Raw genomic sequence first — 141,722 nt, 5'->3', positions numbered from 1 at the left:
GTGGTTCTGGTTTCGTGTTGCCATGCATATTTGTGGCCCCGCATATTTTTAAATGGATGGCACAACGTTGCGCTGAAGGTGAGCCAGTGGATGAGATATATGTCTGTGCTACATTGGTTGCCGTTTTGGCTGCTGGATTTGTCACAGTTACCATTGGAATTGTCAGAGTCCGTGCTATTAATTGATATTTAATTACCACACAACAAGGATTTAATGGTGTAAACAGCGAAAACGAGTTTAAAACGTTCATTAGGGCCTACAGAAATTTCGACATGACCTCCCCATAAGTAGGATATCCCAAAAAATTTCGAAACACAACAATAACAATATACGCTCGAAAATAATACCAAGTTCACAATCAACCACACCAACATCCTACAGCCGCACTGGCCAGAACTAGACACAAGATACCACAAATAAAATCCAAACAACATTAAAACATAACCATACAACTACACATGGCATCTCCCTGGCAAATGTATCAAACCAGAATAATATATATAAATATCTGGGAACTCTGACACAAACCAACTGACTACTGGGTACCACTCCCTGACGCTCCACCAGACGCGTCAAAACCCCTGGAATGACCTGCTATGGCATCAAAAACAACCACAACATCAAAAGAAAACAGGGGTCGGACCCCAGTACGACAAACCAGTAAAATCACGACGCATATAAAAGACATGCAATAATATCAAGTAAATGCAATGCTATGCGATGCATGAATGGTAACAATGGAATAACGGATACCAAATGGAGTCCAAACGAATAGCATCATCGACAGTAACAGTGGCCACCCGTGCCAGGAATGCAGCATCAAATCGCCGCTCGTCCATGCATGTAGCATCGGGAATGCGAGTAGCTAAGTCACTCGTCCCTAGCTGTCATCTGAGAATGTGGCTAATCCTAACACACTCGTCCCTCTGATGACTCAATATCTCAACAGAATCAACATAAATAGCCGTCAAAGGAGTCAATGCTCAATATGTTATGCCAACATAATTAATGCATGAATGCATCAAAATAAACATTCAATGCACATAATAGCAAACAACATTCACTGAATATTCTTACACGCCAATATAAGCGTCATAATGATATAGGTTTGAACGTACCTCAATTGCAACTTACAATACCACGGCAAATTCTTAAGGATTATCGACTGAACTCGCCCAACAATAAAACCTACAATATAAATTCGCTATACACTTCAATACAATGCATACCAAACTGACTAAAACAATTTAAATCGGCTCGGTTAAAAAATCGAATTCCGGACAGCCTATTAAACCCATACAAATTCTGAAATTCCAAGCTTAATACCTCAAGAAACGAAGCTTAAACACACAATGGTGATCTCGCGAAAATGGCTCGTCGAAAAAGTCACCGGAAAATACTGTTCACGCCGGAAACCTAGCTGGAAATTAGGGGAAAAACTCAATTCTTCACTTTTGCAAACTAACACACCAAGAAAAACCAAAATCGAAGCTAAAACCTTACCTAAATCCGAATCGAAGCTACGCGCACTGCTGCTGGAAATCAAGCCAAATCGAGCTCGCCACCTATCGATTCATGGCAGGAAAGTAGCTAATAGGTTGAAGGAAGAAGATGGCTAGGTGATGCACTTCAACTCCAGCCTCTAACGGAGCAACGCGGCTGAGGCAGAAAGTCACGAAGAAGGGCCGAAAGCTACTTGAATGGAAGATAACTCTAATCTGCTGTACGCTATCTCATAGAAATGGTTTGGGTAATTATAATAAAAATGGGAAATGGCATGGGCTTATTTTAAGTATTGGGCCTCACATTCTCCCCTACTAATAAAAGATTTCGTCCTCGAAATCTAACAAACACAACACTGATATCCACAACATTACATCTGATAATACATAGGAAATTCAGAATACATCGCGTAATTCATTATATTCTCAAACAAATGAGGCCATTCTTGTCGCATCTTTGCCTCTAATTCCCATGTAGATTCTTCTCTTCCATGCCTACTCCATTGTACCAAAACCAATGGAATCGTCTTGTTCCTGAGCTGTCTTTCCTTACGGTCCAAAATTTGCATAGGATGTTCAACATAGCTAAGAGAACTGTCCAACTCCACATCCTCGACATTCAAGATATGAGACGGATCTGGCTCATACTTCCGCAACATAGATACATGAAACACATTATGTATCAAATACAAACTCGGCGGCAAGTCCAAACGATAAGCCAATGTGCCAATCCTCTCAACAATCATATACGGACCAATATAACGCGGAGCTAACTTCCCTTTATGTCCAAATCTCATGGTACCCCGGAATGGTGATACTTTCAAGAAAACATAATCGCCCACTTGGAACTCTAAAGGTCTACGCCTTTTATTAGCATAACTGGCTTGACGATCTTGGGCTGTTTTCATCCTTTTCCTGATCAATTCAACTTTATCTTTCATCTCTTGAATAAATTCTGGTCTTGACATCTGTCTTTCTCCTACATCTTCCCAACATATCGGCGATCTGCACTTTCTTCCATACAAAGCTTTAAATGGTGCCATACCGATTGTTGCCTGAAAACTATTATTGTAAGAGAATTCAACCAAAGACAATGATTCTTGCCAACCACCTTTGAAATCCATCACTACTGCTCGTAACATATACTCTAGAGTCTGGATGGTTCTTTCTGACTGACCATCTGTCTGCGGGTGATAGGCGGTGCTCATAGTCAACTTTGAACCCAAAGCTGATTGCAAACTTCCCCAAAACTTCGAAGCAAACCTTGGATCACGATCAGATACTTTGGTTACTGGCACACCATGCAATCTCACTATATGATCAATGTACAGCTTCGCCATTTTCATGTAAGTACAAGTACGATCATACGGGATAAAATGAGCTGATTTAGACAATCTATCAACAATCACCCAAATCGCATCACAACCACGATTAGAATGAGGTAGATGAGTCACAAAATCCATAGCAATGTGCTCCCAGTTCCACTGTGGCACTTCAAGACTATGTAACATTCCACCAGGTCTCATTCTCTCGGCTTTAACTTGCTGACACGTTAAACATTTAGCCACAAAATGAGAAATATCTTTCTTCATACCTTCCCACCAATAATGAGCTCTCAAGGTATGATACATCTTTCGAATTCCTGGGTGAATACTGTGTCGACTACAATGTGCTTCCTTTAGTATGACTTCTTTCAAATCTATCAAATTTGGAACCACAAGTCTACCATTAAAGCGCAGACTACCATCTGAAGCAACACTAAACTTTTCTGTCTGACCTGTTCGAGATAATTCTTTCAATCTATGAATGTGCGGATCGGTCTTCTGTGTTGCTTTGATTTTGGACAAAATCTGTGGCTCGACTTGAATAGATGACACTATAAAGTAGTCTCTACTGATCTGATAAGTCCATCCTGAAGTTCCCAAGTGCTCGTGAACTTTAGTGATAGTCAGAGATGTCAGCATAGCATTCTGAACTTTCCTGCTGAGAGCATCTGCAACAAGATTCATTCGCCCTGGTTGATACTGAATCTCACAATCAAAGTCTTTAAGTAACTCCATCCATAGACGTTGTCTCATGTTCAAGTCAGGCTGTGAGAAAAGATATTTAAGACTCTTGTGATCCGAATAAATCACAAACTGCTCACCGTACAGATAATGACGCCATAACTTCAATGCAAACACAATAGCAGCCAACTCTAAGTCATGAACTGGATATCGGGTCTCATGCGGCTTCAACTGACGAGAAGCATATGCAATCACTCGCCCATTTTGCATTAGAACACATCCAAGTCCATTTAGGGATGCATCTGAACAAACAACATATCCACCTGAGCCTAATGGCAAAGCTAGCACTGGAGCTGTTGTCAACTTTTCCTTCAAAGTCTGAAAACTTGACTCACATTCATCAGTCCACACAAAACGTCGATCTTTTTGCGTTAATTGAGTCATACGCCTTGCTATAATCGAAAATCCTTCAATGAAATGCCTATAATATCCTGCCAATCCCAAGAAACTGCGAATATCGGAAATATTCGTCGGTGTTGGCCAATTGATAACAGCTTCCACTTTACTAGGATCCACTGATACTCCTTGAGCTGGTATAACATGACCCAGAAATACAACTCTGTCCAGCCAGAATTCACATTTAGAAAATTTTGCATACAATTGCGCTGCTCTGAGTGTCTGGAGGACCAACCTTAAATGTTCTCGATGCTCCTTCTTTGTTTTTGAATAAATCAAAATGTCATCTATGAAGACAATAACAAATCTGTCTATAAATTCTCGAAAAACACGATTCATCAAATCCATAAAAACCGCAGGAGCATTAGTCAATCCAAAAGGCATAACTAGAAATTCATAATGCCCATAACGTGTTCGAAATGCTGTCATCGGAACATCTTCCTCTCGAACTCGAAGCTGATGGTAGCCAGAACGAAGATCTATCTTTGAATACACTGATGTACCTTGCAACTGATCAAACAAGTCATCGATACGCGGCAGATGATACTTATTCTTCACAGTAGCTTTGTTCAACTGCCTGTAATCAATGCACATTCTCATCTTTCCGTCTTTCTTCTTGACAAACAATACCGGAGCTCCCCAAGGTGACATACTTGGTCTAATATAGCCTTTTTCCAGTAAGTCCTGTAATTGCTCTTTGAGTTCTTTCAATTCCGCCGGAGCCAAACGATATGGTGCTCTAGAAATAGGATTTGTCCCGGACACCAACTCAATGCTAAAATCGATTTCCCTCTGGGGTGGAAATCCAGGAATTTCACCGGGAAATACATCAGGGAATTCCTTGACAACAGGAATATCAGAAACTTAAAATATTTTTCCCTGTGTCGCATCAACTGCATAGATCATGAATCCTTCATTTCCTGTCGACAAGATTCTAAACATTTCCATTGCTGACACTAATGGAATACGTGATTGCGAATCACTACCGTAAAAATTCCATTTACTGCCATAATACGGTCTGAATCTGACGACTCCATGGAAACAATCAACGGTAGCTCGATAATTAGACAGAGTATCCATTCCCAGAATACAGTCGAAGTTAGACATATCCAGCTTGATGAGATTAGTTATCATAATATTATCATCGAATCTAATAACACAATTCAGAATTATCTCATGAGACATCAAATATACACCAGCAGGTGTAGAGACTGACACAGTATCTATCAACGGAGTAGCAGCAATCTCATGCTCATTAACAAATACAACAGATACAAATGAATGAGATGCTCCTGTGTCTATCAATATACGAGCGGGATGATTAAAAATAAGACAGATACCTGCGATAACTCCGCCCGGTGCGTCTTGAACCTGATCCTGAGTTAGAGCATGAACTCTAGCCTGCTGTGGCCCGGGAAAACGCTGCTGTGCAGAACCTCTAGGCTGAGGATAGCTAGACTGCTGAAAAGACTGAGTCGGAACAAAAGGTCTAGTTGCTTGTCCTCTAAAACCCTGACCAAACTGAGGTTGCTGAAATTGTTGTCTCGCTGCATTCGAACATACTCTAGCATAATGTCCAACTTGCCCACAGATATTACAAGATCCCTGAACTCCCGTACACTGAGTGCTGAAATGCTTACCACCACAACGATCACAAAATACTCCACCTGGTGACCCAACTGAACTTCCACGCTGACTGCCGGAACTAGAAGAACTGCTACGAGTCTATTTCTTGAATTGTTTTCCTTTGGCCTTAAAATTTTGCTGCTTTGGTTGCTGATAAGACTGCGTAGGATGGTACGGCAGTAAAGGACGGTATAATGGTGCACTCACTGGCATCGGCACATTACCTCCGAAACTCTGAGGAAAACCTGGTTGAACTGACTGTGGTTCTGCCAAAAGTAGACTTGCCTCCACATTCTTGGCTTTCTCAACGGCATCGGCATAATTAACAGGCGCTCCAGCTACCACTAAAGTACAAATTGTTCGATTCAATCCTTGCATAAAATGAGATAGCTTGTTCCGATCACTGCTAGCAACATGAGGAACATAGGCAAGAAGCGCTGAAAATTGAGAAGCGTACTCCACTACAGTCATGTTACCCGGAGTCAATCTATTGAATTCAGCTTCCTTGGCCGAATAATATGAAGGCGGTGAATACTCTCGAGCAAACTGAGCGCAAAATACATCCCAAGTAACTCTTTCACCTGATTCTTTCAAAGCTTCCTCAGTAGTTTCCCACCATAACTGAGCTCGGTCTTTTAATTGACAAATAACCAACTTAAGCTGCAAGTCAGGAGTGTACTCCAACATATTGAACAAACGCTTCATACTATTTAGCCATGCTATAGATTTCTCACCATCTTCATTCCCAAAGAATCGAGGAGGACGCATGTTCTAAAATCGGGATATCACAAGTTCCATTTTACCCATTCCTCTAGTCAACTGATCCACTTCATGCTCAACGTTAGCATTTCGTGCTTCACCACGAGGACGACGACCTCGTCTTCCCCAATCAGTCTCGTTAAGTCCTCTAACATTAGGAGCTTCAGATTCCTGAACAACTTCCTTTCCTTTTCTGCCCTTACGACCAGGTGCCATCTACAAGACACAAATATTTAATCCACAGGCAGAAACAAAATAATCGGTTGATTACAAGAGCATAAACTTAAACTAATAGGAAATTCTAAATTAAATGACAACTTAATCAACTATACGTTCTATTCATGCTGATACAATTAAGTCAAAACATAGAAACAAGTAAGAACAAATAATCAAACACATGCACAATCATTTTATTTGTGTCTAAACTCGAGTGTCCTAGACTCTAATTCGAGCGTATCCCAGTTACGCTCTGATACCAAACTGTCAGGGCCCGTGCTCTTAATTGATATTTAATTACCACACAACAAGGATTTAATGGTGTAAACAGCGAAAACGAGTTTAAAACGTTCATTAGGGCCTACATAAATTTCGACATGACCTCCCCATAAGTAGGACATCCCAAAAAATTTCGAAACACAACAATAACAATATACGCTCGAAAATAATACCAAGTTCACAATCAACCACACCAACATCCTACAGCCGCACTGGCCAGAACTAGACACAACATACCACAAATAAAATCCAAACAACATTAAAACATAACCATACAACTACACAGGGCATCTCCCTGGCAAATGTATCAAACCAGAATAATATATATAAATATCAGGGAACTCTGACACAAACCAACTGACTACTGGGTACCACTCCCTGACGCTCCACCAGACGCGTCAAAACCCCTGGAATGACCTGCTATGGCATCAAAAACAACCACAACATCAAAAGAAAACAGGGGTCGGACCCCAGTACGACAAACCAGTAAAATCACGACGCATATAAAAGACATGCAATAATATCAAGTAAATGCAATGCTATGCGATGCATGAATGGTAACAATGGAATAACGGATACCAAATGGAGTCCAAACGAATAGCATCATCGACAGTAACAGTGGCCACCCGTGCCAGGAATGCAGCATCAAATCGCCGCTCGTCCATGCATGTAGCATCGAGAATGCGAGTAGCTAAGTCGCTCGTCCCTAGCTGTCATCTGGGAATGTGGCTAATCCTAACCCACTCGTCCCTCTAATGACTCAATATCTCAACAGAATCAACATAAATAGCCGTCAAAGGAGTCAAGACTCAATATGTTATGCCAACATAATTAATGCATGAATGCATCAAAATAAACATTCAATGCACATAATAGCAAACAACATTCACCGAATATTCTTACACGCCAATATAAGCGTCATAATGATATAGGTTTGAACGTACCTCAATTGCAACTTACAATACCACGGCAAATTCTTAAGGATTATCGACTGAACTCGCCCAACAATAAAACCTACAATATAAATTCGCTATACACTTCAATACAATGCATACCAAACGACTAAAACAATTTAAATCGGCTCGGTTAAAAAATCGAATTCCGGACAGCCTATTAAACCCATACAAATTCTGAAATTCCAAGCTTAATACCTCAAGAAACGAAGCTTAAACACACAATGGTGATCTCGCGAAAATGGTTCGTCGGAAAAGTCGCCGGAAAATACTGTTCACGCCGGAAACCTAGCTGGAAATTAGGGGAAAAACTCAATTCTTCACTTTTGCAAACTAACACACCAAGAACAACCAAAATCGAAGCTAAAACCTTACCTAAATCCGAATCGAAGCTACGCGCACTGCTGCTGGATATCAAGCCAAATCGAGCTCGCCACCTACCGATTCATGGCAGGAAAGTAACTAATAGGTTGAAGGAAGAAGATGGCTAGGTGCTGCACTTCAACTCCAGCCTCTAACAGAGCAACGCGGCTGAGGCAGAAAGTCACGAAGAAGGGCCGAAAGCTACTGGAATGGAAGAGAACTCTAATCTGCTGTACGCTATCTCATAGAAATGGTTTGGGTAATTATAATAAAAATGGGAAATGGGCTGGGCTTATTTGAAGTATTGGGCCTCACAGGAATTCACGCTCTTTTCGGTGCTTTTGTGCTCGGAGTTCTCGTTCCAAAAGAGGCGCCTTTTGCCTTATCCCTCGTGGAAAAACTCGAGGACCTAGTTTCTGGTCTTTTTCTTCCTCTGTACTTTGTGTCGAGTGGGCTCAAGACAAACGTAGCCACCATTCAAGGAGCTCAGTCTTGGGGCCTTCTTGTTTTGGTCATATCAACAGCCTGTTTTGGGAAGGTTGTAGGCACGGTTTGCGTTTCGCTCTGCTGCAAAATCCCATTTAGAGAGGCATTAACGCTTGGTTTCCTGATGAACACTAAAGGTTTAGTCGAGCTCATTGTTCTTAACATCGGTAAAGACCGAGGGGTAAATTGCCATTCCATCACGATTAGCTGCTCTCTTTTCTAGTTTCTTGATTTGTTGGTCATATAAATTTGTCCTTTTTGACTGTGTAGGTCTTGAACGATTAAACATTTGCCATCATGGTTTTAATGGCCCTATTCACGACGTTTATAACAACTCCTCTTGTAACAATTTACAAGCCAGCCAATATTACTAAATCAGAATACAAGCACAGAACAATTCAGAGGAAGGAATCCAGCACTCAACTTCGAATGTTGGCCTGTTTCCACAGTACAAGAAACATTCCCACGTTCATCAATCTCATGGAAATCTCACGGGGTACAGGAAAAAGAGGGGGCCTTCACGTTTACGTGATGCACCTAATGGAGCTTTCTGAAAGATCGTCTGCCATGTTAATGGCGCATAAGGTACGAAATAATGGAATGCCCTTTTGGAGAAAGGGTCACGTTTCTGATAAGAATCAAATTGTCGTTGCCTTTGAGGCATTCCAGCATCTTAGCCAAGTCTCTGTTCGACCAACAGCTGCTATCTCTGCAATGTCTACTATGCACGTGGACATATGCAAGAGCGCTCAAAGGAAAAGGCTGGCAATAATCATCCTTCCATTCCATAAGCACCCAAGAGTAGATGGACATTTGGAGACGACACGAGGTGATTTAAGATATGTAAACAAAAGGGTTCTTGAAAATGCCCCTTGTTCCGTTGCCATTCTAGTTGATCGTGAGCTCGGTGGCTTATCCCACGTATCGGCAAGCAATGTTGCTTATGTCGTCACAGTCTTGTTCTTTGGCGGACCAGATGATCGCGAATCTCTTTCATATGGTGCACTTATGGCCGAGCACCCTGGGATTACTCTAAATGTCGTTCGGTTCATCGTAGACGCCAATAGTCAGAGATAGCATCCAACTTGATATGAACAGTGATCATCATGTCAAAGAAACTGAACCAGATGAACAATTTCTTAAACAACTGAAGGAAAAAGTATCGAACAACGATTCCATCAAGTTCAAAGATAATGTGGTAAGGGATTATGCAGAAATGGTTAATTCGATTCGAACGTACAGTCGTTGTAACCTGTTTCTTGTTGGAAGAATACCCGAGGGTAAACTTGTGGAAGCTCTTAACAAGAAATGGGAATGCCCGGAACTCGGTCCTGTCGGGAATTTGTTGATTTCTGATGATCTTTCGACCTCAGCATCTGTTCTTGTTGTGCAGCAGTATCGTAGCAAGTTAACTGGAGATTCATTGAGTTCACTCGTGGCAGAGAATACGGGGGAATACGCTCACAAAAGTTTTGATGACAAGAAGATGTGTATGGATGTTTAAGTCATATTGTTGTTTAAGCCATACTAAATTGAAAAGAAAAACAATTAGAAGGTATTTTTATTTTTATGGGTAATTTATGTTCTTGTGAAAGAGTTTATGATGTCAAATCTAGTTTAATTTAATTTATTTAATGGTATATGGATTTTAGATTTTGAAATAATGAGTCGAATTAAAACATCATACAATAATATTATGTAAAAATAAAATATGTTTGGGAAAATTGAGAAGTCAAATGCCTGTTTTCATATTGTGTTTATGGCAAAAACTTGTGTGAGACGGTCTCACAGGTCGTATTTTATGAGACGGATCTCTTATTTGAGTCATCTATGAAAAAATACTAATTTTTATGCTAAAAGTGTTACTTTTTATTGTGAATATCGGTAGAGTCGACCCGTCTCACAGATAAAAATTTGTGAAATCGTTTCATAAAAGACCTACTCTGTGTTTATTTTTTTTTTTGAACGAAAAATGCAACCATATTTAATACAATATTTCGTTCTCAAGCCAAAATATAAGAATTTTCATACAGTAATTATTGAAAATAAAAGCAATCAAATATTTTTTTTTGGAAAAGCATGGTTTGATTTCAAATGCTTATGAGAAATATTTAGAACATTTAAATACACAAAAAGCATAATTTGATATCAAATGCTAACTATATTCTATATATTTGAACTTCATAATAATATGAATTACTGATAAAATAAAATAACCCAATGAAAATTATATGAATCCAAGCACACCCCATGCAATATGAGTTCGTAGTTTTACATGATCTATCAAACCATGGGAACACTGTGTGAGTGTGTGTGTTGGTTTAGCTCCTCTTCTTTCAAAGATTTCAGAGAAAGCTTACTCCGATACTGCTGCACCACCAGGACCGACGCTGTCCCAGATGAAATCAACAAGTTGCCGATCGGGCCTAGCTCGGAGCATTCGCTTCTTTTGTTAAGAGCTGTAGCAAGATGACCCTCAGGCATCCTCCCGACGATAAACAGGTTGCAACGGCTGTGTGCACGCATCGCCTCTACTGTTTCAGCATCGTCCCTTACCACGATCTCTTCGAGCTTGATCGGGCCGTCTTTCGAAGCTCTTTTCTTGAAATCTTCAAGAAATTCTTGGTCATCTGACCTTGACTCGGGGCCGTTGCGGTCGTTTATGTCCAGGTGGATTCTTCCTCCGACAACCTTGGGGTCGACAATGAAATGAACGACGTTGAAATTGATGCCTGGGTGCTCGGCCATGAGGGCACCGTAGGAGAGAGCTTCACGATCATCATGCCCACCGAAGTAGAAAGACGTGATGGTGTAGTCCACGTTGCTTGCGGAGACGTGGGATGTCCCGCCCAGCCCGCGATCGATGAATATGCCGACTGAGCATGGGGCATGTTCGAGGACCTTCAGGTTAACATGCCTCAGATCAGCTCGTGTCGTCTCCAGCTGTCCATCCAGTCTTTGATGCTTGTGGAACGGGAGGATGATCATGGCTATCCTCTTCCTTGCGGCGCTAGAACATATATCCTCGTGCATTGTTGACATTCGAGAAATCGCAGTTGTTGGTGTCACGGAGACTTGGCTGAGGTTCTGGAAAGTCTCGAAAGCAACAACAATCTGATTTGAATCAGAATCACCCCCCTTGTTCCAGAACGGCAAACCGTTCATTCTGGCCTTGTGGACCATACGTATCGCAGATGACCTTTCGGAAAGCTCCATCAAATGCATCGCATAGATGCGTAATCCTCCCTTTTTTCCAGTGCCTCGTGAAGCTTCCATGAGATTGATCAAGGAGGGGACGTTTCGACTGCTGTGGAAACAGGCCAGCATTCTGAGTTGGGTACTTGCTTCTTTCCTCCAAATGGTTCTGTGCTTGAAGTCTGATATAGCCATTTGTGCTGGCTTGTATATAGCTATGACTATAGGCGTTGTTATGAAAGTCGTGAATAAAGCCATTAAAACCATGATGGCGAATGTTTGGTCGTTCAAAACCTACAAATTCAAAACAAGACATGTATCAGATGAAGAACCAAGATGCCAGAAAATGGAGGATTTATCGTTTAGAATGAATTTTACCCCTCGATCTTTTCCGATGTTAAGGACAATGAGCTCAACCAAACCTTTTGTGTTCATCAGGAAACCGAGGGTTAACGCATCTTTGAAGGGAACCTTGCAGCAGAGTGAGACGACAAGAGTGCCAACAATCTTTCCAAAACAAGCCGTGAATATTACCAAAACGAGAAGACCCCATGACTGAGGCCCCTGAATGGTAGCTATGTTCGTCTTGAGTCCGCTCGATACAAAGTACAGAGGAAGAAACAGGCTGGACACGAGATCCTCGATTTTTTCCACCAGGGCTCCAGCAAACGGTCCCTCTTTTGGAACAAGAACTCCAAGCACAAACGCCCCGAAAAGAGCATGAATTCCAATTGTATCGGTCACAAATCCAGCAGCCAAAACAGCAGCCAGTGTAGCACATATATATACTTCGTCCGCCGGCTCGCCTTCAGGACATCGTCGTACCATCCATTTGAAAACAGGAGGTACAACAATTATGCAGAACAATATAAAACCACACCCACACAAGAAAACCCACAAGGCCACAACTGGTGAATGGCCCGTGCTAGATAAAGCGATAGCCAGAGCAAGTAGAATCCATGCTGCCACATCATTAACGGCTGCAGCAGACATGGCCATTTGGCCAACATCAGTAGTTAAGAGCTTCAGTTCAGCAAGAATACGAGCCAACACAGGAAACGCGGTAATTGAGAGGGCCACTCCCATGAATACGAGAAACGGGGCTTGGCTTACGCCTTTGGAAACTGTTGCTCGAAGTGCAAAGGAGGTCCCGATTCCTATAAGGAAGGGGACGCTGATTCCTGTCAGTGCAATGGCTAGTGCCTTCTTCCCAGTTTTTTTGAGAGCTCTTGGATCCAACTCAAGCCCTACCAAGAATAGAAAGAATATAAGACCAAGATTGGCAAGAGTGTCAAGAACAGTCAGGCTCCTTGCAGGAAAAATAGCCTGAAGGTATTTCTGGTTGCGGCCCAAAGCAGATGGACCAAGTAGAATCCCTCCCTGCCAAAATCGTAAAATTTGTTAATTCCTTTCCAGAACTTCATGGTAATTGATCACACATCCAGAGAGGACTTATTGTGAGAGTAGAGAAGTAAATATTGTTCAGTGATGTCAAAGATCAGTAATAGCTCACAAAGGAAGTTCAAGAGAAGCTCAAAATACATGAAAGCGTAACATGTAATTTTCCATTAGAAGTGTAGTTTTTATTCGTGAGGAAGATCATCGAAAATCACATAGCTGCAAGCTTTGCAAGAGCCTTTTAAGTCTCACTGACAAATAAAGACTTAACAGAATTTTATCACATGAGTCTACTCACAATAACTTCGGCAATGACACGCGGCTGTCTTAGTGGCCTGAGAAGATAAGCAAGTCCTCGTGTCAGAACAACAACAAGGCATATCTGTACAATCACAAGAGGAAGTGCAAAATTGAGAGGATCATCTCCTTGGAAGACACCGTTAGATGTAGGCTTCATGGGTGATGGACATTTGACGACTGTTGCATTCGAAGCCATTTTGCAGCAAAACAACCCTTAACCAGAAGCTGCTGATCTCAATTCAACGCCTGCGAGTTATGATAATCAAAAACAACAAATTCCTCTAACATAAAAAGTGATCTTTCATATTATCTACTGTGTACACTCCAAAGTCGAAATAAAAGAAAAATTCAATTAAAGTTCCTTGGCTTGTTGGATTTGGATGCAGAAACAGCAGATATTCAGTAAAGGGTACAAACAAATGCTCTCAAGATATGTTTCTTGCACTATCACAAAAAGTTGTTTCTTGCACCTCACATTTTTTGGTCGTATGGATTCCAAGAATAAAATTTTGGATCGTATTCATCGGCACCCTTTGCAGAATAAGTTAACCAAAGGTGAAATGGGAGGACTTTCGTCATCCGAAAACAACATGACCACAAATGAACTAAAACGCCTAAAGTTCTTATTCAAAAAAAACAAAATGTATTTTTTCAGGATGAGCAAACACCAATACCTGACCTAATATTCTTAATCAGAGGTCTAAAATAAATATAAGTAACACCTTTTGAAGTCTAACCTACCTTTCTCAACCAGGAATCCACAACTTGCTGCTTTATGTTTTCTCAATATTTAAGCATTGAAAACCATGTGGCTGGCTGTCATAGATTGCACCCAGCAACAAGAATAAAAAACCAAGTCCATCGAAACTTTTATTTCCCTCAAAAAGGTCAACTAAAGGTAATCAAATGGCCTATTCTCACATATATTACTCCAAGATTATGCACAATTGATAATTATATCAAGCATCCATTGGAATATATTTAGAATATTACATACATCATTTTCAAGATTGTGTACAAGAACTTGAAATATTCATTTTCAAGATTGTGTACAAGAACTTGAAATATTCAAAGATTAATGCTCAATCATCAAAGAAAAAAACCTCACATCAATTCATCGAAGGTTTGAAAATTGGGAAACTAATATCCACAGTAAAACTCATACACGTATATAACAATAACAAAAAAAAAATATACTCGGAACATTAAGAATTGGTGCACCGAATCTAAAATCTGGGAAACCCTATTCATCCCATTCGAGAATTTCTTCACGTGCATGCATTGATGTGTGTATACATACGTGGGTTGCATTCAAATTTGCTTCAAATCATCACCATCCTTATGATATTATATGCATAAAACGTAAACATGAAAAAAAAATTACTCGAATTTCTGGAAATTTGAGAAAAGCGGGCAGCCAGAAACCCGAAACGTCGCAAAAGATGAGACGAGATCTTTTTAAAATGAAAGGATTTGTACTCGCATTAATGGATGAAGAATCGTAGGGGATACGAAGAATGGATTATGGAGAAATATATCGAGCGAGAGAGAAGGTGGTGGCTGAAGCAACACGGATGTCGATCGAGGATTTTTAAGATAATTTAAATATTAAGAGTCCGTTTGATGTGTGTGATGGGATAACTAAATGATTAATAATTTGATTGATACGTAGTTGATAAGGAATGATGTGTAATATTGTTTGATTAATTATTTCATGTGTGGTACATTTTTTGTTAGTTGGATAATATTTTGTTTGACTAACATGCCCTCTACTACCTCAATGTAATTCCAAAATTACCCTTGAAAACACAAACCATATTCCACAATCGAAGTTTTTGACAAAATTAAATACCCTACTTTGAAAAGATTTTTTTTCAACTCTCCCCTTGAAGATGTTGTGGACGACGTTATTTCTTCTTCACCTGCAGTGCTTCTTAGGAAATGAATGGTGAAAGGACGAAGCACGATTCATCGATGACTTGCGATTCTGCTTGTTAAAAGTATTTTCATATCTGCAAATACTGGTAACTTATTTTTTTCCGTTTTACACAAACCACACAACTTATAGATCTGAAGATGGCAGGTTTCAATCTGTGGGAGATGGATGGTTGTTGTAAGTAATATCTTCGTTGCAAACTTCTGATTTAATATTTTTTTTTACGGAGACGAAATTATAAATCTGTTCGGAAGCTGTCGTGCAAAGCCCGGCGAAGGAAAAATTGGAAGTTAGGAATACCTATTTCTGAGTAAGCTTTGATTTTCAGTAATTTCCGTATTTTTATTTGTTCTAACAATTTTGTTGTGTAAATTTTAATTTAGATTTTTTAGTGGTTGACTATGAACTCATTCCATGTTGATACAGTAGTTACATTTTGTTTGAGAAAAGTGGTAATCGTGACTTTTTTTAAACTGGAGAAAATTTTATTGAAGTAATAATATTAATTACTTTTGTATACAGAACAAGTGTTAGTTTCGTTTTGAACTTGTTGACTTGCCGTGAAAATCCATTTGAAGAACACATATGAAGATAAATAAGGGATTTTGTGAGTAGATGTCCTGTGCATAATTCTTATCAGTGTACTTTTATTAGAATACAATGTGGAAACTTTAATCTTAAACGATAATAATGTATTTGCATTTTGCTTTTGATATTCATGCAGTAGTTAATTGTGGGTGGAGAAATTTGGTTGACAAAAATTATATTGTTTGTGAAATGTACTTTAACTTAACATACCTTAAATTTTAAGATGATTCTCATATATCAATGTTTCTAATATTGTTGTAAGACAACAATTGAACTACTCGGTTTCTAATTTATGAGTACTTACAATTTCAAACACCGTTCTTTGTTCTTGCGTAGGTATCATGGAATTGAAGATGCCACTACAATGTGAGTGTGGGAACGGGGCTATGGTTTTAAGGACAGTTGGTAACTACTCAACCCGTCCTGGTGAACAATACTACATATGTCCTGTGGGACTAAAACATCGAAAGAGATTCTTCTGGTACAATGAGTACCATTCCAGAAATGCAACATCCACCGCTGAACAATCGTTTAACAACGAAAGCGACTCAACTGCTTTTGAAGATCATTCATGTTATAGTAGTAATAGAAGGTGTTGTATGAACAACACAATGAATTCATCCTGTACCCCATATGATTATCCTTCGAACCAAGGTCAGCCTTATTCTAAGAATAAATATGACGAAACAGTATGTGACATGTCCTCTGCAACACAAGAGTTACCCGTTGAGACCATGAAGAGCACATCTTATGGACGTGAACAAGCTTGTTGCTGTTTTGGATTTTTGTCCCCATAATGATTTGAGAATATATTATTTGTATTTGTTACAGCACGTTTTTGCTTCTTCTTTTTTTTGTATTTTTTCCTCATGAGTTTTCATAATTACACTAGGTGTTGACCTATATTGGTATATCACATCATTATTATGCATTTTCCCTTTGGAATGACCTGCATTTATAGTTGGGTTGGTAACTACATTTAATAGTAAGTTAACTTTTCCTATCCTTAAATACCATGTTCCTTTCCTTTTTACGGTTCAAGTCACGTGAGTGGTTTTCTGAAGTTATTTTCAACAGGCATACAATGTCAGTGATATACAAAGCAGCTTCCGAGGAAAGTGTAACAACGAAGTACAAAGTCGAAGTTGTTACCCTCTCGGATGACGAACATGAGATGCAAAAAGACATAGTTGTCTGTCAACAGACGAAGACAGAAGCTGCTGCAAACAAAAGTCCAACTGTTGAGTTGAAGCCCACGACAAATAAGGAGAAGACAAATTGCATGTGGATGGCGGAGCACAATAAAGTTATGCAGCTGGCTATTAAAACCTCAAGAAAACGTTGTGTCAATACTCCCGAAACTAACTCTGCGAAGCGGCTTCTGATCAGGAATGACACAACTCCGTATATAGTACTTGATAGCTCCGACGACGAGAAAGATGCACAATGAGACTTCATCTGCAGATCCCATCAGTGTAGTTCGTTTTATTGGATGTGTTTGTTGCTGCAGTTTGTTGTTGTAGTTACTTTCGTTGTGTGGCTTCTACCCTTTTGCTTCATTTTCCTAGTCGTGTCCTAACTTCAGTGTATTGTACTAGTGTTGGTACGTACTGAATATTTGGTTTTGGTGTCTACCAACGTACTGAAAATGCATCCTAGGTCTGTTTAATATTGTGTGTGTTTGTGTAAATAGTTGTTCCCAACTAATGCAATTATGTGTGTTTGTGTAAATAGTTGTTCCCAACTAATGCAATCCGTTTCATTATGTCAATCATCATTAGTTGAGCGCTATTTCGGTAGTTTATTTTCTTTCACAACATGTTTGAACTTGTTTCAGATATTTGTAACTATATCGGAAAATATTCTGTACTGCTTTCAGACTTCATACTCAATCTGGATAATAAGGTTTCGCATATGAAAATGTAGCAAAAAATGTGCAGTAAGAGGCAGTTGGTCAGATTACTTTGTAACAATTAATTTCTGATTCTGGTTTCTAGTGTCTGTGTAAGAATGTTGTTGTAATTGCAGAAGAAAAATTGGTACAGAAGACTCGGTGATCTTATATTCTTACGACTCATGTGAATTGTAAACATACTCAGACCAAAATTAAATATAGGTTTGCAACAAAGGGACCAATATTATTATACAAATTTCAATTACATAAGCATATGTGATATTAGTATGTCAACAAACTTAAAAAAACATAATAGAACATTATGAGCAAAACATACGATAGTTACTAGACAAACACACTTCACTTGTACACAAGTTACACACCGAAATCAAACAAAATTAACAAACCCAGCCTAGTCGTATTCGATCCCATACCACAACGTTATCCCATCAAAAAATTCAAAACAGAAACCAGCAAGACTTAGGGATTCAACAGCCTTTTGCTTAAGCTAAGCCTACCGTCATGATCGAGCTTCAAGAACAGACTTATTTTGTTCGGGTTATCCACCAACACCTCCGCAACACAGACTTTCTCATCAGAAGTTAACTCAATAATGGTTTGTAATGTCTCTAGCACACTGTCCATAGCAGTTGTCATCTGTGATTCAGCTAACTTCTTTTCAGCAGCCATTTCTTTTATGAGATTTGTCATGCTCTCTTTCGTGATATCTGCTAGGTTGTTGATTGCAACAACAATCTTATCATCTCCTTCACTTATTTTTTTCCGTTTCTTGGACTTCACCTTGCTACCTACACTCGGGATCGATGGTGATGTATGTTTTACGGACATTGATTCTCCATCTCATTCCACGGGCCGATAAATATCTTCCATCTCCACTTCGACATCATTACTACTTGTTCTGTCAAATTTAACACACCATGGACAGCAGCTACAAAATTCTCCGCTTGGCTACCCGTTGCCCTATCATTACCAAAAATTTCACACCAGTCTTCATAGTATGGCCACCGCTTGTATCACATAACACGTACACTATTGTCCACCTACAAAATGTTTTGGCAAGGACATCACATAATGCTAACAAAAGCGAATGTAAACAGTTTCACGGAAACAAAGTACCTTCAATTGTGCTTCCCACGCATCATTTGTAGCATCAAGCATGTTTTCCGTATGATTCCAACCAATTCCACTTTACGCTAACATAGACGACAAAGAACTGTAGTTTTTCTTCCACACATGGATTTTGGAAGTCATATGTGGATGGCCGCGTATATCAGTATCCAAAAACGCACTTTTCATGGCCGATTCCAATAAAGGTAAATAGCCGTTACGAAATCCATTTTCACTTTTATATCCTTTGCTTATTACATCTTTCAAAGCTACAATTAGCACATCTTCCTCAGGTGTTGTCTAACAACGACGCGACTTATCCGCCTTTTTACCTTGGCAATTAATGCTCTCGTTTGTTGCTAAGCTATCCATCGCTTCAGATATTCCTTTGACGTTTTCCTGGAAAAAAAAAAGACCAGAGTTATATGAACAAAAATTGAGTTATAAAATGGTATACAGAAGAGCACATGTTAACAACAAATTATGTACGAAATGTTTTGGAATTTCATAACAAATACTTGATACACAACATTTGTGCATCCAGAGTTCCAAACATAAGCAAACAACATCAGTATATTAATTGCAAAGGAAAGTAAGTTTACAAACACAATACAAAATCAGCCACAACTTTTTATTAGTTGTCGTGGTACATCGACATTGCAAAGTTATCTCTCCACGTATCCCACGCATTTGAGGAATTGAAATTGTCAACGAAATCATCATCTGTCTCGGAAGGTGGGTTGAGGGTGTCATCTTCCATGTCCTTGAGAAGATTGTCCGGCATCTGAGATCGAATGAAATTGTGTAGCAAAATGCAAGCCATAATGATTCGATTCTGAGTTTTCAGAGGGTAAAAACAAGGACTCCGCATGATAGCCCATCTTTTCTTAAGCAAACCAAAAGCTCTTTCTATCACGTTTCTCGCTTTGCTGTGTCTCCAATTGAAGAGCTCTTTAAAATTCTGTGGGTAACATGTGCGATTGCCCCAAGCATCCCTATGGTATGGTACTCGTCTATATGGGGACAAAAATCCATGTACGTTTGCGTATCCGTTGTCACACAAGTAATAACAACCTACAATTAAAGGCATATATTCATTTCAATACGTAATGTTGATTTTAATTCATGATAACATGAATACTACATATTGAATTGATACCACAATTTAAAAAAATAATATTTTAACCTCTTTGAACTTTTAGTCCATCCTCCCGAGTTAATGCATCACGAAGAACTCTTGCATCTGCGGCCGATCTTTCCCATCCACATAGTGCGTAAATGAAGTTCATATCCCGGTTGCACACACCCAAGACATTAACGGCAATGGTTCCTTTTCTAGTTCTATACTTTCCCTTTTCAGAAATTGGTACATGAACGTTTACGTAGGTACCATCCAATGCACCAACACAGCCCTGCAAACAAAAAATGCGCTTTAAACAATTATGTGTCAATGTCGGTATTGCACATCATTATGCTTGACAATTAAGTATTACCTTGAACCACTTCCATGTCTCATCGGTGCAGGTATCATCAATTGCAGAAGGCCTCACAAGCAATATAGTATGTAACTTGAGGACCGAGCCTAGAACTTCATGGAAATGAGCGCTAATTTTTTGACCGCTTCGTACATAATCATGACCAATTATTCGATTCTTCTTATGATGTGCCAAAATAGACAAAAACATTGCCACTTTTTCTTCAATCCTAACATATCTAGAATCTCCAAGCCCCCCGACATGAGTTAGCAAGTAACATAAATGGGCAAATGCATTTCTATTCATCCTCAAATTGACAACACATTGAACATCTCCAATTTCGATAATCCTATGCAAATGGTTTATTTGTGCAGTCAGTCGTTGTGTCATGGAGTAGGAAGATGATGTTCTACGTACTTGACTTCGTCTTCTTCCGAGTAATCTCGTACGATGTCGTATTAACAGATATACCATAAAAAAAACGTACGAATCATCATGTGTTACAGCATCACAAACAATATAGCGTAACGACGTCTACTGTCCATTCCCAACGTTACTTCGAGAGAGAGAAAATCTTTTAAAAAAAATATCTTAAACTGCAACAAAATTGATTAATAAAAATTTGAAGTGTAGTAAATCACTCTAATTTGCTTCATTACAACAACGAAATCATGTTACGTGAACAATATATCTGCGTCATTGGGATTTCATCACGAAAAGAGCCATGTCACATAAACAGAATATCAGAAAGTATGATGGGACCAAAAATTCAACTCACAAATATGAGATATTTAAAGTTTCGTCACTAAAGCCGGAAAACAAAATATTACGTTCATACAAATTTAGAAAATTAATATATGCTACTGGAAATGTTGACCAAATAAAAATTGCTAATACCTTATTTACCGAGCTTTCCTGCACCGTCATGCTCTAACGAGATGCGTAATTCCAGCAAATGTTTATGACATATATATTATCGAATCTAAAACACTTTTCATAACAAATTCACAAAACTTTCGGAATCGATTTATTCGTGGTAAGCAAATAAAGAGCGACAAGCTTCGAAATTTCACCTACGAAACAGGTGGATCTGTCTTCAGATCTGTTCTCCGATGTTCTTGGTTGTCTTCAATCCTTCCATTTGAAAGCTACTGTTTCAGATGTGGGTTAGCTAAGAAAGATCCGCCGGCAATGAGATTGTGAGAGAAGATATGATTAAGAATTGTCAAATTTGGTTGATTTAATAATGCAGGGACAATTTCGTATTTTCCCAACAATTTTCTTTTGTACTTGAGAAGGATTGATGTAATACCTGGCAAATGGGTGGACCGATTTTCCCACACAAACAGTAAAGTAATCTGTGATATTGACAGTCAATATATTTAAAATCGAGTCAAACATTGGATATAAAATCTATCAACATTTAGTCCATCCTACCAAACGGGCCCTAATTTGATTTGTTTAGATTGGGATAAAAATTAAATCAAATCACCATTTATATTTATTTTTATTATTATTTTTCGGATGAAAATTATAATAAATGAAAGAAAATTCTTATAAATAACTGTTGTGAGACGGTATCACGAATCTTTATCTATGAGATGGTATCACGAATTTTTATATGTGAGACGGGTCAACCTACCGATATTCACAATAAAAAGTAATACTCTTAGTATAAAAAATAATATTTTTTCATGGATGACCCAAATAAGATATTCATCTCACAAAATACGATCCGTGACACCGTCTCACACAAGTTTGTACCTTTTCCAATAGTATAAATTGTAGCAAATAAAAATCTCAATTTTTACTTTAAAGTTCAAATTATCCAATTTTGAGATCGACAAATTCAATTTTTTTAAATAAAAAAAAAATATCAATCATGATCGAAGCTTGCCATGATAATAGCTAATGCCCATCAATCGATATGAACTAGTAGTAGTCACATGATCATAAAATCTCAAAAACGTGTTTGCCAACTAGATCGAATATAAATAGAGACGATATTCGGGTTATCTTAAATTAAATCAAAACCTCCTAACACCCTAGCTATTTGCCTAGTTATCCAAGATCATGAAAAATGTTACTTGAATTCTGGAAAATTTGGAGTAGAGTTGAAAGGGAACCAACTCTTTGTTTCTGCCACTGTTGTTAAATAGTATGCCACTCTTTTTTTATCATGAATTTTAATATGAGTAATATGAGTTTTATTTTCGTTACATGTGCCATGTAGGAGATAATCAGTACCAAATAAATCATATTCGATGAATTTAGTAGTTTTGAGAAGAAAAACTTTTATATATATATATATATATAAAGTTATTATATGAAAACCAAATTTTGACAAGGTACATTGATATAACTCAAAACAAATCAACTTAAAAGAATAAAACTATAATTTTTCCTTATATTATATTTACTTTATACTATTATATATATGATAATAATAATAATATAATAATAATAATAATAACAACAACAATATTCATTGATGTATATTAACTAGAGTAACTCTTTGTGAGACGATCTCACAAATCTTTATCTGTGAGACGAGTCAACCCTACCGATATTCATAATAAAAAATAATACTCTTAGCATAAAAGTAATACTTTTTCGTGGATGACCCAAATAAGATATCTGTCTCACAAAATACGACCTGTGAGACCGTCTCACACAAGTTTTTGCCTATAACTATTGATATATTGACAAATTAGTGTACATGAACTATTGTAAACGACTTAATTTATAGTAGATTATTTATAAATTGACACATTTGTGCATTAACTAATGTAAATTGTTTAATTGGTAGATGATAAAGCTAAAAAATCAATTTATCTAACTTAAATAGTTTTTAATTCCAATTACAATTAATAAATTCAATTAGATACACATTTTTATTTGCAAGATTATTTAATTTATTTTAATGATTAATTTTTTAAAAAACATTATATTTATTTAAAAAAATATGACGATAAATAATTATCAACTCCGATATACAATTAATTTTTTTCTCATACTGATAAAAATATAATAAATAAGTATCTCTCAAGAGGGACCCGAGGTACTTTTTCAGACTAAAGAAGCAAAAATAATCATCATTTTATTTTTTCAAAATCTGATATTAATATGTTGGAATAAGGAAAATGTTCAAAGAAAGTTATAAATCATGAAAAAGAGAAATCTCTTGAAAAAAATGATATTGGTGTTTGGCCATCGAACCACCGATAGGACAACACATGAAAAATCTCACTCATTTCTCGTTTACGTAACTCCAATGGCAGTAAGTTTTTGCACTTGATATTGGAATTTCTGGTAAGTTTCGTGGTTTTTCGACAATTGTATTTTAAAATAAATATAAACAAAAAATATTTATTTTGTTATATTTTTATCGGTATATTAAAATATATTTTAGATGTATATATAATTTGTTTACTAATTAGGCCGTGTTTGATGAATGAGATAAAATCAAGATGGTTGACTAATCAGCACTTATCTCACGTTCGGTTGGTTGTTATCCAGACCAAACACCATATACTTTATCACACAAAATTAATTATCTATGCACCTCAATTATTTATCAATTTTACAATTATTCTATCTCAAATGATACCTAAGTTATAATTTTAGAAATATATAATTATAAAATTATAATATAGATAGAGAATAAAATATCATTTATTATATATTTGTAACATTTGAAAATATATTATATTCAGTATATAATTTATGAATTGATATATATTTGTGTTAATTAATAATTTACCATTTTATATCAAGATACTTATATATTATAATATAATTTTTAAATAAATATAAATATTTACAATTTTAATCATAAAATAGATTTTAAAAATAAAATATGTATTTAGTTAAATTAAGGATAAAATTGATTTTTTAGTTGGATTATATATCAAGTAATTTACAATATCTCATGCATCAATTTGTCAATGTATCAAGAGTATGTGTATCAATTAAATTTGTGGTGGTCAACATAGAAAATATATTTGAACAACACTGTTTTAGAGAATGAATTTTGCATTTTAATTATGGATTGGGTCAACCGTCTCATAGATAAAAATCGGTGAGATTGTCTCACAAGATACATACTCTTATGATAATAATAATTTTTAACATTGCCGATATCTTTGGTGCGCTTTGGATAAATCTCAATTATCAACGTAATAATATGCAAATTATACTGATCGGGTAAGCCACATGCCCAATATAACATGCTCAAAGATGGGATGACTGAGAAAAGGAGATATTGAACATTGACCTCTTGGTAAGAGGGCATCATACCTACCATTCGAGCTACCTCTAATTATTGAAATGATTGAAGGTTGTGCTTGGAATATTGATAAATTTGATATGATTAATGAATTTCAAATTTATTGATGTCAAATTATTTGATTTGCTAATGGACGTTTGCATTGATAAATTTGATATGATCCTTTATGATTTGCTTTGATGGAAACAATTCAAATGGATTTTCAAATCGAATTTATATTAAGATAAACAATTTCAATGATAATTGTGATGTATTTTAAATACAAATAAGATATGTGTTATTCGAAATACATCATTCAAATTCTTCCACAACCAAATGCATCAATTCAAGAGTAATCGAAATGATTTTCCAATTCACTCTGAATTATATTATATAATTTCAAGAATAATTATATGGGTGAATTTCAAATATAATCTATATGAGTGCCATTTAAAATATATTCATCAAATTAAATAAAATCATTTTCTCCAAAATCAAATTCATTTATTTAAATACAATCAAAAAGAAAATTCATAACCTACCCTTTTTTTGGGTCATATTCGAATAAAAATAATTATTAACAATACATTTATAATAAAATGCCATTTTTAATTTAAAATGATAAAGAAAAAAGGTAAAAGGATTGTGAAATTAATAAAATAAAGTAAAATTTGGTGAAAATTTTATAAAACACCAAGGCTTCCGTTGCGTCTCTCTCTTTTTCCATGTTTTCTTCTGCCCAAATCGTCAGCTTCTCGAAAAATCTGGGAAAATCCGTACTCATTTGTGTTGATACAGTCACATACGACTGAATAAGTGTGCAGATCCTTGCAATTTTGGGCGAATTAAAGTGGGTTTTTTTTTTTTATCCGAATATATTTGTTATGGAATCGGGCAGTTCGTTTGGAAGTGGGTTGCCGGAAAAGTTGTCGGACTTTGCGTTCGCGTTCAATGACGTCAATTTCTCTGATAGGGTTCTTCGGATTGAGGTATTACTCGATGTGCCCGAATCCAAACCCGGCCCCGATGATAGCCTCGCTGTTTGGGCGTGTAACCGGAAGAGGCGTCGCGATGATCAGCTCAATGGTATAACTTTGTAATTTCTCTTTTATGTTGTGGCTAATTTGAATAAATTTGGATTTTATTTGTGGTTGCGATGTATTTGTTTAAATGCATTTCGTTATAATTGCTATTTGGTACATTTTGTTTTTCTATGGATGTTTCTAGCTTGCAATGAGGTAAACTCTGAAGTTTTGTGGGGCTTTAGGATTCGGTCAGAGGTCTTGTTATTGTGCATGTGTTTAATTTTAATTTTTTCTTTTTTTATGGCTTTTTTTGGTCTCTGGGATTTATTTTTGGAGAGTTATTTTAGTAATTTATGTCAAATATTTAATATTTTGGGGAATCATTGACGATTGCTGAATGTGAATTAATGGGTTTTCTTGGTGTTTGTAGAGTCGAATGTTGCGTGTGAAACTGGACATAGAAATAAAATCCTTTTATTTAAGGAGTGTGATTCATGTCTGTGTGATTTTTTAAATCAAGTTGTAGAATCATGTTTTGTTCATTCAAGACTGCAAAGAAGCTTTACCATTTTTGTGAAGTTTGCTGAGTTCGTTTCTGATCAAGGATGGACCACTGGGGCACAGGGTCGATGCTGGGGCTATTCAGCCGAAAGTAACAGTTTTTGATATGTGTTCCCTGTATCAGTTTAACCTTTGGCTCCTGCTGTTTCAATAATATGTGTTCCACTTCCAAAATTTTATGTTTAGAAATGTAATTTTCATGTTTTAATACTCGTTTATGAAGACTTAGCCGTGTAATCTTTGAGGTTACCAAGTTCTTTTTATTAATTGTGATCCATTGACCTCAGCTTTAGAGTTGACGGTGCAACGTGAAGAACAGATCATGACTGGCAATATCCCAGATATGGAAGATGGTGTTACTTATGAAAATGTAGAGGAAGCTGTCGCAATGATTGAGGAGCCACCTGTAAATGTAGCACCGGCTATGAATCTCCTGCCTGACATGACGAGTATTTCCTCATTTGAAGTTCCTCTTTTTTGTTCCCATCTCATGTTGCCCTTTAAAATTCTTCATAGATTTTCAAAAGTTCCTTTAACAATTTGTCACGAATCTTACAAAATGGTTTTACTCCTCTGCCAACTTTTTTCTGATCTATTATTTTGGGTTTACAATATTACATTAACATTGGAATTATGGAGATTACGATTCCAACTATTTGACACATCTATCTGACACTTGTAGGTAATGAAGCTACACAGGTCGATGAAATATCTTCTGGAATGGACTACTCAGCTATCATAGTGAAGACCGTTCACATTAGCTCTCCTATTTTGGCAGCAAAGAGTCCATTCTTTTACAAGGTAGGTCGTCCAGAATGCATTCTATTGTTTTCTTGTTTATTCTTTATTTTTTATTTATATTTATTTTTTCGTTGTTCATTTCTTTCTAGTTATTCTCAAACGGTATGAGAGAGTCAGAGCAGCGACATGTAACTCTACGCGTCCATGCCTCTGGTAAACATAGATACACATCAAGTGTTTATTGCTGCTTATTTTTGGTAATTAGATTGACTTGGACCTTTTATTAAAATTCTTTGAATCTTCAAGTGTTGGATATATCTGGTACTTTGGTTGTATTCTATTCCACAATCCACATAGGGCTTTGTGAAATTGTGTGCCTTTTGAAACTGGATGTCCATTTGTATATTCTTGCATTTTTTTCGTAATCTTTTGAACATAAGGCAACAGTAAATTGATATAGTCGCGACATTATATTCCAATTCAAAAACTGGTATTTTATTGTCCTTGAAGTTCATTAGTGTGACATCATTGCTTTCTCGTTATGTATGATTCCAATGTACATGCTGAACTTTCCTGTTGTTTGGGTCCCCTCTTTGGTGAGCAGAGGAAGCTGCCCTCATGGATTTGCTAAATTTTATGTATAGCAATTCTTTAACAAGAACAACACCATCTGCTTTGTTGGATGTGTTAATGGCTGCTGACAAATACGAGGTTGCATCATGCATGAGGTATTGCAGCCGTCTATTACGGAACATGCCGATGACTTGTGAATCAGCATTGCTTTATTTGGATCTTCCTTCGACTGTTTTGATGGCTGATACAGTTCAGCCACTTACAGATGCTGCCAAGCAATTTCTTGCTGAGCGCTTCAAGGACATGAGCAAGTAAGCTCCTGGCTATTGTGTTAAAGATATGCATTTTTCAATTTGTGGTTGACTATTTACTTTCTTTATATTTGTATTTTGCAATTTGCGTCTGCTAATTAAAGTAGTGATTTTGTTTCTCTCTAACTTACAATCCAATCGATTTCTCTTCAACAATACAATCTGATTAGATTAGATTGCCTTGCCAGGAAACGAAGAATGTCTCTGACTATTAATTAGTTTACCTTGGATTGTTCAGTGCAATTTTTTAAAGGTTTTACTGCCTGAAGAGGCTATTTTGTACAATTACCAGGTTTCAGGAAGAAGTTCTCAACCTGCCTTTATCTGGTATTGAGGCAATTCTGGCCAGTGATGATCTTCAGGTAGCTTCAGAGGATGCTATCTTAGATTTTGTGCTGAAATGGGCTCGAATACATTACCCAAAGCTGGAGGAACGCCGTGAAATATTGAGCACACGTCTCATTCGCCTGATTCGTTTTCCATGCATGAGTTGCCGAAAGCTGAAAAAGGTCCTAACTTGCAGTGACTTTGACCCTGAACTTACTTCCAAGGTTATACTGGATGCCCTTTTTTTCAAGGCAGAAGCTCCATACCGGCAACGCTCTCTGGTGGTAGAGGGCAATGCTTCATTCCGCCGTTTTGCAGAGCGTGCATATAAATACCGACCCGTCAAGATTGTTGAATTTGAGTTACCTCGTCAACAGTGTACAGTGTATCTGGATCTAAAGCGAGAGGAGTGTACAGACCTCTTTCCTTCTGGTCGAGTCTACTCGCAAGCTTTTCACTTGAGAGGGCAAGGATTTTTCTTGTCGGCCCATTGCAATATGGACCAACAGAGTTCTTTCCATTGTTTCGGGCTGTTTTTAGGTATGCAAGAGAAGGGATCGGACACCTTCACAGTTGACTACGAGTTCGCGTCTAGGACAAAACCCTCCGAGGAGTTTGTGAGCAAGTATAAAGGAAATTACAACTTTACTGGAGGAAAGGCTGTTGGATACAGAAACTTATTTGGTGTTCCATGGACCGCTTTCATAGCAGAAGACAGCCCTTTTTTCATCAATAGGATTCTCCATCTAAGGGCAGAACTAACTATCAAACCACGAGTTTTTCTTGATAATATGTGAGGAAAGCTTTGTTTACCGATTCGATCGACTGTGTTTTTAGAGTCGAGAGATCGGGTTGTGATTTTTGTATGCCTCATTCTGCCTGGGATGGTTGAGATAACTTTTGTTGGAACTTGTGCATATATCCCATGAAGGTAGTTTTGCCCTAGTCTTTCATTTTACTTACGCGGTCGGGCGTGAGTTGTGCACATCTGTAGATAATTCGTCTACCATGTATACAATACAATGCCAGAAGCATGATGTTGAGTAATCCATCCTCTAAATTTTTAAATTTTCTATTTAAGAATATCTTTTGTGCAAGTATAGAGTAAAATATAATTTAGGCCCTCTAATATGGGAAACTTTTTTTTTAAAGGGTTTTGCCTCCTAAAATGAATGGATCATTGCATGTGCTATATATAGTTATGTACCATATATTATGAGTTAGTTAATGTTCGTTTCTCTTGTGAGACGATCTCACGAATCTTTATATGTGAGACGAGTTAACTGTATCGATATTCACGATAAAAAGTAATATTCTTAGTATAAAAATGTAATATTTTTTCATGGATGATCAGTCTCACAAAATAAAATACGACATTGAGATAGTATCACACAAGTTTTTGATTAGGGATATTTGATTTTTTATCTGTTTTTTTTTTTCTCTAAATATAATAAAAATGTTATTTAAAGATTTCTTTGGAGCATTATGGGTTATTAAGAAAATTAATATTTTTATTGATAAATTATTATGTGATGGGTAATTACAAAGATAAATATGGAAAATAAATTTAATGCACTGATTTATTATCCTTTTTTTTAATAAGTAAAATTACAATATTTTACATACAAGGTGAATCACATACAACAACACACATGCATGTTCAAAGTGCCGGTTTCAGTCATCTTCACTTAGCTCGTGCAATTATTAACATGGTGAAAAGAAGACAAATGTGGAATTCTTTAAGATGAAACTTTAAGGACAATAATCAAATATTTAGTTGTAATTATTATTTATCCATTAACTAATTTATTTGTCATTCATCAATTAAATCAGTGCATAAAAAACACATTATTATCCATAATATATAACTTTTATTTATATTCATTAATGAACGAAAACGTAAATTTAAATTTACAAACTTATCATAAATTTAATGGGTCAAATCTAAATTTGTTTTTGAGTTCACTACATAAAGTCAACATTTTGACTTTAATAACGAATATGGGTCCCAACCCTAAATGAATTATTGATTTCACTACACAAGTCAACATTTTGACTTTAATTTTTTTTCTCTTTTTTCTTTTGGTATATAAAAGATCAAATTGTATGATGAAGCCATCTCCAACCCATAAATCTATTTTGGTGCAGTTTTTACACCAAAATAGTGCAGTTTCTACACCAAATATAACATTCATCTCCAACTCATTTACTTCAAATCTTACACTAAAAAATATATTCCTAGAATATTCTTTATGTTTACTATTTATTTATAAATTTAACAATATAATTATAATTAATGTTAACATTAGTATTGTAATTATAATTTTATTTTTATTAATAGTTAAATTTATTTATTTGATTCTTATATATATTAACTCTAATATTTATAATACGAATTAATACAAATGCTTCATTATTAAAATTGACATAATTTTAATACAGATAATTTATTTTTAGAACTTAATATGAATTCAAATTCAAACATCTGAACAACTATATTCCTCCCACAAATGATCAATTAAAGCATTCCGTAGTGCATAGTGAGCATCTTTGTCTTTTATCCTTTTATATCGAGCGATAAATTCTTGAAATCTGATATTCTCATCGACAACCATTTCTACATCCGAAGTTGTTGCTTCTCTCATATCTTCAATGGGTGCGCTAAGGTCACGTTCATCTTCGATAATCATATTGTGCATTATAATACATGCTGCCATTATATCATGTAAATGATGTTTCTTCCAAGCACGTGCTGGAGATGCCACAATTGCAAATCGAGATTGGAGAACACCAACTGCACGCTCCACGTCTTTTCTACAGGACTCTTGTTTCATTGCAAAATATTTCTTTTTTGGACCGTGTGGATCGTGGATAGATTGTTCAATAGTTGACCATTTAGGATAAATACCATCAGCCAAGTAATATCCTGTATCATATTCTTTTCCTCCAATTGTATAATGAGCTCGAGGGGCAATACCTTGTGCGATGTTGGAAAATAGATTGGACGATCCCAAAACATTTATGTCATTATTGGATCCGGGCATACCAAAATATGCATGTCATATCCAAAGGTCGTAGTCAGCTACTGCTTCTAAAATTATTGTTGGAGAACCACTACGACCTACATATTGACCCGCCCAAGCCGTTGGACAATTTTTCCACTTCCAAAGCATGCAATCAAGACTTCCCAACATTCCAGGGAATCCGCGTTCTTTACCAATATAAAGTAACCTGGCAACATCATTGGCAGTAGGAGATCTCAAGTATCGCTCAGCAAAAATTTCCATCACGACTCGAAAAAAGCGTTGCATGCATTGAATTGCAGTTGACTCTCCAATTTTGATATATTCATCCGTAGCATCCGCGGGTAATGCATAAGCTAAAATTCGCAAAGCAGCAGTTGTTTTTTGAATAGTCGATAGCCCGAGACGCCCCACACTATCACTTCTTTGTGTGAAGTAAATATCATGATTCTTTACTTCATCAACTATACGAAGAAAAAGATTTCGAGACATTCGAAATCTCCGTCGGAACATTGCTTCGTTATATCTTGGGTTATCGGCAAAGTAATCGTTGAACAGATTACAGTCGGCAATTTCCCGATCACGGTGAATTACTATATGATCTGGTATTGAACCTCCGTGTGTGACTTCTTGCTCTTGGTGGATAATGTAGGTAGCAACCAACTGTTGATCTTGTGCCTAAAATATTCAATATTGCATTTCGTGCATTATCCAAATTCTCAAAATCATCCATCCAATTAATAGGTGTTTCATCTTCATTATCAGACAATGAAGATGAACTAGATGATGATGCGTGAAATTGGAAATGAGAATTCATTTTCAAGTTTGTGAGAGCGTAGAATGTGGTGTGAGAATCTAGGATATTTCGTCGCATTATATAATAATTTATCAAAAAATATGATCGTTGGATGAGATTGCCTTATCTACAATCTGTCCGTTGAATTAGATTGTGTTATCTACAACCTCATCAGTATTATGTCTTTTGGATGAGATTACAATCTTATCATCATCTTGACCGTTGGATGAGATTGCCTTATCTAGAATATGGCCGTGAGATTGAATTGTGCTATCTACAACCTTATCAGTATTATGACCGTTGGATGAGATTACATATGATTTTGCCCGCTGGATGAGATTACAATCTTATCTTCTTTCTACTATAAGTAAAACATATCTGATTCATGAGATCATCACAGCTTTAATTTTCATTCCAATCAAATCTTTATTCCAAGCAATTCAATGGCTTCAAATTCTAGAACTGCTTCTTACAATGTCGAAGAAGACATAGTCTTATGTCATATGTATCTTGATATATCCCAAAATCCTATAATAGGTATCAATCAATCCAAAGATCAGTTTTGGACTCGTATCGAAGAAGCTTACAACATCAGCAAACCAAACACTCTACAAGTACGTAACAAAAGATCATTGCAGTGTCGCATGAGAAATATACTCCGTGAAGTTGGAAAACTAAGGGGATGCATTCGTCAAATTGAAACTCTCCGCCCAAGTGGCGCATCAGAAGAGGATATTGTAAGTATTTCTTATTCAACTATTTATTAAATTACAAGTTTAATTTCTTATAAGATAATAGTTGGATATTTTCGTACAGTTAAATCGAGCAAAAGATTTGTTCATGCAAGATGCTGATTTTAGTAAAGGCTTCAAATATGATCATGTGTGGTATATTATGAAAGATATGGAGAAATTCTCGAGTGACATCAATCCAATTAGCGCACCAGCAAGAATGCATGTCACAAGTTTGGACTCGTCACAGTCAGATAGCCAGACACCAAATACTCCAATATCAGGTTCTCCTGGATTACCTCCGTTTTCAATTAATTTATGTAGTGATGAAAATGCAGGCAGCACTTCATCCCAGCGACCTCTTGGTGTTAAAAAATCTAATCTAAAGAAAAAAAAAGGACGACAATGTGTTGGAATTGATATCTACAATGAAAGAAGGGCATCGCGATCTTATAAATGTATTACAAAAAGGATCCACTGAACTTCAACAAAGTTATGAGATGAAACTCCTAGCATTGCAAAATGAGCAGCTCAAATTAGCAAATCAACAAAAAAAATTGAAACTAGACAACAACAAATAGCATTAGCAACCCTTCAAGAGTAGAATAAAGTTTTGTACATGGATTTAAGCACGATAGGTGATCCTGAAATGCGCGAAATTGTGCGAAAGGAACGAGCCAAAATTTTGAAAAAAAAAAGAAATGAAGAACATGGACAACACGAAAATGACGCATTTCGGAAATATTTTGGTGATTTTGGAGGATCGGGATCTAATTTAGGAGATTATTGATCATCTATCTTGTTTGTCATTTTTATGTTTTTATTCGCATTGTTATCTTTGTAATTTTCAATTATGTATTATCTTCGAATTTGTATTCCAATTATGTATTATCTTTGTATTTGTATTTCAATTTGGGTATTGTAATTTTAATTTCAAAATTTTTCTGTTGGTTTTTCTGATATTTTATCAATTATATATTTACGAGAGTTAAAAATATCAAAAATAAAATAAAAAACTAGAAATATTTTTAAAAATTTTCTAATATAATTATAATTAATTTATTTGTGTTTTAATTTTTATTATGAATTATATTTTATATCAACACGATTTAATTTTACTCATCAATTATATAATATTATTATTAAAAATATTTAATACATATTTATATTAATTAAAAACATTAAAAAAATTAAAAAAAATAAAACAAAGCCCAAACCCAACGCCAAAATGGCGCTGGGTTTCTCCTCTGCGCCAGAGGAGGGAGGCTGCGCCATTTTGGAGAAATGGCGCAGCCTTCAGCCTTCGTTGGAGTGCAAAACCCTGCGCTATCATAGCGTTTGATAGCGCAGGGTTGGAGATGGCCTGATGATGATAAGTTTCAGATTTTTTGTAAATATTTTTTTTATCTTCGGAAATATATCCAAATATGATTATCTTATTTTCAAATGTTTTAAGAAAATACTTTTGAATGTGCATATTTAAATATATCTAATGCAAATCGATATAAATTTCATAAAATAGAGATTTTTTTCTTTCTAAAAGTTACATTTTCAATGAACTTTTGTTGGGCATTTCCTACTTCATCTTTCTTTTTCTCTCAAATTTTCTCACTTGCCTTCAATGATACCTTAGAATCAGTTCTTCGTGATCATGCCTTAAAAATTCTGATTCATCACTGCCCGCATACCCATGCCCTACACAATGCTCATCTCCCTCCAAGTCTATCAGGAATCAAGGTTTCAGTTGTAAGCGGTAGGCCTAAGAAGCAGAACCCTTTGGAGGAAAGGTGCCAAGTTCAGTGACTTCATAAACCCCCCTAAGACCTTGCCGGTACAGTATTCGAAAAGGGTTCTAATAGTTTACCATAATCTTGGCAACTGGTCTTCTTTCTACTACACTTTACCAGGCTACACAGTGATAAGCCCCGTCATTTGTTTTCTTGTGTATGATTCATCTTTCTCAAGCAGGAAAAAACCATCGAAACTATCAAAACCTGAGCTCGACACAAAGGGAAAGCCTATAATGATTCAATTCAAGAACTGGACGTTTTCCAGGGAAGGGTGGCAATCGCGACAAGAGATGTGCTGCATTTGATGAAAATGGGAACGTGAGTATAAGTGATATAAGCATGACTAGCGAGTGTCAAAGTAGAATCCAAGGCCATTTCTCAGTAGTTATTCCTGTCAAGAAACAAAAGCAAGCGTGGCCCTTTTGGATTGTAGGATTTTTGGGTGGATTTGTGGGATTGATTTTGGTGGGATTTGTTGGAAATCTGGCTGTGAGATGTTTAGTCGGGAAAAGGAGTCAAGACACGATGGAAAAAGAAGCAGACAATGGAGAGTTTCTGCAGACATTGGATTCATAGCAGCAAAATGCCTAGAGCAAAAGTGACAATAACTCAGCCTGTTCTTGAGAGTGCAACTCTCCCAAAAATCCAAAACTTTCATGGTTCGACTGCTCGAACAGAAACCAAAGTTGGTGATACCCCCATTAGAATCCGGGTAAGCATTAACCCGGTTTGTTACTTGGATAGCCGAGATTATGACCCATATGCGTGATATGTTTCCTAAAGACCCGGGCAAGTCTTCTCTTCCCGGGTATTTTGGTTTTACCCGAGCTCTTCGCAAAGCCATCCGGGCGCTTCTCGCCTTCCCGGGCAGAGTTCCCGGGTACATCACCACTTGGGCAACCTCGAGAACTGCATTATCTCGAGAAATGAACCATACTCAAGTGTGATTGATACAAGCAATCCGATCTGTCAGAGCAACTTGGGTGTGGAGTGTCCGAGAAGTCATCAGAAGGTAGTTTGGTAAACCGACTTAGTAGATGTCCCGGAAATCGAGGTAACTACTTATTCTTCTACTATAAATAGCAGGTAGTAATGTCACTTAAAGGATCCGAAAATCTTTGAACTCTAAGCACCATAAATATTTTCTCTCAAATATCACTTGTGTTCATCTTCAACCTGCTGACTTTAGCATCGGAGTGGCTACGTCGGACACCCCTCCGGCGCCCATTCACGAGTTACTTTCTTGTTTGCAGGTGCTAATCCAAGCCATTATCTTCTCTCAAAATTCCCAAACATTACAAATTGTTGATTTGATCCGTTGGAGCTCCCTACCCGGCTCACCCATTTCAGCGGGATCACATCATTGACGCCGTCTGTGGGAAATACTGAGTTCGAGACGTTGATATGGCCCGTACAAGAAGAACCAACCAGGATAATTCTCACGCCCAGGGTGATGGAGGACAGACTTCAAGACAAGCTGGTGCTAATAACACCGGACCAAACCTCATTACCCTGACCCCTGAAGAGTTAAAGAAAATGATGGCCGATGCCATCGTGCAAGCTATGGCCAGGAAGGAGGTCTCTCATCCTGTTACTCCACCCGGAGATAAACAGGGACATGAACAGGGATTTGAGCAGGATCAGGAGCAGGGAGGAGGGAGAATGAGATGGCAGGAGAAGACGAGGAATCCAGCGCCGGGTCCAAATCTCCTACCATGGCAGAGGAATTGTTGGAATTGAGGCAGAAGATGAAGGTCCTGGAAGGACAGTTGGAAAGACGGAGCGTTGCCTGGGCAGTCCCGAGAGGATGCCCGTTTACTGATATCATTGTCCGGGAGCCTCTTCCTGGAAATTTCAAATCTGCGAAGGTGAAAGACTATGATGGCAATGCAGACCCGGAGGAACACCTGGCCAGGTTTGAAAATATGGCCATGTTGCACTGTTACACTGATCGAATCAAGTGCAAGGTGTTCCTAACAACACTGGTGGATTCAGCTCAGAGGTGGTTCGAGGGCTTGACTTCCCAAAGTATCAGCTCCTTTGGAAACTTCCAGAAGGTGTTTTTACACCATTTCAGCAGCAGTAAAAAGTACAAAAAGACTGCTTTTAGTCTTTTTGAAGTTAAGCAGTGCCCAGAAGAGAGTTTAAGAGCCTATATCAGAAGGTTCAACAGAGTGGCCCTAGACGTCCCCACACTTGCCACTGAAACAAAGACTACTGTATTCACCCAGGGTTTGAGAGAGGGTGAATTCTTCAAGTCACTGACTAAGAAGGTGCCGGGGGATTTCGAGGATCTATTGTCACGAGCAGAAAAATACATCAATATGGAGGAGGCACAGAAACAGAAGAGGGAAGCTGTGAGAAAGGAAAGAGGAGACCGGGTGTCTAAACCTGAGGAGAGGGTACAGAAGAGAGGCAATACAGGGCACTTTTCTCATAACGTGCCTCTGAAAATTGCTCGGGAGAGGGAAGTGCAGGAGTGCAGCAGAGATTTGGCCCCGGATCATCAGTTATCCCGGCCAGAGAAGAGTGGATTTTGCTCTTTTCACAAAGTGTGCCACCATAACACTGAAAACTGCAAGGCACTGAAGGGGAATTATGTCTCACCTTCCATCCCGGACCCAGCAACAATAGCCAGAGGCCGAGAATACCACCTTGGACGTCTCGGCAACCAGGATCCGGCGCCCGAGGAGAAAGTGTGAGGAATATCCCGAGGATTGAACCCAATAGAAGAAGGGAGCCTGAGCCCGAGAGAAAAAAGAATTCGCCCCCTGCCACGGGAATGATTAAAATGATATTAGGAGGCTCCACTGATGGAGACTCCAACCAGGCAAGGAAGTTGAGAAGTATGAGGGAGTGTTTGGAGGTGGAGGGAGCAAGAAGGAATGAGGCGGTCATCAGTTTTGGCCCGGAAGATTTGAGAGTCTGCCCCACAACGATGCCCTGGTGATCCAAGCCCGAGTGGCAAATTATGATATTCTACGAGTCTTCGTGGACTCGGGCAGTTCTGTAAATATAATTTTTAAGGATGCTTTTTTGCAGATGGATTTGCAGGGCTATCACCTGGAGACTGTGGAAACTGCCCTCTTTGGTTTCGCTGGCCATGTGGTTTACCTAGAAGGGGAGATTGTTCTGCCATTAACCTTGGGTTCTCAAGATCTTAAAAGGACGGTGATGACTTCATTTACCGTAGTGGACTCCCCATCATCGTATAATATCATTCTTGGTAGACCGGCTATGAACGAGTTGAGAGCCGTAGCATCCACCTACCACCAGAAGATAAAGTTTCCAGTGGGAGCCCGGATGGGAGAAGTCCAGGGAGATCAGCCATCTTCTCGGAAATGCTACGTGGAGGCAGTCCGGGCTGATCAGAGCAAGACGAGGAGGGAAGAGGGAAGAGGGCAAGGGTGGATGGAGTAGAAGGAGGAGGAGAGGTGCACTTTGTAGCAGAGGAGGAGCAGGAAGTAGTAGAAGTCGGACCAGGCCAACAAATCCGGGTGGCTAGGGATCTCAGTGCATCTACCCGAGTTAGTTTAATTAACTATTTAAAAGCTAATATCCATATGTTTGCTTGGTCCCAGCAGGAATTGACAGGGATTTCTCCCCTGATAGCGGAGCATCAATTAAACATTCTCCCGGGGTCTCACCCGGTGAAGCAAAAAAAGAGACACTTTGGTCCTGAGAAGGACAAAGTTATTGATGAACAAGTAAAGGAGCTCCTGAAGGCTGGCCACATTCGAGAAATTCAATTCCCTTCGTGGCTCTCGAATGTGGTCTTGGTGCCCAAGTCTACCGGAAAGTGGCGCATGTGCGTAGAATTCCGCGATCTTAATAAAGCCTGTCCCAAGGATCATTATCCTCTGCCTCGCATTGATCAACTGGTGGATTCCACATCAGGCTTCGAGTTGATAAGCTTCATGGACGCGTACCAGGGGTATCATCAAATCCCCCTGGCCAAGAGTGACCAAGATAAAGCCAGCTTCATCACCTCGGGAGGTACATTCTGTTATATTGTAATGACTTTCGGGTTGAAGAATGCAGGGGCAACATACCAGCGTCTGATGAACAAAGTCTTCGAAAAGCAATTGGGGAGGAATGTGGAAGTCTATGTGGATGATATTCTCGGCAAAACCCGGGAGTTGGCAAGCTTTATTAGTGATCTGGAAGAAACTTTTGCCACTCTCATGCAGTACGGGATCAAGCTCAACCCTGCCAAGTGTATTTTCGGCGTAAAGAGTGGCAAATTCCTGGGATTCATAGTGACGGATCGGGGGATCGAGGTAAATCAGGAAAAATTCAAGTCTGTGCTATGCATGCCATCTCCCCGATCTGTCAAGGAAGTGCAGAAGTTGACCTGGAGAATTGCTTCCCTGTCTCGATTTATTTCCCGGTCAGCACATCGGAGTTATCCTTTCTTTCAAGTCTTGAGGAAGGCCCAGCAATTTGGATGGGATGATAAATGTGAACATGCCTTCCAAGACTTGAAAATTCACCTTGCAGAACTTCCTGTTTTGGTGAAGCCGGAGCCCGGGGAGAAATTGTATGTCTATTTGTCTACTACAGAGTATGCTGTCAGCTCGGTTTTAATAAAAGAAGAAGGCTCCAATCAAAAGCCTGTTTATTATGTCAGTCATGCTCTAAGAGGACCCGAGCTCCGGTACAGTGAAGTAGAGAAGATCGCTCTCGCCTTGATCATGACTGCCCGGAAGCTAAGACCTTACTTCCTGTCACATCAAATAATTGTTCTTTCCAACAATCCTCTTGGCAGGATCATGACTCACTCTGAGGTATCCAGGCGTATGGTCAAGTGGACAGTAGAGTTGGGGGAGTATGACATTGAATACAAACCTCGGGTGGCCATCAAAGCACAAGCTCTTTCAGATTTTTTATCCGAGATGGTCCAGCCCAATGAAGAGGAAGTGTGGAGAGTATTCGTGGATGGGGCGTCTAGCCTTGCTGGATGCGGAGTAGGGCTAGTGATAATATCTCCCCCGGGAGAAAAGATTAAGCTGGCACTTAGAATTGACTCCCGGGTAACGAACAATGAGGCTGAGTATGAGGCTGTCCTGGCTGGTATCCAAGCCGCTCGGGAAGTCGGGGCTTCCCGGATCATTCTATATTCCGATTCACAACTCATTACTCAGCAAATAAAGGGCGTGTATGAGGCTAAGGACGACAGGATGCTAAAATATTTACAGCTCATCAAAGCCCGAGCAGAGGTTTTTATAGATTGGGGTATTGAACAAATACCCCGGGAAGAAAATAATGAGGCAGATACTCTGGCAAAAATGGCTGCTTCTTTGTCAAAAGTTAATACCCGAGAGGTCTTGCGTGTTTCCCGTTTGATTATTTCTACTGAGGAAGAAATATTACCAGAATCAAAGGACTGCTGGATGACGCCTCTGATCAAGTTCATAATAAATAATGAGTTGCCTGAAGATAGAGCTCGAGCTCAGAAAACTAAGAGACAAGCTCCCAGGTTTGTTCTCTTAAATAACGTTTTGTACAGAAGATCATTCCAGGGACCTCTTTTGAAATGCTTATCTGAGAAAGAGGTGGATTATGTCCTCCGAGAAATTCATGAGGGTTGTTGTGCCGAGCACCTCGGAGGAATATCTTTGGCACGAAAAACAATGCTTCCCGGTTTCTGGTGGCCAACTTTAAGTCAAGATGCTGCTAGGGTGGTTCAAACTTGTGAAGGCTGTCAACATCATTCGAATTTCAAACACAGCCCTGCTACCCTCATGAAGCCTATTTGGGCATCTTGCCCCTTTGATCAATGGGGACATGGATATTGTGGGTCCTTTCCCCATTGCCCGGGCTCAGAAAAAATTCTTGTTAGTTGCCGTTGACTACTTCTCCAAGTGGGTAGAAGCTGAGCCCTTGGCAAGAATAACCGAGCAGGAAGTATTGAAGTTTTTATGGAAAAGCATCGTATGCCGATTTGGAGTGCCCAGGAAACTAATCTCAGATAATGGGAGGCAATTTCAGGGCAAAGAAATCACGTCATGGTGCCGGGAGATGAAGATCACTCAGTCTTTTACCTCTGTTGCCTACCCTCAAGCCAATGACCAAACAGAGGTAGTCAACAGAATCATTGTACAAGCATTAAAAACCCGGCTTCAAGGCAAAGGAAGGGACTGGGTGGACGAATTACCCAGTGTTCTCTGGGCTTACAGAACTACTCCTCGGGCACCAACTCAAGAAACTCCTTTCAACTTGGTGTACGGTTCCGAAGCAGTCCTTCCCGTAGAAATCGGGCAGACTTCTTCCCGGGTAGAATCTTACCCGGATAATAATGACCAAAGCAGGGCCATGGAATTGGATTTAGTAGAGGAAAAAAGAGACCGGGCATGCATTCGAATGGAGGCATACAGGAGCCGGATTATGAAATCATATAACAAAAGGTCCGCTTCCGAGACTTCCAGGTGGGGGATTTAGTCATGAAGAAAGTCAACCCTGCGGGGGAAGTTGGGAAGTTGGAAGCTCGGTGGGAAGGACCTTACAAAATCACTCGAAGAGTCAGCTCGGGATCTTTTTATCTAGAAGATGCGCAAGGACACTCTCTTAAAAGACCCTGGAATGTATTTAATTTAAAGCAGTACTATGTATGACGGATGTAATTATTTGATGGAAGAAATAAATGAAAGATATATTTTTTAGAGCGTGTTCTGAATACTCCTATTATTAAGTCCCGGGACATGCTCCCTGGCCCAAGGCTCCGCACCTTGGTTCTTAAAAAGCCCAGGGCACTACACTCTGGCTCGGGGCTCCGTACCTCGACCATTCACAAGTCCCGGGACATGGTCCCCGGCCCAAGGCTCCGCACTTTGTATCTTAAAAAGCCCAGGGCACTACACCCTGGCTCGGGGCTCCGTACCTCGACCATTCACAAGTCCCAGGACATGCTCCCCGGCCCAAGGCTCCGCACCTTGGTTCTTAAAAAGCCTAGGGCACTACACTCTGGCTCGGGGCTCCGTACCTCGACCATTCACAAGTCACGGGACATGCTCCTCGGCTCAAGGCTCCGCACCTTGGTTCTTAAAAAGCCCAGGGCACTACACCCTGGCTCGGGGCTCCGTACCTCGACCATTCACAACTCCCGGGACATGCTCCCCGGCCCAAGGCTCCACACCTTGGTTCTTAAAAAGCCCAGGGCACTACACCCTGGCTCGGGGCTCCGTACCTCGACCATTCACAACTCCCGGGACATGCTCCCCGGCCCAAGGCTCCGCACCTTGGTCCTTAAAAAGCCCAGGGCACTACACCCTGGCTCGGGGCTCCGTATCTTGACCATTCACAACTCCCGAGACATGCTCCCCGGCCCGAGGCTCCGCACATTGGTTCTTAAAAAGCCCAGGGCACTACACCCTAGCTCAGGGCTCTGTACCTCGACCATTCACAAGTCCCGGGACATGCTCCCCGGCCCAAGGCTCCGCACCTTGGTTCTTAAAAAGCCCAGGGCACTACACCCTGGCTCGGGGCTCCGTACCTCGACCATTCACAAGTCCCGCGACATGCTTCCCCGGCCCAAGACTCCGCACCTTGGTTCTTAAAAAGCTCAGGGCACTAGACCCTGGCTCGGGGCTCCGTACCTCGACCATTCACAAGTCCCGGGACATGCTCCCCAGCCCAAGGCTCCGCACCTTGGTTCTTAAAAAGCCCAGGGCACTACACCCTGGCTCCCGGAAACGCATCTCGATCACTCTGAATTCCGGGATTATTCTCCTTAAAATCGTGACATCTCGTTTGCCTGATAAGATATAAGTATCCTGATATCTTATATTACTCACGAGAAATTACCAATCAAGTCCTTAACGCTTATAAATTTCTGGTGACCTGTCAAATATCTCAGTTATTGTAAAGACAGAACACTGAGCACTTGTCAGATAAATACAAGGGTGTTAGAAGAAAAGGAAGATTGCATTAATAAAAGCCTGAAGGCCTGAAAGTTACAGACAAGAGCAAATAAAAAGAGAAAAGTAAAAATGCAACCCTAATCTATATCTACATGTTCAGGCCCGGGTTGCTCCTCTTGGTCCGCCTCCTTCTCCTCCTCGCCTTCCTTGGGAAGGGACGCGAATAGCCTAGGCCAAAATCAGGAAAGTTTTCCCTATCTGGGGGCAGGAGTCCGGCCTCCTCAAATTGTTCCCGACATTTCTCAAAACCGGTCTGAAAAAGAGGATAAGCCTTATCTACCACGGCCTTTTTAAATTCTGGCGACTTAAGAAAGGAGGCTTGCCATTGATTTTTGTGGTACTCGACCAGGGCCAGAGCATTCTCAGCTTTCTCTGCCTGAAGCTGCTGCACTTCTACTTGCTCGGAGAGAGCATGGTTGCTCGCCTCCGAAGCATTTAGAGCACCTCGAAGATTTTCTTCTCGGATAGCAGCCTCGTTAAGATCTTCTCGAGTCTTCTCCAGGGCCATTTGAGCCGACTCCAGGGAAGCAGTGAGGACGACGATTTCCTCTTCATGAAGACCCTTAGCCCGGTCAAGCTCCTTGAGCAGTTGGTCTTGGTTTTCCTGAGCAGCCCGAGCTTGTTGGCTTTTCCAGGTAGCCATCCCCACTACCTCCTCGAAGGCCGAAATCATCATTTGGGCAGCCTGCACAAAGCGAAATAAGAAAAGGAGGAAAAAAGTGAAGAAAAGAATAATAAGAAGAAACTTACAGATAGGAATCGATTGGATCCCTCAAGAAACTGGGCACCCGGCCCATGATTCTTCAGAAAGGCCTCTTCATCCTGAGTGAGCATGTGTTTAAGGCGTCGAACGCCTGTTGAAGTGGCTCCCTCCAGGAAGATGATGGGCCTAGGTGGGTTGATCAATCAGAAGAGGCTCTTGAATAAGCTCCTCTGGGGATGGTTGCCGAGGAGGGGTGGCTGATCGAGTAACCTGAGAGGAGCCCTGCCCCACTTCTTGGTTATCCTCAAGCAAAACCAACTCCGGGCTTGTAACAACCTTTCGCTTCCTATTGATGAGGGGGACGTGATCTTCAGGATATTCTTGGGAGTACTCCCGAATCACCTCCTCTTGCTAGGGTCTCAACCCCATCTGCCCCAAGTTGCCGGGCTGCCATCTCCTCAGCCCATTTTTTATCAAGGGCAGCCTTCCGGGCTGCCGCCTCCGCAGCTAGTTTCTCCTCAAGAGCAGCTTTCCGGGCTGCCATTTTCTTCTCTTTGGCCGCCTTTTCAGCTGCCCACTTCTTGGCGAAGGCCTCTTGCATTTTCGAGTTATCTGCACGTAAATAAGAGGAAGGTTCAACACAAGTAATGAATATGAAATTTGAAAAAACAAAGACTAAGGATGTCAAGAATTACCGGGTTGAGCGCCTGAGACAGCAACTTCGTCAATCACCCTGTCCAAAGGGTCCTCAGCACGGGCACTCAACCCATAGGTAGTGAGGTTCTCATCAGCGATGAGAACAGAAGAAGAGTATTTTCGCCCCTCCACCAAGGTTTGACTCATGAGGAAAGGCTCCTCGAATTTGTAAGATTGTGGCAAGGAAGGTTGTTGGGGAAGGGAAGAGACAAAGCCGGTTAGACAAGGTAAAGGACCCGGGAGTCGAATGTAGAAAAATTTTCCTTTCCAGTCCTTCTGGGAGGAACGGATATCATCAAGAAATTGGGCATTAAGTCGGGCGGTCAGGGAAAAGGCATTATCCCCAAGCCGGCACGAGAAGTAATAGTGAAGGATAAGGGGGGTGATGAGAAGATTGTTCATTTTGAAAAGGACATATGCCGAGGCCATAATCCTAAAGGAGTTGGGATGAAGTTGGTTAACCGGTACGCCGAAAAACTTGACAACCGCAATATAGAAAGGGTGGACAGGGAATCGGAGACCATTTCTAACCTGATCCCGAAAGAAAGTAGTATACTCGGGAGGAGGGTTGTTGGCTCTAGTAAGAAGGCCCGGGTATCAAAATGGAAAAAGAGGGAGGAATATTGCCTAGGGCCTGGAGTTCCTCATCGGCCCCCAAGCGTAATGTACTACTCAGGGAAGAAAACCAAGGAACTCCCGGAATCTCAGTAGGAGGAGGGCTCGAAGCCCGGGCCTTACCCTTACCCTTACCCTTGCTCTTGGCAAGAGCTCGGGAGTGGACAGAAGTAGAAGGTTTTAAGAAGGTTGGTTTAATTTGGATAGATGAGGGTTGTCTAGAAGGCTGGGTGATAGAGCGGCGAGGGGGAGACGGAGTGGAGTCAGAACGCAGGGCGATAGACTCGTCGCTGGGCGAGCCCCGCGCATTTGCCCCTGATGTAGAAGTGGTAGAATTAGACATATTTTTGAAATCAAGAGAGGAAAAGACTTACGTTTCTTGAAGAAAAGCGGGTGGTTACAGCAACGGAGATTCACCGAAATGGGGAAGTTTGCGCGAAAAGAGTTTCGAGAAAAATTTTTGCAAGGGCTTCACCGGAATTTCGAATTTAAAAGTGATTTCTGGAATTGGGGCGCCCAAAATTTATAGAAAGGGAAAGTTGACCTACACCGTTTATTTGAATCAAATCGAACGGTCGAGCTGAACCTAGGAAATTGTGCGGATATACGAAGGGACACGCGCAATAATTAAAGTGTCAGACTTATCGACTCCTCGAAATGCGAAAAGTTCCTGATTATTGAGTAAAAAGGTACGCGTTATCATGACACCCCTGGTGTTACCCGGCATCTTATTTTATGGACCGGGAGGTTCGAGGCCCCGGCATCTTATTTTATGGACCGGGAGTTTCGAGGCCCCGATATCTTATTTTATGGATCGGGAGATTTGAGGTCCCGGTTTTTTGTTCTAAAAAGTTCGGGGGAATATTAAGTCGGGGCATTTTGGTTGAACATCTATCAGTTATTCAGTTCGTGATATATATATCAACTGATGAAATTAATTCTGACAACAGATAAGAAGACAGAAATAAACCAAATGACTTTTTTATTTTAAGAGATTAGCAAATGGCGTATTACATCTGGGCCATCCTTGAAGCTACATAGTCTTTCCACTCAGTTATCCATTCAGTCACTTCCCAAATGTGAAGGTTGGAGAAGGACTCGGAGGTTGATATCTTGTTCAGATGATGTCATTCCTTCCACAGCATCGCTTGCAACATAACTTGGTACGTAGCCAGGTCTGCAACCCGAGTTACTCCAAGCACTCGCCTGTATTTCCTTGCCACTGCCCTTTGGGCACGGTTGAGAGCCAAGCCATTCTGATGCGCGTTGTTAATATCTTGGATCTTGTACCAAGTAGACATAACCTTTACCTCAATGTACTCTTCGACCGTCCTTTTCAGATTCTCCACATAAGGACGTAACTCAACTGGTATTCAGCTATGAGCACCAATGGAAGAAACCGTGCTGCTACAGTCACTGAAGTCACTTGAACTCGACATATTGAATTAATGATCACTTGCATCTCTACCGTCTTATTTATAGGCAAGTGACATTCAATATGGAAGAAGTTGGAAGGTCACAAATCAGGTGAAACGTTTCACCATTTATTCAAAAGAGGAGTTAATCACAAACTAGTGATTTGGACACACGTGGACGGTCAGGATGTACCTCGTAAATTGTACAAGGTAGACGAAAGGACGTGCACGGTTATCGAATCGTCAATCTTATCCATCTCGAAATATGAAACTGTTTTTCGAAGGGAAGTTAAGGCTGATTCGTGCATCATTGTGGTACCGTATCATAGCCCGGGAGGTTTTAGGCCCCGGCATCCTATTTTGTAGCCGGGAGGTTTGAGGCCCCGGTACATGATTTAATAACTCGGGAGATTGGAGTTCACAGTATTTTATCTTTAAGCTCGGGGACCGTTAAATCATGGCACTTCGGTTGGTTCGTCATTGGTTATTTATCTTCAAAAAGATTTCATTGGGTCACTTATCAAGAATTAAAAAGACATAAACCAAAGCAACTTTTTATTCATTTGAGGGAATTTTTGGGAATTACATTTAAGTATTTTTCCTCTACAGAAGCCCTCCACTTCACCATCAAGCTCTTTACAGAGCTGCCAGTGAACGCCTTCATAAAGCTATCAGAATCGGCAATGTTCTGCAGTATCTTCTTCTCCTTGTAAAGCATTAACTGGAGGACATAGTCGTCCTCAAAGAGATTTACGGTATCGAAAATGAGCAAACGTTCCCGATATTTCTCAAGCTTTGCCACCAGCCGAGGAGTGGTAGCTTCTCCACATTCATAGAGGAACTGCAATCCTTGCAACTCCTCCCAGAAATTGAGGATCTTTTGGAAGACTTCATCTTCCAGTTCAGCTTTTCCCTTCTCAAAAGATGCATTCATGAACTCTGGTTCCATATCGGGAGCCTTCGAATTACTTGAACCTGCCATTATCCTTCTCAGGTTTTAATTTGCTGGTATGGTGGGGAAATATGGGACCTATTATATATAGGAGGAGAGAGCCAATCGCAGCCGTTAATCTATGAGCGCATGAACGATTAGGATGAGTTTTGGAAGTTGTATTGGACAGATGAAAAGACATGTACGGATATCGAGGAGGCAGGCTCATTATTACCTCCGAATACGGACAGTTTTCGGCTGTACCAATAATCATGCATGCGTCATAAAGACACCTCTTGGACTTCTTGAGAGTACTAAACGACAAATATGACTGATCGGGACAGCGAGTCAAGCTCTAGCCCGACTATTTTAGGGATGGGTGGTGATACCCCCATTAGAATCCGGGTAAGCATTAACCCGGTTTGTTACTTGGATAGCCGAGATTATGACCCATATGCGTGATAGGTTTCCTAAAGACCCGGGCAAGTCTTCTCTTCCCGGGCATTTTGGTTTTACCCGAGCTCTTCGCAAAGCCATCCGGGCGCTTCTCGCCTTCTCGGGCAGTGTTCCCGGGTACATCACCACTTGGGCAATCTCGAGAACTGCATTATCTCGAGAAATGAACCATACTCAAGTGTGATTGATACAGGCAATCCAATCTGTCAGAGCAACTTGGGTGTGGAGTGTCCGAGAAGTCATCAGAAGCTAGTTTGGTAAACCGACTTAGTAGATGTCCCGGAAATCGAGGTAACTACCAATTCCTCTACTATAAATAGCAGGTAGTAATGTCACTTAAAGGATCCGAAAATCTTTGAACTCTAAGCACCATACATATTTTCTCTAAATATCACTTGTGTTCATCTTCAACCTGCTAACTTTAGCATCGGAGTGGCTACGTCGGACACCCCTCCGGCGCTCATTCACGAGTTGCTTTCTTGTTTGCAGGTGCTTAATCCAAGCCATTATCTTCACTCAAAATTCCCAAACATTACAAATTGTTGATTTGATCCGTTGGAGCTCCCTACCCTGGCTCACCCATTTCAGCGGGATCACATCAGTCAGAAATAGTGATTCCGGGAGACACGGATCAAAAGGCAAGTTCCGGACAAGAGGAAGGTGACTCAAGAAGATTTTTTCTTTTGGTTTGGTGTTTTTCTTTATGCCGGGGATCTGTATTCAATATGTGCGAATGTTCTGACATATTTAAACTTGAATTTTAAGTAAAGAGAATGGAGTTCTTAACCAGTTTTAGCTGGTACAGTCACTGGATTTCAAAAGAATATTTGTGCACTAGTCTTTTAAATAATGGTAATTTAATTTCATTATTTGTTCAGAATGCAAACTATGCTCTATTTTTTTTTTAAACATAAAACTATGCTCTATTTGGTGACACATTTCCCTATAATTTAAACCAAGAATTTCGCACATGTTAGTTAATCCCTTTTATAAAACAACTAATCTATGTCAATTGTGATATCTCAAATAAATGTTTTTTTTTTGGAGTTGGAGAGGAAATTATTACAATTGAATTTAGAATCTGAGAACACCTCCCAAACTTGGACATTGGTGCCATATACAGCACAAGTAGAGCAACGAAAGCTGCATTGGCAGAGGTTTAATACATAAATTACCACAAATTACACAACATAAGAATCTGTAATAGTTACTGCAGTGATTGATAAACTAAGGAAAAAGTAAATGAACAATTCGGGCTAAGGCACGTTATAACATATCAAAAATGACCATGAGGTGCGCTACAAGGGATATAATGCTCAAATAGGTATTGCCCCATTATTAACTGTAAAAGTAACATTGAGAAAACAAGAAAATTAACGATGATATAACTCAAATTGAAATAAATCGCTCGAGGAAATCCACTGTATAACAACTTCAATGGCCAGATTATAACAACAGACCAGACCTCTACATGGCCACTCTGGTCTTTCGAGCAAGCTTGGACCACTCGGTGTGGTACGATCCAGGGCGATCGATCCTCTCGTATGTATGCGCCCCAAAATAATCCCTCTGAGCCTGCACAAGGTTCGCGGGCAGCCTACTACGTCTATAAGTATCAAAATATTGCAAACTCGCGGACATCCCGGGGACACTAATTCCCTTCTGAATAGCCAACCCCACGACTCTCCTCCATGCTGCCTGTCTCTGCACCATTTCCCTTGCAAACTCAGGGTCCACCAGTAAATTGGCCAGCCCCGGATTCCTCTGATAAGCTTGCTTAATCCTATCCAAGAAAACTGCCCTGATGATGCACCCACCTTTCCAAATCCTCGCCAACTCCCCCAAGTTCAAACCCCATCCTTTCTCCACACTCTTTGACCTCAACAAATTCATCCCTTGGGCGTAACTACAAATCTTGGATGCGTAGAGAGCCTGACGAACATCGTCAATCAACTTTTTCTTATCCACTGCGGCCACATTATTAATCAACTCCTCCTTCAACCCTTCTTTCTCGAAAATCTCTGCAGCCGCCTCCCTCTCCTCCTTTAAACCACTCATGTACCTACTATCCAATGAAGCGGCGATCGTGGGAGCTGCGATGGACAGCTCAGCCGCCTGCTGCACCGTCCATTTCCCGGTTCCTTTCATCCCGGTCTTATCCAAAATCTTATCCACCAAATACCCACCGCCAGTGTCCTCATCCTCCACCTTAAAGATATCTGCGGTAATCTCAACCAAGAAACTCTCCAACTCCCCCCTATTCCAGTCATAAAATATCGCCGCTAACTCGTCATTCCCCAGTTCCCCAACGTTCTTCAGCACATCATAAGCTTCTGAAATCAGCTGCATATCACCATACTCAATTCCATTATGCACCATCTTCACAAAATTCCCCGACCCTCCTTCGCCAATGTAAGTAACACAAGGGCCATCATCCACCTGCGCAGCGACCTTATCAAGAATGTGATGAATATTCAAATAGGCCCGGTGGGACCCTCCTGGCATCAAAGAAGGCCCATTTCGTGCCCCGTCTTCACCCCCGGAAACTCCCATCCCAAGATAAAGTAAACCCTTCCCAGAAACCTCCGAAATACGGCGTTCAGTGTTCTCGTACCACTCATTACCCCCATCGATGATCGTATCACCGGGCTCCATGTACGCAGACAGAGCATCGATGGTCTGGTCAACAGGGGCCCCAGCTTTCACAAGAATGATCACAGATCTGGGCTTTTTAATAGAAAGGACGAAATCTTTGGGGTTGTACTGGCCGAAGAGAGGCAGATTTCCTTCCCGGTGAGCTCGATCTTTAGTTTCATCAACTTTGGAAGTCGTCCGATTGTAGACGGAAATCGGGAAGCCTTTCTCCGCGATGTTCAGGGCCAAGTTCTGACCCATCACTGCGAGGCCCGCAAGCCCGATTTGGGACAGCGTCGCTGCTGATTCCATTGGTTGTTCGATTGTCAATTTCTCGAGATATCAGCTGTGGCGGGGAAGAAGAAAAAGTTGGCTTCTCGAAAATGGAGAAACGGAAGTCACACAACAATGCCGGGAGCCCGATGCTTACGATGGCCGAGTAGAAGATATAAGACCAGCCGGATTACGTAGTTAAATGACTATTATAACCTCCGCATTACCTCATTTCACACCTAGCCACTACAAAAATGCAGGAAAAAAAATATTATTTTTTATTTATTATAAATTATAATTAATGTAACATAGATTTTTTTCCCTTTTAAAAAAGAAAAAATAAATAATATATATTCCGTGAAAATTAATGAAAAAATTTATATTTGTTAGTCTTCTAAAGTGATGGGGGGTGGCGGAATGGTCGAGGCTAATGTTTCGATGACTTCAAGGATGCTCCAAACGGTGTCGTTTCGCGGGCACCAACACGGGTCTGGGACATGTTTGGTTGGTCAGCCAAAGGAATATATCTTTTGGTGTGCGACGAGGGACACTATTCGAGTCAAAAAAGGCTCAATGCATATAAATATATAAGGTGGATTCAGTGGAAAGTCACAAGTTTGCTTCATCTACGTCCCCTTTGGTATATTTTTCCAGGTATCTGTTTAGTTTGGAAAATATGATGATAAGAGCATGATATATAGAAATATATGTCCAATTATTATAAAAATCGAACAAAATGTTAGTTGAAACAAGAATACAACATCAATAAGTGATCTATCATACAGATGTAAAGTTCATATTACTCAAATTAAAATTAACTTGATAAAAAAACATGGAAAAATAAAGTATTAGAACGTTTAGTTTCGATGTTTTATATAAAGATAACATGACTGATCACTAACCAAGCAGAAACTGAAATCAGATAACTTACCGGTCACTAGCCAAGCAGAAAATGAAATCAGTAACCTAACTGATCGCTAGCCCAAACTTACCAAACTGATTAAAGGACTTCTGATTTAATTCAAACCGACATGCTATCACTTTTTACAAAATAGATTCAAAGACCTTTTCGATCAGTGATTAAAATCAGAATCTAAAAGTTATACAACTTTTTGTTTATATCGATCAGTGTTAAGGGTCAGAGTGACAATCTCTGTCAGAAGTCACCTGATACCATAAAAGACGATGAATTGGCAACAAGTACATTTGCAATCATGAACATATATATTTTGTACAAGTTATTCAATTGAACCATCCAAAAGACAATCCTATACTGAAAATAAAAGCCAAATATTTTAGCTGAATATTATAGTCAAATTAGAGAAGAAGCACAAACCGATTTGTTATTTATCCGGTCATTTCAAAGATCATATTGTTGCACAAAATTCTTCTGTGTAAATCAGGTAAGCTTTGAGCAAGGAATTCTAGTGCTCTAAGTCCTCATTTTCAGTTTCACTAAGAGTTTCAATTACACAGTGTTAAGTCCTAACTGAAGTGAGTAATTTCAAATCACTTGTAGTTACAAAAGTCTTTTTTAGTACAACTGGTCTTTTTTCTACCACACTTTACCAGGGTACACTTTACTGAAGCCCTAGCAAACAACGACGTAAATATAAAAATCCCAAGGTAGTGAAATTCCTTATCGGGTAAATTCCGACCAACACGAAATTTGCGTGCTCGTACAGTTCGTTTTTTAAAAAGAAAATAAAAAATTTCATAAACAAATAGTTACCAAAACCCAAATAGATACATCGATTTTATTATTTTTACAAAGACGAGTGATATTTTCCTAAATTTTAAAACACTAAATGACACAAACTTAATGTTATTTTGATAAATAAGAAAAATATCCAATAGCTAAAATAAGAGGTCATATAAAATGACTAATTTGTCTATTAATTTTAGTTTTGTTGGAAATTTCAACTGTAACGTCTCGCTCATTTTTAAAAATGCGAAAATATTTTTTTTTTAAGAAGCTCGCATTTTCAAATATCATTTAAAATAATCGTCTTTATTTTACAATAAAAATAGCACAGTTTAAAATAACCCAACTAGTCTAAAATCATACGTAAACATAAACGTATGGTCCTCGGGTCGTGTCACCTTACCAAGTCTGCCTACACAGAGTTCGGCACCTCCAGTCTCCTCATCATTAAGCTCACCTGCATCACACACGCCTAGTGAGTCTAAAGACTCAACACACATGTACCGTTAATAACAAGTACATATAAATAGCACACAGCAGTGAAAAATATCATACTCAACATATCTTTCGTGAACTTAAAAGCATAACGTAAACGTGTCGTATAAAATCATGTCGTGTCAACTCATGTCATCTCATATTATCATATACGTGTCAAAACAGCTCATCGTGTCATCATAAACTTAAACATTTTCTTTTACTTGAATTCAGTTCATTAGTTGTGACTTTCGTATCAGCTCTATCGATGGATCCATCTATAAAACCGTGGTATCCGGCGGCGGGGGACATCAGCGACAGCATTACCCGCCCACTGAGCCCGGGCCTCAGCTCATCATATCTCATGTCAATGGAAATACGATCGTCGGGCTCCCTCTGGGGCTTTCTCCCGTAAACGGGCTTTCTCTGGGGCCTTTTCCCTCACGATATCTCCAATCATATCATCGTATAAATATACATCGTCAGTCACAACCAATTCACATCCTTCAAAAATATCATCATTTTCATCACTTAATAAAATATGCATACGTGTAACTTTCTTTTAAACCAAGCATGCACCGTATTTATCATAATTGCGTAAAAATCGTAAACATGATGCATGAAAATTTAAAATATCATGAATTTGTGCTCAGGGCGCTGCCAGGACCAAAATCTCACCCCGGGTGCTAAATGACCATTTTGCCCCTGGAAACCCAAAAATTATCGTTTAAACCCTAGACCTCTAAAATCGACCCGAAGCTTACCAAACTCCTTAAAATATCCCAAAACATTTTTAGAAGTATTCCTAGACGTAAACTCGAGCCAAATTCACAACTTAACCGATTCGTTTTAAAACTTGGACCGGAGTCCCGGTTTTAACCCGAATCGAACCAAAGCTCAACCAAATTTCTCCCAACTTATTGTCCTATCTTAAACACTTTAAAGGTCCTAATTCAATGTCATTTGATCCTCTCACTCACGGATGAAATTTCCAGAATATGCCCAAAACACTCGGTCCTATCCTATCTAGCCACCTCATGCAAGCCTTTCTTCCCAAAACTCACGTCTCCTCCTTAAACCCGACGCACCAGCCCCGAACCAACCTACTAGGGACCAAGACAAGACTTCAATGGACCTATCAACCCCACGCCACAAGCATCATGCAGGCCGTTCACCTCTAAAAATCGAGAACCCATAAAGAGCACCTACCGCGTCTACTTTTCCTCAACATGTCCCGATCGTTCAAACTGTCACTCCAGCGTGGTTCGAGCCCTTCCAAGCCCCATCTCAGACTCACCAGGGTCTGGTCCAGGTCTGGAGAAGGCCCTCACATAGCTGGATGGACAGAACTCTCTATTATGCCCCCTCACACAAGCTCCAACCCGCATAGCCTTCAACCCGACAATAAAACTCGACCAACCCTCAATCCCAGCAGCGAAACCTCAATGATTTTGGTCTGTACAGCTCCCTTACAACAACGTTACAACATTCCCTTTCACAGATTCAGACACACGTGAGAGTTGGGCAAGAAAACACCAAGATCACAAGTAAACCGAGAATTACTCATGCATAAGTCTAGATCGAAAATTTCATGCACAAAAGCAAATCACCAGCATAATAATCGTGTATGATGCAGAAAAAAAATACAAAGCGTGCCTTAGAAAGTTTGGAGAGCAAGGTTGATGAGAGGAGTCTCGGATGAATTTTCTTCTTTGCAAGGACAAGAGGAGACCTATGCTTTCAGTTGTTTAGGTGATGAAACCGATGGGGAGGGAATGTGAATGGGGTGAGTATCGGCTGATAACGTTTAGTTTAGGATAAATATTACTTAATTGCTTAATCATTACATTAAAGATTTGTTAATGGCCACAATTCATTTAAAAGTTTTTAAAAAAGGTTTTAAGCTCAATAAGTTTAAAAATGAGCCCATTAAATCCAAACGCACTCCCAAAAATATTTCGTGTTGGAAAGATTTGGAAAATATTAGCCGAACCATTAAAAAGTCCTCTGATTCGATAAAATTTACGTGCCGTTAAAAATAAAATAATGCGGGTAAAAATACCCGTTAAAATCCTATTTTGAAAAATACTCTTAAAAACACCTTATTTTAATTAATAAAAATTAATTATGTAATAAAATAATTTTCATGAAAATTCTCCGGTCTCCGATCCTCGTTCGAGCGTGAAATGCACCTAGAAAACCTTAATGCACTGTATACCCATGTTATCAAACATAGATAAAGACCTTGATTATACTTTAATACAAATGAATCGTAATTCGATGTTGAAACTCATTTGTAAACACTGTATGATCTAAATTCGTTCCTAGTCGATTCAGCCGCCTAAAACATGGATAAAGGTCGCTTGAGCTCGAGACTAGCATCTGTGATATTGTGTACTGCGTTTCTTAGTAAGGGCATAGAGATGTCCAAACATGCAGATGGGTAGTCATATGATGATTATACCGAACAACCCTCCCTCGGACTTTCCAAGTGGTTTTCATTCATCGAGAGGATAAGTCCGTGGTTACGATTGTACACTATTAGTCCTTACGACCCGGGACAAAACTGAGGCTCTATGTGGGTACCCGGACGCTAATTCATTCCTTAATCGTCTTTAGGAATAATTCAAACAATTATAATAAACAGGGTCTAAATTTTTTTTTAAAATACAAAGCGGAAACGTAATGTAATTCAATTCAAATTACATATTAAACATAAATATACAAATCTTGTATTATCTACAAGAATTCAACTAGGTTCAACTATATCTCAGTGATGAATCCTAAGTTGTTTCGAAGCCCGGATCTCCACGGTATCTAGTCCAGCCTCGTTCTCTTCTTGACCCTGATCCTATCCCACCTGTTGTCATGCACACATACAAACAAGACAACAGCCGGATAACTCCGGTGAGAATTACATTCTCAGTATAAATCATGTATACATGCAATCATAAAAATAATATAAAAACATATAACAGATATGTCTAACATGTATTCAGATCAGAATATAAATTCATATCAAGAATAAATCCTATTCTAAACATGTACCATCATCAGGAGCATAACTCATCATGTACCATATTCAGGAACATAATCAACATAACTCAATATAACTGTCAATTAAACTCATGACTTCACATTTAAGACTAGACTCAATCCTAGTCTAGGGATCCCGGTTTCCAGAAGTTAGCATTCCCATATCGACCAACAGTAATAGAAAAGACTCCAGTTCTATCCACGTCGATAGGGTATCGATCACCAGTAATAGAAGAAATATCAATTCTATCCACATCGATATGGTATCGATCACCAGTAATAGAAGAAGCTCGTATTCTATCCACATCGGTATAGTATCAATCACCAGTAATAGAAAGAACTCCGATTCTATCCACATTGATATAATATCGATCACCAGTAATAGAAGAAGTTATGATTCTATCCACATCGATACGGTACCGATCACCAGTAATAGAAGAAGCTCTGATTCTATCCACATCGATATAATATCGATCATCAGTAATAGAAGAAGTTATAATTCTATCCACATCGATAGCCAATCATCGGGTGACAGACTTTGGCACTATCGCCAATACACTATCTTGTGACATCATGCAATGTGCCCGTGGCGATCCCACCACTATCAGGCACTTCAGTCACAAGATTACTCGTCTAATACCTGCTGTCTATAGATCAAGAGAACAAGTACATCAATCAAATCAATACAATAAGGTAAAGTATGTGATTTAGGGAAACTCGAGCCAAACCTCACTCGAGTTGTGCAATCCCAACTCAACATTAATTTATACCTTTATCTTCTCGGTCCGACGAAGACGAAGTATCGAAGTCAACTCTGTCCATACCCAATCTGATAGTGACAATCGAATAGATACAATATCAGTACATGACTCAGTTCAAAACCTGTTCTGATTAATACTCAAATCAAAACATAATCTGATCAATGCCAATCGACATATGATACCACAATACAATCTCAACAAATGCTGAATCTGATCAATATCAATTTACTGATGTTTTGACGGCATAACAATACAGTCTCGATAACCCCATCAATTCCAACACCACATATATAATATCATAACTCATAATCACTATCGATATAACTCATAGTTTCAACGATAATATAAATCTGATATCGATTTTCAATCAAATTGACTCCAAAATTCATAACAATTCCATAATCAGTCCGTTTCTTAATCTGACTTCGATTATATGATGTCTAACATGTCAAGAACATCATATATGACGTGTATTCAATTCCAACAACATCATAATTTCAGACGACATCAAAACGTAACAAAACTTACGCCCAGTTGTAGCTGTCGTTGCTAGGAACACGGTGTCGTACTCGGATTCAAGTTCGGACGGACGGATCCCAAAATCCTCGATTTCAAATCAAAATCTTCCCTCGGCCTTTTCTCGTTTCTTCTTGCCAAATTAAATTTGTATGTATGTATATATATATACATAACTCGTGCATGATAGAAACGTGGCATGTTCTTGTTCTGCATGACTCGCGCATATGCGCGACTCCGAATGGCGCATATGCGCGAGACCTACTGGTCTCCATGCTCGGCTTCGCAACTACTGGCGCATATGCGCGCCTCAATCCGGCGCATATGCGCAAAAGCTTCTGTTCCAAAACGTTGGCTTCTGGACTGCTCGCGCATATGCGCGACATCACTCGGTGCATATGCGCGAGACACCATTTCTCGGCGCGTGTGTCTCGGCGTCTCTCGCGCATATGCGCGCCTCATCTCGGCGCATATGCGCGAGGTTCTCTGAACAAAGTATACTACAGCTCGCGCATATGCGCGCAATCACTCCGCGCATATGCGCGGGATCTTCTGCCCAACTCGCGCACAGCTCGCGCATCACGTCGCGCATGTGCGCGAGTGGCACCTCCCTCGCACCTAATTCGTGTCTTTTCTCGTCTGTCCCGGTCTGATCTATTCCGTCTTTAATCACCTCAATTAATCAAGAAATCATCCTAGATTAATCTCAGATTACGGTAAATATACCCAAATCATTTCAGATTACGATAATCAAATTCTCGGGCCTTACACTCTATATGCTAGGGATGTGCTTTGACTCGTGTACCGGCTCCAGGAGAGTCATCAGGTGGCGAGGTTGGGTACAGTTGCGACACATATAGGAGCTAGTGCATTGTGGTCAGGGATTCACCGCTCACCTACGGGTGTGGATATCCTATGTGATCTAATGAAATAATAGTGCATGGAATCTCTGGCCAGAGTACGAGATGTACGTTGGAGAAGGAGTTCTCCAAATAGTACACGCGATGCCACTATTATAGTTATCACATAGTTATCGAATTAATATGCAACCCTCGATGAACCAATGGTTGCAGATTCGATCGGGATATATGAGATGAAGGGACCGTATTGTACGTTAATCATAATCGACTGGTTCTTGCAGGCACTATCAGTGATACCTAGGGGATCATGGGGCGATGCTACTAGACGCTCTTACCATGATCCGATGGGTACAACAGAAATGAGTTCTGACATTCTTGATCAAGGTGTTGATGAAAAGAATGGGGCTAACTAGGGTAAGCCCGAATAAAGGATTATGTCCTGAATCACAAAGAGTTGTGAACCCACGGCTAGCTGTATCCCTGAACCATTGAGGGTCACACAAGTACTGGATTGTTTGTTCCCGTTGAGAGAATAAATTCAAGAAGTTGAATTTATATTATATAGTAAATTCAAGGAGTTGAATTTATGATAATTAAATTTTGAGAGAATAAATTCAAGGAGTTGAATTTATAAAATTTGAGAATTTAATTTATTAAACTCAAATGTTGGGTTTATTAAATATTAAATTTTGGAGGTGATGAAAATTCAAGTAGTTGAATTTATAATTTAAATAATAAATTCAAATGTTGAATTTATAATGTATTTAATTTATTAAGCTCAAAAGTTGAGTTTATTAATTAATAAATTAAATATGGTGGGTAGTATATTTAATGGGCTTGTAGGAGTACAAGTCCAATATAATATATAATTAAAGTTTTAATGGGCTTTGATTAAATTAATTAAACTAGTTGTACTAGCCCAATTAATTAAATCAAGCCCATTAATGTTAATTATGTAATTAGGTTATAATTTAATGATAAATAATGGTTGATAGGTCAACCCTAGCCTCCACCATATCAAAAGCTACGTGAACCCACCTCCAAAGAAAACAAGAAATCGGCCAACCCCTTTTGAAAAGAAATATTGTTGTGTCATCTCTCAATTTTCTCTCCTACGCAAAATCTCTTTCACATTTTCTAGTGCAAATTGAAAGAGGAACATACTATCTAGTCGTGGACCTGATTAGACGAAACGAAAGGAGTCTCTTGAAGAAAGATCGTGGGGATTCATCAAGAGCCAGATCTGTTATACCGGATCGGTTGGTGTCCAGTGATTTATTCACCAAATGTATAATTTTTTAAACATCCTATGAATATTTTGTTAAATCATACGAGCGCCTAAAGCAAAATTATTTTGTTTTTCAAACTAAAATAAAAATTTTAAAACTTCCGCTGCGTTTGGGCGTGTAGAAAACCGAGATCCAACAAATTTCGAAACCAGTCATTATAGTTAGGGTCAGTCAACTTGTTTTGATCGAGGATGATAGAAAGTGGATTGCGTGACGTCATTGCAAATATACTGAAAGAAAAACAGATAATTGTTACTGATTATTTTAAAATAATTTTAAGATATAAAATATGGATTTTATTTTATAAATCTCTCTCCCACTATTTTGACATTTTCATCACCCTCTGATGAAAAAGGGAAATCGTATTTCCTTAGTGGGCACGTAGAGTCCAATTAGCCAATTATAATCCCGAATAATATCATCCAATTATAATTTCTAAAAGGTAGAGTCCAATTGCATCCCTATGCAACCTCCACGTGTTTTGCCTCACGTTTAATAAGGACCCAATAATATGACGTCGTTTATTTTCGCGTGTCAAACCGACCCATCAATATTGAATTGTAGTATACGGTCGCCATGAGTTCCCCCAATAATATGAGCCGAAGTCATGGGAGTTCTACTCAATTCACATCATATGTCCGGTGGAAGTCACAGCTTTCCAGCGTCCAGGCCTCCCCAATAATATGAGCCAGACACTGTCCGCGGGTAGCGATCAACATGCAACCACGGTTGATGGAAGGCAAGGAAAAATTAAACTCTTTTAATTTTTACTTTTACGGTTTGATATGAATTTTGAATCATATTCAAAATGAGGGATTTTAATTTTAAAATTGTCTCATCATTTTAATTTTTAAAATCGCGTGCCACGAGTTTGTATGTTTGTCGGATCCATGCAACTATATTATCTAATAATATACATACATGCATACTACTATATATCACATATATCATAATATGACATTCAACAATAAATAAGGATGATCGATCGCCAACACTATTAGATCCATGTGAGCCATACATGGATCCAGGTCCAAAACCTAGGTGAATGCAGGGATGCAAATGCAACGATTACAAAAGCTTCCAATATTTTATATGTCTTCATCTTGATCATCGGGTCCACCATCTTCCAGTCTTGATCTCCCACTATTTCTAATAATTACATTTAAATAGCCATGGCACATAAGGGATACATCTCATGGAGTGGGAACGGGCCATAAACCAGACCCACTTTAATAATATCAAATGTTAAAAACGAATAAAACAGTAAAATATCTTAACATACACCTAACACATTGGTCAAGGCTGTGGGGCCCTTAGCTCCTAATCGTTATTACAATGCAATCTGATTAGGGTTAACTAATTACAGCGGAAAACGAGTTTAAAATTTCTTTACAATGAGCCCGAAATATTTCTTCTATATTTTAAATACTAAAAATAGTATTTAATCTCATATCATAAACATGCCCACACCAAGTCATAACCACTCATATACAAACAACTCATATCCTCGGGACATCCCCCGGTATATAAATACATATACATATATACTGGGAACAAGACATAAACATAAAACCTCAGCCCAAGCTATGGCTCCCTCCAGAAGTACCCTCTCCGGTCTCCTGATATCCTGGAGTACCTGCCATTGTCCACACACAAAGACAACAACAGCCCCCCTTGGGGGTGAGCAAAGCTCCGTATGGAACAACCAATCATATATACCACAGATATCTAAGCAATGATATATGGTATGCAACGCATGTATGTCGTGGAGGTATCGGGTCAAATGCCCATCCACTGAGCACATGTCAGAATCAATCGAATCGCTATCAAATAAATGCTCGAGCTGGCACCCCGGCCAATATGGGATACTCGTATGATAGCGTCGGCAAAGCGCCATCAAATCCCAAATCTCATATCCAATCATATGGGGCCACAATTGTCTATGCTTTACGGGTCATATAATACCGGCATAGCGATTGTGTTCACAAACCCCGGAATCCAATCCAATCATATCAAGGTATCCAAGGATCATAGCTCAACATGAATGTCATGTATCGATGTATGCATAAAATGATGTGTGTTAACAAAACATTTATTTTATACATCGATATCTCAATCTCAATGTCATGTATGCCACATCAATCAACAAATAAGGCATATAGACAGATAATCTCATTCCAATCAATCAAATCAATCCGACATATATCATATAACACAGATACATGTCGTATGTTACCCGGTCGCAACATACCTCAATTCTTCGTTTCCAGTTGATGTAGCCTGAAGATATTGATATTACACTTTATCTACATCAATAACATATTCATTCCAATCAATAACATACTCCAAAATCATGAATATGAGTTTCAAATATCATTTGAAACTTCAAAATTCATATCAAATCAAATTCATATCATAATTCAATTCCGACTTTGAATACAAGTTTCTTGTCGGTTATTCTACTACATATCAGAAATTCAACTTCAAATACATGCTATTCCAGCACTTTGATATTTCGAGCTGCTGGAACTAGAAGAAATTTACCTCAAAAGGAAGCTCTCGACGCGACGATCACAAATATATAATTTGTTTCGCGTTTAGACAGCGTTTCGAAGTCGATTCGGACGAAGGAAATCGAGTTTCCCTTCTTTTCTCTCGAAGCCACGGTAAGGAAATGAAGAAAATGAATGAAAGAATTGTTCTTATCAACTCACCGCTTCGGCGCTCGGGCGGTAGAATTCTCGCGCCCGAGCGCGAGACATTCTGTCCCCGAGAAATCTTTATGCCGCGCTCGGGCGGTCAAAAGTTACCGCTCGGGCGCGGAGTGTTCTGCTCGACACTAACCTTTTCTACCTTGGAAATGACCGCCCGAGCGCCACACATTCTGTACAAAATATTTATGTTTGTACTAAATTGGCGTCCGGCCTCTCCACTCGAGCTCTTACAACGTCAATTCATATTCATTATTCATTTTCTCAATTTCATTGTCATAATATACATCAAATGTATAATCACATATCTAATTCCTGAATTATCGATAATCACATAAGATGTACGATAATACAATACACGGTCCTTACAAAGGCTCTCGATCATCCTTCATGCATTTAATATCAAATATTAACATTAATTTAATTAAACAATTTAATTAATTGATAAATCATATATCTAATAATTTTATCACTAACCACCACAATTATTAAAGAATTTAATAAATTAAATAAACTCCTTTATTTAATTTCCATTTAAATCAATAATAATTGATTCCTTGTAAAAACTCATTTTTATCATAAATAATTAAAATCATATTCTAATTATTTATTTTACAAGAAAATTATAAATTTTCCAAAAATTAATTTTCCAAAATAAAAATTGAACCAATTTTCAAAAATATCAATTTTACCCAAAATTTTGAAAAATCAGAAAATTGCACCATGGGCCCAAACAATTCAAGCCCACCAATCAAAACGCTTCCTGAGACGATCCCGGGCAGTCGCCCCCGCTTCCCGCCCGCTGCCGGAACGTTTCGGGCAGTGGCAGCCACCTGTGCGCGGCGCCGCGCGCAGCGTGCGGACGCTCCGCACGCTGCGCCGCGTTGTGCGCCACGCAAGGCGGCGCACAGCGTGCGGACGTTCCGCACGCTGCACCGCTCCGCGCGCGCTCGCTGCGCGTTCTGCGCGCGGTCTGCCCGGAACAGTTCCGGGCAGATCGCGAATTTTTTTTTTTTTTTGTTTTTCCGAAAAAAATAATTTTATGGTGCATCGATTTTTCTGAAAATTTTCTTGTGTGGTTAGAAACAAATTATTCAATATAATTTAAAATCATACGATTCAGAAAACATGGCTCTGATACCACTGTTGGATCTGTTTTCTACACGCCCAAACGCAGCGGAAGATTTAATTGGAAATTAAGTTAAGATATAACAAAAATTTCACCTCAATATTCACCAATTAATTGTAAAACAGTTAACTAATATCAACTATATAATAATATAATAAGATAGTAAGATATTAAGAACATTTCAGTATATTTTGTTATATTTATTACAAATCAATTTCATTGTAAGGAACGAAGAGTTAGTTACATTCGTAAAACAAAAGGGAAAGAAAAAAAAAACATACAAACAAAACGATGTGTATAATTTCATTCCAAATGCCGATTGTTTGTTAAAACAATTTGGCTCATTTCTTCATCAAACCCATTCGAGCAAAAAAGGTGTAAAATCTTCTTTTGTAGAGAATTTTCGTCTTCTGATCATATTTTGTTCTTGTAATAGAAAAATCATCCTTTATCCTCGAATCGACTCCATCATTCTCAAATCTCGACGGAGATACGGGCAAAGAAATCGTGGTGTGCTTCTCGATAATATCTGTTAGCTCCGCTAACTCGTAAGAGTCGTATAGTTCACTCCCACAATCCCACACTACTTTAACTTTTACTTCTTCTATTTTCTCCATAGATATTTCTTGTACACCTGCAAGATATATAATCCTACTCAAAAACATATGTATTCAATTATTATTATTTTATCACAGGCAATTTTACTATATGTGTAATGTGATACTCTTGTCTCACATCTTAAAAATTAAAGATTTAAAATGAGTTTCTAAGGGCTACAATGGACTTCTATAGCAACTTGAGTTAATCATTTTCGTAAAGCGAGGACGAATACGAAGTAATTGATATAGGGGTCTATTGTGCAGTCACGCAGGCGCGGACCCGGGCTCGAGTTGTGACATGCAATATATAAGTTCCACATTAATAATGAAATACAAGAAAGATGTTCTTTATTTAACGAAGAAGAAAAAAATTATGATCTGTAAAATTCGAAATAATTATATCCTTGTTGTATTATCATACTACAATGTTGAATCAATATTATTTATATAAAATGTTGTCTCATTTGCAAGTTTTTTTTATATGGTAGAAGAATTTCACAACATAATTATATATTTCCATATACTAAATATTACGTCGATATAATATTTATGTGTAGTAAGTAAACAATCAAAGCACAAACTTTAATGATTGTGAGATAAATCTTCAGTTCGACTTAGTTAATGAAAAATATTACTTTTTATTGTAAATAAGATCGAATCAACTCATCTAATATCTAACTGATATAAACACGTGAAGTGATGTACAAGACACTTGCTCAACAATCAAATTGCTTATGAAATGCGTAACCTGGAAAATGAAGGAGAGAATAGATAGCCCAGTCGACCAGACAGACCAATATTGAATTGGATGTGAGAGCTTTTGCAGTTTATGGGTTACTCTCTTATTTATAGGTAAATAAACTATTCCTTTTACATATATATATATATATATATATATATATATATATATATATATAAGAATAAATTATTTTTAGGCATTTCAGGCCAAACGGCCCCTTAGCCGCCAAAAGAATTTGCTATTGCAATATTATGTGGCTTGAAGTTTCTAGATTGGCTCTTGTCAAAAAATACATGCTACTTGTTGGAAACATGCATATTTGAGCTACAAAAAATGCAAGAAACATTGTATTCTGGTATAACAACTGCTGAATCCATAATAATCTTGCATATACTTTAATTCTAAAGACGGGTATATGGTTTGGATTTTTATTTTTTCGATTTGAACGTCGGAAGAATTTTACGTTTTTTTAAATGTTTGAACGAAATAATATTCGACCTTTAAAAAAAATAGCAATAGTCAAACAAATTGAGAAAAAAAAACAAAAAAACTGTTCTCGATTGTTTGATTCTAAGGATGAATCAATTTGTTTGATCATTGCTCCATATTTTAAAAGATTGAGCATTATTATGTTCCAATATATATACTATATTATTAAATGTAAAACCTTATCAATATGTTTTAAATCTAATATTGATATAAATTTTTATATTAAAATATATTTAACACAAGTGCATCATGTGACAAAATTCACTAGGATGTATAGAACTAGGTAAAAACTTGTGTGAAACGGTCTCACAGATCGTATTTTGTGAGACATAGCTCTTATTTGGGTCATCCCTGAAAAAATATTATTTTTTATGCTAAGAAGTATTACTTTTTATTGTGAATATCCGTAGGATTGACCCGTCTCACAGATAAAAACTCGTGAGACGTCTCAGAAGAGACTTACTCATAGAACTAATAGGAGCAGTGTCGGGTTCCAATCTCTCTTCCTAAGAAAATTAATAGGCGAGTCAGCTGACTATACTCGATAGGCATAAATTAAATGGATTCGATTAGCGCCGCCAGCTTTATTCAAAGCTTTATAAAGACTTGCTACCTACAAAAACCAAACACGACCTTTATTTTGTAGTCAAATCCCAGGAATCTGTGTGTTTTTATTACACCTCGAACAAGATTTTTCCCCAAATGCAAACAAACAAGGCCATTCTCGTTAACCGGTTCAAATATGGATCGAATCAAATCATGTAAATCGATCCCCCGGGTTCTTTTTATTTTAAAAAAAAAGTTTTCCTCGACCTACTTACGGATTCAATAAGTGGTAGACAAAAACTTGTGTGAGACGGTCTCACATGTCATATTTTGTGAGACGAATCTTTTATTTGGGTCATCCATGAAATTATTACTTTTTATGCTAAGAGTATTACTTTTTATTGTGAATATCGTTAGGGTTAACCCGTCTCACAGATAAAGATTTGTGAGACCGTCTCACAAAAGACCTGCTCTAAGTGGTATAGTGTATATAAATCTACAGATAGACTTGAATTACATCCTAAACTTGATTTTCATTCATTTACGAGCCACATAGCTGTATATTTATTTATGAAAATATAAAGTTTATTAGTTCTATTTCTATTACTACCTTCGTAGAAATTTTATTAATTGTAATTCACATAATCTTATCAGATATATTTCAACAAAAAATAATATAAATTTTGGCATGATAATTTATTTTGAATGAATAGTCAATCAAATATTTTTTTTAAAAAAAGCAAAATTATAATCTACGAAATTTAACGAGTCGTAAGTTAAAAATCACATTAATTTTCCATAAAAAAAAAAAATCACATTTCACTACACGTACACATAAAAAAATGGGTTATTTGTATTTACATATCCAGTACTTTATGCATTTGACATCGACCTCTATTATCAAGTATAAAAATTATAATAGACCAAAGAAAGTGAGTGCCGGATACATGAAATACAGTTAACATGTATTTTGAATAGAACAGTGATTAAGCTCGATCGCGGAAAAAAAGTTGAGCATGATCCGTGAACAAAAACCTATTATAGCCAAACAACTAAGGGAGTATCTGCAACTTCTGCTTTCAAAGAAGTGATTAAGTTTATAAATCGCGAAGAATTGAAAAAAATCAGAAGTGAGTATTATTTAAAAACAAAAGTGAAAAGATGAAAACTAGAAGTTGATAGTGTTTGATAAATAATTGATTATAATAGTAACTTGTTACTAGAATCACTTATGTGGAAGATGTATCGGTGTCTATCAGCTTTTTAAGTTCAATTAAACTAACCACAAACTAACTCAAAATATAGATTTAAGAAACACACAAACAACATTTTTTACGTCAAAAATCCAAACATCACTTTTTTTTAGTGATTACAAACATTGTCTACGGTCAGCTAAACTTAATTATGAACACAAGACTTCTCCTATTCAGAAAAACAACCAAGTAAAAAAGTGTGGACTATGCTTTATTGGGTGTAAAACTCGGTGCGACACGACCTTTGAATTCCCTTGATGGTAGTGGTCTCTTTTCATATGGGCAAAAATTTGTGTGAGACGATCTCACGGGTCGTATTTTGTGAGACAGATATCTTATTTGGGTCATCCATGAAAAATTATTACTTTTTATGCTAAGAGTATTACTTTTTATTGTGGTGGAGATGAATATATTTTCAACTTTGGTAAACGTTTTTTGTTATATACCCGACTTTGATGAAGTCGAACTTGGTCACGAGGAGGAAGAAGCCATGAAACTCCCCAAAAGATATGTAGGGACACCATCGTTTACCTAAACAAACATCATGATAGCAACGAGCATGACGACAGCCTGAGAAAAGATAAAAAAAGTTTGGGATCACTTCGATATTGAACAACAAGGTACAAACAACTCTTTTGTCGTATGTAAATTTGCAAAAACAAATATTTTTACAAAATGGGTGGTGGTTCCGGTGGTATCGATACTTTGAAAAAACATTTAGGAAAGATACATAAACTTTACCATAATATGCTACAATCATTCGGTAAGGAACCACCAATCTAACAACAAATTAATCCTTCAAGTGGTAAATCTTTCAATTACAAAAGAAATTTCTCGAAAAGTCATTGTAAAATTTGTTATGAAATATTATCACTCTTTTATAATAACTGAACAAGAATGTTTTTTTTAATCTACTGTAATATTCAACCTGATTTTCACAATATTTATAGGCATACATTTAAGAAATATTCTTTTGATCTTTATAAAGAATATAAAGAAAAAGAATATAAACTGAATTTTCTATATTCAAGTGAAGAGTAGGTCTCTTGTGAGACGATCTCACGAAATTGTGATTCATATGTTAAAACATGTAACATAATTGTGAAATTGTGGTTCATATGTTAAAATATGTAACATAATTATGAAATTGTGAGTCATTCGTTAAAACAACATGTAACATAGTTGTGAAATTGTGATTCATATGTTAAAACATTTAACATAATTGTGAAATTGTGATTCATATGTCAAAACATGTAACATAGTTATGAAATTGTGATTCATATGTTAAAATAAAATTGTGGCTCATATGTCAAAATACATGTAACATAGGTGAAATTGTGACTCATATGTCATAACACGTAACATTATAGAACATACTTGTGAAATTATGCGATTCATATGTTAAAAAATACAACATTGGTCAAAATTGTGTAATTATCCGTCAAAATTAAGTAATTATCGGTTATATTTGTTAAATCTATGGATTCATGTGTTAGAAAATGGTCGACCCAAAAACAACCTTGGTCAACCCAAAATCAACATGATTCGACCCAGAGATAAACCTTGGTCGACCCAAAAAACATTGATCGACACAAGCTTTTGTCGTTTTGTCGATTCAAACGTGGGTCGACCCTTTCTTCTTTAAGAAAGTCGAAAAAATAAAAGAAATAAATCGAAATAAATGTTAATATTACCATATTTTTGTCGGTCATTTGTCCGATTGGGTTTGCTTAGATTAGAAGTATCTGTATCGAGAATTACCCGGAAGGGAAAGACGATTTGCATTGAGAATCGTCGGAATGAAAATGAAAGGGGGTCGACGGAAGTTGGAGTCGACTGAATGAAATAGATGGATTTAATGTTAAAATGAATTTAATGTTAAGAGTTTAAGTCAATAGTAATTGACTTGTCGATCTGTTTTTTAAATAAATCATATTCGAGTCACTTTTCCCTGCATTTCCCTAGAATTCAATTACTTTCAAAGATTCCTTCGTTACATCTAAAAGACGCATCAACAGATACTAAATCCAATTGTACAGCTTGTAGAAGCGAGACAAAGAGATGGATAAACACGTTTTGACGCTTGATAAGGGGACGACTTGCATTGCGTGGAATCATAGTGGCCAGAGATTGGCTGCTGCTTTGTATGACGGTACATTGAGCCCGTTTGGTATAAGAAGCTACAATTAAAAAAGTGTTTTTTTAATTTTTAACTTGTTTGGGTGGGCTTCTAGTGCTTAAAAAAGTACTTATTTAAGTTGAAATTAGAGCTTTTTTAAAAGCCCTATTTTAGAGCTTTTTTCACTAGCTTTTTTAATAACCTTAAAAAAAACATCCACCAGTAGCCTCCTCTCAATCTTTTCTCCATTCTTCTACAAGGTACAATTTTTTTTTTCCGTCGAGGTTTTTGTTCGTTCAATTTTTTCTGCTTTCTTTTTGCTGCAGAATCTACACTCCCCATTCATTTACGTCTGTATTACGTATTGTGAATTAGATAATTATGTTACAATTCGGTCAATGATCCGATAAATTCAGGAAGTCAGGAAGGGGAAAGTATTTGCTTATTCCATTTTTTTGCAACTACGTATATAATATTCATCAATTCTTGTGTATTACGTATATAATATTATATTAATTAAAATATGTTATATACCATAATATTACTGTAATATTATTTAATCCTTGTTTGTATTACTTTTTCATTTATGATATTGTGAATTAGATAATCTATTATTTTTTTATGTTTTATTTTTTGAATATAGAATGTATTCGAAGTTAGCTCCTAAACGAAGATTATCAAATCCAAGTCAATTACCTAGATATACGATTGAGACTGTTGAACTTGGATTTGTTGCTGATGGGAATAATAAGGCGGATTGAACTGATCAGAATACCGAAATATTTTTAAAAATTTGTGAGGAATAAATTGAATCCGGAATAAGCCTACCAAACATTTAAACAAAACGGGGTACACAAATTTAGTTTCAAAATTTCATGAGAGAACGGGACTTTCTTTGAATCAAAAACAATTCAAAAATAAATGAGATTCTATGAGAAAATATTTTGCACTGTGGGCACAACTTATTGGAAATAATGAGACTGGCCTTGGTTGGGATCATAACAAGATGACCGTGCAAGCTGATAATAGTTGGTGGGAGGATAAGATTAAGGTACATAATTTATATACTACATTTTAAATTTTTAATCAATTATTTTTATTTATTTTATGTTACGTTGCAAATTACAGGAAAATCCCGAGTATGCAAAGTTTAGATTGAGGGGACCCAAGAATTTAGATTTATTGAAAAATATATTTAAAGGTTCCATAGCAACTGGCTATGCTGCAATAGCACCATCAGAGGATCAACCAATTCATAATAATTTCAACGATGATACAAATGATTGGGATGTTCAGTTAGATGGAGAGTTTCAAAGTGATGTTTATATTAATGTTGAAAGCCAAGAATTTATGGAAAACTCAACAATGGGAGCTGACAACTCTATGCAGCAAAGAAAGAGAAAAAGAAGGGAGAGTGGGAAAAAAGAGGTCCCATTGCCACTAGGTTAGCCGATCAACTTGATCGTGTCCTTCAAGAATTTGAGACTCAAAACTCTATACACGAAACACCAAAAGATGATCCATGTAGCATTGAAAATTGTCTGGAGGTTCTTCGTAGTTTGCCTGATATGGTGGTTGGCAGTGAGTAATTCTTCATAGTTACTAGAGTTTTGGGTAAAAAGCATAATAGGCAAACATTTATCGGATTGAAGGACTCGGAACTGCAGCTTGGTTGGGCAAAGACATTCACTAAAGATGATTTGAAGCGTTATTAACATGAGTTATGTTTTTAGGAAAAATACGTGAATAATGCACTTGTTTTTTTTTTTTATTGATTGATAAGTCAACTTTACTAAGTAGTATGTTTAAATTTTTAATGCAATAATCTAAAACTTTCAATGTTTATTGTTTTTTTTATATATTTATCTTTATTCATATATTTTCACAGGATGTCTGCGAGTTCAGGCTCCACTATGTCAGATAACTCTGATGCATCAAGTGATTCCGACATTTCCGTTGATTCTATTAGAAATACACATGTCTCTAAGAAAAGAATGGATTTGTTATCCTTGTGTGGTGTTATGAATTATGTTTTGAAATATATTGTTAAAGAAAAATGTAGGACATCGTGGTTATCAGGGTCTCAATGGGTGACAGAGATATTGAATGGTAATGAGACACGATGCTTTGAAATGTTTAGAATGAGGAAACATGTTTTTTATAAACTATGTGACGATCTACTCCAAAAATATAGCTTACAGCCAACAAAAGGAGTTGATATCTATGAAAATATGGGATTATTTTTGTACATGATGGGTCAACCTACTTCAGTTAGAAATGTTCAAGAGCGTTTTCAACACTCGGGGGAAACTGTTTCAAGACAGTTTCACAGCGTTTTAGAGTCCATATGGAAGTTGTCGAGAGATATCATCAAACCTATCGATCTTAACTTTACAGATGTCCCTGAATATATTAAGAATGACAAAAGATATTGGCCTTATTTTTAAGATTGTATAGGGGTTATTGATGGCACACATATATGCATTCGTGTTCCGCCTAGCAAGCAAATAGATTTCATTGGAAGAAAATGGTATACTTCAACAAATGTTATGGCTGTATGCGACTTCGGCATGTGCTTTACTTTAGTATGGGCTGGTTTGGAAGGTTCTGCTCATGATTCTAAAATTTTTAAAGAGGCTATGCGCAGAGAGAGATTGCATTTTCCACTCCCACCTGAAGGTTTGATATTAATATATCTTATATGTTTTTTTAAATAATTGTTAGATAAATATTTACACTTTAACTCTTATTTTTTGCAGGTAAATATTATTTAGTTGATGCAGGTTATCCTACTTTCAAAGGTTTTATGGGACCGTATAAAGATACTAGATATCATTTACCTCAATTTCGATTGGCTCCAAAGTTCAGATCAAAAAATGAAGTATTTAATTATCATCATTCCAGTTTAAGGACGATTATTGAAAGGACATTTGGAGTGTGCAAAGCACGATGGAAGGTATTACAAAATATGTCCACATTTTGTCTAGATACTCAATTTAAAATTATAGTGGCATGTTTTGCTTTACACAATTTCATAAAGCGATACGATGCGGCTGGAGATATTCTTGAACAACTCGAAAATATTGATGATTTACAAGAAATCGAGCAAGATGGTGAAAATGTTTATGTCCATGACAGAGGTACGAGATGGCAAGAGCCAACACAAGAAAATATTACGAAAATGAAAGAATTGAGAGATGACATAAGAAATTCACTGCCAATACAAGGTCGACATTGAACTATTAGTTTTTATTTAAATAAATTAAAGTAGAATGTAAACATTATTAACCATTGTTATTAACAATTGTTTTTATGGTTTTTAAGATTTCAATATTTTATTGTTTTGATATGGATTTAATTATTTATATTTATACATCACACTTGTTTAGAAATCCGTTATAAAATATATATATATATAAATTAATGAGTTAAAAAAGCACTTTAATGATATGTATTCAAATACATTTATTAATTTAAAAAGTGCTTTTTATCTATTGATCCAAACACAATATTAACACAACTTTTATTTAAAAAAACACTTTTAAAAGCCAACTTAAAAAAACATTTTTTTAATCAAAAAACTTTTGATATCAACATGCTCATTGTCCATTTATGATTCAACGGATCCAGCGTCTTCTGTTTTCAGTTGCACCTCCAGATTTAAGGTAGAATCATCTTCATTTCTTGCTCCGAAGCTTACTTTTCTGTTTTCTTTTGCTCGAGTGTGCAATTGGAAGAGTGTTCTTTTATTTATGTGAGTCTGGCTTAACATTGATTGTCGGGGTGTCAGTTTTACTGTTTACTACGTGACATTGTTAAATATACCAAGTTGGCTCTATAACCGAATGGGGTGGGAATGATAAGTGTACCACCCAAATAGCTAGTGTTTTGCTTGTGATGTCCGGTTGGATATATGGACTTGTATCGGTGAGAATCCACGTGGTGAAAATAGGAAGTGATGATATAATCTGGTTTGTGGCGGTAATGTGACCTTTGTTAACATTACAAGTTAGATTGCTGTATATGTACTGATTATTGATTGGTGAATGAAGATTGTACAATGTTGGCTGCTGTCAGTATCAGCTTCTCAAGGGGTTGGATTGGTGGGCAATGTAGCATATACTACACGGGTTCTACAAAATGCGGAGGATCTCATAAGCTTGAGGGGATCTTGCACTTGAAAGACTCGCATTTTGGGTTTGGGCTCTCCTCTTGGACTTATAACCTCACACACATGCAGAAAGTCCATCTTATTTAGGGTCCGGCTTGTTGGAGTACCCCATAATTGCCAGCTGTAATCAATATTGAAATTCACTCCATGATTGTACATTAAGTTGTTATCTTGACTAAATATGTTTAAGTCTGCCGTAACTTTTATCATATTCATTTTTGATGAAGATGAGTGTGATATGGTATTGATTCTCAATTAGGTCCAAGAAGGCAGCATTTTGAAAGTGATCTGGGTTCCACCAGAATTCGGAGATGTACTTGCTTGCATTAGTGCCAATGGCATTTTGTCTTTGTGGGAGGAAGTTGCCGAAGGTGCTTGCTCAATATTTTGGTTACTTTTATTGTTGCTATTTTGAAGTTCTATAGGATAAAATGAATGTATATTTGTTTTTGTTTGGTGAATATGGTTTTTCTTTTGTGGATTATGGGGCCCATGTTTTCATACCTTCAGATGAGTGAAATCATTGATTTATCGGATTGATTGTGGCTAAGGTTTCTGGTTATGTCAGAGTTGGATTATAACTTGTCTAATCTTATTCTATCTTCTGTTGGTGAATGATTGTTGACTCTTTTATGTGCGTTTTTTGTTTTACAACATCTTACCGATCTAAATATTATACAATTTTAATTTGCCAACTGCTAGGTACTGAAGGCAATCGGTGGAAGCTGTGTAAATCATTTGAAAGAAACACTGGCCAAGTTCTAGATGCTCAATTCGGTGATTGTCATACAAGTTTGAAATTGGTGAGACTTGTTATTAGTTTCTTGCAAGTAGCACTTAATGGTTCTTGGCAGCAACAGGCATGACTTACAAAGGCCAAGTAAATTTGGACTTCTCTTTGCTTCATCTGAAACATAGTACCATTATTAAAAAAACTAAATACTATAAAGTCTTATGGTGGATGTTTTCTTCCAATGGTGTGACTGTTGTCAAGTTGGTATTTCTGCTTCGTTTTGCTTCTATCCATCTAAGATACACTGATTGCTTTGCCTTCATGGATTTATATCCTCTCAAGTCTATACCACAATGACTGAACTGTGATTGCTGCGAAAGAAAATATGTGATCCACTTTTGAAAGCTCTATTGGAATATATCTGATCTTTCTCTAGTATGAATGTGATTATACTACCGAGAAGATCATATATATTCCAATAGAGCTTTCAAAAGTGGATCACATATACTACCGAAAAGATCAAAATAAATGTCAACATAACTAATACGTATACTCTGAGTCCAGATCCTTTAGAGTGCTTATTCCATGTGATTTTAGATTTGCATCGTCATCTGGGGTTACTATGACCTTTTGGTCACAGCATTTTTGCTAATTCAATCACCTTTTGACCTTCGAGTCAAATCATCTTTGCGATGCTATCTTCATGTGGAACTTGAATACAGCAGTCTCTCCAACATGATTATGGGTACCCAAACCATTTTTTACACACTTGAATCTGTATATGCTCATCTCCTCCAATTAAACACCAATCACCGAAGCAGCACAGAAATTGTAGTGGAGAACTTATGAAAATGAGAGAGAATTCATGTGAGAGAGAGAGAGAGAGGAATAGACGTGAAGGGTGGAAAAATGGATTGGAAGGAAAGAAGGGAAGCATCCAGAAGCTGAGATGTTAATTTATACAATCTTCCTAAATTGAACTTCGTTGTTAGTCCTTGCAGTGCCCAAGTAAACTCTGCAAGTCAAAAATGAGATATGTGAATTATATATACAGGTTTTATTGCAGTGGGGAACAGGTCTTTTTATTGTTTCAGTATTATTACTTGCGGCACTATGTTTTTTCTGTAGTCTTAAGAGTCAAAACGTTCAGATTAAGATGGAAACAATGTTCTTCATGCGAACAAGCATAAACAAAAGATTATGTACTAATTTGCTTTATTTTAAAGCAAAATAACTTCAGTTGCAGAAATGAATCGCACCATTTTCGAATTTAAGAATCACCATGAATATTTCACGCTAGTCATCCATCCTTTCCGAGTTTTCCCAGATCTTCTAATTGTTTCTGGTTATCAACTTTTACATGGTTGAGTTCAGAATTTATTGTGATTTTCTCAATATTTGTCAAAATGAAAACTTGATTTCATGATGTGAAAAAATATTCTATATGTTGGAATGTTTGTAAGTTTTACTGTAATTACCTCCGTTCCAGGTTGCTGCATTTGCAGATGGTAAAGTAAAAATCTACGAGCTACTTGATATACTTGATTTGGAGAAGTGGCAACTTCAGGTCCTCCCTTTGATTATCATTGTTGCTCATCAATTCTTGCTTCACTTTGCAGTTTGTAGGCATACTGTGTGAGATGGACATAAAATTGTTTATTTTGAATATGAACTCTACAGTTGTTTCCTCTTCATCTTCCAATCACCCCTTCATTTTACCAACCCTTATCTTTCTGTATTTTTACATTTAGATGTGTAAACTCATGGTACAAGTTCTTGTCTTTACATTTTTCTAATCTCTTTTTCTTTGCATAATTTGGGGCATCTCTATTTGGTTTATTGCCTTTAGTTGTGTATTCTTTATCCATGTTATGGAAATTTGGGGTAATGTTTGGTAGTGTTTTGAAAAATTGTTTTGAGAAATATAACTTTCCATAATCTGTTGTTCTAAAAGATTTGGAAAGAAGTTTTATCCCATGGAACCTTTTGATCTTTTTGGAACTCTAATCTAGATAAAATGGATGGAGCAAAAACCATCACCATGTCATTTGTGCTCACTGCTAACATTAGAAGAGAAACATATTTTGTATGCTTATTTTCGTGGACTCATCTGCCATATCCCAGTGGTGGTAGTCTTACTTCTGTTTTCCATGAACTGGATAGGGAATATTTTTAAACGATAGACCAATTTGATCTTGATTGTTTCTTTGTAGGCTCAATTACAAAACGTAGTTGATGTGGTGTCCGAGTTCGGTAATGCTTCCTGTCTGTCTGCTTCCATCTCTTGGAATCCACAAAAAGGTGAAGTCCAGCAGTCTAGCTTTATTTTGGGCTTTAGCTCTAATATGCCATCACTAAACTTCCCTAAGGTACATAGCCTTTGTCCTTGAATTCAAACTGCATTGAACTTGCTTGACAGGAAATTTACAATCAAATTGATGCATGTTAACTAGTAGGAAATTTTGATGCAGTAATTAATATGTTATGACCAGGAAGATAGTATTTCATTGCAAGGATCTTATGTACAGTTTTTAATTCACTCAAATAATTCTTCGAGGTTTAGGATTTCTTTCCCTGTAAAGAACTATTAAATTCTAGACCTGCTTATACGGTAACAATAATCTTTTACTCATGTCCATGATGAATAGTCTAGCTATATGTTGCAACAGTCTGAATCTCTCTAGCTTCTTCAATATTTTGTCTCTGCTAGAAGATCTGCAACTTAATCATATTATAGTTTTTAACAGGTCTGGGAGTATGATCAGGATCATCAAAGATGGCTTCCAGTTGCAGAACTTTCCATGCCAGAGGACAAGAGTGATCAGGTCTATGCAGTTGCCTGGGCACCTAACATAGGCAGGTATGACATTTATATATTATCCTTCCTTTTGTATTAGAAATTGAGTTTCTCTGATGCTATATAGATAGACTTCCATGTATATGAATTTTAATGTCGGGATTTATTTAACTATTAACAGGATAATAAGGAATGGTTATGGTCAGACTGTAGTCTGTACTTGGTTATGCCTATTTTCCAACGACAAAGAACTGTTTTGCCAATTTGCATGCATTGAGCTCAAAAAAGTGAAACACGCTCCGGCAGGTACTGTTCTCCTTACAGATTTGTATCAACATAAATGAATTAGAAAAGTGAATGATGAAGATAATGAGGTACAGTGAATGTTATATTGTCTCTTATCTCTCTCTCCCCGTCTCTATAGGCCTTATGAACTGATTGCTGTGGCAACTGAAATGGGAATCAGAGTCTGGCACCTTTGCTTGAACCCTGATGCTGATGGGAGGCTTCCGGTGAATCAAGTTGCAATGCTCCATGGCCATGATGGTGAGGTATTGGCTTACCCATATATTCATGTATTTTCTACTAGGTGTATTAGTGATCTAGATGGTAATGATTAAGCATTGAGCTGCTGATAGTTTGCCCCTTCATTACCATGAGGAGTAAGATATTTGAATGCTCGATTTGTGTTTTCCCTTAGACAATTCCAGTCTTTTTCCAACAGTTGATGTGATATTCTCCAATATTTTGATTAAAATATAATGTACCAAATATTGTAGATGGCCTTTGAGTGCCTGTACTTGCATAGTCTCTCTCGTTATGAACCTAAAACATTAGGATTCTACCCTTTTCTAGGGATCCTAATGAACCCGTAGGTGCTAGCATGAAATTGATGGGAAAAAGAGCAGCAGGTTTTGTGGGGAACATGATGACCATATTTAGTTTACACGTGATTATGCAAAAGAATATATTTGCTTGATAGGTATGGCAGATGGAATGGGACATGAGCGGAATGACACTGGCCACTTCTGGAACTGATGGTGTAGTCAGGTTGTGGCAGGCAAATTTGAACGGAGTTTGGCACGAGCAAGCTGTTTTGGCACCTGCAAGTTAATTTGCTCCTCTAAACTCTGGAAATGGCCACTTTTCGCTGACGATATACAATGGCTGTCTTGTCTTTGACACACCACATTGCTTACTTGTAGGGCCACTTTGCTTGAATTCTCCAGCAAAATTCTTGCCATGTATTTATTGAAATACCATTGTGATTACTTCTCATTACGTGCCGTGTAGCACTAACCAACCAACTAGCTCCGAGTGGTGGAAAAGTTTATGTCGATGATAAGATCTTGGATCCAAACCGCCTGGGACATATAAAACAGGAAGAGACAACTAGCTGTCGCAAGGATTTCTTCTTAGAATGATGTAACATATAACTTATAATCCAAACCGCCTGGGACATATAAAACAGGAAGAGACAACTGGCTGTAGCAAGGATTTCTTCTTAGAATGATGTAACATATAACTACTGATTATAATATAATATACTAATCAACTACAGAATACAGAATGATATCAGTTTTGAGTCATAGTAGAATTTGATTGGTTTTTACCATATCATCCGAATTTATATTTGTATTTGAATGGATACACATAATGAAGCAATCGAAAATGTGTATAAAGAATGATAGATGTCCTCGAAGATGTCAGATATACGAATTTAGGAAATCCAAGAGTTTGAATTAATTATTTGTGATTGAATTCAAATATTTGTGACCTGTTTCCAACTTCTACATGTGTGCTTCTAAAAATGCAAACTTAATTGATGATCAACGCACGCAGTCCAGCGATAAAAATACATGGACCATGGTCTGTCGTCAGAATTACTCGATTAGTATAAAACTGTCGAGTATACAGAGATGGACAGAGGTCGACCATGATCAAAGGGACACCGCCAGGAGGTTCAAGGATAGCACCGGAGAAGCTACTCTTGTTGAAATTGTGCATATTTGCATGCACTGCTGATGCCCTTGTAGTATTAACTATATGATCCAATAACTTTCCATGATAAATCATTAAATATTATTCAACCCTACTCAGAACAAAATTTGTTAGCTCGGAAAACTTGCAGGTTCAAAAGACATGATCCATTAATCTATACCAGAAACCAGAATTCACAGATCAAAAGTTGGAAGCTGATGAACCGGAGCCGAAACTATTCGATATAACATCCTCTCAAACAAATTTCGATACGGATCTTCCTCTTTCTTCTTGAGCAAATAAGCTATACTTCGTTCTACATCAGATTTTATCTGCTGGTAAAATTCCTTCACACTGCTCTTATCCTTTAGCACTTCCTCCCTTCCCTTTGTCACCAGTGGTTTCCCAAACAGGCAGTAGATTCGTCCTGGAAGCTTCGGTAAAATGCCCGGAATAAAGAAATCTTGGTTGGCCACTTCCCCTTCCATTTGAACCCCTGGCCTTACTCTAATAGCGTTGAGATTGTTAAGATTTATCATGTCATTTAGAAAAGGGATTCTCATTAGTTCATCAAAATCAAGAATTAGTTCGACAATATCGTCTTCTCCAACTACGCCAAAAGGTACAATTGTGGCCCGGAATCTGATGGCCATTCTCACAAACTTAGCCTCATCAGGCCAGAATAGCTTGTAACTTTCACCCTTTTGGTGTAAAGCCTCACGTACACCACCAGGGTAAAGAAGGACATAGAATTTTGTCGATAGTAATTTGAAAATGTTGCTTGCTGTGACAGGTATTGCCCCGATACCCGAAACATGTCAAAATCCAAGGTAGCTTGTAAAGGGCCTTCATAGTTTTGATTGAACATCTCTGGATGTTAAACACCATGGAACATGGCCGTTTTCTCCCTCGAGAATTCTTCGACTATTGAACCAAGTTCTGTTCCTAGTAGCATGTGGTAGCCAACTAGGAGAACCGGGCCTTGATCAGGGATTCCTTCGAGACCTCTTACTACCTTTCCGTCTCCGAAAGTTGATAACATAACCAGGCTCGTCGCAAGGCGGAAAAAACCCAATCTTTTATCAAAGACATTCTTGAATTCCGACATGCTCTGAGGGAGGAAATCTTTGACGTAATCACGTCTTTTAGAACGTCGATATGTGGAGGATCCTTTTATGAAAGTCAAAAAGACTCATCCGATCCTCAAGTAGGAGAATGCGACCATTGTCTTTGAAAGACCGTAACCATTGTCTTTGAAAGACCGTACTTTGCAATTTTTTATTATTTTTGAGAGTCTATGAGCCTCGGATTCACTAGGAAGCAAGCTATCTTTTCCACTGGTAAGGATAAGCACTTCAGCTTTGACAGCGTGGAGTCGCGAATTGGCATGTCTTCTGCAGATTTTAACAGTTCCAACTTCCATGTCATAGTTTTCATGGGTATTATATCGGTCATGGTTTCTAGTAAAGTTCTGAGCTCGTACAAAAAGTTCTCTAGTTGTTTGGTGGGAAAGTTGAACATGCTTTCGCCTTTGTTTATTTTGGCCATTTTGATTGGATCTCATAAAACGGGTCCGAAAATGTAAGGAACTATGTGTCGCAGTTCTTCGGGGAAAGCTTCCAAGAGTGGTAGCAGAGGATTTAGATGTGACCTGTTAAATGATGTTGCTGCAATACAAGAAATGAAGCTTTATTCATCGGGAAGAAGAAAACAATTATCAAACAGGGATCGCATGCAACATTCGGGAATTTACCTGGATTCATCAATATCAGTACCAAATCAATCATAGGATTATTAGCAGCTACTGAGAGAGCGAGACATCCTCCAAAAGATTCTCCCACCAAATATATTGGCCTCGTTGGATTTTTTCTATGTTCGTCCCCTATCACATTTTCAACAAAATTTACGAGCCTTTCATACGGGGTTCGATCATGAACTGGGACATGCATACACCGAACTTCAAAAACCTTACCTAAAGCTTTGTGATGCAGGATGAGTCCCATTCCGAGACCATCCATTCCCGCGTGATGCAAAGTTAGCAATACTCTAAATCTTAAAACTGTTTTTAGTATGATTTTTCCAAACTTTTCAATGTTACTGTCAATGATTTTTCATGATCACCACGTGTTCTGACTATATGTTCTTCCTATCTCTTGATCAACGATCATGTAGTCAGTCATACCTGGTAGGAATAGAAGAACGGGTGAATTTTTCAGGGGCCGACCCGCTTCTACAGGACAAAACCACCGGGGAGGTCCATTATCAGGTTGAATCATGTTCTTGGCTGCTTCAACATATTGATTCACAGTTTGAGTTCCATACCCGTCATCCAAAGGGGCCTTAGTTTTTCTTCCCAATTCCCCTCATTATATTCTTGGACGACAAAACCTTGGCCCGACAAAACTTTCCCATTCTTCTTCTTTTCCCTGAAATGAACTCTAGATAACCTGGAATTTAACCACAACTTTATCAATAAGTTTGTGTAGTGTTGTGGTGCTCCAAGATAATATACAATCTCGAAGATAATACCGACCAAGAAGGTGAGTATGCATCAGGTTATACCACAAATATAAACGAATAAATTCACTTTTGTGTGGAGTCCTTAAAAACCTGTAACAGGAAGAACTCACAATTTTCTTGCTTAAGCCTTACACGGATATAAACGAATAAATTCAGTTTTGTGTGGAGTCCTCGAAAAACCTCTAACAGGAAGAGCTCACACTTTTCTTGCTTAAGCCTTAAAAATGTCGAAATGGTGAATATCATTGCAGAGTCAGGCAAGGAAAAATTGGAGCTGAAAATGAATGGACGCTCCAGTGGTTATTTTGAACGACCAGATTCCAGCCTTATATACATTCATATGACTGGAGAGACTATTATTTACATAAAAAGATTTAAATCATTTTCCACTACAGGCTCGTTGCACTATGTTTGTTGTGTAAGATTGTTTGTTGGACTTTGGAGGACTATTGGACTTCTTCTATTTTGAATGGAAATTGGATAAACAATATATGATCTAGATAAGTGGATGATCAAGTGTGGGAGAAGAGTATCCCATATAATAAAATAATATTAATATGAATGAACTTGTATTGAGTTATACTTTGTGAATGCTTAACAATGATTGGTCAAAAGGTTCTTGTGCGCACCTGTGTAGGAGTGCAAATCAATGGTCCGATTTTCATTGGAAAATGCTTGACTTGAGTGCAAATATACGAGCGCGACTTTTGTGCGTCAAATGTCTGACCGTTCAAGACACTCCAGATCTTTTTCTGGATGTGACGGAACCCAAGTGCCTTTATATAGAGACAACCTCGAGTAGTTCAAGCATATCTCACACTCACATATTGCTTTCATCTATCTGTTGCTCTGCTATTTTGCTCTAACTCGTGATAAAGTTCGGGTACTTCTTCAGTTTGCTGATGCAGTACTTTCGTTCTAGGTTGCTAGTGGTTGTTCCGTTGTATTCTAGAAAATAGTCGTCCAACTTGATTCTCGAAGCATATACCGAATGAGACGAATCTGTTTTAAGGACATTGTACTTCGTACTTGCCTCGATTTGCTTTACTGTTTTGATTTTGCCTACTGTATTTTCTCATGACATCGTTCGTTGGTTTATGTTCGACTTTCCATGTATTTTAAAAGTTTATACTACTTTATTTCTCTTTCGAGAACTACGATATTGCATAACACTGTTCGTACCACATCATCAATGCAATAAGCACTTTGGTTTCCATATAACTCAGCAGTGAATTTAGAAACCAACTACAGCTTCTGTAAATAGGAAAAGAAAATAAACAGACTTTGGATTACCAACCAAGAAGCTCACGAATTGGCGTGTAGGTGTTTATTAGTATTTAAAAACCTTTGTAACACACGATTTCATGTGTTGATAAAATTCAAATTATGTTTAAAAAAGATTGACAAAAACAGACTGGATGTGTTATACTGACACATGATAACTAGTTCCTTATATATATATATATATGTGTGTGTGTGTGTGTGTGTGTATGTGTGTATTCAAATGTTGGTATCTGTCTACACAACTTTGCTAGTTTTTATATTATTTTGAGAAAATAAAAGATTCAATTTGTCGAGAGATGCCTATAAAAATAGCAGTATTGAAAATGTAATGGCTATTTGAAGAATAATTATGTACTAGAAAATGACTTTCCAAGTCGGTAAAGTCCCTATGATATATAGCTGCGGCCTGCGAGGGATGGTTTCTAGAATATTCAAATTTGCATTTTAGTCTATGCTAATAAATGATCATTTTTGCAACATTTTTAATAAATAAATAAAATATTCTTTTTTTAATAAATAACTTAAAAATTAAGAAATATTTTCCACTTGAAGATATGTTTATTTTATTTTTATTATATTCATGTTTCACTTTCTTTGTGCTAGTATTTTCTTTAATCGATTTATTTACAGTCTCTGAATTTTAATTTACCTTCACAATTATTAAAAGAACGCGGGCTTGTTTTCTTTTGTTTCAGAAAATGTTTTTATTAAATATTTATTTAGTTTCAATAATTTTTTATTTGGCTAATTAATATTATGATTAAAATTATAATCAATAAAAAAATCATAATATGATAACTAATCCAAATCTTCTTGAACAAATAGTAGAATCAAATATATGGGAAAATATAAAATATCAATTCTAGTCATGTATGAATTGGTTTACGACATTTTTAGTTCAATATGTTTTGTCAAATCAATTATAATCTTGTAACAATGTTTTTTAAAATCAATTTTAGGTTTTTCGTCAAAATTGTGTAACTGTATAATTAATATCATTCTTAAACTTCATACTTACGTTGTCATATACGCATACATATCTCGAGATTTTTTTAAACCTCATACTTACGAAAATTTAACTATGATATTTGTCATTAAATTATATGATTTTGAAAAAAATAACTAAAATAGATCATAAAACATAGTTAAATGACTATAATTGATCTAACAAAATATATAAGACTAAAATATCCACCATCGATACATAGATGATTAAAACTGATATCTAAAAAACTAAATGTTTTTTTCTCTATCTTCAATTAATAGGTATCTTGTGAAACTGATCTCACGAATCTTTATCTGTGAGACGGCTGAACCCTATCGATATTCACAACAAAAAATAATATTCTTAACATAAAAAGTAATATTTTTTTATGGATAACCCAAATAAGGAATCCGTCTCACAAAATACGACCCATGAAATCGTCTCACACAAATTTTTGTCTACTTCAATTATGAAATCAATTCTCGAATTTTTCTCCTTCCACAATTCATTTGCATGTTTTTAAATTAGATCAACTTTATATATATTGGACAAAAAAATATTATAATATAATATAATATTCTTAAAAACATAATTTAATTGAACAAAGAAAAATATTATCTAACTTAGCTCACAACGGTCTCCGAAGACACTAACTGGCAAGAACTTCCCAAATCAACTCAGGATCATACGACGGCATGCGATCAAGCGAGCAGCCCTCTATTTCCAACTCCGCCGGATGCGGCGGCGCCAGAGCCGAACACCACTCGTACGACATCGGAGATTTTTCGCCGTTCCGCAACTCATCGTCAGTAGCGTTACTACCCCAACTTTCGGTGTTCATCGCTGAAGATGGAGATGAATCCGTCTTCTTCATCTCACCTTCACTTCCAGTACAGAAGTTGCTGTTGGAATTACTGTTGCTTTCAAGCTCCGGTCTCTTGGTGGAATTTTGGGATTTTTTCATTCTTCTCATTTTCTGACAAATGGCCTGAATCTTGGTATCCACCGCATGCTTCACAGCCTTGAGCCGAGCGGGGTCTCCGAGTCCTAGTCGGGATGGGTCGCGTAGGTTCGGAAAGTTGAGCCGGGCGTACTCGCCGCGGAGCTTGTACGCCGCCGTGTCGTATGCATAAGCCGCCACCTCTGCGGTGTCGTAAGTGCCGAGCCAAACTCTCATCCTGTTCTGTGGAAGCCTGATTTCAGCCACCCATTTACCCCACTGCCTCTGCCTCACCCCTCTGTAAAGCTTTTTCTTGGCGGGGCTGCTGAGGTAGGTGAGCGGGTAACCCGATTCTCGATTCGGGTTGGTTAAAGAAGATCTACTAAAGTGAAGGATTTGATTTGTTATCTTCTAAGAAGTTCTGCAGCAAATCGGTTTGTGTTAAGTAGACAGAAGAGCCCATCAAAGGCTTGAGAGCTGGGTTTGTGGGGGTGTTGGCTTGCTGGCAGTAGGAGAATATCGAATCCAAGGTGTTGGAATTACTGGTCAGAATGATTTGTGACAGTGAAAATCCAATCTTGGAAGCATTTTCTGGCGTGAAAGAGTTGTTGGTTTCTTGCATACTCATCATTTTTTAATGTAAAATTTCTCAAGAATTCTAAACAGGGTACGTCTAAATCGAAGAAAAACTGGAAAAATAAACTCCGCACAAACAGGGGATTGAGTGAAATATGCAGAGAAAACCAGAATTATTTCTTTCTTCTGGAGTTGAGTGATCCCAGATAAAACAAAGGATTGGCTAATTGGGATCAGAGAAATTACTGAAATGATTATGGCATGAATCGGGGAAGAATGATCGCAGCTTTTTGAGGGATTTAATTGATTGAAATCTTGTTGAAGAAGAGCAAGTCTTTTGGGCTCTTTGTTGTTTCTCTCTTCTTTTTTCTTTTGTTTACTTCTCTGATGGTTTGATTTGGTGTATTTATATCTGTACGCAGTACGCTCTCCGCAAGTTCACATTTATGTGGTTTTTCTCATTTTTTAAATTATTTTATCACAATTATAAAATAATATTTGTGGCAATTTAAATTAGAGGTGGGAAATTTCGAATAACGTATATCATATCAAAAATATCGATATGAAAAAAAAAGATACGTTGTCATACCGGCTTTTCAGGAAAGCTGAATTTTCGGTACGATATCGGTAAAATACCATCGTACCGAAAGTATGTATAAAAATTCATTCTCTTGTAATTTCAAAATCAGTGATCATCAATATTAAACAAATCTTTCGAGACAGTCAAAAGAAACCAAAAAATATATATACAAAACAAATCAATCAAGACAATAAGCATCAACCACAACATGTGTCTGGAGATCCAAGATATTAATGAACACCAATAAACTTCAACCACAACATGTGCGACTTCTTCATCCGCTATTTTTGCAACAAGGTCTAATGTAGTGTGATTTTTGAAGCCTCTCAGCTTTTTAACAAGTCGAAGGCCCAGCATCCAGTCTGCTAGCTAGCTATAATGTTAGGCGACAGATATAAGACTTTTCAATAGTTTTTCTTAACTATGAGTCGAATTACTTCACTGAACTTTGATTTAGACTATTCCAACATGATGAATCTAAACATAAATTAAATTCTATATTTTGGTACGGTATCGATATATATCGTTTTATACCAAAAAAATATCTTATATTTTTTAAAAATTAAATTTTATTATTTATAAATATTATATATTTTTTAATTTATATATATTATTTCAGTATTTCGGTATATAACGAAAATTTCAAATTTCAAACATTTATCGTATCAAATATTTTGGTATCAGTACCATATCGTACCGAAAATTTTGATAAATTCGGTATTTTTCGGTACAGTAACATCGGTATACTGAAAATTCGATATTTTTCTCCACCCCTAATTTAAATTATCCCATTGACATAATTTCCATTACATTCTTTCACATATATTTGATTCAAGTTTAGAAATATGTGTGATTTATTATTTTAAAAATAAAAAATTGTTAGTGATATAGTTTATTAGCTCTTTTTTATTCATGATATAAAAAAAGATATTTATAAGCATTGGAAAGTAATTTAAAATGATGGCAAACATTAAATATCTCACAAATTTTGTATATATTCTATATAAATTTTTAAATTAAAGTGAAAAATATGTGTGGTGGAAAGTATTGTGTCGTCCAATCTTGATTTTTCTCCGCGTGGACCCAATTCATTCTGGAAGAAATTTAAAAACCTACTTTATGTATTTATTATCTCAATCAATGCAGGCAATTGGGAACACAATTTTTTTTTAAAAAAAAATGAAAAAGTTATTATAAATAAAGAAATATAATTTAATTGAATTTAAAATATATAAATATAAAAATATAAATAATATTGTGTTTATTTTAATTATAAAAAGTTTGATTATAATAGGTAATTTGCCATAGCTTTTCAATTAGTGGTTTATATGTCATGGTAGATGTAATAATAAATTATAGAATATAAGATTAGTAGGGTTGTGAATTAAATTGAAAATTGACTTAAAAAAAACTCATTTTAATAATAAATTATAGAATATAAAATTAGTGGGTTCTGAATTAAATTGAAATTTGACTAAAAAAACTCATTTTGTATGTGAATTTAAATAAGAGCATGGTGTAAAATGAATTAATTATTCTCATCTGAATTCATAAAAAATATAGCATTTAAAAAAAATTTGTCAACTAAATGCTTTTTTGTGGTTGAGAATATGAAAGTGGTCACACTAATGCTAATAAATGAAAGAAGCCACGCGTTGTGCCTTTTGTTCGTAGATCAATCCAACTAGACCTTGTAAATTTTGAATCAGTCAACTGGCAAATGTTACCAAGAATCGACATAGTCGAAACTCGATTCGAGTTTGATTTGTTCGAATACTTGTATAACTATCAGGTTTGAGAAATATAGAGAAATATTAATTAACCATTTAATTCGTTTTCGTTAAATATGTTAGTGGGAGAGCATATGTGATTATATGTTCTTTGTATGCAACTAGTGTGCATAAATATTTATATGTTTTTAAATATAATTTTTTTTATATTACGTAGCATTATTGTGGATATATTTATAATTTAGGAATTCACTTGTTATAGTATATATTAGTTGGGGGTACTTTAGAAACCATACTGATACCATAAAGAGTGGGACCTCTGTTGTGGGACGGAGTAATTATATTTAATTTTACGGTGAAAATAATATTATTGACATAAATTTTTATGAGTAACTCAAATAGAATATATATCTGATAAAATTGACTTGTGAGACCGTTTCATATGAGTTTTTGTATAATTTAAAAAAAAATTGGGTTAAACAAATAAATTGAAATACTGATATAGTACATGAATAAGCATTGAGAGTACATGAGATATGATGAATTAATTTTTAGTAGGTCTCTTGTTATCTGTGATACGTGTCAATCATGTCAATATTTATAATAATAAATAATATTTTTTGTATAAAAAATAATGTTTTTCCATGGATGATCCAAATAGAATATTCGTCTCACAACATTAACTCGTGAGACCATCTCACAAAAGTTTTTGTGATCAATTTTTTGCTAGAATAAGATTACTCTGTTTCATCATTCTCTACGTCTTGAATGTGTCATATAACTTTTAATCCCCCAAACCAAAGTAACAAGTTCCAAACAATCAACCACTAATTCTTAATGGGATAAGACTTTGTATAGAAAGGAAACCAAATAGATTTTTTTTTTTCTTTAGGGATCACAAATTGGAGTTGGGGGACCATAATTTTGTAGCAATATAAATGTGTAAAGGTGATTACTTTGAAATAAGATGGGCAGCTGTTTCTGAGGAATAGCTCGTGATGGGCCATTCTTTTCCCAATTTGTCTAAAAAGGCTTCGGTGTTTGCATGTGACACCATAACCTAACTCTTCCCCAAAGTCAACTCCAAATCTATCATCTCATCACATTTTTTAGCATCTTGCTTGATGTTTTCTCTTACCTTAATCGTGTTTCTCCTATGCTAATATACAAAGATATAGACGATGGTAACACGATTCGTACTTTTCGAATCTTTCACCATCACAAGAAACTGTGTTTTAATGTTTTCCCCGTTAATACTATAACAATCTACTTTGAAACTCACGAAAATCAACTATATGAGTTTGATTGTGATACCAATTTTTGCTATTTTATCAAAAATTGTAGCTGATGATAATGATGTAACTCTAATATAATAAATTGTAAATCATTCGTATTCATGTTGAATGTGTGTCTTCCAAAAGCAAGGCTCCTGGACGCAAAAACTAAAAAGTTCAAGAAGCTAGTGGCGGTTGCAACATATTAACCAACAAGGGTGGTCAGTTAGGAAGGAAAAAGCAATCGGATAAGGAGGCAAGATATATATCTTCCTACGGTCATTGTGGAAATAACACAGCACTCATCCAGACTCTACACAAAAACCAACAAGGGGATACTCCAACAAGAGATCAAGAGATATAGGCTTGATTGTAATTTCTTTTTCTTGCACTGATAGACTTGAAAGTCTTGTATGATGTAATCTATGAAGATAGAGAGAGATATTGATCAATAAAGGTTGGCTGTTCTCGCGTGGACGTAGGCTGCATTGTAGCCGAACCACGTAAATTCCCTTGTGTTCTTTATTCTTCTGGTTTCCTTTTCTTCTGTGATTTTTCAGAGAGTTCGATTGTGATCAAGAACCAGAATACAATTCAACAATTTCAATTCTCAATTTGAAATATCATTACACCCAACTTAAGATTTGGATTTATCTTTTTTTCTTTAGCTCGTGGAGATGTTTGTCACGATTAAGTCTCGAACAGAATCTTGATATCGAATAAACAACAAGTCATCAACAATTTCACTCTGAAACATTTTTCTATTTGGACTTCAATTTTAAAATAAACAAGAATAAAAATAAATTCCAATCAAAAATGACCGTCAATTGCAAATTGGCACTAACGTAATTTTGTTGGAAACAGATTGTCACGTGCGAAAAGGTCTATTTTGGCCTCTAGTAAGACATTTTGCGTCTAACCCATGCTGAAGCGGTCCCCACGCACCGTCACCGCCTAGCCCACCGACAGTCGACCTGGTCATTTCGTTGATTTTAATCGATTCTTTTCCTTTCCTCGAAGATCTAAGAATTCTTTCGTCGACCACTCTACGATTCTATCTCGAGCGATACAAGATTTTCATAAAAAATGTTGTATATATTTGTTTTGTCAAATGCAAATAAGTAGATATGCGTCGATTTTTTGTCGACTTCACACGTGACAATGAATAATGATCGTTTAGTATAATTTGCTATAATATTTTACTGTTGGTATCTCATCAACTTTTCGATTCGAGAGTTTGTAAAGTATGGATGAAGACATATTCTCCACAGTAAGTCAGTAATCAAACTAAAAATAACCTTAAACATTTTCTGCAAACAAATCTTGTAAAACGTGACTTACATTGTAGGAGTACAGGCCAGCAGCTTACTTGTATATCCTTGTCAGAAATTAGCAACGTAATCATATCCAGATTACTGCAAATGGATATATAGCTGTGATTACTGTTTAGATGCATACCATGCAATGGTTTAGAAGTAGATTGGTCCTTGGTGTATGAATTAATTAACATACCATGTCTGTCTGCCGGCGTTTAATCTGCTGTTTTGTCAAAACCCATTAAAATTTGCTTAGCAATAACTACATTTGAATCATTGCTTTTACTGTAGATATATTTACGGACTGGATTGCTTTCTTGTTTCGGTTGTATGCCGGCTGCATTTATAAGCTCGGGTTTTTTTTTCCACCTCCAGAGTTTTCAAATACAGTGTAGCAGAAATTGATTTGAGCGGTGAGAGCTGTGTAGATGCATACTTGGGAGCCTTCCAGTACTTGTCTTCTCTGTTTCTTGCAGATTCCCATAAAATCAATAATTCAGCGCTTTGGTGTATACCATGGATTCATTATTGGTACTTTATTTGTCATATTATGAATATCTTTATTTTCCATTTGTCATCTGACAATGAATGTTTCTCCTTGGTTCATGGTATATGGCAGGCATCATAGTTCATTGTTGGGCATTCTGTTGTTATAAGTTGCAATCCTGAAATGAATTTCTGATTCTTTTCAAATGTAATGTGTTAATGTTAGTGATGTTATTATCCCAACTCTCTGGTTTCCAGTCTTCTTAACAGTATTTCCCATGCTATGAGTGCCAAGTTTGTTTTAGTAGACATCAATCAAGCATTGATCAGATGATTTACCTGCAGTCTTGATTTATGTGAGCGCTGATCTGATTGATTCTGGTAACATATGTAGAGGTTTTATGTATTGCGGGTTTCCTCAGTTGCTCGATTTCTTCAATTCAGGCATGATAAGTTTGAAGGAGGTGGACCTTTCAAGATGCTCCAAGATAACGGACGCTGGTGTTAAGCATCTTCTGCCGATTCCAGCCCTTGAGAACTTGAGCATTTCTGAAACTGATGTTACAGCAGATGGAGTTTCACTTCTTGCTTCACTAACTAATTTGTTGGTTTTGGACACCTATCACGGATTCGGCTCTGGGTTCTCTTCAGGTAGAAAATTCTCTCTCTCTTTCGACCCCGTCCCCCACCCCAAATGTGCATGTGTTTGTTGCTACTAATGGAGATTGGTGTTGTTAAGGGCTTTTAACCAGTTCCTTCGCTAATGGGTCTGAACTTACTTTTTGTGCAACTGTGATGTGATGGTACTGTGAGTCATTCTTGCAGCAAACGTAAACTGGACATACTTGTTATTCAGATGTGCTACTCTTCTGTTTGTACTCAAAGTTTTCTTGTTTTAATAATTTTTTCTGTCCAACGTGTAAGTTGCTCCAATCTAATTTGAATAACCAACAATTTTTTAGTTCTCACAAAATTGGAACACCTAGACCTTTGGGGTAGTGAAGTGTCTAATGAAGGAGTTATTCATCTCAAGCAGCTCCCTAAGTCGAAAATTTTAAATCTAGCTTGGACTGGTGTGACAGAGTTGCCTAATTTGTCATCTCTTGCATGCCTGAACATGAGTAACTGCACCATACTTTCTCTTTTTGAAGGGAATTGTCATAAAGCTCTAAACTTATAATGCATGGGGACTAAAATTACAGATGTTTACGAAGTTTTCCAGTATGTTGGAACCATTATGCTTAATTTCTTTAATATATCCAACTCTTCTGCAAAATCTCAGTCATTTGGAAACATTAGACTCGGAGGAAACACAAATTAAGGATACATCATTGTGCCCTCCTGCTAGCTTGGGCAGATTGAGCTATTTATCTCTAAGAACTACAGATGCTTGTCTTTACCTCGCATCTAGTATTCCCTAAACACAAACAAAAATTCATAGTTTGGGTAAGTTTGGTTATAAAAATTAAATTTTTTGGTTTGATTTGAAATTTTATAAAATCGATAAAATGTTGTTTGACTTGAATTTTTTTTTCTTTCTAAAATCGAACCAAATGTAGTTGAACTAAATATAGCACATTAAAATTCATATAACATCTCACTCCATCGCTGTTTATCGTATATATTTTGAACAGACCTAAGAAAATAAATCGGATATACCGAAGAATTGTGCTGATGTTGAAATTTTTTCTTCTGATAACTGAAATTTTTTCTTCTGATAACCTAATGTTGGCATTTAAATGCACAAGAAGAGTTAAATATTGGCCATGTGGATGGATATTTGTCCACAAGTCATTAACAGGAAATTTGTTCTCGAATTGCACAGTTTTAATTCTTGACAGGTGGTCTCCTATGTCGCGGATCTATGTCAATAAGACGGATCTACCCAAGTTATATTTATAGTCACAAATAATAATTTTGATATAAACGATAAGATTTTTCATTAAAATCATTATATATTACACAATATCTCTAAATAATATAACTAACAAAAAAATTGATTTTTTTTTATTTTGAATGAGTCATCGAAAATCTCTGTCATAAAGTTGATTTATGAGTAGATCTTACGTAAGTTTTTGTGTTAATTCTTAGATAATCTAATAACATTTAGTATTGGTTGGTCGAGTCTTGACATTTGGATAGAAGTCTTCAAAAAACGATTTTAACTAAATTTAGAAATCGGAAATTGTGAAAGAAAGCCTAAAATTATATATATCTATGTATTTCTGCTCGTATTTCAGCTTCCCTTTTAAAATTACAAATGCGACATTCGCTCACTCTCCCTTGAGATACTAACAAAACCCACAAATTTTAAAGTCGAAGAATGATACTACAAGTAACATGTTTTTAAATATTCTTTTTATTTTCATACAATAAAAAAAATTGATTAATTACTTAAGAGTCAACTTTAAGTCCCTCACCCAAATTCTTGAACTGCCCTTTGCCCCTGGTAGTAGTAGCTCAAGGAATTATGGCAAACACTCTATTTGAATTCAGTGTGATTTTGGAAATAAAAATATATAATTTAAATTAGACACAATAGTAAAAAACTGTCAATATATTTTTAAGAAACAAAAGTATAATTACTATGGGTTTTTGTATGTTTCCTGCGTAATTTAGAAACCTTTCAATCCCTTTAACTACCTGACACTTGGAAGAACTGCAAAGGTGATTCGGGTCGAATGAGCATTTGATTCCCATGTTTATCCATCTAACCAGAGAAACTCACTTAAAAACTGTGAAACCCAGTAACCACATCAGCAGCAAGCAAACGGACAAGATAAAAGGGGAAAAAGAAACACAGATTGCCATTTTGAAAATTCAGATAAATATAAATCGTCTCAATGTGTACTTTCAAGAGAATGATGTATCCGACTTAAAATTAATGATTCAGAGACAACCAACTCTGGCGTCATCGCCTCTGAAAACACATCAGAATTTAGAAGGGTACCATAACTAGTAACACCAGACTTCACATACTCAATGTTACCATCAATTTTCACCTCAGCAGGTAAAGGAGCATGGAACCCTTCAATGCTTTCCGCATACAACAATCTCTCCTCAAGGATCTGGTCCTTTGGTAGTACTTTTGATGCTAAATTCATCATGTTATCATGTTCCATGGTAGAAACTGGCTCTTCGGATTTTACCACTGTATTGGCCAGTGGTAGATCAAGATTTTGATGGGCAGATTCAGTATAACCTCCAGCATCTGATGAAGTATTTGGAGGAGTTAACTCAACAATCACGTGCCAAAGTGTGTCTTTTCCATCTTGCATGGCACTGGTACTAGACTGCTTCTCAGTTTTATTTTCTTCTATGTTGAGATCCTCGTGATCGGGCTTGGTAAAAGGTAGGTTGACACTTGAAAATTTCTCCCAGTTTATAACTTTGTCAAAGCTACCTTCTTGACTCTCATAAAGGGATATTGCTTTCTGCAATCACAACAGAATCCACACCAGGAAAAAATCAATACATGCATAACAATAGGTAATTGGAAATTTGGATTTCAACAGAAACAGACTAGAACTAGAAATACCCCGAAGGGTTCCATACCAAATAAATGATGCCATGCATATGTAATAAAACCAAACAACAGATGCTACTTAAAAAGGTCTCTTTTCTGGGTCTTCTAGCTGCTGCCTTTACATATCAACACAGATGACGAAAGGGATCAATCATAGAATAATAGGAAAATTTACATAGATGAATTATCTATTTTTGCTCATCAGATGCAGTATCAGCAAAACATCACAAATAAATTCACCATATCCCTGTACACTAGAACCAACAAAACTATCATTTCATTGTACAATGATAAGTTGATGTAAGAAAAATTTCACTGATCTACAATGGACATTCATAACGCCACAATTTAAATGAACTGTACATCACTGTATTATATATTGCGAGTATGTTTTTAAATATTCTGCAAAACACATAAACACACCATTCTTCAACATCATAAAATACCTGGAAAACAGAATCATCCACTGTTGCAGATAGTGAAGACCTAAAAATTCGGCGATGTGCTACTTTAGCTTCTATGGCTTCCTGTAATAAAAAAATTAAAAAAACAATTAGTTTTGATATATGAGTATAACAATATGATAAAATACATGAGGTTGTGTCCTTCACCTCTAGGAATAATATTTTTAAATCATCTATATCAGAAATTATGCTTTTATCCATATCAATAAAGCCTCTGCACTGACTGAATAACTCAGGTTCAGTAAGATCTGCAGAAATATCAAGCTTGGAAAGGTAAACCACGCAAAGAGGTACAACATCCTTCTTCGAGATTTTAGCTAAATTACTAGTATCCTCGAGGTTATCGATGGGAGCATCAGCAGGATTAATTTCGGAGTCATTGGTGGATTGGTTAACATCATTGGTTGCTGCCTGCTCATCAGAAAAAAATTGTTCATTTTGAGTTTGCTGAATAGATGGACCAGCCAACGCTTCATCTATATTCAGTGAGAAGTCATTCTCTTTGTCATAAGATGGCATCTCCAAGCACACAGTATTACTTGGACCCTTCCACAAATCTCCAGTTGAATCCCAGCCACGACCACCAGGCAGGCTTCTAGAATGGTCCCACCCTGGCCTACCATAACTGTGTGCCTCATCCCGAAAGATAGCATTACTTGCATCCCAAGAATGCAATGGATTACATGAATCGTCAACAGGATTGTGCCATCCCATTGGGCGAACAGGGCCTGAAAATCTGTCGGTGTCGGGAATGTGACAAAGAATAGGATGGTTCGAATCCAGGGGTGGTCTGATGCCAAACATTGCTGGAGCTGGAAATGGCTGCATTACTGAATGAAAACTGACAGGGGGCGGAGGACGTGGGAAAGACATGAAACCATTTGGAACAGAAGACGGCCAGCTTGGAATGCCTCTCCAAGGACTTGCTTGAATTCTTCCCAGATTAGGATCGCCACCGCTCCTCCTATGACGGCTGTTCCACTTGAATCTACTGTCATCTTCAATGGAGCCTGACATTAAAAGGCTATCCACCCCTGTTCTCAGGGAAGGAAGAGGTCGAAATGACATAGAACTTCCAGATAAATGGCTACTTCGTGTAAAAGGGGAAGACACAGACAGAGTATCCCCATCATCTAGTGAATTTTCATCTTTAGGAAGCACATCCATGGCCAACTCCCGACGTTCCCTATATTCCTTGCCAGGGTGATCCTTCATATCTCGAGAACCACTACTCCTCTGCGTCAATTTGTCAATATCAACATTTCGTCTTACATCAGGCCTATTAAACTGTCTCCTATCAGTATTTGAGGATGTAGATTTATCCAGTAGTTTCAACGGTGATGAAAAAATGTCTTGTTTCAAGCGTCTTTCAGCACATGACTCTGTCAATTGACCATCTTCTTTCTGACCAAGTTTCTCCAATGACCAGGATGAGGTCTTTTCAGATCCTCCCATAGCATAATCTCTACCAGAAGTCATATTGTGCCGAAGTCTTTCTTCATAACTATATTCTCTATGCTTGTATTCATCCTGCTTAGTGAGCCTGAACAACAGCCAAAGGAAGTGTAAATGCGTGTTTGATCAGAACAGCAAACTTTATACAAAATATTGTTTTTTTATTAACGCATATGGTACTGCAGAACATGAAAATAGAAGCAATAACAAAGTCGATGCCATTAATTTCTTTTTTAGAAAAACAAAAGGTTAAATCATAACTGGTTCATCGGAGTTCGGCATAAAGGTGGCCAAAGAAGATGGAAATTAACCTTCACTTATGCTCCGGTGCAAATTCACAAGGATATGATGCCACCGGAATTAACACACTCCATCGTACCAACTCCACAACCCAAAAACACACACACACACACAGAAAGACCACAAAAATTGTTCTTCCCTTTATTGAAACTGCAAGTTATCATTGAACAGCAAAAGAAACAATACAATATGGACTTTTAAAAGAATCGGCAGAAATTAAAGCATCAGGGGAGAAGAACCCACGAAATCCACCAATATATGACAAATTATAACTTAAATTTGACATTGAAATATAAAATAAAACTAAAAGATAACAAAATTATGATTTTTCAACTAAAGATGCTACACATATCATCCTTAAGCTCTTCACAAAATTATGAATTTGGTGTTCTAATATAAAATGACTTAATAAAAATTTTATTTTTATGCATGGCCTTCCACATCCTTAAGCTCTTCACAAAGGGATGACTTATTTGTTATGGAATCTGCTTTCCATTTCATTATCATCGAGAAACTCCAAAAATTTGAGGCAGCACATTTTTTCTTCAAGCACGCAACCACGTTGTAAATGGAAAAAGTTTCACACAACTATCAATTTATCCCCTACAGAATAACAAAAAATACACAATTTGCACTGGGATTGCAAACGTTTCTGAGTTTGGCATCAGTATGTTAGTCCAATTCAGTAACAATGACATTTGTTAATAATTACCTATAGTTATCCCTTGGAGCAAGAGAACTTGAGCTGGGTGAACTACGTCGTCTGCTATGGGACAAATTAAGTTCCGTGTCAGTATTCCTTGATGTAGACCGCCCTCTGTCAGGTACTGAGTCCACACGTGCTTCACTTCCACTTTTCTTTTCTGAATCAAATATTTGATCCTTGGTACTTCGGGATCTAACATCACCATTATCCTGTTTTTCAGTAGTTCTTCTCCTACCTTGACCATCTCTATACCTGACTGTTCTATCATCATGGATTGGACAATCATCATGTGTACTTGAATGTTTAGAACGATGATCAGCAGCATAACCACCGTCATTTGAATGTCTATGGTCAGATTTATCGCCAGAACAGTCCCTTGAGGCAAGTTCTTCACTGTACTTTGCTTCTCTTGGTATCTTCTCTCTATCAATATCATCTTCCTGCTTACTATCCTTATACCGAATCTCCCTTTCAATATCATCTCGATGCCTTTTTTCCTTGGTAACATTATCCCTACGGCTATCTTCCTTATAATTATTTTCCCGGTATCTATCATCTTTATGCCCATTTTCGTAATGTCTAACATCCCCATCTCGACCATTATTTTCTCCATCATCACAATATCGATCATCCACGTGTCTGCCTTCTCTTTCACTATCTTCACGGTGTCTATAATCCCTGTGTCGACGAGCACCCTCCCGATATTTATCATCCTTCCTCCTGGTATCTTTCTCTCCATCTTCACGATGCTTTTCATCTTTATGTATATTATCACCATCACCATCACCATCTCCAAGATGCCTATCATCTCTACACTTGGCATCTTTCCCGACATCTTCTTTATGCTTACTATCCCCATGTTTATTATTGTTCTTCATTTCTTCATGGTACTTTTCATCCCTTCTCCCATTATTTTTGTGGTCCTCTTCATGAAGATGATATTTGTCTACATAAACTCTAACTTTGGGCTTATCATCTTTGTATTTCACATCCTTGGCATGGTCACTTCTTGAGGACAATCCTCTTTCATCGCCTTCTTTCAAATCATCGTGATGTTTACCTCTATCGCTGGAGCTTTCTCTTCTCCTACGTATTCTTTCATCAACTTTCTTCTCTACCTCAGGATTTTGTAACTCCGCTTTTACAGGAAAATCTGCAGAAAGAAATTAAAATTTATGATTTAGAAATACTAAGTACTACTTCTCAGGGTTAGCACCATTCCAAAAATAGTGGCACATCGTAAAATAAACCAATCTTCTGGGAACGGACTATAAAATTGTAAAAAACCTATACCCTCAAATAATAAAGTTAAGGTTATCCTACTTTTATTATTGAATAATAACTTTGCTAGAACTTACGAAGCCTCAACACAGCAATACAAACCTTGTTGTTTGGTTAATTCACAAACACCACAAACAAAAAACCATTCTAAGAGAGAAAAACCTTTCTATTAATACAACATACAGAAAAAGAGAATTTATACAAAAAAACAGAAGAAGGAACCAAGCCTTTCGAGTGACGGGAAAGATCCATCAATAGATAAAATACACATAATCCTACTACAAAGCAATCAAATCATAACCAAATCTAGAAGTTCATTTTACACACCACATGCCAACTTTATTACAAACATTAGTAAAATGTGTGGGGGATGTCAGGAATATAGTAAAGCATCTCTTTTGCGAAGCCATATATCTTTTCTTGTTTCAAATTAATTGATTATATGTATTCTTAAAATCCCCGGATGGATTAGAAAGGAATTAAAATGAAAAATCAAATTAAACTATGAAATGCCACATTGAGCGTTCAAAGTGTTCAGCTAGAATCAACAGGAAAACAATAAAACATCTAAACCATTTCAGAAGGAGTGCTCCCTCCAAATTCCACCTCATTTCAACCCAGTATGAGGCCATATGACATGTCATCTTCTCTAAGCATCCGGATAACTCTAACCACCAACAACTCAAACCGAACCATAAACAAAATTGTGTAGACAGATGCAACGCTCATTAGACAGAAGTACGGTGGTTCAATTGCCAACATTAGTGGCTTATGCAAAAAGGAACTTTCAGATTATCAAATAACAACTATCCTTGAGTGAACCCAAATTTGTTTTAACCACCTGAACTTCTCAACTACACACAGAAAATAATTATGAAACAAAGAGAAGTTGTCAAAATCACATGTTCCTACCATGACACAAAGTTACCTTACCTGAGTTTTCTCGACCACGTTTAACCTTTCTCTCAACACCGAGATCCCCCGACTGTAATACCTGCTTCAAGCCAACATCCATATCAACTAAATTTGACTTAGCATCACCCCGCTTGCTAACCTGACCTAAATACTTCTCCATCTCCTTATCTGCCCCACGATCCTTGCTCTTGTATTCCTTCCCTTCTTTCTGAGCAGAAAAATCCCTCTCAGACTTCCTCTTAGACTCTCCTTTACTTCTAATGTCCTCTTTCTCCACCGCAACTGCTGAACTCTCTATCTCTCCAGCACCTCCACTCTCATGCTTTATATCCTTATTCTTCAACTCTATTCTCAAATTTTTCCCTTTATTGCTGACTTCCTTCAATTTAGACTCGCTTTTAGTGTTGTCCCCTTTGATTTTTACCTTCTCCGCATTCCTGTCACTATTACTTCTTTCTCCACCTCCATTCCACCTGTCTCCACCATCGCCAATGTCGGTTTTCTCTTTCCTCCGTTTTGATGAAAAATATTCCTCAGAGGCCTCTTCATTCCCAAAACCATTCGGATCTTTACCTTCATTGCCTTCTCGCGCCTGGGATGAAATTTTGCGCTTCTCACCAGCAGCTGAATCCCGATAAGCCTTCACCAAATTCTCATCCCTACTAATTTTATCCCTCGTCCTTACATCCTCTTCAGAGTCTGGATAATCCTTTGAACTGTGTTTGATATGCTTATGTAATCTGTGCCTCGAACTCCTGGGCATGGCTGTAAGTAACTTCACTTCGCCTCTAACAAACTCAAAGTCCTGATTTCCACAATCGAACTACCCAACAACAAAATCAACCAAAAATTTACTTCAAAATCAACTCCGCTGACCTAAAAAGAATCAATCCGACAATCACAATGCTACAAAGTAGTTCAGCCAAAACACACACACACAAAAAAAACAGAAACCCTAATTCGAGCAGTAACCAGACGAAACTTCGCGCTAATCAAATCAAGAAGCAGCCTTGAATGCCCAGTTGAAAGTATAAATCCTGGGCCGTTAAGAGTTAAGACAACCGTCCACAGTCTGAAGACTTTGACCCCTCAGATCGATTGATAACCGTGGAACAAAAAGAAAAAAACACATCTAAATACACAATGAACGAAAATGCATTTTATCACCATGAAAATTTACATTGATTCCAAGAAATGGAAGGAGGAGAAGTATAAATTCGTGAAATTTTGAGAGAGAATGGGGGAGAGAGAGGAGGCGGAGGCAGCGAAAACAAAATGTCGAACATTTGGGAATCGTGGGATAAACTAGTCGTATGAAAATAGTTGACCTCCGAAGACACGTATCGTTTACGTTCCAGATAATTTTTGTGCGTGTGTAAATATTTGTATGAGAATTATTGTATTTAAATACTTTCTTGCTTTTATATTTTCATTTATTTCGTTTATAAAAATTTTAAGAAACTTCAGTAACACACAGAGTATTTGTATCTTCTCGGATTCTTTATAAACGGTTCGAGTTACTCACATTATAGAGTGATATCTCAAGAATGTCCATTAAGATTCGACCCAAACTCTCAGCCCATCCCTAACATAGGTAGAGGTCTCATAACAGACCCATGTATTTCCCTATAAATATCAGGTTTGAACATAGGATTCGGACATTCACTATAATTTTTTTCAGCAACACCCTTAGCTGCTCTCCACTTTTATCATCAGTCTCTGACTTGAACGTCGGAGGGGCTACGCCATAACACCCTCCTGGCCCCCTTTTAACGGTCTTATTCGTGATTTCAGGCTCGGGACAATTTTGAAACCTGCATCTGGACTAGTGACATTTGCTGGAATCGGACCCTAAATTTCCCTTGAGTATCATAGAGGATCATGATCTTTTTGGTGGTTTGGACAAAAATTTATATGAGACGGTCTCACGGGTTGTATTTTGTGAGAGGATCTCTTATTTGGGTCATCCATGGAAAAATATTACTTTTTAAGCTAAAAATATTATTTTTTATTGTGAATATCGGCAGAGACAAAATAGCTTCTCTTAATTTCGGACGTCTCCGATCTTCTTCGATCTCCTCTTTTCAGTTTCCGTACAACACCTGCTAAGATTGACGAATGACATTGCTCATAGGCTTGTAGAACTTCCTACGATTTTGATATGAATTATTATAAAAATATTTTTTTTATTTATATCATTAGGTAAAATATGACGTATTATATTATGGTGTATTAATTCTGCCTAAGTTTTTAAAGATTTATATGTAATTTGCAGAACAAATTAGTCAGTTTTTTTTATAAAAAAAATATTATTTTATTCAAAGTTTATTATTTATTTTTAAGTTATAAAATTATTATAACCAATTTTATACGTGTGAAAGTTAGTCAGAAAATCGAGATTGTGATTTGATTAGTTTTAATATCCATTGTTTGCTAATTGTTAAATATAACATTATATCAATTATGTTATTTAGTATAAATTTCTGTTTATGTAGAAGAACAATCAAGTTATTTCGTCAAAAAAAAAAAAAAAATCAAGTAGTTCAAATCTCGATTCAATATCATCACGGATTATCGAAAGTTGGTGTTTCTAATTCTCTTTAATTTAAAACATCTGTGTTAAGATTGTGTTATAACACCAATTTTGTTGTTTAAACCAATGCATAATTGAGTTATAATTGTCACCAAGACAAGAGAAAGAAGACGATGTTATAATTGTCACCTAGACAAGAGATGTTAATACGTTTGAAACGCAAAAAAATTTGAACAAAAGTTTTATTTTTTATTCGAGTGAGTATACATACATGATAAAAATTGTGGTTCACTCCCATCAATTGCGTATCTAGAAATTTGGCTTTACCCAAGTTAGAATTTTAAACTCTAGAATCTTAATATTTTAAATTGATTTACCTGGTTAATATCAAATTAATCCAAATTTTATACAACAATCCTTGAATTAGTATTTTACAGCTTCTCTTACGTTTAATTTATATGTTGTTTTTTTAATTTTATGCAAGTGTCTGTTGTACTATTTTATTTCAAATTTATGATAAAAATTTAATTTTGAATAAATGACACCCATAAAATAAGATAAATAATTATATATAAAAGAATAAGATGAATGAGTGAACATCGAGACCTACAAATTATGAGTATTAATGTTAAAATGAACATGAGAGAATAGATATAATGTATATGTGGCATGTGGACCCCACGATTTTTGATGAGATGATGGATGTTATAACGGGAACGAATGCGGATGTCCTTATAATGACGTAAATCTTGTGGTAGAGGTGCAAAATATTACAAAATTTTGACCAAATTCTATTTGATTATTATTAAAAAAATTATAATACATTTACTTACATGTAAATTACAATGAAAAAGTGAAACATATTTTTTTCTGGATAAAAAAGATGATGAATAATCAAATAACATATTTTTTTCTGGATAAAAAAGATGGTGAATCATCAAATAACCTAAAAATCCACAAGACTCATCTATTCCAACCTCCATATCACCATCAAAGGCTAAAAAATCCAGATTGAAGATGAAGTTATTGAACCAATTAAATGGCAATAATACTTCATACTATGAACCCAATCCTGGAAAACGAATTCCAATATTACAGTATTTGGTTGACATATGGGATGAGGCAAGGACAACATACATTGATAAAAAGATCGAATCAACCTATACATGATTATCCTTCTACTGATTGTGAGGGTTAAAATAAAAAATTTAAATAATCTTGGTTTCAAAAATATTTGTGGCTTGAGTATTCTATAGAAAAACAAAGTGCATTTTTTTATCTTGTTATGTTTTTTTACAATAATTCAGCACAGTTTGATACGTTCACTGTCATTCAAAATTGAAAAAGAGTTAATGGTAAAAATTGTCCATTCAGACGAAATGAAGGAGATTGAGCTTGGTTGATGGATTCAAAGCATTTACTTTCCTTGCTATTTGTTTTTTAGTCGATAAGTTTTATCATCAAGATTTTACTAAAGAAAAAAAAGATTTGGAGAGATAATTAAATCCTTACAAGTTAGATGTGCCTCGTCATATACGATTTCAAAAACTTGATTCTCTTCGTCACTTGTATAATTTTTCTTATAACTAGTTACTATGCACACGCGATGCGTGTGTGTACAAATTTTTTTTATCATTATCGATGGACTAAAGTGTAATTTGATAATTTATGGAGTGACTAAATTAATATTTGAATTGAAAAGTGTGTGTTGAAATTTAAAAAAGAAACAAATAACAAAAACAAAAGTGTAATATTAGTATGATATAAGGGTAAAATTGGAAGAAAAAGTTGGTGTCCTCCTAGGTAGTTACTTGTTGGACTTAGAGGCCTATTGGGCTTGTGTCTTTTGAATGGGAAATTGGACAAGCAATGCCTAATAGTTGGTGAATAGGAAATGTCCCACATAGAAAAATAAACATAGCATTTGTGAGCTTATATTGAGTTGCACTTTATGGAGGTGTAACAATGATTGGTCAAGAGGCTCTCTCTCGCGGGCACAGGCGCAGGGGAGGTGCAAATCATGGGCCCGATTTGCAGTGGAAAAAGGCTTGACTTGTGTGCAAGCGTACGAGCGCGATCTGGGTGCGTCGAATGTCGGACCGATCAAGGCAAAATTTCCCACCAAGGCTCACCTGTGGCCAAGTTCAGGTACATTTCAGTTCGCCTTTGTGGTATCTCGTGCTAAGGTACTGCTGGTTGTACAACGTTGTATCCTGGGAAACAGACGTCCAAGTTCATCCTCGAAGCACATCGGAGGGGACCAATCTGTTTTAAGGACACTGTATTGTTTGCTTTACTTTTGCATTGTGCTACTGTTTAGTTCGTGATACTAGCTCGCTGTTTTTTGTGTACCTTTCTGTTTGTGCATACATTTTGCATAACATTACTATCATGTGCTCAATCTTAATAAAATAGAATAGATAGAATAGATAGATATATTTTCAATTTTCATTTTTCATTTATCTTACAATTTTTCTATTTTTTTTCCTTATTATTTCATTTCTATATTTTTATTTTTATTAGAGATGGGATAAAATTCTAGTGCTTCTTTCACAAATCTTGAATTCTCCAAACCTGGAAGAAAATACATATTCTAAAAATACTCGAATTTGTCCAAATTTCCAATATATCAATTTTCCTTTCACACACAATAACACCCTTTTATAAAATTTCATATATATACGCAAAATTAAATAAAGAGTCAGACCCATAAAGAAGTTGTTGAGAGGATTTTTTTTTTGCTTGACGGTAGTTGTTGAGAGGTTTTTTAACAGGAGACATAGATGAGATTTTTTGGGTTTGATATATGTAACTCCCATTAAAATATATATACATAATTTCAATAAATTATAGAAATTGAAAGTCCTAATAATTTATTATATGATAATTTTTATTGTAAATTAATACTACAAAAAGATTTTTTTTTAAAAAAAATTATTTGAATTGATAGTCATAACTCCTAATCGTTCTGATTACTAGTGCACTGACGCACGCTTTGCGTGCTTTTATAATATTTTTTATAATTCATTTGATTTAAATTTAAATGAGGATCAAAATATAATTATAAAAAATAATGAGAGACTAAACTGTAGTTTTGATATATAAATTAAAAAATAAATTGAAAAAATAAAAGAATAAAAAAATGACCTTTGTAAGATTGAACCTATAAACTAAACACCAAGAAACAATGACTCTATCTGCTGAAATACATATAATTGCATTAAAATTTTAACTTTTTATTAACATATATAATTATTAAAATAGATCATGACACCAAAGTTAGTTACTCTAAGTGTCTCAAACTTAATAAATAGTATAGATAGTATAGATGTTAACTAATCATAATGAAAACCAGTTTAAAAATTACATTTAGTGTGAAATCACACATATTTTAATTGCAATACAAAAATAGTTTAATAAAAATAATCTTTTGGTTCTAGGTTTATAAAATTTGGTGTGTTTGTGTCGCATTTGAGAGATCTAGATTTCGAATCCTTTGGACACGAGAATTACTTTAGGGCTATTAACTTATTATTATCAAGTTTTACCTATTTATATTTAACTATCACTTGGCATCCTCGATCAGTATTATAATAAGTTTTTGATATCAAAATTTTTGGAGATGTTTCGTTCTCCCGATATTTGACAATGGAGTTTGACTTTTCTGTAAAAGTTTCACTTTCTAAGTTAAGATTAACGGGTGATGTGTTATAGTAGGTGTCAAATGAATCAATTTATGATTTGAATTTTATTGATTTTTATGAAAAAATGATTTTTATTTTAATAATATGATTACACGATGACTTTTTTTTTAAAAAAAAATACAGTTAAAATTTGATTTGGAATCGAGAGGTGATTATTATTTTAATTTAATATAAAACACGTGTTACTTTCCTAGCTTTCCGGAAAGTCGCGTTGAAAAAATCCAATTTAACTTTATACTTGTACCAGGGTCGCCCCCAACGGAATCAAAAAGCCACCACTCATCGCACTACTTTTCCCAACCTAACTGCTTTCTTCATCCAACCAACCAATCCTAGTGCATGTTGCTGAAGGACGAGGTCTCAAATCTGCAGATCTGCGAAATATTTCCTCTCAGCTACGTCCAAGCGTTGCTCTCGTTCGTTTTCGGGTAATTTTTAGCTTAATTCTTAATGTTTTGATCGATGGGATTTTTCTCAGCTGTATTGTATTGTTCGTAAGTTTTGCTGATCACCGATGCATGGAGTTTGATACTCACGGGAAATTTAGGGTCCGATTCCAGCGAGTGTCACTAGTCCAGACGCAGGTTTTGAAATTAACCTGAGCCTAAAATCACAAATAAGATCGTTAGGAGGGGGCCAGGAGGGTGTCCTGGCGTAGCCTCTCCGACGCTTAAGTCAGTGACTGAGGATATATGGGGGGAGCAGCTAAGGGTGCTGCTGAAAAAAAAAATAGTAAATCCATAATCATACGCTGAAACCTGGTATTTATAGGAGAATACCTGGGCTTGTTATGGGCCATTCACCTGCGGGCCTTAGATATGGGCTGGGAGTTTGGGCCGGATCTTGATGGGTTCATCCCTGGGGTATCACCAGTCTCCCCCTCCCGAGTCGAACTGAATCGTAGGTTCAAAGTTCGATTAGTTGTGTTGTCCTTGGTTTATCGACGATGAGGACGTACCGTACTAGAAAAATTTACTTCGTTTGCCATTAATGAACGACGTTCACCGCTGCGAAAATTACGGGGATCGACCTGCCCGGTCAGGTCGTGGGGGTGTGGGGGCAACGCCCCCATAAAAATTTTCTCCTTCATTCTCATTTCTCCCACAAAAAATACCAGCTCTTCTCTGCCACGCTTCATCTGCGAGCTAACCCTAGCGCCGCCTCACCACCACTCCATCGTCACCTTAGCCCGCCGCCGCGCGCCGCTCCACCTTCGCCGGAGCCAACGCGCCCTCGCCGAGCCACCGTTGCGCGCCGCTCCACCCTCGCCCGAGCCAGTGCGCGCCCTCGCACGCTCGTCGCTCGCCCCTGCTGCGCACGTTCAAACACGCCTCGCCCCACCTCAGCCGAGCGACGCTGCACGCTCGCCCGAGCGCCTCTGCACGCTCGCCTGTCCCCGCCTTCACGCTCGCCTGAGCGCCCCTGCACGCTCTCCTGTCCCCGCCTTGCACGCTCACCCGAGCGCCCCTGCACGCTCGCCCTCGCCCTCAAGCTCGCCCTGTCGGGCGCCACGCTCGCCCAGCGCCTTCGCCCAACCGCGCGCCTCGCCCTCGCCAGCTCGCCTAGCACCTACCGAGCACCCCTGCGCCACGCCATCTCCTGCTCGCCCGGCGCGCCATATCACGCCCACACGAGCACACGCTCGCCTCCGCCGAGCTCCTGCCCGTCAACCCTCGCCGAGCGCGCCTCGTAGCCCAGCGCCACGCTCGCCTCAGGCTCAGCACTTGTTCGTTCTTGTGGTCCTATCTTTCGAGTATTTTGCATTTGAATTTACTGCTTCTCACGAGTTTATCTTTGATGTTATTAAACCACCAAGGCTAATAAATTATCCAACTCTCCTTCTCTTCTACTAGGCGATGTTCTAACAGGAAAATAAAGATTCAACGTCTCCACCCTCTAACTCCTCTGCTAGGTGATACCTTAGCAGGAAAATAAAGATTCAATACCCCCACCCTCTAACTCCTCTGCTAGGTGATACCCTAGCAGGAAAATAAAAATTCAGCACCCCCCCTCTAACTCCTCTGCTAGGTGAGACCTTAGCGGGAAAATAAAAATTCAACACCCTCGGCCTCTAACTCCTCTGCTAGGTGATACCTTTGCAGGAAAATAAAAACTCAACATCCCCACCCTCTAACTCCTCTGCTGGATGATACCTTAGCAGGAAAATAAAAATTCAACATCCTCACCCTCTAACTCCTCTGCTAGGTGACACCTTAGCAGGAGAATGAAAATTCAACGCCCTCACCCTCTAACTGCTCTACTAGGTGACACCTTAGCAGGAAAATGAAAATTCAACGCCTCCACCATCTAACTCCTCTACTAGGTGATACCTTAGTAGGAAAATAAAAATTCAACATCCCCACCCCCTAACTCCTCTGCTAGGTGATACCTTAGCAGGAAAATGAAAATTCAACGCCTCCACCCTCTAACTCCTCTGCTAGGTGATGCCTTAGCAGGAAAATAAAAATTCATCCCCACCCCCTAACTCCTCTGCTAGATGATACATTAGCAGAAAAATAAAAATTCAACCTCATCACCCTCTAACTCCTCTGCTAGGTGACACCTTAGCAGGAAAATAAAAATTCAACCTCCTCACCCTCTAACTCCTCTGCTAGGTGACACCTTAGCAGGAAATGAAAATTCAACGCCTCCACCATCTAACTCCTCTGCTAGGTGATACCTTAGTAGGAAAATAAAAATTCAACATCCCCACCTCCTAACTCCTCTGCTAGGTGATACATTAGCAGGAAAATAAAAATTCAACATCCTCACCCTCTAACTCCTCTGCTAGGTGACACCTTAGCAGGAAAATAAAAATTCAACCTCCTCACCCTCTAACTGCTCTGCTAGGTGACACCTTAGCAGGAAAATGAAAATTCAACGCCTCCACCATCTAACTCCTCTGCTAGGTGATACCTTAGCAGGAAAATAAAAATTCAACATCCCCACCCCCTAACTCCTCAGCTAGGTGATACCTTAGCAGGAAAATGAAAATTCAACGCCTCCACCCTCTAACTCCTCTGCTAGGTGATACCTTAGCAGGAAAATAAAAATTCAACATCCCCACCCCCTAACTCCTCTGCTAGGTGATACCTTAGCAGGAAAATAAAAATTCAACCTCCTCACCCAACTCCTCTGCTAGGTGACACCTTACCAGGAAAATAAAAATTCAACCTCCTCACCCTCTAACTCCTCTGCTAGGTGACACCTTAGCAGGAAAATAAAAATTCAACATCACCACCTCTAACTCCTCTGCTAGGTGATACCTTAGCAGGAAAATGAAAATTCGACATCTCCACATCTAACTCCTCTGCTAGGTGACACCTTAGCAGGAAAATAAAAATTCAACATCCTCACCCTCTAACTCCTCTGCTAGGTGACACCTTAGCAGGAAAATAAAAATTCAACCTCCTCACCCTCTAACTGCTCTGCTAGGTGACACCTTAGCAGGAAAATGAAAATTCAACGCCTCCACCATCTAACTACTCTGCTAGGTGATACCTTAGCAGGAAAATAAAAATTCAACATCCCCACCCCTAACTCCTCTGCTAGGTGATACCTTAGCAGGAAAATGAAAATTCAACGCCTCCACCCTCTAACTCCTCTGCTAGGTGATACCTTAGCAGGAAAATAAAAATTCAACATCCCCACCCCCTAACTCCTCTGCTAGGTGATACCTTAGCAGGAAAATAAAAATTCAACCTCCTCACCCAACTCCTCTGCTAGGTGACACCTTACCAGGAAAATAAAAATTCAACCTCCTCACCCTCTAACTCCTCTGCTAGGTGACACCTTAGCAGGAAAATAAAAATTCAACATCACCACCTCTAACTCCTCTGCTAGGTGATACCTTAGCAGGAAAATGAAAATTCGACATCTCCACCTCTAACTCCTCTGCTAGGTGATACCTGAGAAGAAAAATAAAAATTCGACATCTCCACCTTCTAACTCCTCTGCTAGGTGATACTTGAGCAGGAAAATAAAAATTTTCTTCTACACGCTGCTCCTCTACTAGGCGATGCCTTAGTAGGAAAATAAAATTTTTCTGTTACACGCTGCTCCTCTACTAGGTGATGCCTTAGTAGGAAAATAAAATTTCTTCGCGCCCCAACTCTGCTCCTCTACTAGGCGATGCCTTAGTAGGAAAATAAAATTTTTTCTCTTCTTCCAAACTCTGCTCCTCTACTAGGCGATGCCTTAGTAGGAAAATAAAATTTCTCCCCGCTCCAACTCTGCTCCTCTACTAGGCAATGCCTTAGTAGGAAAATAAAATTCTTCTCCGCCACAACTCTGCTCATCTGCTAGACGATGCCTTAGCGAGAAAATAAAATTTTTCTCCTCCCCAACTCTGCTAAACAATGCCTTAGTAGGAAAATAAAATTTATTTCATCCTCACAATACAACAACATCCATGAACTTAATATAAGAACTTGGCTTTATTAAATTTCAACTGATAACATAAGACGAATTCAGAAATGAAATACAACAAAATTCAATTCAAGATTAATATTCTCTAAGATGATAAGTGCTCCCGGCCTCTTTAGAGCATTAACCAGCGCATTCTCCAACTTTCTTCTTTGCTCCTCTTGTATCTCCACAGGACAAAGTTACCCACTTAGAAGCTTCTGCGAATGACTCTACAATTGTAAGACTGAGCTCAAGCTTCCATGCGAATGCTCGCGACCTCTCTTTTCTTCTTCCTTCACGATTCTTTTATAACAACGACGTGAGACTTTTTGGTCCCCGCACAAGACTCCAACTCCTTTTCCCACAGAAAACTTAAGCTTCTGATGATAACTGGAAGCTACGACTCTAAAATCCTTTAAGGCTGGCTGCCCCAGGATTCCATTATACGATGAGGGAGTATTCACTACGGTAAATGTTATCATCTTTGTCACCCGCCGAGAGTCACGTCCCAAAGATAGGGGAAGAGTAATCTGACCCAGCGGCGGGATGGCATGTCCTGCAAACCCATACAGCGGGATGGAGACCGGCTCAAACTCAAATTCTTCCACCTTCATTTGATCCAACGTGCTCTTGAACAAGACGTTCACGGAGCTTCCATTATCAATAAATATCCTTGCCACATCATAATTGACAATGGTGTCCGTCACCACCAAGGCATCGTTATGTGGAGTCACAACGCCTCGTAGGTCTTCCGGCCCAAAGCTGATGACGGGGTCTTGTGATAAGTTTGCACCACTATATATCTCAAAGTTCTCCAATCTCCTCCCATGTGCTTTCCGAGCTCGCCCCTAGCCTCCATCGGTAGCACCGCCCGAGATCATATGAATCATTCCTCTCGTAGGGTGATTATTCTCATTCGTTCCCCTCCTCGGTTCAACGGGCTCCTGAAGGACATCTTGACCTCGAACTTCCCCTCTCTGCTCCCCAACCCCCTGATTTATCCATGGAGGGCCTTGACCACGTCTATGGGACGGGTGAGACCTCGGTCGACTCCCGGATGCGGATCCTTCTTGTCTGTCCCGCGATGGAAATCTAGCACTGCACTAAACCCTTCGTGACTTCTCTCACCTCCTCGCGGACTCCTCACCTCCATCACCTCGTCACGACTCCTATCCAGGGAACATGTGATGAGAATTGTCCTCTACTTCTAGTTCTGTCTTCCTCTCTTTCCCCCGCACCCCTCTTCCTTCCTCCTTTCTCCACTCCCTCAACTCTACTTCCTCCGTGCCGGTTCTCTATCCTTTTGTACCGTTGGGCATCTTCCAAGTTTACATATTTCTCATGCTCGAGCCAACAGTTCATCATAGCTTGACGGGGGCTTCTTGACCAGCGACTTGAAAAACTCCCCTCCCCTCAATCCTTGTGTGAATGCACTTATCATGATGTCAGGAGTAGCCGCTGGTATTTCCAGCGCTGCACTGTTGAAACGCTGGACAAATTCTCGTAAAGTTTCATTCTCTTGTTGTTTCATCACGAACAGGCTCAAATAATTTTTTTGGTGCCTCTTGCTGCTAGCAAATCGGTGCAAAAAGGCAGCTAAGAAGTCCTCAAAAGAACGTATAGAGTTGGGCTGCAAAGTGTTAAACCACTGCTGAGCTGACCTCACCAACGTGCCCAGAAAAACCCTACACCTGACTCCATCTGAATATTGGTGCAACAGAGCCGCATTCTCAAATCTCCCCAAATGCTCTTCGGGGTCGGTATGTCCATCATATTCTCCAACATTCGGTTGTCGAAAACTCGGGGGAAGTCCTTCTTTTAGAATGGCAAGCGAAAAAGGACTTCCTTTCTTGGGGGCCGGCGCTCTACTTCTCACCTGTTGTCTCAACATCTGTATTTCCTTCCACATCTCTTCAATCTCTGCATTCCCTTCACTTGGGAGGGGCTGGGTCTCTTCAATTCTGCTCTGCTGGCCCTCAACATTTTCCTCTCGCTCCTGGCGAGTGGCCTGCTCTTCAAGGAACACAGCTTCTTGGTTCCTCTTCATAGCCTCATCCACTGTCCGAGTGATAAATTGACCCAACTGCTCCAGGGTCAAGTTCCCCACATTTTCATTAGGACGGGGTTGCTCGACCATGGTCTCTTGACGAGGTTGTTCGGTTCTTGTCTCCTGATGGGGTTGTTCATGCCTCGCCTCAGCATGAGACTGTTCGGGTCCCCTCTGAGGACGCGATGACGCTGAGTTAACTCTTCTACTCCCTCTCTTCCCTACCATCTCTATGTCTCAACTCAAATATTCCCACAGACGGCGCCAAGTGATACTCACAGAAAATTTAGGGTCCGATTCCAGCGAGTGTCACTAGTCCAGACGCAGGTTTTGAAATCACCCTGAGCCTGAAATCACAAATAAGATCGTTAGGAGGGGGCCAGGAGGTTGTCCTGGCGTAGCCCCTCCGATGCTTAAGTCAGTGACTGAGGATATATGGGGGGAGCAGTAGGGTGCTGCTGAAAAAAATAGTGAATCCATAATCATACGCTGAAACCTGGTATTTATAGGAGAATACCTGGGCTTGTTATGGGTCATTCACCTGCGGGCCTTAGATATGGGCCGGGAGTTTGGGCCGGATCTTGATGGGTTCATCCCTGGGGTATCAGAGTTGTTAGATCTGCGTTGCTCATAGTTAACGAATGCGTGATTGCTGTTCGGTCAACTGATTGGATTTTCCAGGAGGAGTTTATTTTTGGACTTGGTGGCAGGTGGTTGGTTAGTTATCGAAATGGTGTATTTTTTCCATGTTTAATATGTGAAAACTGCGGTTTTAGTTTTGTTCTGATTAGTCATTACTGAAAGTCTAGATTGGTGATCATTCAGTGAATGTTGTTTGATCAGTTGATTGAAATTTGTTTAGAAGAGATTGTTTTTTGTTGAAAGTTATGTGTGATTGAATGAGCTCAATTTTGACTTTATTATCTGTTTTTCTTTTGCGTATACATAACTCAAAAAGGATTGATCGGGCAAGCTATGCAAATTTATTTTGTTTAGCGTCTCAGACCCATATCCTTTGGCTGTTCTCACTTTTGAAACTGACCGAACATTCTTGGACACATGGAACTTGAATGAGAACGGTGGTATTGTGAATATGTGCTGCGCTATCAGAGCCTGTTGGTTTATCTTTTAATAATAAATTATTTGAGCAAAAATTGAAATGTGTCGTTATGCCTTAGCATGCTAAGAACAACAGAAGTTGAGTAAATTCATAATTGCAGGAGGTCATGCTGCTGCAGCTGCAGTTTCATGCAGAGGAAGAGTTTCATCTTTAGCTTCATATAGTGCAACTGAGTCAGGAAACGCGTATAAGGTTTGGATTTCGGGGGTCATATCCCTTCCTGCTGCAGGTTATAGTACGTTCCCCTTCTGAAATGAATTTCTTTTCCATAGAAATGCTGTATTTTATCTTAGATGAATGTTCAAATTTTATCGTCTTTCTGCTGCACTAAATTTAATTAGTGGAATGTCGGAAAGATAAAAAAAGAAGAGCTGCTTTGTCCCATGCTTGACATTGGCATTGTGGCATTCGGTGCCTCTTCTACGGCAATTGTTATATGCTTCTGCAATGTAACAGGATGGAAATTTTCCCGTGTTATAGTTAGAAATTGGGCACGTGTATGCACTTCCCAAGAAAGCTTCTTCATCCACAACTCACAAGCCTCCCGTCATTTTCTATTTAATCATTTGCCCTGGTTCCCTGTTATGCTCTTTCCCCTATGCAAGTCAGAAGCTGTTCGGGATGTGGTTATTTTGCGTTGATTCAAATTTTAGTTTTGTGTTACAGCTTTAATGCTTAGGGAACAGGAGGCACACGCAGCAGAGGTACTTCTACCAAACATTCCTTGTCTTGTCGTATGTATGGTTTCTACGTTCCTTTCGGCTGAATGAAGCTGCATTGTTACTTTTTTGTAGATGGAGCGAACTTTTATTGCCATCAAGCCGGATGGAGTGCAAAGGGGCTTGGTATTGTTCTGTCGAGCTTATTCTGTTAAACATACTTTCAAATCCCATTAAAAGGCTATTGGCGGGTGGTTACATTTGTTTCTCGACTTGTATTTACTAAAGTTAGTACAGTTAGTACATGGCATAATGTTTAATTTTATTTACTTACCCCCCTGACAGAATTACCTATGAAGAAGTATTTGGTGTGGTTTGGTCTTACTACATGTTGATTAAGACCATAAAAATCCACAGAAAAAAAAAAGAAAATTATATTGGAACCATCCTCTTTGTATGTTTCAGGTTTAGGCATCTCTTCTATATATCTGTGGGTATTCAAATTTATTTAATCTGACCAAGTTTCTAATGGTTTCAGATATTGGAAATCATATCCAGGTTTGAACAAAAAGGCTTCAAGCTCACGGGAATCAAGATCATCGTTCCCTCAAAGGATTTTGCGAAGAAACATTATCATGACCTCAAGGAAAGGCCTTTCTTTGATGGGTTGTGTGATTTCCTAAGCTCTGGACCGGTTATTGCCATGGTTAGAATATCTAAGCTCCCACTTGCAAACTCTGTACACAATCTTTTGCAAGAACCTAATTTACTCCATTTGTGCTGATTTAGGTTTGGGAAGGTGAAGGAGTGATCAAATACGGTCGTAAGCTCATTGGAGCTACAGATCCACAGAAATCAGAACCTGGAACGATCAGAGGGGATCTAGCAGTTGTGGTTGGAAGGTATGTTTTAGTAAGCTTAGTCTGTTTTGTTTTTTTGGGGTTGTATAATCACACCGTTCACAGATTCAGAATGTGCTTGTTTATTTTAATCCAGCAAAATTAACCATCGCAACAAGTTATGTCCAACCAACTATTTGATGTGTATTATGTGAAATTTGAAAATAAAAATCATAGATTATGTGCCAATGTTTGTAAAAAGAGTTCATTAATAACTCGATTTCAAAGTAAACTATCATTGATCTACTTGAGTCGACTGTTTAGTGTTATGTCCTTGATATGTTCAATGCTGTTCTATCATATATAATCGATGTGAGATTACTTCTTTTGTGATATGGTTAGAATTATGCGTTCGACAAATTTGTTAGGGTAATTTAACCAAGAATCATGCCACTGGAGACATGATTTCCAAAATTGAATCTAAGAACTCGAAATAACAATTCTCCCAAATTTGTGAATGAACCTTCATTCCCAAGTGTAGCATTTTACTTTTGGCTAACATAACGCTATCATTTTTGTTATGGTTTCCAGAAATATAATTCATGGGAGTGATGGCCCGGAGACTGCAAAGGATGAAATCAACTTATGGTTTAAACCTGAGGAGTTGGTTAGTTACGCGGGCAATGCTGAGAAGTGGATTTATGGTGTCAATTGAAGCGCGACTCTTCTTTCTTTTGTGAATAAATTCTTCGAAACTACCCAATAATATGCTGCTGGGTAAATCATCTAATTAACAATGGTGGTTTCATCTTTTTCTCTGCTGAGAACTTTGACTCCAATAATGTAACACTATAATTTTAATTTAAAGACTTCGGTCAAATTTTTGTTGTCTTTTTGTTGGTTAGTACTTTATATATATATATATATATATACACACACACACACACACACACACAAACACACACTACTTACAAGTTTGAGATACTTAGAATAACTAACTTTGGTGTCATGGTCTGTTTTAATAATTATATATGTTAATAAAATGTTAAAATTTGAATGTAAGTTATATGTAGTTTAGGGGATAGAGTCATTATTTATTTGGGTTTACGTTATAGGTTCAATTTTTATTGATGTCATTTTTTTTTTCAATTTATTTTTTAATTTATATATCAAAATTACAGTTTAGTCCCTCACTATTTCTTATAATTATATTTTGATCCTCATTTAAATATAAATCAAATGAATTATAAAAAATATTATACAAGCACGCAGAGCGTGCGTCGGTGCACTAGTATATAATTACTTTTACCCCTTCATTAGGGGTACTCTCATAATATATTATTATTATTCTTATTCTTATGAGACGGATTTGAATTAATTAAACTAAATAAGAAAAATATTTTATAAAATATAAGGATGAAGAGTGACTATTCTTATTCAGTATGAATGGAAAGACTATTCTAATGAATATGAAAATATTCATTTCTCTTTTGATGCTCTAAAAAGCATGAGTACAAGAAAATGGCTCATTGACTTCGTTCTATTGCTACTTTATTTCCTCTTACATATTATGTTTCATTTTCTATCCTCAAACATGTCTTTATGTAGCCGAAAGTTAAAACTACATTGAAAACAAGAAAGAACACCGGTCATATGTTATGTATATTTTAATGGAAAAAAAGTATTTCGGATCTAATTAGAGATGACAACGAGACATGTTTGATCAAACACGAGATCCGTCTCGTCGAGAAAAATTAGGATCCGAACTTGATCTCGCCGCCTTGCCTCAATACCCGGCGAATCGAATCAAAGTTGGACATGTCATTCTGCTTGGAAATTCATGATTCTAACAACATGTGGAAACTGGAATGAACTTCGATGATTGAAATTAATTTGTAATATTTTTCACTATTGTTTCGAAAATCATAACCATAATGGTGTTCGATAGTGTTTTTTAATTGTTGCTCTGTATGCATTTATGTTTCTGCTGCTGGTAGTTGTATGGTGCTAAATTTTGATAAGATACTGCTCTGCTGGAATGGTTAGTGCTATATTAAGTTAAATTTTAATATTACATATTTTGTGTGTTAGCTAAACCTTCCGTATTATCCACATTCCTTGAGTAATGGTTTAATGTCCTGTAATTTCCATCCCTAGTTTAAATAGCGAGATTTGTTGTTGAAATTGATGGGTATTACGAGTATATATACCGGGGCTTGAAATATCTGCAAAATGAATAATAAATCTTTGCATTATGATTCTAAGAAAATATTCTAGGCAATTACAAGCGAAGTGAAAACTTATTGTAACAATATATTTAATCATGGTCACTAATTTGTAGATATTTCAAATTCTCTTGTATATCTTCCAAATTCTTCTTTATCTTATCCAAGTTCTGTTCTATCCCTTACAACTTCTTTATTTGTTCAGACTGTGAAACTTTTCCCCTTGTATTTGAACTTGAAGATGTAGGTGAACTTGAACTTTCGTTTGCACCAGATTTGGAGGAAGTGCTTGCAACTTGTTTCATCATAAATGCATCATAAGCTCTTTCTACCTCTTCTTTATTTTTGAAAGACACATGGACAACATCATTATATTCGTTAACTTTAAAAGATGTTTCTCCCCATGTGTCATAAATACATGGTTCACGTCCAACAAAGACGACATATGTTTTCCCCTATAATCTACAAAAATCACAAAATTTTTCAACATGTAGCAATAAAAGATTAAAACTACAAACAATTAAAAATTAAACAACTCACCATTGTTAAAACTCGTCAACACAAGTATAGTATTGATGCAGGTCCTGGGCATTAATCAATGAGTGGAACTACAACGTTATAAAAAAATAAATTGCATGGGAGAAAAGATTTCGGCAACTCACGGGAGAAAAGATTTCAGAAAAGATTAATCACCTAAATCGAATTTCACTAAACATTGGAAGAAGCGCACAATAGATTAGCCGGTTTCACGCTCTAAAATTTAGATAGACCTAAATCAAATTTCACACAATATATATTATAGGCTTCAAAATCCACAATTTTTACATAGTTGGATGAAGAGAGATCTATCATACTAAAATTACCAAAATCGTCGAAAGACGGTCATACGAGAGAAATTTCCAAGCGGTTTCCCTTTTGATTTTAAAATCATGAATTTTGTTCACCGGAAAGAAAACGATCGAGAATCATGAATTTCCAAGTGGTAGGAGAAGCTCTCTTCTCTTCTAAGCGTGAAATTGGCGATCTTCTACATTCAATTCTCGATTTTGCCCTTCACTCTTCTGAGTGTGAAATGAGTCTTCAAAATTTGTCATATTCCCTTCTGAAGTTTGAGCGTGAAAAAAATCTTCTTTTTTAATTTTTTTTGTTTTTTATTTTTATTTTTAAAAAAATACAGCTAGGTGCCTATGCATACCCTGCACCCCAGGGTTCAGGGTAACAAGCCTCCACATATAATATACATATATCTATATATACGAGACGAGTCTGTGGCAGATTCACTCTAACCTAAGACCTATCTCGCAACCGTTATTAGATCCGTTGACTCATACTCGTCCTATTTCGGTCCATTGTCATCCTTACATAGAATTGCATATCCACAAATGTTACTATTTGATAGCGTAGGATTTGCCATTAATTTTTATTTTTTATGAGCAGATATTTAAGCCATTAAATAAATTTTCGATCAAATAAAATAACTAAAATTAAATAAATGTTTGGATATTCCCTTTTTTTAATTAAATAAATGTTTGGACATTCCTTTAAAAAAAAAAAAAAAAAACTATCCGCGAAGACTTTATGTAAGGCCCGAGATTTTATTACCGTAATCCGAGATTAATCTGAAATGATTTATTTATTAATTGAGATGATTATGGAGGAAATGGATCAGACCGGGAGAGCCGAAAGAAGATTTGACATTTTGTGCAAGAAGAGTCCCCGCGCACATGCGCGACATGTATGGGCGCACATGCGCGAGGAAGACAGAACCATGCGCGCACATGCGCGGCGGAATGCGCGCACATGCGCGGAACGTCCAGAGAGTTCGGCGCACATGCGCGGCGGAATACGCGCACATGCGCGGAACGTCCAGAGAGTTTGGCGCACATGCGCGGCAGAAGGCGCGCATATGCGCGAATGGTGAAGGCACGAGACAGTAGGTCTCGCGCATATGCGCGACTTATGTGCGCGCATATGCGCGAGCAGTCCGGTAGTTCGGATAAGGCTTCCGGCGCATATGCGCGGCCTTGTGCGCGCATATGCGCGCGACGTGCAGAACATGCAACAAGCCACTTGCCTTACATGCGTGAACGTGTATATATATATATATATATATAGGTACAAGCAATTGTTCTTCAGAAATGAAATAGGAGAGAAACCGAAGCTCCAATTCCTGATGTGCGAAAATTGAACGTCACGCAAAATCCGTCCGTCTGTTTTTGAATCCGAGTATAGTACCGAGTTCCTATCAACGCAGGCTACAACTGGACACTGGGTATGGACAGATTGGAATATGAGACTTCGTCTTCATCAGACCGAGAAGAGAAAGGTATAAATTGATGTTAATTGGGAGATCGACTTGAGTTAGATTTAACTCGAGTTTCCCTAAACCACATACTTGTATGGTATTGTTTCTATACCTTTGTGTCTTAATGATTATGTTTATTCTATTGAATTAGAAATAGAAAGCAGAGAGCTATTGAGTGAGAGTCACTGACAGAGGGGTTAGATTTTGACAGTATAGTCACTGACCCATTGCACATTGTCAGACTAGGCTTAGTCTTGGTAGATACGCCAAGGCACTGAACGTTTGGTGTATCGATATGCTTAAGATACAGACATTGTTCTTATTGTAGATTATTCGATACAGCTAGACCAAAGTCCAGAAATAAGAACGTATCGCCATCGCGACTGGTAGTAGTAGGTGGGAGACTTGTTACGTTCTTATTCACCGGGATCCCTAGATTAGAATGAGAAATGAGTCGAGTCTTAGATATCGAGACTAGAACTTGATTACAGAGTTGTATTGATTTATGTTTCGTAGATTACGATTCAGATATTATTTACAGATTGGTATTGATACATGTTGTTTGATTATGCTACATGTGATAAGATATAATTCATGCTTTTATGTTAATTCAGTTAACTGCATGTATACATTATTTATACTGGGATTTATTCTCACCGGAGTTATCCGGCTGTTGTCTTGTTTGTATGTGTGCATGACAACAGGTGGGACAGGATCGGGGTCAAGAAGACGATGAGAGGAGACAGATTAGAGTGGTGATTCCGGACTTATTGTAGATATGGTTTTAACACTTGGAATCTAGTAGTTGAACCTTAGTCTAGTTTCATGATTATTGTACATTATTGTACTTCTATACTGAGATGTATATTAGTAAATTCTATTACGTTCCGCACTTGCATTTTAAAAAAGAAAAATTTTTAGACCCTGTTATCTGAATTGATAATTAAATCCCAAAGATTATTAAGAAAATGATTAGCGTCCGGGTCCCCACACTTTAATTATCGTAAAATCAAAATATCTCAATTTCACGTCCGTCTAAAATAACCAATCTGCGATGATTTTAATTATCGTAAAATCAAAATATTTCAATTTCACATCCGTCTAAAAAAAACATATCCGCAGATATTTTAATTATCGTAAAATTAAATATCTCAATTTCACATCGTTTATTTTGTTTATATATATATATATATATATATAAATATATATTATATACACACAATATATTATTAAGTTTGAGAGATTTAGAGTAACTAACTTTTAATGTCATGGTCTACTTTAATAATCTATACTATATTATTAAGTTTGAGATACTTAGAGTAACTAACTTTTGATTTCATGATCTATTTTAATAATTATATATATTAATAAAATTTTAAAACTTTAATGCAAGTCACATGTAATTTAGAGGATAAAATCTTTATTTCTTAATCATAAAATTGTGGATTCAGTTTTTATTTGGTTTGTTTCATTTCTTTCTTTTTTATTTATTTTTAATTTATATATCGAAATTATAATATAGTTTCTTAGTATTTTTTATAATTATATTTTGATTTTTATTTAAATATAAACAAAATGAATTATAAAAAATATAGTAAAAACGGTCCACGCCGTGCCTCGATATATATATATATACCGTTTGGTATAAGAAGCTACAATTAAAAAAGTGATTTTTTTTTAAAAAAAATTGCTTTTTTAATTTTTAACTTGTTTGGGTGCGCTTCTAGTGCTTAAAAAAGCACTTATTTAAGTTGAAATTAGAGCTTTTTTAAAAGCCCTATTTTAGAGCTTTTTTCACTAGCTTTTTTAATAACCTTAAAAAAACATTCACCAGTAGCCTCCTCTCAATCTTTTCTCCATTCTTCTACAAGGTACAATTTTTTTTTCCGTCGAGGTTTTTGTTCGTTCATTTTTTTCTGCTTTCTTTTTGCTGCAGAATCTACACTTCCTATTCATTTACGTCTGTATTACGTATTGTGAATTAGATAATTATGTTACAATTCGGTCAATGATCCGATAAATCCAGGAAGTCAGGAAAGGGAAAGTATTTGCTTATTCCATTTTTTTTCAACTACGTATATAATATTCATCAATTCTTGTGTATTACGTATATAATATTATATTAATTAAAATATGTTATATACCATAATATTATTGTAATATTATTTAATCATTGTTTGTATTACTTTTTCATTTATGATATTGTGAATTAGATAATCTACTTGTTTTTTTATGTTTTATTTTTTGAATATAGAATGTATTCGAAGTTAGCTCCTAAACGAGAATTATCAAATCCAAGTCAATTACCTAGATATACGATTGAGACTGTTGAACCTGGATTTGTTGCTGATGGGACTAATAAGGCGGATTGGACTGATCAGAATACCGAAATATTTTTAAAAATTTGTGAGGAAGAAATTGAATCCGGCAATAAGCCTACCAAACATTTAAACAAAACGGGGTACACAAATTTAGTTTCAAAATTTCATGAGAGAACGAGACTTTCTTTGAATAAAAAACAATTCAAAAATAAATGAGATTCTATGAGAAAATATTTTGCACTGTGGGCACAACTTATTGGAAATAATGAGACTGGCCTTGGTTGGGATCATAACAAGATGACCGTGCAAGCTGATAATAGTTGGTGGGAGGATAAGATTAAGGTACATAATTTATATACTACATTTTAAATTTTTAATCAATTATTTTTATTTATTTTTTGTTACGTTGCAAATTACAGGAAAATCCCGAGTATGCAAAGTTTAGATTGAGGGGAGCCAAGAATTTAGATTATTGAAAAATATATTTAAAGGTTCCATAGCAACTGGCTATGCTGCAATAGCACCATCAAAGGATCAACCATTTCATAATAATTTCAACGATGATACAAATGATTGGGATGTTCAGTTAGATGGAGAGTTTCAAAGTGATGTTTATATTAATGTTGAAAGCCAAGAATTTATGGAAAACTCAACAATGGGAGCTGACAACTCTATGCAGCAAAGGAAGAGAAAAAGAAGGGAGAGTGGGGAAAAAAGAGGTCCCATTGCCACTAGGTTAGCCGATCAACTTGATCGTGTCCTTCAAGAATTTGAGACTCAAAAGTCTATACACAAAACACCAAAAGATGATCCATGTGGCATTGAAAATTGTCTGGAGGTTCTTCGTGGTTTGCCTTGTATGATGGTTGGCAGTGAGCAATTCTTCATAGTTACTAGAGTTTTGGGTAAAAAGCATAATAGGCAAACATTTATCGGATTGAAGGACTCGGAACTACAGCTTGGTTGGGCAAAGACATTCACTAAAGATGATTTGAAGCGTTATTAACATGAGTTATGTTTTTAGGAAAAATACTTGAATAATGCACTTGTTTTTTTATTTTATTGATTGATGGGTCAACTTTAGTAAGTAGTATGTTTAAATTTTTAATGCAATAATCTAAAACTTTCAATGTTTATTGTTTTTTTATATATATTTATCTTTATTCATATATTTTCACAGGATGTCTGCGAGTTCAGGCTCCACTATATCAGATAACTCTAATGCATCAAGTGATTCCGACATTTCAGTTGATTCTATTAGAAATACGCATGTCTCTAAGAAAAGAATGATTTTGTTATCCTTGTGTGGTGTTACGAATTATGTTTTGAAATATATTGTTAAAGAAAAATGTAGGACATCGTGGTTATCAGGGTCTCAATGGGTGGCAGAGATATTGAATGGTAATGAGACACGATGCTTTGAAATGTTTAGAATGAGGAAACATGTTTTTTATAAACTATGTGACGATCTACTCCAAAAATATAGCTTACAACCAACAAAAGGAGTTGATATCTATGAAAAAGTGGGATTATTTTTGTACATGATGGGTCAACCTGCTTCAGTTAGAAATGTTCAAGAGCGTTTTCAACACTCGGGGGAAACTGTTTCAAGACAGTTTCACAGCGTTTTAGAGTCCATATGGAAGTTGTCGAGAGATATCATCAAACCTATCGATCTTAATTTTACAGATGTCCCTGAATATATTAAGAATGACAAAAGATATTGGCCTTATTTTAAAGATTGTATAGGGGCTATTGATGGCACACATATATGCATTCGTGTTCCGCCTAGCAAGCAAATAGATTTCATTGGAAGAAAATGGTATACCTCAACAAATGTTATGGCTGTATGCGTCTTCGACATGTGCTTTACTTTTGTATGGGCTGGTTTGGAAGGTTCTGCTCATGATTCTAAAATTTTTAAAGAGGCTATGCGCAGAGAGATTGCATTTTCCACTCCCACCTGAAGGTTTGATATTAATATATCTTATATGTTTTTTTAAATAATTTTTAGATAAATATTTACACTTTAACTCTTATTTTTTGCAGGTAAATATTATTTAGTTGATGCAGGTTATCCTACTTTCAAAGGCTTTATGGGACCGTATAAAGATACTAGATATCATTTACCTCAATTTCAATTGACTCCAAAGTTCAGATCAAAAAATGAAGTATTTAATTATCATCATTCCAGTTTAAGGACGGTTATTGAAAGAACATTTGGAGTGTGCAAAGCACGATGGAAGGTATTACAAAATATGCCCACATTTTGTCTAGATACTCAATTTAAAATTATAGTGGCATGTTTTGCTTTACACAATTTCATAAGGCGATACGATGCGGCTAGAGATATTCTTGAACAACTCGAAAATATTGATGATTTACAAGAAATCGAGCAAGATGGTGAAAATGTTTATGTCCATGACAGAGGTACGAGATGGCTCACAAGAAAATATTACGGAAATGAAAGAATTGAGAGATGACATAAGAAATTCACTGCCAATACAAGGTCGACATTGAACTATTAGTTTTTATTTAAATAAATTAAAGTAGAATGTAAACATTAACCATTGTTATTAACAATTGCTTTTATGGTTTTTAAGATTTCAATATTTTATTGTTTTGGTATGGATTTAATTATTTATATTTATACATCACACTTGTTTAGAAATCCGTTATAAAATATATATATAAATTAATGAGTTAAAAAGTACTTTAATGATATGTATTCAAACACATTTATTAATTTAAAAAATGATTTTTATCTATTCATCCAAACACAATATTAAGGGCACCCACATTGGGTGTTAAAGGGGTGTTATAACACCCCTTCAACACCCATGAGAGAGGGTGTGGGACGTTCATACATATGAACGCCCCTGTGTCAGTTTATTTTTTTTAAAAAAATTGCTCACTTAGCGACGGTTTTTAAAAAAACAGTCGCTATTAGCGACTGCTTTATAGACACCTTGTACTATACAATTCTATATTCTACAAACATACAATTTGGCAAACAGTACACTTGAATTTGTTTACTCCAAAATGTCTCAATATTCCAGTAGTTTAACCTCTAGCTCGACAAGTGAAAACGAAGTCCAAGTTGAAGTTGATGACGAAGATTATGATCCGGGGAAAGAGCTAATGTCATTGATACTTCAACAAAGTCGACAAATAGTTGAATCATGTCATAGTAATAACGTGATGCGGCGAAGAAGAAGGTTCATCCAAAGAAATCGTGAAGCCGGGCATGCGAGGCTCTTCAACGATTATTTCTCCACAAACCCGGTGTATCCAGATCAAATATTTCGAAGACGATTTCGCATGCGAAGAGAGTTATTCTTTCGAATAGTGAATGCACTTGAGGATCGTTCACCGTATTTTCAGCAAAGGGACGATGCTGCGAGAAGAAAAGGCTTGTTCCCACTACAAAAATGCACGGCTGCAATTCGTCAATTGGCGTATGGAGTCCCGGCCGACCATCTTGACGAGTACCTACGCATGGGTGAATCAACTGCCATCAAGTGTCTTTTCAAGTTCTGCGGATATGTGGTTGAACTATTTAGTGATCGATATTTGAGAAGGTCAAATGCTGATGATGTTCAACGTCTTCTTCAAATGCATGATGAAAGGCACGGGTTCCCTGGAATGTTGGGCAGTCTTGATTGCATGCACTGGGAATGGAAAAATTGCCCAGTTGCTTGGAAAGGCCAGTTTACAAGAGGCCATGGGTCACCGACAATCGTGCTTGAAGCGGTCGCGTCTCAAGACTTGTGGATATGGCATGCATTCTTTGGTGTCGCCGGTTCATGTAATGATCTTAACGTGTTGTACGAATCTCCCATATTCAATAACGTCTTGCAAGGAAATGCACCAGAGATTAATTTCATGGTCAACGAGACTCAATATACGAAGGGGTATTATTTAACAGATGGAATATATCCGGAATGGGCAACTTTCGTTAAGGCTTTTCCTTGCCTGGAGGATCCAAAGAGTAGGCTTTTTAAGGAAAGACAAGAGTCTGCAAGAAAAGATGTTGAACGAGCATTTGGGGTGCTCCAAGCTCGATGGGCAATTGTCAGAGGTCCAGCTCGTTATTGGTACAAAAAAAAGTTAAAATATATTATGTTAGCATGCATTATTTTACATAACATGATTGTCGAAGATGAGGGGGTTCACGTGAGAAATTGGTACAACGATGAAGGTGACGAACCCGCACAACCCGTCCAGGGCTCAAATCGAGGATTTCATGAATATCTCCAAACAAATTCCGAAATACGTGACACTCATGTGCATCACCAACTTCGTGCCGACTTAGTTGAACATATTTGGTCACAATACAACAACAATCCTTGAATTATTATTTTGCATCTTGTGTTAAATTTAATTTATTTTCTTTTATTTTTATGCAAGTGTTATTTATTATTATATGTTGTACCGTTTTATTTTAGGTTTATAATAAATTTTTAATTTTAAGTAAATGACACTCATAAAATTAAATTATTTTACGTATTGAATATATAAAAACAAATTATTATTAATATAAAATAATAATAATTTAAATTTTTTAAAAAATTTGAAATTGAATTTATTTAATGTAAAATAAAAGTAAGATGAATGAGTGGACAACGAGACCCACAAATAATGAGTGTGAATGTTAAAATGAATGTGGGAGAATAGATGTGTTAATGTAATGTGTATGTGGCATGTGGACCCCACGATTTTTGATAAGGTGATGGGTATTATAACATCCACAATGCGGATGCTCTAACACAAGTTTTACTTGTAAAAATACTTTTAAAAATCAACTTAAAAAAACACTTTTTTAATCAAAAAATTTTCGATAACAAACGGGCTCATAGCGTTCGACCGCATCGGTGGTCGGTGGCGTAGCTACAGGTTTTGAACCTTTTAATCTCGACGACATCTTATTCGTATTTGTGTGAAAACCCTTACCCTAATTTCTTTGAACTCTCTTCCCGGAATTCATTCGCTTAGGTGTTTAGGTAATTGTATCTTCGAAGTTTGATTCTTATCTTACGTGCCTATATTCATTTCTTTGTTGTTCGTGTGCTCTCATATTTACGACGTTTTTATGATTGGTGCTTATAGCTACGTAATTGGGTTTTTCCACCCTTTTAGCAATATTTCGAAGTTCCAAATATTTTGTGTTTCGGAATTGTGGTAGTTTTTTTGGAAGGAATCCTGGATTCAACAAATGCGATATTATGTGGTTTCTATTGTATTTTTATTGAAAATTTGTTATGAAGATGAAGTGATGGGAAAATTGGTAATTTTTTTAATGAAAAACTTGTCTTGAGTGGTGGAAAATGTGATGCAAACGATTTTGTTTTAAAAGCCCCTTTTTCTTTCTTTTTTTTTTGGGCGCCCTTCTTATATTTTCCCTCAGTTTCACTTCGCTTGATGCTTATGTAATATGTTTGTGAGCAAAGCGTCTTAGCGAATCTGGTTTGAGCATGTATATGATGATCCTATTTTCCTGACAATTTCTGTTTCCCTTTCAGATGGCAGCTAAGCCCATCAGTAGTGAAACTATTGCACTCGCAGAGAAGAAAATGGATATGACGTTGGGTATGCTTTTATTTTAGCTTTTTAGTTACAGTTATTTGTGTAAAACTATTAATCTATTATTATGTTGCTCATGTCCTGTGCTATTACTTTTGATACAGATGATATTATTAAAATGTCAAAGACTAATGATGCTAAGCCTAAGAAGCAAAGAGTTTCGGTGAGATTCCATCTTTGTTTTGTCTTGATTCTTTTTGTTTTTCTGCTGACAATATAAATTTAACATCTGGATTGAATAATATCTAATTCGATTATGACAGAATCGGAATCAAAAGTTTGCTAACAATGCTACCCAAGATAAATCAGCAAGACTAAGAAAATTTATGGATACCAGATCCTCCCTTAGACAGGTAAACATGGCCGAAGAAATCTATCCCATCAGTTAGAGGCATTAGGAGTTATTTATTCTATGATACAAATGGTTCATCTAATTTCTTATTCTCCTTCGATAGGGAGCTCTTGCTCGGAGGAGGTCAAACTTTCAGGGAAACCAGTTTCCTTTGGCAACTGAGGCTGCTAGAAAGGCTGCTGCTGTGCCTCTTCGCAATAGAGGTTTTAACAGAAATAGGACTTTCAATGTTAATAAACCAAGGTAATTTATGTTCCCTATTTTACAGAGGCTGTTACTGAAAATAAACTATTATAATTCTTTTGAATGCATGGTTATCGCATCTGAATTTTTTTTTATTTGGTGCAGGTAATTGTTGGTTAGTTGTTCATTTTGTGGTGTGCCACTCTGCTTGTCTATTTTCAAAAGCATGCTGTTGGGTGTAAGGTCATCGTCTGGTGCTTTTGAATGTTCATTGTCAACATGTGAAGCATGCTCATTCTGGCAAGCTTATCTTTTGGAAGTGGTATTCATCTAATTCATGTGTTTAGGAAATGTTGAGTTGGCTTTTGATGGAGGGGGGGAGTTGATTTCCATTGACTAAGAGGAAGATAAATTACATGTATGGAAGTTAACTGTTGACTGACAGAGTTGCATACGGTATCGAGTCAATACCATGGTGCAATTATTTGGTTTGTTACTGAATATGAAGTTCACACTTCAGTAATATTAATATTTATTGTTGGAGGTCTACGACAGACACAACATTGTAGAAATGTGACCTTGTTTGCAGTGTAATCTCACGGATGATTCTGTATCATATGCTAACTTCTGATGCTAGAAATAGGTCCTTTTGCTTTGAAACTCGTATGCCAACAAGCTTGTCCCATTGGGGTTGAAAATTAAGTTGATTAATATGGTTCCTACAGGAAGCTGCCCGTGTGTTGCATGTTGGACGATTATCTTGTAGACTCGTTGCTATTTTGTTGTTTGATAGTTTCCGTTCCGTACTGGCATTGCTTGGATGGTTTAGGTTCTGAATCAGTTGTTGCCGTGGTAACTAATGGTTGCGAACATAAGCTGTAGTGGCATTTGAGCTTGGGAATGCATACACAAAATAATGAATTAGATGGTGCATTTTGGAGGTTACATGTTTAGCTTGTGAAGCTATTTTATACGAAGCTTGAGCAGCATGTGTAGTCCAGTTGAATTTTCTCATGTTATTGGTAAACGTTGATACTGAAAAGCTGGTTTAAGCTGTGGTACTTCTCGTGGTGGTTCCGTTCTGCTTGTCAAGTTTCATCTACTGTTCCTACGAGTCATTTGCATATCAGACCGTTTAGGGAGGGATTATTTCCTGCTTCCTGAAGAGTGTTTCTTTATATGCTGGTCAGAATACAAGTTTTTTAATGAATAAAAAGTTACCAGATCCACCTTTGATTCTGGTATGGTTTATCTTGCTCTTGTTGGTTTAAGCTGCAAGGTTGCATCTATCATGATATCTGACTGCCATACCAATTTTGTCTCATGATATTGGATGTCTTGGATACCCTGGTTAGTGTTGTACTATTACTTTCATTTTTTATTTCCAATTATACTTTGTTCCATGTATTGCAGGGTTGGTGCCCCACCAGTTAAGAATGCTTCTAATGGAGGTGGCTTCACTGTGAATGTATAATTCTGCATATCCATAAATATTCACATTGTTGCATATTTTCAAGTCTTGTCTTTCATCATTAATCTTTTCATTTGGGCTTTGCTGCAATACAATTTGAATTTGGGATCCTGAATTTTCAATTCTGTGATTAGTCGACTCTATTGTGTAACTGCTTGCAGAAACCGGCGCATCAAGCAAATGTTGTGGCCAAACAGAGGACTCAAACATTAGACTCATTATTTGCTAACATGAAGGAGCAGAGGATGAAGGTGTTATCCAAACAGAACAATGGACGAAGGAGAAATGGAAGTGGTCAACATGCTGTGCCATGGGTGAGGGGTCGTCTTCACTATTAACTATCGTGTGTGCGAACCTCTGTGGTCGTGGAGATACGTTCCTAGTAAAGATGACTACACTTTGGTTTAAAATTCGTCTTTCTTTGCTTCTTGCTTGCAGTATTGGCGACCAAGATATTATCTTCTATTGAAATTGGAAAAGTTTTCTGTATATGGTTGGCTTATCTGTTGGGTAATCGTATCTGTTAAACTTCCTGACATTCACGCATTGGTCATATGCTTAGTTATAAACTTCAAGAGGCTCTTGGTGACACACAGAATGGACACAAAATTAAGATATTCTAGTAGATTATATTAATTAAATATAAAAGGAATATAAAAAAGATAATATGTTAAAAATATTTATACCAAATTATTGGATTGGGTCCATCACTTTTGTCTTAAGCAAAAACTTGTGTGAGACGGTCTCACGGGTCGTATTTCTAAGATGAATTTCTTATTTGGGTCATCCATGAAAAAGTATTACTTTTTATGCTAATAGTATTATTTTTTATGCTAATAGTATTTCTTTTTATTATGAATATCGATAGGATTAACCCGTGTCACAGATTAAGATCCGTGAGACACTCACTTATGTCTTTTTTTTAGAGAATAATGATTCTTGGTTACCAATTGGGTAAAGCCCAATTGACTGACCTCTGGAGTACGTTGGGCTGAACTAAATTTATAGTTTAGCGTTTATGGTTTTGTTATTTTGAAACTGTGTTTCGTATTTTATCATTTAAAATTAAAATTTGCCTTGTGGCTGCTATTATGAATTTTGGGAAAGCTTAATTAGTATTTTTTTTTAAATTTTTTTTAATAAATGTATTCTTTTTATTGTTGGTATAATGGCTACGAAGCCTGTGTTAGATAGTAATGATAAAATGAAATAAAATAATAATAATTTTTGTAAATGGCATACGAATTGCGATTGGAGTCTACAAAATTTACTCAAAGCATACATCCATATCAAATGAGCAAGTTCGATTAAAATGTCTAGTGCACTTGTAAATATTTTTCGATTAGTGAATTCAACAGGTATAAAAACAAGTAGATGGAGTTGTCAAAATCGGGTCAATGGGGTGGGTCGGTTTGCAGACCGTCATGGCGGGACAAGACCGTCTTTCATTTGGACGGGTTGGGATATTGCAAATCCAATATGCTTATTTGACTGGACAAGACAATCAACTCGTCAATTTTTAGTTATATTTGTACAGATCACGAAATTCTCAATACAATTCACTTTTTTTGACGTGGTGTGACTGGTTAAATCGATAGACCTAACTCATTTTAACAACTCTACTAGTAAATTACATTTCTCACTTTCCACATCAGCATATCATGTGGCACATGTGTTAGCCCAAAAATGATTTATCAATATAGAAATAGAATTATCGATATCTTGTAGCTTATCTTACATCAAAATCTCAGATCAAGAGACTCCAACTGAAAAAATGGAATTTAGCATTAAATATTATTATTTCTGAAAAATATTATAAATATGGATTTAGTTATATATCAGTGGAATAAAAAGCAAAAGTAAAATCTTTTGACTCCAATCCCGAGGGAGTGGGGGCAAATTTCTGTGAATTTCAACCGTGCAAATAACACCACTACCACAAAATACGGGTTCAATTGCCCTAATTTATGGCCATTTTTCATCAAAGATCAAACTACAACACTTTATTCGAGAAGGATCCGATCATAGTTTAGGAATAGTTAATTGAAAATCATTATATTTGAATTACCACTTCTTTTATATTAAAAAATGATTTATCCTATTTTCAATGTTGAAAAAATCATTATTGTTATAAATATAATTTAACATTGAATAAAAGCTAAAATAGAAAATCAAGATAACGAAAGACGAACTTATCATGAAAGGATTTTTTCCCGGGAATTTATATCTCAATTCATGAGACTAATGTTGCATGAGTAGGTCTCTTGTGAGACGGTCTCATGAATCTTTATCTTTGAGACAGTTCAACTCTACAGATATTACAATAAAAAATAATACTCTTAGCATAAAATAGAAAATCAAGATAACGAAAGACGAACTTATCATGAAAAGATTTTTTCCCGGGAATTTATATCTCAATTCATGAGACTAATGTTGCATGAGTAGGTCTCTTGTGAGACGGTCTCATGAATCTTTATCTTTGAGACGGTTCAACTCTACAGATATTACAATAAAAAGTAATACTCTTAGCATAAAAAATAATATTTTTTAATTGATACCCAAATAAAAGATCTGTCTCATAAAATACGACCCGTGAGACCGTCTCACACAAGTTTTTGCCATGTTGCATGAGGTGAACCCAGTCAGATGTTGATTAAATATGATATTTTAAAGCAATTTTCCAAATATATTTTCAAAAATTAATAAATAATATTTGACTTATAACATGGAATAAGATTAGGTATTGTAACGTCCCAGATTCGACGACTGTCCTCACTGTATCAAGACGTGTCTTTCCAGCGTGCTTATGTCCTCACTCACACGCACCATGGGAAACTTCCCAGGAGGTCATCCATCCCAAAATTGCCCCAAGTCAAGCACGCTTAACTTTGAAGTTCTTATGTGATGAGCTACCGAAAAGAAGATGCACATTCGTGATATGACTAGTACAAATCAAATCTTTTAAGCCCTCTTCAACTGTACAGTCCATTACATTGAACAGTCTCGGAATCTCTCTCATTCCGGTGTGGATCGGTTCATTCATGTTCCCTCCACCTAGAAGCCTGCCAGGAACCGCTCATTATCCGTGCAACCTCACGGCACCGGCGATCACCCCCCGCCCTCTTCGACCCCGGGCCTCACAGGTATCAATAAAGTTCATTCGGGTTTGGTAATAGGGAGCAAGTATATGGTCATATTTCTTGCTTCATTCTTTGATTTTATGCTCATAATTGAATTATCATCGTTAGCTATTATTTTTGGTAAAATAGTAAAATTATGAGTTATTTTTTTTATGATCTCCACATAATGCTACAATAATTTTCATCACCTTGAAAAATGTGAATCAGAAAATTAAAATTTGCAATTTAAATAAAGAAAAATATCAATATTTCCGATTTCCATCGATTTTTTTTAGGAAAAAACTTTTTCCTTTTGGTTAAATTAAAAAAGGGGTGACAATTCTGAAAAAGGAAAAATAAATGAAAGAAAATGACTAACAATGGAATGCCAAAACAGATCCATCACTAACACCAATGGCAACCCTACAATCCACCCTCGTCACCACGTGGTGATTGAAGAAATGCAGGATCCGTACCCGACCCGCCATCTCAATCCTCGACTCCACCTCCATGCTCGGCTCGAACCGTGGTCCGTTCGTCGCGGTGGGACCCACCTCCCCTCTCGTCCCAGCTGACGCAGGCATTAACGGGATCGGCTGAACCGAGAACGTGGCGGCCATGTACTGAGTTTTGCCAGCGGAGATCTTCCCGGCGGGGATGAACATGAAACCTACCTGGCTTCCTCCGTAGAGCAGCTGCACGGAGCTGTCGTAGTGGGTGAAAACGGCGCGGTTGGGGTTGCTGACGGTGACGTACTGGGAGAAGGTGAACCTGACGGTAGCGTTCGCGGCGGAGAAGGAGGGGACCTGAACGGAGTTAACGGTGAGATTTGGTTCTTTGGGTCTGATGACTGTGAAGTAGATAATGAAGATTATAATGATGAGGAAAATCAAGAAGATGGCGGCGAGAGTGCATGAGGCTAAGTTTGTGCTGCCGGTGGAGGTTCTGCGGGGGTTAGGTTTCCCCATTTCTTGAATATTTGTATTCAAATATAGAATTAAGTTGATTCTCTAGGCTTATGTTCTTACAACATGGGAAGGTGGAGAAGAATAAACGAGGCAAAAGTGCGTGTGAAAACAAAGACTTTTTCTTGCATGTTTGATTGTTGGTATTATTTGTCCTTTGACGGGGTTTTTTTTAAAAAATAATTTCAATAATAATATGGTTGCTGGCATTTTGAAGGGTACTGCAATAATTACAGGGTTCTACTATAGCTTTTCCGGCAGCACATCATATGCAACAACAGCATCCGTTGTAAATGTAAATGGACGCTGCAACTTTTAAACGTGTGACTTTCAATAGCCAAACATTCGAGCATACTTTACTATAAATAAATCTTCAATATTTGCATATGAAGAACGATATAATAGAACGAAAAACCAAATATTCGTCCATTTAAAAAAATGTAGATCGAATTTTTCATTGTGTACCAGAAGATCTCGGTATTTTCTACTTACAGCGACGTATATGTCATCAACGATTTCATGTTGATGATATTGTAAGAGTTAAGTGGTCCGACAATCTGGTTTGGATGTTAGATGTTGGAAATTATTTACACAATCGTGTCCTTGCATACTTAAATCATATGAGATTTTATGGGTTTTACAATTTAGATTTCTGAGTGTGTGAAAATAATTTAATTACTGCTCTTATTGAACGATAGCGACGTGAGACACACACATTTCATTTTAGATGTGGTGAATAAATTGTCATAATTACAATATATTTCGATAATTTGAGGTCTAAAAATTAACGATGGCCTAGTGACTGGAATAGATGTTTCACATACAGCTGGTTAATGAAAACATATATGTCTTGGTTTACCACTATTGGTCCATCAGCTAAGTTTAATACTATACGATCTTTTGTTGGATATGAGATTACAACATCTGGACCATCATCTTTTTTCGGTAATACAAAGACATCTGATACATCATGTGTTTTTGGTAATTCAGGGTCATCTGCTTCATCATGTTTTTTTTTGGTAACACAGGCCCATATGATCCATCAGTTTTTTTGGGATAATACATGGCCAGCTTGACCATCAGATTTTTTCGGTAATACATAATCATCAGATCCATTAGGTACTGACCAACATTCGTTTGCCGACCAGGATTATCAAACTTCAATGTGGTTAAATATCCAAAGTTTTACAGATCTTAGTAATGTTGGTCTGCAAAAATTTGTTCATGATATGCGAGAGAGAAATATTTATTATTAATCAAGATATTAGACTACGTAGAGGGACGAGAAAACGTAATCCCCCTCAATGTGGAACTGAAAGCCATCTGTATTATTGTAATTCCGATGATGATTCTTTCGATTGAAATTTTATAATTTAGACTTTTCTGATTGGAACCGAAAGTTATTTGTATCATTGTATCAATTAAATTACATATTGCACTAGAATTTCATAATTAAGATTATGATATTTTCGAATTATATAAAATATTGATTTTATTTTTAAAAATTCAAATACAATACTTTTGTATAGTAACAACTAAAATTGAATAGATGATTGATATTATCTTGAAGAAGTTAAAAAACGAAATATATCATACTAAAAAATATTATTGTACAAATTAAATTATATATTGCACTAAAATTTCGTAATCAAGATTTATATATTTTTGAATTATTTAAAATATTGATTTTATTTTAAAAGGTCAAATACAATACTTTTGTCTATCAACAACTAAAATTTAATATTTAACATGAATATTCATTATACATAATTTTTATTGATCAGGAGATATCTTTGCAGTCGGTTCTATATTTTTCAATTATCGATATTATTTTGGTATCACATTTATTTGATTGATGAAATAAAAAATTGAATAAAACAATTATTTCATAATAAAAAAATGGAATAAGCAAAAATATATTTGACAAATTAAAATTAAAAACATTTTACGTATTCATAGTTTGATGTTGTCGATCTCTAACTACTGACCAATCTATCTAATTTCTCAATCTAGTTGTTATGCCACTATCAACTCTTCTTCTTTCATGTCTAACCGGGTTGTGCTGCAACTCAAACGTGGTTAGATCCCAGTATCGTTCATATGTAAGATGTTGAAATCTTCCCTCATACGTTGCTAGGTACTCAGACATGTTGTACTACGACTGCACAAGTGTTGTTGGATCTAGCTAGTATCATTTAGAGGTGCAAATAACATGAGATGCCAAAAATCGTCCCCATTTACCACATGAACAATCATTTGTTGATAATTTCACCACCTGCATATGTTGGCACGACTTGCTCTTCCTCCGGTCCCAACCAAATCTGTTTGCTCTCGTATATCATATTTGGTAACATGATGTTCACTAAATTTTCTTGCCCATTTCTCATACTTCCGACATACATAATCTGACCATATCTGATTTTCCTGAATCATATGACTACCTCTTGTCACACATTCAATGAAGTACTGTACATACCTTAGAAGGGTCAAGTGTATTATCGCAGATATAGGAAGTATAGCGAGCTCCTATTAATACACTGTTTAAACACTCCGACATTTTGGTTGTCAACTTGTCATCACCCAGCGACGCCAACCACCGTCATGGGCCATACTCTATTTCTCTTTCGCAATTCCAACCAAACATCTATGTGCCAAAATTTTTTTGTTCTTGATTGCTTCCATTTTTGTTTCAAACTTATAAATTTGATATCGTGTGCCTGCTTCTTAGCATAAATATTTCAAATTAACATCTTTGAATCTAGAAATAAAATTTGAGCAGACGTGTCTAAAAAAAATGATGCACACGATGAGGAGATTGAAAACATGGTAGGTCCTTAGCTACTCACACAATTCCTTTATATATATAAGAAATTAGGCACATACCATTTGCATCACAAACAACAAGTCGACCTAGATTCTCCAAGAACCATTTCCAGAAATAAGATATTTCTTCATCTACAATGGCGAATGATAGCGGTAGAATATGCTTTTTCGTATCCAAAGTTTCAACGACCAACATTTTATGCATGTATTTTGTGTATAAATGTGTACATCGACAATAATAACTTTTCAACAGTGCCAAAATCCATCCATACACTGCTTGAATGCCCATAAAACAAAGTTCAACGTCTTTATCGCTTCAGTGTTTGATATGAGATGCTTCTACTCCACAATTGTTCCCTTTTATTATATTTGGACATGACACATATATTTTGGACGTAGTTTCACGAAACTCTCCCATATACCGTATGCAATTTCCACCTTGTGTTTCAAACTTCGCCATGCTTTCATATACGAGATTTGATATCCATATTTATCTTTCACATTTTCATGACATACTTAATCTCGTATGAAGGATCACATCGTTCAACTCCCAATAGAGTGTGCCACCATATCACTGTTTAAGTTGTGATAGTCTATACCAACTGTAACGTCCCAGATTCGACGGCTGTCCTCACTGTACCAAGACGAGTCTTTCCAGCGTGCTTATGTCCTCACTCACACGCACCCTGGGAAACTTTCCAGGAGGTCACCCATCCCAAAATTGCCCCAAGTCAAGCACGCTTAACTTTGGAGTTCTTATGTGATGAGCGACTGAAAAGAAGATGCACCTTCGTGATATGAGTAGTACCAATCAAATCTTTTAAGCCCTCTTCAACTGTACAGTCCATTACATTGAACAGTCTCGGAATCCCTCTCATTCCGGTGTGGGATCGGTTCATTCATGTTCCCTCCACTTAGAAGCCTGCCAGGAGCCGCTCATTGTCCGTGCAACCTCATGGCACCGGCGATCACCCCCCGCCCTCTTCGGCCCCGGGCCTCACATGCCCACCAGCTTCCGCTTGGTTCATCCCCGAACCACACCGTACTAAGAGAGGTCGGCTCTGATACCAACTGTAACGTCCCAGATTCGACGACTGTCCTCACTGTACCAAGACGAGTCTTTCCAGCGTGCTTATGTCCTCACTCACACGCACCCTGGGAAATTTCCCATGAGGTCACCCATCCCAAAATTGCCCTAAGTCAAGCACACTTAACTTTGGAGTTCTTATGTGATGAGCTACCGAAAAGAAGATAAACCTTCGTGATATGAGTAGTACCAATCAAATCTTTTAAGCCCTCTTCAACTATACAGTCCATTACATTGAACAGTCTCGGAATCCCTCTCATTTCGGTGTAGGATCGGTTCATTCATGTTCCCTCCACCTAGAAGCCTGCCAGGAGCCGCTCATTGTCCGTGCAACCTCATGGCACCGGCGATCACCCCCCGCCCTCTTCGGCCCCGGGCCTCACATGCCCACCAGCTTCCGCTTGGTTCGTCCCCGAACCACACCGTATTAAGAGAGGTCGGCTCTGATACCAACTGTAACGTCCCAGATTCGACGACTGTCCTCACGATACCAAGACGAGTCTTTCCAGCGTGCTTATGTCATCACTCACACGCACCCTGGGAAACTTCCCAGGAGGTCACCCATCCCAAAATTGCCCCAAGTCAAGCACGCTTAACTTTGGAGTTCTTATGTGATGAGCTACCGAAAAGAAGATGCACCTTCGTGATATGAGTAGTACATATCAAATCTTTTAAGCCCTCTTCAACTGTACAGTCCATTACATTGAACAGTCTCGGAATCCCTCTCATTCCGGTGTGGGATCGGTTTATTCATGTTCCCTCCACTTAGAAGCCTGTCAGGAGCCGCTCATTGTCCGTGCAACCTCATGGCACCGGCGATCACCTCCCGCCCTCTTCGGCCCCGGGCCTCACATGCCCACCAGCTTCCGCTTGGTTCGTCCCCGAACCACACCGTATTAAGAGAGGTCGGCTCTGATACCAACTGTAACGTCCCAGATTCGACGACTGTCCTCACGGTACCAAGACGAGTCTTTCCAGCGTGCTTATGTCCTCACTCACACGCACCCTGGGAAACTTCCCAGGAGGTCACTCATCCCAAAATTGCCCCAAGTCAAGCACGCTTAACTTTGGAGTTCTTATGTGATGAGCTACCGAAAAGAAGATAAACCTTCGTGATATGAGTAGTACCAATCAAATCTTTTAAGCCCTCTTCAACTTTACAGTCCATTACATTGAACAGTCTCGGAATCCCTCTCATTCCGGTGTAGGATCGGTTCATTCATGTTCCCTCCACCTAGAAGCCTTGCCAGGAGCCGCTCATTGTCCGTGCAACCTCATGGCACCGGCGATCACCCCCCGCCCTCTTCGGCCCCGGGCCTCACATGCCCACCAGCTTCCGCTTGGTTCGTCCCCGAACCACACCGTATTAAGAGAGGTCGGCTCTGATACCAACTGTAACGTCCCAGATTCGACGACTGTCCTCACGGTACCAAGACGAGTCTTTCCAGCGTGCTTATGTCCTCACTCACACGCACCCTGGGAAACTTCCCAGGAGGTCACCCATCCCAAAATTGCCCCAAGTCAAGCACGCTTAACTTTGAAGTTCTTATGTGATGAGCTACCGAAAAGAAGATGCACCTTCGTGATATGAGTAGTACCAATCAAATCTTTTAAGCCCTCTTCAACTGTACAGTCCATTACATTGAACAGTCTCGGAATCCCTCTCATTCCGGTGTGGGATCGGTTCATTCATGTTCCCTCCACCTAGAAGCCTGCCAGGAGCCGCTCATTGTCCGTGCAACCTCATGGCACCGGCGATCACCCCCCGCCCTCTTCGGCCCCGGGCCTCACACCAACATTGGTAAATATATGTGTGTGAGGTCTGACATATTTTATTGCTTTCCATTAACTCGTTTTCGACTTGAAAGAAGCTCGAAGACCCCATCGACATAGGACCATAGAAGAATAATTTTTGCACCTTCATTTCCAGAACATGCATATGCTATCCACGACACGATACTCACGTCTAACAACTATAATAGAATAATCCTTCACATATGCAGCCAGATCGTTCTTATCCTTAAAAATCATATTTACGCATAATTATCCTATCTCCATATTATAGTAGCTTGTTCGCATTCCAAAAAGTACACCGACAAAATCAAGAGGCTCTTCCCCTAAAAATTTATTGAAAAATGATGGCATTTCAGAAGTGCTAAAAATAAATGGTATGACTTTTCTCTGAAACGTTTCACAGAGTGGTTGACGAGATGATGTCCCCTTATCAGGATTAGCATGTGTATTCACATTTTCGTCATCATTCACTTATTATTATTATTATTATTTTTTCTTCTTCTTCTTCTTTAGAATTGCTATGTGACATCTCTGATTTATTATCACTCCTAGAAAAATCATCACTAGTGATCATATCTGGACTACGAGCCTGGTATCTAAGCCATCATTGTTTGCTGCACAATTATGTATTTCTGGATTCCAACTTGCTCTGTCAACATTTAGGTCCCAACCTAGTGTCGTATTCGGCCAACATATATGCAGCAGAATTTGGTTCAGATGAGCCACTGATATATTGATCCCACGATCCACTTCCATGCTTCAAATATATATTGCTTAGTCCTTCAGTTACCCGTGCAACATATGAATATGACTAATGAAAACCCCCATATGAAGAAGTATTGAGTTGGTTATTTGAACCCTGAATCTGTCATGCCCCGAAACTCAAGGTTGACAACGGCGTTGTTTAACAATCACACAATCGAAAAACAACCAGCCTCGTAGCACAATATAAACAAAAACCAATTTATATATCATAATTCAAACGAAATAACAATTGTCTTTACAACCCCAAATGAAATAGTAGTGCGGAAGCGTTAAAAACTGAATAATAATAATAATAATATTAACTTAAACTAAATCTTGAAAGTTCACCAGCCCCAAAACTGGTCCGACTCATCTTTCTCGGGTTCTTCCTCGGGTATCTCTGGGAAAGAGTTGTAAGGAGGTGAGTATTTTGGGAAATACTCAGCAAGTGTGGGCCGTATCGAGCACAATATAACAACATGCATAATTTCGAAAATCACATGACTTGCATAACATCATTCATATCACGTGCATAACATTTACCAGGTACTGAGATTCATCTACCTTCTATGGTTTACTGATATCAGTCCCTAATTTTTACTCCTCTAAGGAGGCGAGGCCATATAGCGGTTACATCTCCACCGCATAAGGGTCATGTCATGGTTGGGATTCTCACCCATATACAGTCGACTCCTCACAGTGCCCAAAACCGTATTACAACCAAGACAAGAAAAGTAGTAGGAGAAGAAGGTGTACTCAACCGTATTTTCAAAAAACGAACATGCATAACAAAATTTAATCTTTAAAACAAGCCCACTTACAGTATATTTGAGTGCTAAAAACGTGGAGCGCACGACTTTGGATTGGATTGCTTCTGGCTTCTTGCTCGGGCAGCGCTTCAGTTCATTTTTCCAGCCTAATTCTTGGACGAACACAAGCAGAATTTCGCCTCAACTATGCTGCTTAAATTTTCGAATTATTGCAACTAGGAAATCTCGAAACTTGGGTGTGAGAATGACTAGGTTTGATGGAGTATTTATAAGTGAGAGGATGAGAGCTTAAGGTGGCAGCCAAATCTTGCTCGTTTGGTATCAAAATCACACAATTCCCTTTTATTTCGTCACCAAATCTTACCATTATTTGATCCCAATCATTTCTTGATTCATCACCCTTTTGATTGGTTTGAAATTTAGGTGGCTAGGTCAAAGATTTTGTGAGAAAGGGTTGATGGTTTCTTTCCAATTAGCCTAATATCTATCCATCACAATAATTAGGCATTTAATCTTGGAGAAAATTTTGAAATTTGCTTGAAATTCTTATGCCTTAATTCCTCTAAACTTGTATGTCATTCCAATCTTGTAAATTCCATTCCCAATTTTCGAAAATATGCATGCCTTGGTGTAAATATTATTGACTTAATACCAAATATTTTCAATATATAAAATTTTCAATACAAGGATGTACAATGTATTTCTCAATTAACTGAAGAATCCAATATCCTAACTTCCTTGAAAATATTAATTAAAGGTTGATTAAAAAAATATTCGGTCCTCACAGAATCGATATGTGTGGAACGTGTGATTCTGGTTCATCAAAACCAACATGATGATCAGCTGAATTTGTTTCCATGTATAATGCAACATATGCATATTGTTACATTGCATTGTAAAGTCTAAGGTGTCAGTCATCAACGAGATTGACTTGAACTTTATGCTAAGATGATCTCCAACAATGAATATTTTTCTAAATCGACTCCTAAAATTTTATGCAAAACTTGAACAAACTCCAACAAAGTGAGAGACCATAATACTCGTATCAATCTAATATAAAGAATACTTTATTTGACCGATCCATTCTCGACAATAACATGACCATAAAAATATAAAAGCACATCAATAATAGCCATTTGGAAAAAGAAATTCCGGATAGAGGTAAATTTAAACAAAGTGACAAAATCATTTTAGACTTAAAAAGTGTAGAAAAGAAAGAAATACAAAGGTAAATAAGTTTAGAAATTGTGAAGATTTTGAATATAATGAAACAAACTAATGAGAGATTGATAGATTTTGAAAGCATGAATCATGCATATTCAACGCACGAATAATGCACATTCAACGCAAGAATTGCGTCGAAAATAAAGATACAATTGAGGAAATCGCGCTGAAGCAACGTCCACTGCTACTGTAAGCAGACACTGCAAAATAATTTTGCTGCGTCCGCTATTTCCCATGTCGTTTTGTAGCAATCTTGCAAAACACCACCATTAAAATTATTTTTTGAATTAATTTTTTAAAAAATTAAAATAAAAAACCCGTTTTTGTCACTTTTATTTTCTAGTTAATTTTTTTTTGGCGTAGTATTCCACTTTTATTTGAAGTCGTTGATTGTAAGTTGTACATAAAATGTGAAATTAGTATAGATAAGAAAGTATAAACACCAAGACAGAAGATTATTGAGCTATATAATTAACTTCTTTTGGCTTTCCATCACCTTTAAGCGCAAAAGATTCAAATCAAATATTTATTTATTTTTCTCTGTTTTTTGGGATAAACCCAAAAGTAGAATAACCAAGAAAATAATAAGATATCGCACTAAAAAAGGAAAATAATAAGACACTGCCCCATATTTCACGGAGCACTAAAAAAGTCTACAAAATTCAAAGTGATCATTAATCCTTCCCCAAAATAGTTCGATAGAAATCATGATGTTTTAATTGTTTACATAAGCCTAACGAGAATCACTAGGATATAAAATATTAGGATAAATAATTAAACATTGTTTATAAAGTGGTCGATCAAAATTTGACGTTTGTGTTGTTGTAATGTTTTTTTGGAAGTTATATCGTTATA

General features: G+C 37.3%; 18 protein-coding genes, 2 long non-coding RNA genes, 1 other non-coding gene and 1 pseudogene across 24 annotated transcripts in view; 12 read left to right on the top strand and 10 right to left on the bottom strand.

Moving 5' to 3' along the window:
* LOC142524778 (uncharacterized) overlaps positions 1-155 on the top strand; it is a 2,431-nt gene extending 2,276 nt beyond the window's left edge. The window contains exon 3 of the long non-coding RNA XR_012814962.1: positions 1-155. This exon is cut by the window's left edge and continues 1,444 nt beyond it. This is a non-coding gene — a long non-coding RNA (uncharacterized LOC142524778).
* A 1,718-nt stretch (positions 156-1,873) lies between these two features.
* On the bottom strand, positions 1,874-6,358 carry LOC142523951 (uncharacterized). Its single transcript, XM_075627683.1, has 6 exons — positions 5,798-6,358; positions 4,859-5,689; positions 4,595-4,804; positions 4,352-4,474; positions 3,097-3,886; positions 1,874-2,730 (listed from the first exon to the last, which is right to left on the bottom strand). Exons 1-6 carry the CDS (start codon positions 6,356-6,358, stop codon positions 1,874-1,876), a joined length of 3,372 nt encoding a protein of 1,123 aa, XP_075483798.1.
* A 2,124-nt stretch (positions 6,359-8,482) lies between these two features.
* On the top strand, positions 8,483-10,214 carry LOC142524779 (uncharacterized). The gene is made up of 2 exons (XR_012814963.1): positions 8,483-8,827; positions 8,917-10,214. It is a non-coding gene; the product is annotated as an uncharacterized LOC142524779 (long non-coding RNA).
* Positions 10,215-10,800: 586 nt separating this feature from the next.
* LOC142525552 (cation/H(+) antiporter 18-like) lies at positions 10,801-15,135 on the bottom strand. Of its 2 annotated transcripts, none has more exons than XM_075629866.1 (4): positions 14,924-15,135; positions 13,538-13,785; positions 12,220-13,221; positions 10,801-12,135 (listed from the first exon to the last, which is right to left on the bottom strand). In XM_075629866.1, exons 2-4 carry the CDS (start codon positions 13,733-13,735, stop codon positions 10,930-10,932), a joined length of 2,406 nt encoding a protein of 801 aa, XP_075485981.1. In that variant the 5' UTR covers positions 13,736-13,785; positions 14,924-15,135; the 3' UTR covers positions 10,801-10,929. The 2 variants fall into 2 exon arrangements, with proteins under 2 accessions (XP_075485981.1, XP_075485982.1); XM_075629867.1 differs by lacking the exon at positions 14,924-15,135 and adding an exon at positions 14,281-14,433.
* Positions 15,136-19,470: 4,335 nt separating this feature from the next.
* On the bottom strand, positions 19,471-21,034 carry LOC142524855 (uncharacterized). Its single transcript, XM_075628992.1, has 3 exons — positions 20,579-21,034; positions 20,272-20,497; positions 19,471-20,159 (listed from the first exon to the last, which is right to left on the bottom strand). The coding sequence occupies exons 1-3, from the start codon at positions 21,032-21,034 to the stop codon at positions 19,720-19,722; spliced, it is 1,122 nt and encodes a 373-aa protein (XP_075485107.1). The 3' UTR covers positions 19,471-19,719.
* Positions 21,035-25,508: 4,474 nt separating this feature from the next.
* LOC142524434 (BTB/POZ domain-containing protein POB1-like) lies at positions 25,509-29,448 on the top strand. Its single transcript, XM_075628436.1, has 6 exons — positions 25,509-25,913; positions 26,701-26,862; positions 27,096-27,214; positions 27,304-27,367; positions 27,759-28,038; positions 28,331-29,448. The coding sequence occupies exons 1-6, from the start codon at positions 25,712-25,714 to the stop codon at positions 29,160-29,162; spliced, it is 1,659 nt and encodes a 552-aa protein (XP_075484551.1). The 5' UTR covers positions 25,509-25,711; the 3' UTR covers positions 29,163-29,448.
* A 1,394-nt stretch (positions 29,449-30,842) lies between these two features.
* Positions 30,843-31,409, bottom strand: LOC142523950 (uncharacterized). Its single transcript, XM_075627682.1, has one exon. It carries the CDS (start codon positions 31,407-31,409, stop codon positions 30,843-30,845), a length of 567 nt encoding a protein of 188 aa, XP_075483797.1.
* Positions 31,410-31,424: 15 nt separating this feature from the next.
* Positions 31,425-32,205, bottom strand: LOC142523949 (uncharacterized). The gene is made up of 2 exons (XM_075627680.1): positions 32,003-32,205; positions 31,425-31,914 (listed from the first exon to the last, which is right to left on the bottom strand). Exons 1-2 carry the CDS (start codon positions 32,203-32,205, stop codon positions 31,425-31,427), a joined length of 693 nt encoding a protein of 230 aa, XP_075483795.1.
* Positions 32,206-34,469: 2,264 nt separating this feature from the next.
* LOC142523948 (uncharacterized) lies at positions 34,470-35,474 on the top strand. The gene is given in 4 exon segments (XM_075627679.1): positions 34,470-34,673; positions 34,675-34,986; positions 34,988-35,268; positions 35,270-35,474. Coding segments are annotated over 4 exon segments (1,002 nt in total).
* Positions 35,475-36,453: 979 nt separating this feature from the next.
* On the top strand, positions 36,454-37,407 carry LOC142523947 (uncharacterized). The gene has a single exon (XM_075627678.1). The coding sequence runs from the start codon at positions 36,454-36,456 to the stop codon at positions 37,405-37,407; it is 954 nt and encodes a 317-aa protein (XP_075483793.1).
* Positions 37,408-48,683: 11,276 nt separating this feature from the next.
* Positions 48,684-50,521, bottom strand: LOC142524368 (6-phosphogluconate dehydrogenase, decarboxylating 3, chloroplastic-like). The gene has a single exon (XM_075628326.1). It carries the CDS (start codon positions 50,384-50,386, stop codon positions 48,908-48,910), a length of 1,479 nt encoding a protein of 492 aa, XP_075484441.1. The 5' UTR covers positions 50,387-50,521; the 3' UTR covers positions 48,684-48,907.
* A 17,896-nt stretch (positions 50,522-68,417) lies between these two features.
* LOC142524995 (protein SEH1-like) lies at positions 68,418-77,560 on the top strand. Its single transcript, XM_075629160.1, has 9 exons — positions 68,418-68,606; positions 72,171-72,238; positions 73,004-73,115; positions 73,447-73,547; positions 74,967-75,044; positions 75,691-75,846; positions 76,225-76,337; positions 76,699-76,825; positions 77,257-77,560. The coding sequence occupies exons 1-9, from the start codon at positions 68,516-68,518 to the stop codon at positions 77,386-77,388; spliced, it is 978 nt and encodes a 325-aa protein (XP_075485275.1). The 5' UTR covers positions 68,418-68,515; the 3' UTR covers positions 77,389-77,560.
* On the top strand, positions 74,406-74,518 carry LOC142525730 (small nucleolar RNA snoR104). The gene has a single exon (XR_012815181.1). It is a non-coding gene; the product is annotated as a small nucleolar RNA snoR104 (small nucleolar RNA).
* A 206-nt stretch (positions 77,561-77,766) lies between the features above and the next one.
* On the bottom strand, positions 77,767-81,831 carry LOC142524994 (phytyl ester synthase 1, chloroplastic-like; annotated as a pseudogene).
* Positions 81,832-83,577: 1,746 nt separating this feature from the next.
* Positions 83,578-84,954, bottom strand: LOC142525226 (ethylene-responsive transcription factor ERF061-like). Its single transcript, XM_075629439.1, is given in 2 exon segments — positions 83,578-84,367; positions 84,369-84,954. Coding segments are annotated over 2 exon segments (921 nt in total). The 5' UTR covers positions 84,615-84,954; the 3' UTR covers positions 83,578-83,692.
* A 7,773-nt stretch (positions 84,955-92,727) lies between these two features.
* LOC142525318 (uncharacterized) lies at positions 92,728-99,930 on the bottom strand. The gene is made up of 5 exons (XM_075629578.1): positions 98,611-99,930; positions 96,403-97,549; positions 94,083-95,478; positions 93,918-93,998; positions 92,728-93,379 (listed from the first exon to the last, which is right to left on the bottom strand). Exons 1-5 carry the CDS (start codon positions 99,353-99,355, stop codon positions 92,786-92,788), a joined length of 3,963 nt encoding a protein of 1,320 aa, XP_075485693.1. The 5' UTR covers positions 99,356-99,930; the 3' UTR covers positions 92,728-92,785.
* A 5,118-nt stretch (positions 99,931-105,048) lies between these two features.
* On the top strand, positions 105,049-114,792 carry LOC142525291 (nucleoside diphosphate kinase III, chloroplastic/mitochondrial). Of its 2 annotated transcripts, none has more exons than XM_075629535.1 (7): positions 105,049-105,257; positions 112,504-112,632; positions 113,070-113,107; positions 113,198-113,248; positions 113,601-113,768; positions 113,852-113,964; positions 114,493-114,792. In XM_075629535.1, the coding sequence occupies exons 3-7, from the start codon at positions 113,075-113,077 to the stop codon at positions 114,614-114,616; spliced, it is 489 nt and encodes a 162-aa protein (XP_075485650.1). In that variant the 5' UTR covers positions 105,049-105,257; positions 112,504-112,632; positions 113,070-113,074; the 3' UTR covers positions 114,617-114,792. The 2 variants fall into 2 exon arrangements, with proteins under 2 accessions (XP_075485650.1, XP_075485651.1); XM_075629536.1 differs by having other exon boundaries at positions 105,078-105,281; positions 112,522-112,632.
* Positions 114,793-120,974: 6,182 nt separating this feature from the next.
* Positions 120,975-121,758, top strand: LOC142523945 (uncharacterized). Its single transcript, XM_075627677.1, has 2 exons — positions 120,975-121,094; positions 121,198-121,758. Exons 1-2 carry the CDS (start codon positions 120,975-120,977, stop codon positions 121,756-121,758), a joined length of 681 nt encoding a protein of 226 aa, XP_075483792.1.
* A 175-nt stretch (positions 121,759-121,933) lies between these two features.
* LOC142523944 (uncharacterized) lies at positions 121,934-123,235 on the top strand. The gene is made up of 2 exons (XM_075627676.1): positions 121,934-122,648; positions 122,802-123,235. The coding sequence occupies exons 1-2, from the start codon at positions 121,934-121,936 to the stop codon at positions 123,233-123,235; spliced, it is 1,149 nt and encodes a 382-aa protein (XP_075483791.1).
* A 559-nt stretch (positions 123,236-123,794) lies between these two features.
* On the top strand, positions 123,795-125,105 carry LOC142523943 (protein ANTAGONIST OF LIKE HETEROCHROMATIN PROTEIN 1-like). Its single transcript, XM_075627675.1, has one exon. The coding sequence runs from the start codon at positions 123,795-123,797 to the stop codon at positions 125,103-125,105; it is 1,311 nt and encodes a 436-aa protein (XP_075483790.1).
* Positions 125,106-125,610: 505 nt separating this feature from the next.
* LOC142524422 (uncharacterized) lies at positions 125,611-128,939 on the top strand. 2 transcript variants are annotated; one of them, XM_075628406.1, is made up of 7 exons: positions 125,611-125,754; positions 126,271-126,341; positions 126,440-126,498; positions 126,599-126,688; positions 126,791-126,930; positions 128,284-128,338; positions 128,503-128,939. In XM_075628406.1, the coding sequence occupies exons 2-7, from the start codon at positions 126,275-126,277 to the stop codon at positions 128,677-128,679; spliced, it is 588 nt and encodes a 195-aa protein (XP_075484521.1). In that variant the 5' UTR covers positions 125,611-125,754; positions 126,271-126,274; the 3' UTR covers positions 128,680-128,939. The 2 variants fall into 2 exon arrangements, with proteins under 2 accessions (XP_075484521.1, XP_075484522.1); XM_075628407.1 differs by having other exon boundaries at positions 125,626-125,648; positions 126,275-126,341.
* Positions 128,940-131,817: 2,878 nt separating this feature from the next.
* Positions 131,818-132,626, bottom strand: LOC142524925 (uncharacterized). The gene has a single exon (XM_075629086.1). It carries the CDS (start codon positions 132,426-132,428, stop codon positions 131,835-131,837), a length of 594 nt encoding a protein of 197 aa, XP_075485201.1. The 5' UTR covers positions 132,429-132,626; the 3' UTR covers positions 131,818-131,834.
* Positions 132,627-141,722: the final 9,096 nt, after the last annotated feature.

The sequence above is a fragment of the Primulina tabacum genome, chromosome 14 (genome assembly GCF_025594145.1).
Source record: "Primulina tabacum isolate GXHZ01 chromosome 14, ASM2559414v2, whole genome shotgun sequence".
NCBI lineage: Eukaryota > Viridiplantae > Streptophyta > Magnoliopsida > Lamiales > Gesneriaceae > Primulina > Primulina tabacum.
The sequence above is the reverse complement of the archived record's forward strand: the minus strand, read 5'-3'. Positions and strand labels throughout refer to the sequence as shown.

What these genes read in the sequence shown, in the direction of transcription:
- LOC142523951 (XM_075627683.1), bottom strand. Translation starts at nt 6,358, where the DNA reads ATGCGTCCTCCTCGATTCTTTGGGAATGAAGATGGTGAGAAATCTATA. An exon ending in GAGGTAATGTGCCGATGCCA is followed by an intron (nt 5,690 to 5,797) that starts GTGAGTGCACCA and finishes TTCAAGAAATAG; the next exon opens with ACTCGTAGCAGTTCTTCTAG. An exon ending in AAGGATTCATGATCTATGCA is followed by an intron (nt 4,805 to 4,858) that starts GTTGATGCGACA and finishes CCTGTTGTCAAG; the next exon opens with GAATTCCCTGATGTATTTCC.
- LOC142525552 (XM_075629866.1), bottom strand. Translation starts at nt 13,735, where the DNA reads ATGGCTTCGAATGCAACAGTCGTCAAATGTCCATCACCCATGAAGCCT. An exon ending in GTGTCATTGCCGAAGTTATT is followed by an intron (nt 13,222 to 13,537) that starts GTGAGTAGACTC and finishes CGATTTTGGCAG; the next exon opens with GGAGGGATTCTACTTGGTCC. An exon ending in ACATCGGAAAAGATCGAGGG is followed by an intron (nt 12,136 to 12,219) that starts GTAAAATTCATT and finishes TTGAATTTGTAG; the next exon opens with GTTTTGAACGACCAAACATT.
- LOC142524855 (XM_075628992.1), bottom strand. Translation starts at nt 21,034, where the DNA reads ATGGTATATCTGTTAATACGACATCGTACGAGATTACTCGGAAGAAGA. An exon ending in AGACATGGAAGTGGTTCAAG is followed by an intron (nt 20,498 to 20,578) that starts GTAATACTTAAT and finishes TTTTGTTTGCAG; the next exon opens with GGCTGTGTTGGTGCATTGGA. An exon ending in TGGACTAAAAGTTCAAAGAG is followed by an intron (nt 20,160 to 20,271) that starts GTTAAAATATTA and finishes CTTTAATTGTAG; the next exon opens with GTTGTTATTACTTGTGTGAC.
- LOC142524434 (XM_075628436.1), top strand. Translation starts at nt 25,712, where the DNA reads ATGGAATCGGGCAGTTCGTTTGGAAGTGGGTTGCCGGAAAAGTTGTCG. An exon ending in TCGCGATGATCAGCTCAATG is followed by an intron (nt 25,914 to 26,700) that starts GTATAACTTTGT and finishes CATTGACCTCAG; the next exon opens with CTTTAGAGTTGACGGTGCAA. An exon ending in TCTCCTGCCTGACATGACGA is followed by an intron (nt 26,863 to 27,095) that starts GTATTTCCTCAT and finishes TGACACTTGTAG; the next exon opens with GTAATGAAGCTACACAGGTC.
- LOC142523950 (XM_075627682.1), bottom strand. Translation starts at nt 31,409, where the DNA reads ATGCCCGGATCCAATAATGACATAAATGTTTTGGGATCGTCCAATCTA.
- LOC142523949 (XM_075627680.1), bottom strand. Translation starts at nt 32,205, where the DNA reads ATGAATTCTCATTTCCAATTTCACGCATCATCATCTAGTTCATCTTCA. An exon ending in GCAAGAAGTCACACACGGAG is followed by an intron (nt 31,915 to 32,002) that starts GTTCAATACCAG and finishes CGATAACCCAAG; the next exon opens with ATATAACGAAGCAATGTTCC.
- LOC142523947 (XM_075627678.1), top strand. Translation starts at nt 36,454, where the DNA reads ATGAAGGTCCTGGAAGGACAGTTGGAAAGACGGAGCGTTGCCTGGGCA.
- LOC142524368 (XM_075628326.1), bottom strand. Translation starts at nt 50,386, where the DNA reads ATGGAATCAGCAGCGACGCTGTCCCAAATCGGGCTTGCGGGCCTCGCA.
- LOC142524995 (XM_075629160.1), top strand. Translation starts at nt 68,516, where the DNA reads ATGGATAAACACGTTTTGACGCTTGATAAGGGGACGACTTGCATTGCG. An exon ending in GTCATACAAGTTTGAAATTG is followed by an intron (nt 73,548 to 74,966) that starts GTGAGACTTGTT and finishes CCTCCGTTCCAG; the next exon opens with GTTGCTGCATTTGCAGATGG. An exon ending in TGGGCACCTAACATAGGCAG is followed by an intron (nt 76,338 to 76,698) that starts GTATGACATTTA and finishes CCGTCTCTATAG; the next exon opens with GCCTTATGAACTGATTGCTG.
- LOC142525318 (XM_075629578.1), bottom strand. Translation starts at nt 99,355, where the DNA reads ATGCCCAGGAGTTCGAGGCACAGATTACATAAGCATATCAAACACAGT. An exon ending in TAAAAATATTATTCCTAGAG is followed by an intron (nt 93,999 to 94,082) that starts GTGAAGGACACA and finishes TTTTTATTACAG; the next exon opens with GAAGCCATAGAAGCTAAAGT. An exon ending in TGGATGATTCTGTTTTCCAG is followed by an intron (nt 93,380 to 93,917) that starts GTATTTTATGAT and finishes TTGTGATTGCAG; the next exon opens with AAAGCAATATCCCTTTATGA.
- LOC142525291 (XM_075629535.1), top strand. Translation starts at nt 113,075, where the DNA reads ATGCTTAGGGAACAGGAGGCACACGCAGCAGAG. An exon ending in ATGGAGTGCAAAGGGGCTTG is followed by an intron (nt 113,249 to 113,600) that starts GTATTGTTCTGT and finishes TAATGGTTTCAG; the next exon opens with ATATTGGAAATCATATCCAG. An exon ending in CTGGACCGGTTATTGCCATG is followed by an intron (nt 113,769 to 113,851) that starts GTTAGAATATCT and finishes GTGCTGATTTAG; the next exon opens with GTTTGGGAAGGTGAAGGAGT.
- LOC142523945 (XM_075627677.1), top strand. Translation starts at nt 120,975, where the DNA reads ATGAGAAAATATTTTGCACTGTGGGCACAACTTATTGGAAATAATGAG. An exon ending in GGTGGGAGGATAAGATTAAG is followed by an intron (nt 121,095 to 121,197) that starts GTACATAATTTA and finishes TGCAAAGTTTAG; the next exon opens with ATTGAGGGGAGCCAAGAATT.
- LOC142523944 (XM_075627676.1), top strand. Translation starts at nt 121,934, where the DNA reads ATGTCTGCGAGTTCAGGCTCCACTATATCAGATAACTCTAATGCATCA. An exon ending in TGTATGGGCTGGTTTGGAAG is followed by an intron (nt 122,649 to 122,801) that starts GTTCTGCTCATG and finishes TATTTTTTGCAG; the next exon opens with GTAAATATTATTTAGTTGAT.
- LOC142523943 (XM_075627675.1), top strand. Translation starts at nt 123,795, where the DNA reads ATGTCTCAATATTCCAGTAGTTTAACCTCTAGCTCGACAAGTGAAAAC.
- LOC142524422 (XM_075628406.1), top strand. Translation starts at nt 126,275, where the DNA reads ATGGCAGCTAAGCCCATCAGTAGTGAAACTATTGCACTCGCAGAGAAG. An exon ending in CTAAGAAGCAAAGAGTTTCG is followed by an intron (nt 126,499 to 126,598) that starts GTGAGATTCCAT and finishes CGATTATGACAG; the next exon opens with AATCGGAATCAAAAGTTTGC. An exon ending in TTCAATGTTAATAAACCAAG is followed by an intron (nt 126,931 to 128,283) that starts GTAATTTATGTT and finishes CATGTATTGCAG; the next exon opens with GGTTGGTGCCCCACCAGTTA.
- LOC142524925 (XM_075629086.1), bottom strand. Translation starts at nt 132,428, where the DNA reads ATGGGGAAACCTAACCCCCGCAGAACCTCCACCGGCAGCACAAACTTA.